This window comes from Saimiri boliviensis, chromosome 21 (assembly GCF_048565385.1).
Source record: "Saimiri boliviensis isolate mSaiBol1 chromosome 21, mSaiBol1.pri, whole genome shotgun sequence".
Taxonomy (NCBI): Eukaryota; Metazoa; Chordata; class Mammalia; order Primates; family Cebidae; genus Saimiri; species Saimiri boliviensis.
In genome coordinates, this window is record NC_133469.1 from 10,511,045 (window position 1) to 10,625,931 (window position 114,887).

The following is a 114,887-nucleotide window of genomic DNA, read 5'->3' on the forward strand; positions in this document are numbered from 1 at the left end:
TAAAGTGCTGGGATTACAGGCATAAGCCACCATGCCTAGCCTAATTTTAACAATTTTAAGTGTACAGTTCAGTGGCATTAAGTATATTCAGATTGTTGTGCAACCCTTGCCACCATCCGTCTCTAGAACTTTTATTTGCCCAAACTGAAACTCTATACCTGTTAAACAATTGCTTTCCATTCCCCAGCCCTTGGTGAACACTGTTTTACTTCTGTCTCTATGATTTGACTACTGGGCACTGCATCTAAGTGGAATCATACAATATATGTCTTTTTGTGTCTGGCTTATTTCACTTAGCATAATATCTTCAAGGTTAATCCATGTTGTTGCATGTATCAGAATTTCAATCCTTTAGAAAACTGAATAATATTCCACTGCATGTATACACATTTTGTTTATCCATTCATCCATCAATCTATATTTGGATTTTTCTTTCTTTTCTTTTTAAATTTATATTGGTATTTGGATGTTTCTACCTTTTGGCTATTGTGAATAATGCTGCTGTAAACATTGGTGTACAAATAACTGAGTCCCTGCTTTCCTTTTTTTTTTTTAGACCGAGTTTTGTTCTGTCACCCAGGCTAGAGTACAGTGGTGCAATCCTGGCTTACTGCAACCTCTGCCTCCTGGGTTCAAGCAATTCTCCTGTCTCAGCATCCTGAGCAGCTGGGATTACAGGCACCAACCACCACACCCAGCTGTAAATTCTAAAGTAACACACACACACACACACACACCATATACTTCTATATTGTTTTATAGTTTATTTTTATTTATTTTTATTTTTTGAGATGGAGTCTCACTCTGTCACCAGACTGGAGTGTAGTAGCGTGATCTTGGCTCACTGCAGCCTCTGACTCCCTGGTTCAAGTCATTCTCCTGCCTCAGCCTCTCGAGTAGCTGGGATTACAGGAATGCACCACCATGCCCAGCTAATTTTTATATTTTTAGTAGACACAGAGTTTCACCATGTTGGCCAGGATGGTTTCTATCTCCTGACCTCATGATCCACTCGCCTCAGCCTCCCAAAGTGCTGGGATTACAGGCATGAGCCACTGTACCCCGCCTAGTTTATTTTTTTTAAAATGACAGTCACAAACGCTTTACCCTTGATGGGAAATGACTTTATCTATTTTCAGTGAATAGTAATGCCTTAAAAAGTAAAAGCGTTTTGTCTAAATTGAACTTATGTAATTGCACAAGAGTCACAGAAAGCATTAAGAAACGCTAGTAAATATGGAAGTTTTCTCAGACTCTTGCACAGCAACTCCAGGAAGCTTGATTCCAGTGCGTCCTCCCATTCAAACAGTAATGATGCTCTAACTCAGAGACACACTGGCAGAGAAGAGCAGCACAGCTAGAACCCAGGCAGTTTGTAAAAGTAAAACTCTGCTCTACTGTTAAGCTTTAATTATGCATTAATTCATCTTTTCATTACTCTAGGAGCATTAAAAACATCTCAAATTGGCAGGGTGCGGTGGCTCACGCCTGTAATCCCAGCACTTTGGGAGGCCGAGGCGGGTGGATCACGAGGTCGAGAGATCCAGACCATCCTGGTCAACATGGTGAAACCCTGTCTCTACTAAAAATACAAAAAATTAGCTGGGCATGGTGGCACGTGCCTGTAATCCCAGCTACTCGGGAGGCTGAGGCAGGAGAATTGCCTGAGCCCAGGAGGCGGAGGTTGCGGTGAGCCGAGATCGTGCCATTGCACTCCAGCCTGGGTAACAAGAGCAAAACTCCGTCTCAAAAAAAAAAAAAAAAAATCTCAAATTAAAGTATATTTTCTCACGCTTAAAACTTGTTTTGGGCGATAGACAAAAAATTTTTTAAAAATCACACCATAAAACCCTCTTTCAAGCAGGGTCCCTTACACTGATGTTATCTGTGGGGCCTTCCTAATTTTCTAATAGACACACAAACAAGTTACATTCTCAGCTATCAAACACAGTTGAAGGACTGCAGATATTCTAATTCTGTTTTATTAGCAGCAGTTACTGGAAACACTGTTACAAAGGCCTCTGAGGTCACTGCTGGACTGGTGGATCAGCTCACTGTGCTTTATTCTCCATCTCTGACATGGGAACAGGAGGGGGAGAAGCAGCAGTCGTGCTTCCCATTTGTGATCTTTGTATTATTAATAAAGCTGAACAGTGTGTGGGTATGGATATTTGGAAAAACACAACAAAGGTTCATTTTTCTGTTTTAATGAGTTGCGTTGTCTTTATATGGAGATTTAACTTGTTTTATAGATCTTAATCTCATTTAAGACAGTATTTCTACTGGGAAGGTTTTTCCCTTTCTCATGTTATAAAAACAAGGTTTTGAAAGAAGATGTACACAGAGTAAGTTACCAACGTGGATACTATGAGGAGAGTTCTTGCTCCAGTTTTTTTTTTTTGACAGGGTCTTGCTCTGTTGCTCAGGGTGGAGTGCAGTGGTACAATCAGGGCTCACTGCAGCCCTGACCTCCTAGGCTCAAGCGACCCTCCCACCTCAGCCTCCTGAGTAGCTGGGACTATAGGTGCACACCACCACACCTGGCTAACTTACAAAGTTTTTGTTGAGACAAGGTCTTTCTATGTTGCCCAGGCTGCTCTCAAACTCCTGGGCTCAAGCGACCCTCCCTCCTTGGCCTCCCAAAGTGTTGGAATTACAGGCATGAGCTGCTACATCCAGATTTACTCCAGTATTTCCACTGCTGTGTTTCAAATAAAGAACACAGTCGGCCGGGCGCGGTGGCTCAAGCCTGTAATCCCAGCACTTTGGGAGGCCGAGGCAGGTAGATCACGAGGTCAAGAGATCGAGACCATCCTGGTCAACATGGTGAAACCCTGTCTCTACTAAAAATACAAAAAATTAGCTGGGCATGGTGGCGCGTGCCTGTAATCCCAGCTACTCTGGGGGCTGAGGCAGAAGAATTGCCTGAACCCAGGAGGTGGAGGTTGCGGTGAGCCGAGATCGCGCCATTGCACTCCAGCCTGGGTAACAAGAGGGAAACTCCGTCTCAAAAAAAAAAAAAAAAAAAAAAAAAAAAAAAAAGAACACAGTCTGTTTCCTAATGATGAAGAAAAAATAGTAATTCCTGAAATAAATACATAAAAGCATGTGACACTGGCTATCCAGGTGAGTTTCCTTCATTTAAATGGTACTGTATCTTCAATTCAGGGAGGAAAATTCCAGTGGTAACATGTGAATAATTTTTTTAAAAATTAAGGCTCTTAAAAAATATATTTTCTCAAGACAAAAAGAAAAAAAAAAGGAAAAAAATTAAGGCTCTTAATAGGAGCACCTGGTATATATATTATCTGTCATACTTAGAACTAAAGGCTCCTGGGCACAGTGGCTCACGCCCATAATCCAAGTGCTTTGGGAGGCCGAGGTGGGTGGATCACGAGGTCCGGAGATTGAGAGACCCTCCTGGCCAACATGGTTAAACCCTGTCTCTACTAAAAATACAAAAATTAGCTGGGCATGGTGGTGCGTGCCTCAGCTACTAGGGAGGCTGAGGCAGGAGAATTGCTTCAACCTGGGAGTCACAAGTTGCAGTGAGACAAGATGGCGCCACTGCATTCCAGCCTGGCGACAGTTAGACTTCGTTTCAGAAACAAAAACAAACACAAAAAACTAATGGCTCAACACAAATGATAAATGTTCAATCTGATGGATATGCTAATTGTTCTGATCTGATCACTATCCACTATATGTAACAAAATATCACTATGTACACTGTAAATATGTACAATTATGTCAATTAAAAACTTAAATTTTAAAAGCTAATATAAAGGTCTTACCTTAAAACTACGAATTTATCTTATTGACCTTTGTATACTTACAAGTTTATGAACTTGCAAGGCAGTTGAAAATTACGGGAAGTCTTCATGTCCCAGCTTTATTGAATGTAAGAGATCAGCAAATTTTAACCTAAATTTTAAGCATTTTAAGAAATATTTGGATACATTTTATTCTTGAAGTATTAAATTTTAATTATTTGGAAAACTTGCTTAAGTGGAATGTGTCATTTCCTTGACATTAGAAAAATAAAATTATTTTATAGCCAATAAGTTAATAGCATTCTTTGTATTTAAAAAGAAAACTAAGGCCGGGCGCGGTGGCTCAAGCCTGTAATCCCAGCACTTCGGGAGGCCCAGGCGGGTGGATCACGAGGTCGAGAGATCGAGACCATCCTGGTCAACATGGTGAAACCCCGTCTCTACTAAAAAATCCAAAAAAATTAGCTGGGCATGGTGGCGCGTGCCTGTAATCCCAGCTACTCAGGAGGCTGAGGCAGGAGAATTGCCTGAACCCGGGAGGCGGAGGTTGCGGTGAGCCGAGATCGTGCCATTGCACTCCAGCCTGGGTAACAAGCGAAACTCCGTCTCAAAAAATAAAAATAAAAAAAAAAGAAAACTAAATACGGGGTGTCTGTGGCATGGCTAAGCATGAATAAGATCACACACAGCACAGTGCATAATTAACTGCTCAGCAAATCCTGAATATATCAGACAGCCCATATAACATTACTATGCGATGTTCATTATGCTATCTTGATGGTTCTAAAAGTATGATTCCAATGCTGAGCCGCTATAGTTAATCTGGGACCCAAAGGACAATATACCTAGGTCAGGGACTAAAAATCACCAGAAGAAAAAAGCCTGGCGTGGTGGCTCACACTTGTAATCCCAGCACTTTGGAAGGCCAAGGCAGGTGGATTACCTGAGGTCAGCAGTTCAAGACCAACCTGGCCAACATGGTGAAACCCCATCTCAAAAAAAAAAAAAAAAAAAAAAATCACCAGAAGAATTCCACAATAGTCTTTCTGACTACCAGTAACATCTATAGAACTTGACTGGAATCTCACAAGAAGTCTGTTTCATGTCCAAGTATGCTGCTATATATAGAAGCCACCTAGGCTTTTAGCTAGCAAGTTTAGAGACAGGAGGCTGGGCGTGGTGGCTCACGCCTGTAATCCCAGCACTTTGGGAGGCCAAGGTGGGCAGATCGCTTGAGGTCAGGAGTTTGAGACCAGCCTGGCCACCATGGTGAAACCCCGTCTCTACTAAAAATACAAAAATTAGCTGGGCATGGTGGTGGGCGCCTATAATCCCGGCTGCTCAGGAGGCTGAGGCAGGATAATTGCTTGAACCCCAGATGCGGAGGCTGCAGTGAGCCGAGACTGTACCACTGCACTCCAGCCTGGATGACAGTGAGGCTCAGTTTCAAAAAAACAAAAGAAAAAAAAAAGGAAAAGAAGTTCCTTATTCCTGGATCGTAAATGAAAAAGGAAACACAATCCAAGGAAAGGGTTGTTGGGAGCACAGAGCTCAGGAAGTGAGAAGCCAGAGTCCTGGAGTTATTTTCCTCCCCTTCTTTTAAAAAGTAGTGCTAGACTGAGAAATTGGAGGGAGGAAGACTCCAGCTGTGCAGCCTCCATTCTAAGAGCTGCTTAGATAAGGTGCACAAAGCCAAAGCATTCCTGGGCTAGCACTGTCAGGATACGATTTGTATCACTTTTGTTTTCACATTATCTGTCTCTTGAGGAAGTCACTGCCTGTCTGCTTTTCACTCTGTACCCTGAGTTTCCCTGATAAGACAGGTAAACTTCCAGCACTGCAGAGATTGTTAATCCCCTAGCTTGTGCTTCCCTAATACAAATATATATTTTTAAAAAACCCTCAAATTGGCCAGGTGTGGTGGCTCACGCCTGTAATCCAAGCACTTTGGAGGCCAAGGCAGGCGGATCACCTGAGGTTGGGAGTTCAAGACCAGCCTGACCAACACAGTGAAACCCTGTCTTAAAAAAAGAAAAAAAAAAAAAAAAAAGACCCTCAAATTTGTGTTGTAACAACTGGCATGTTTTATACATCTTGAGCCCATATCCAGGTTTAAAGGAGATGAACACACTGGTTCTTAAAGCTTCTCTCTATCACAGAAGCTCCTAAATAAGCTATCTGTGGTAATCTAGCCTTGTTCACCTTGCAAACTGAGTTCTGTATAATTGTATCCAATGTTGGGTTTAAAGAAATATGACTCAGGCTATGTGCAGTGGCTCACAGCCTATAATCATAGCACTTTGGGAGGCCGAGGTGGGTGGATTGCCTGAACTCAGGAGTTTGACACCAGCCTGGGTAACATGGTGAAAACCCATCTCTACTAAAATACAAAAAATTAGCTGGACATGGCAGTATTCGCCTATAGCCCTAACTACTTGTGAGGCTGAGGCAGGAAAATTGCTTGAACCGGGTAGGGGAAGGTTGCAGTGAGCTGAGATCGTGCCACTGCACTCCAGCCTGGGCAACAGAGTGAGACTCCCTCTCCCCCCTAAAAAAAGAAAGAAAGAAAAAAAAGAAATATGACTCTTAACCACTGCATGCTCAGTGCTAATATCAGAGAAAGATAGGAATCATAAGATATTTATTGGTGGATTCCGTATTTTGTTTTTATTAGCACTAGAGGAAATCACAGAATGGTAACAGGGGTGCTTCTCTGAAAATGGTGCCACGACTGTGACTTTGTGACTCTGACAGGGTAAGTACATAGAGGATCCACCTCTGCATAGCTACAAGGATAACCCATGAGGGTCAGTGGATTAAGAATCCATAGAGGCACTTTGGTAGGCCGAGGTGGGTGGATCACCTGAGGTGATCAAGACCAGCCTTGCCATCATGGTGAAACTCCATCTTAAAAAAAAAAAAAAAAAAAGAATCCATAGAGGGAGCAGGGATATCTGGGAAAGAAATCATTCTTTTTCCTTTTTATTAATTTTTGAAGGCATCATTAAGAAATCATCTTTAAATTGAAGAGAAATGATGTCTGGATGTCTGGATTTTTTTTTTTTTTTTTTTTTTTTTGAAGCAGAGAGTTTCGCTCAGTCATTCAGGCTGGAGTGCAGTCGCATGGTCTCAGCTCACTGCAACCTCCATCTCCCAGGTTCAAGCAATTGTCATGCCTCAGCCTCCCAAGTAGCTGGGACTACAGACGTGAACCACCACGCCTGACTAATTTCTGTATTTTTAGTAGAGCCAGGGTTTCACCATGTTGGTCAGGCTGGTCTCAACCTCCTGGTCTCAAGTGACCCACCTGCCTCAACCTCTCAAAATGCTGAGATTACAGGTGTGAGCCACCATGCCCAGCCTGATGTCTGGATATTTAGTAGATACATACATACTTTTCTTTCTCTTCCATTTCCTTCTTTATCAAGAATCTAAATACTTTCCAAGTCCTAGGCAACCAAACGGCAAGAAAGGCTCACCACTGTTCTGTTTGGTAGGTAGCTATTGTTGGTGGAACCTGGACTGTGGCTGACTAGTAAGAATGCAGGACCCCAGTGCCCCTAAGGGTTCATGTGGCTCCAGTAGACACGCAGGATCTAGAATAGGTAGGGAGGAGTTACATAAGGTATGTATTGGCCACCCACAATCACCAACAGGTGAATTTTAGCATAAGCAGAGACCTTGGTGATTAGCTAAAAATACAGGCATCACACAAACTTATTATGATACTGGGTGGATCTCAGCAAAAGAACAGAAAGGGAAGGACTTGAAGTGAATTTTCTGTATGTTTAAATGTGTTAACTGGAATGCATGGACATATGTAACCAAGACCTTTCTTTATGTTTAAAAATTAAACTTGTCTGGTCATAAATTCTATAGAATTAATGTTACCAAAGCTGCAGTAACATCCTATTCAAAAATTCATTTTTCCAGACTTCTAACTACTTAAAACAACAACAAAAAAAACCCCCCACACACGATTACATACATTCACACAGCTGCTGTATTCCCAAATGGAATATGTATATAAATGCATACACAGAGATATTCAGAAAGCATATGTGCAGGGATGCCAGCATACACTCATCTTGAACCTGAGGTGCATGTGGGCTGCAGTGAAGGTCAAGAGGCTGGGCTACATATCTGTTCAATGTCATTCATCTCTTTGGGACAATCTGCAGAAAGGATGAGAGGTGAGTCCTGAGTCACCACTACATCATCCTCAATTCGTACACCAAGACCCCGAAACTTCTCTGGGGCATCTCTGTCATCCTCTGGAATATAAATGCCTGTGAAGTAGAAAGAAGAACATGATGTTCAGCAATGATAGAAACTGGGTGGTTTGGGGCAAGTAAGTTAACCTCTGGGTTAAAATTCCTTCCTCTGTAATGCTGGATCTTTATGGTACCTACCTAATAAAGCTGTGAGGATTAAATGAGATAATACATGTCAAAGTGCCTGGCAAATAATGGTCAACACCTATTGGTATCATTACTAAAATTATTCCGGTTATCTGTATAATGGACTATAAGCTCCATACAACTATGGCAGTGCTGACCATGATTTTGTCAAATTCTGGTGGCTCAAGCAGGCCAGTAAAGTTACCTAACTTAAAAGTACGTCAATGGCTGGGCGCAGTGGCTCACACCTGTAATCCCAGCACTTTGGGAGGCCAAGGTGGGTGGTTCACAAGGTCAGGAGTTCGAGACCAGCCTGGCCAATATAGTGAAACCCCTGTCTCCACTAAAAATACAAAAATTAGCTGGGTGTGGTGGTGGGCGCCTGTAGCCCCAGCTACTCCAGAGGCTAAGGCAGGAGAATCGCTTGAACCCGGGAGGTGGAGGTTGCAGTGAGCCGAGACCATGCCACTGCACTCCAGCCTGGGTAACAGAATGAGACTCTATCTCAAAAAAAATAAAAGTACATCAATATATGTGGGGGACAAAGAGATTATATAAGTGCATTCTTCCCCTGCCTAAGAGTACCCTGGAAAAAGCACTTGGCAAAAATAAAGACAAAATACAATTAAAATGTATTAAACAATTACTTAGAGATTATCAGCCTTGATAACTGGAAGCTGCAGAAACAGTCATTATAAAATTTTTTGTTTTCCTCTCAAATAAGGTTTAAATATATCTGATGTGCATAATGTAAAGTAAAGGAGAAACTGAAAGACTTTAATGTACATTTGGAAAAATGTAGGAACCCCAGGTACCCTTTCTAATCATGAAGTTAAGAATTACACCAGGTCTTTTCATAAGAAAGAAGTTGTATACTTCTTTCACTATCCTCATAGATACCGCCTCTGTGATTAAAAAAAAAAAAAAAAAAAAAAAAGAGATCAGCAAAGGAAAATGTAGCACAGTCTAAGGAAGCACCCAGGTACCAATCAGATTGAACTAAATGATGTATCCATGGGCACAGATAGCAATGTATGACTGGGTTCAAAGGGTGGCATAAAAGACATTTCACAGCCATAATTTATATAGAGATTAAAATACTTGGAATCTAAAATTTAGATCTGTTTTTCAAAACAAAACCAGCATCAGTGTTTAACCATCGACTGTGACAATATCAATCTTCACATACCACTGTGATCACTGCTTCTCTTCAGAATTCTGCCCAAGACCCAGGATCACTCAAATTAGGTAACTATCTAATTGTCAGCTTTCTCCGAAGCTTATGAGGAAGGCATTGGATACTAAGGAGTGAGATGGTGCTGGGTAGATCAATACAGCTTGCAGAGGTGTTGAAACTGAGAGGATGATGTGTCTGCATGTCTGCATGCAAGCACTGGGGGTTTTGGAAGCTTGAGAAGCCCCCTCAGTACTAAATGGGAGACCAGTACAAACTGGCCCCGGCAAAGGCAGGATTAAAAAAGATTCATTTCTTAACATCTGCTTATAGGAAGTATTTCCCATCTGTTGTTTATTGTAAGAGTCAAATGGAACAAATTGTGTGATGTTAAATAAGAATATGAAAGATAAATCTAAAATAACATTATCTTCTACACTGGGGAGACTTTTTTTTCCTGTCTCTTCTAACTTAATTACTTTGGTTGAGGTAAAAATAAACAATGTGGCCACGCATGGTGGCTCACGCCTGTAATCCTACCACTTTGGGAGGCTGAAACAGGTAGATCACCTGAGGACAAGAGTTCGAGACCAGTCTGGCCAACATGGTGAAACCCTGTCTCTACTAAAAATATAGAAACTGGCCATTTGTGGTGGCGGGTGCCTGTAATACCAGCTACTCAGGAGGCTGAGGCAGAAGAATTGCTGAACCTGGGGAGCGGAGGTTGCAGTGAGCCAAGATCGTATCACTTCACTCCAGCCTGGGTGGAAGAGCAAAACTCCATCTCAAAAACAAACAAACAATGTTTACCTCATATTACTATTATAACACCTCTCCTTACCTGGCTCAATTGTGATTACCATCCCAGGCTGTAGAGGGAGGGAACGGGGCATGTCTGGAGTGTCATGGACATCCATCCCAAGGTAGTGGCCAACATGATGAGGGCAGTATTTTCGAGCAGCCTGGAAAAGATAATTATCACAGTATCATTAGAGCAATGACCTCTTATGGGGAATGATGGGCAAGTATAAATCAGTGAGATATGTGTTAGTATTTCCCCCACCGTTCTGCCACTTTAGTTGAATCCATCCTTGGACTAATACTTAAAGGCACCAGAAAAACTGCGACGTCATATGCAATTCTGCCAGTGGCATTCTCATAAATCCACATTTCCATTCTCACTATTTAATATACTACATATATGTTGACTTGGGTAATCCCAACTAATGACTGTGGCAAATGAAAGTCTCTTTTCTTCAGTAACATAGGAAAGGTAAAAGGAAAGGAAAAAAAAAAAGAAAATCTCTTTTCTTGGTGACTATTAAAACAGTTCTCATTTTAATGCTCGCTCACATATCCCTCTCAGGAATCTACTCTGGAGACCCTAAGTATCTCACAGCAACTTATGGAGAAGTCATACTTTGGGCACCTACCAGCTTGGGTATTTCTTTCTTTCTTTTTTTTTCTTTTTTGAGATGGGAGTCTTGCTCTGTTGCCCAGAGCAAGAAGTGTAGTGGTGCGATCTTGACTCACTGCAAACTCCACCTCCTGAGTTCAAGCTATTTTCCTACCTCAGCCTCCTAAGTAGCTGGGATTACGGGCACACAACACCATGCCTGGCTAATTTTTGTATTTTTAGTAGAGACGGGGTTGCACCATGTTGGCCAGGCTGGTCTCGAACTCCTGACCTGATGTGAGCCATCTGCCTCAGCCTCCCAAAGTGCTGGGATTACAGGCGTGAGCCACCAGGTCCGGTTAGCTTGGGTATTTCTATCCATTAATTAAAGATTTGTTGGGCTGAGCAACAAGCAATTTATAGCTTCCTTTTTATTGATAACAGAATTCCTAGAAGCCTTAATTTGGAGGCAGGAGATGCCTAATGGTCTGAGTTGGACATCTAGCATCTTAATTTTAAAGCTGAGGTTTTACGTTTTTACTGAACATTATCACATTTTGGATGCAGAAAAAATTCACTAACGACGTGGTCTTTGGGAATATTGCTGAAGTCACAAAAATGTCACATAACCAACAAATATCTTCTCCTTTGACCTCCAGAACTACCTATAAAAGGATTAAAAGTTAATTCTCGGCCGAGCATGGTGGCTGACACCTATGATCCCAGCATGGGGTGGGTGGGTCATGAGGTCAGGAGTTCGAGACCAGCCTGACCAACATGGTGAAACTCCCGTCTCTACTAAAAATACAAAAATTAGCGGGGTGTGGTGGTACACACCTGTAATCCCAGCCACTTAAGAGGCTGAGGCAGAAGAATTGCTTGAACCTGGAAGGCAGAGGTTGCAGTGAGCGGAGATCATGCCACTGCACTTGTCTGGGTGACAGAGCAAAACTCCGTCTCAAAAAATAAAAAAAAATAAAATAAAATAAAAAATCTCTCTCTCTTTTGTTTTCATTTTAGAAACAGGGCCTTGTTCTGTGGCCCAGGTTGGAGTGCAGTGCTATGATCATAGCTCACTGCAGTCCTGAATTCCTGGGATCAAGCGATTCTCCCACCTCAACCTCCCAAGTAGCTGGGACTAGAGGTGCACACCACCACACCTGGCTAAATTCTAAATTTTTATAGAGAGAGGGTCTTCTATGTTTCCCAGGCTTCTCCTCATTTCTCGTTTTCTTTTTCACCCTGTCTGCACCAGACTTCATTTTACATTTTCTGAATACTGAGCTAGGTATGTAGCATGTAATGAATCAGGATGTGCTGCCATCTTCTGGAAGAAATAAGTACTGACTTCCTTTGTTTTAATCCATGTTAAAGCTAAATCCCTCTTATTTCTAAATCTTTTCTTTTTCTTTTTTTCAAACATAAAAAACCGTGTGTGTGTGTGTGTGTGTGTATCTCTATGTAAACAGAAGGGGTCTCGCTATGTTGCCCAGGCTGGCCTCAAGTGATTCTTCTGCTGCAGACTCCTAAACTACTGGGATTACAGGCATGAATCATTGCATCTGTCCCATTCTAAATCTAATTAGCCTTATGTAGGGTAAAAACCTAGCAGCTTGTTAGGTGTTCTTGAGAAATAGGGTCAAGAGAAGTGAAGTACCTTGAAGGCATTATTTTCCTGAATGTTCTTCATGATCCCCAAATCTTTAAGCTTCTGTCCTGTCAGGGTCAGCATCATGCTGTAGATATTCTCCAAGCTTGTCCCAGGGAAGCAGAGGGCCAAACAATTTCTCTGGATCTCTAGAACAGCTTCATAGAGTTCTGCCTGAGGTGCGCTGAACCTGGGAACAGGAAAATCAAAGAACCTGAACTTAGATAAGCTGATATTATAAGAAGTTTGCTACTAAATTTGACTAGAAAAACCCCAAGATGCTGCTGCTGCTGGGGCACTGTTGATGTTTAATAAGTACCAATCTATCAGTAAGGCCAGGAGCTCAATCACGTCCTAGGTGCTCAGTAAGAAGGGCAACAATCTTTCAAGCTGGAGCAGCAACACAGTCTCTCCTTCAAACGGTCAGGGGACACATGAAGTAGGGCCCAAAGAAGCACCCAACTATGAGCGCAGGCAGTGGGTGAACAAGGCTCAGCCCTGATCCTGTCTAATCCCTTACAGCATAGACTACCATTTTTAAAAAAAGGCAGGAGGCCGGGCGTGGTGGCTCAAACCTGTAATCCCAGCACTTTGGGAGGCCGAGGTGGGTGGATCACGAGGTCAAGAGATTGAGACCATCCTAGTCAACATGGTGAAACCCCGTCTCTACTAAAAATACAAAAAATTAGCTGGGCATGGTAGTGCGTGCCTGTAATCCCAGCTACTCAGAAGGCTGAGTCAGGAGAATTGCCTGAACCCAGGAGGCGGAGGTTGTGGTGAGTCGAGATCGCGCCATTGCACTCCAGCCTGGGTAACAAGAGCGAAACTCCGTCTCAAAAAAAAAAAAAAAAAAAAAAAAAAAAATATATATATATATATATATATATATATATATATATATATATTTAAAAAAGAAAAAAAAAAAAAAAAAGGCAGGAAAGCCTACGGACCCACTTCTGACAGATGGAAGTAGATACCATGGGAAAAACTAGTCAACATCTTGGCTACTGGTAACATACTAACACTTAAATGTCTTTAGAATAACAGTTTCTTTAGCAATTATGATACAAAAAAGTGACCTGGGATGATATATGATACATATTCTCACATACTGTTGATAAGATTGTAAATTAATACAGCTAATTACATCAAAGGCCTTAAAGATGCTCAAATAGAGCTTATAATTTTACTGTAATATATCCTAAGAAAATAAAGCTGAAAGACTAGGTGCAGTGGCTCACCCCTGTAATCCCAGTACTTTGGGAGGCCAAGGTGGGCGGATCACTTGAGGTCAGGAGTTAGAGACCAGCCTGGCCAACATGGTGAAACCCCATCTTTATATTAAAAAAAAAAAAAAAAAAAAAAAAAAGGCTGGGTGTGGTGGTTCACACCTGTAATCTCAGCACTTTGGGAGACCTGGCCGGGCGTGGTGGATCAAGCCTGTAATCCCAGCACTTTGGGAGGCCGAGGCGGGTGGATCACAAGGTCGAGAGATCGAGACCATCCTGGTCAACATGGTGAAACCCCATCTCTACTAAAGATACAAAAAATTAGCTGGGCATGGTGGCACGTGCCTGTAAAATCGCAGCTACTCGGGAGGCTGAGGCAGGAGAATTGCCTGAACCCAGGAGGCGGAGGTTGCAGTCAGCTGAGATCGTGCCACTGCACTCCAGCCTGGGTAACAAGAGTGAAACTCCGTCTCAAAAAAAAAAAAAAAGAGATTAAGACCATCCCTGAGCAACACGGTGAAACTCCGTCTCTACTAAAGCTACAAAAATTAGCTGGGTGTGGTGGCGTGTGCCTGTAGTCCCAGCTACTCAGGAGGCTGAGGCAGGAGAATTGTTTGAACCTGGGAGGCAGAGGTTGCAGTGAGCTGCGATCGCGCCACTGCACTCCAGCCTGGCACCTGGCAACAAAGTGAGACTCTGTCTCAAACAAACAAACAAAAAAAAAATAAAGCTGAATGTACTAATATGTTCAGTGTAATTTTTTTGTAAGTGTAAATTATTAGACAAACTCTAAATGTCCCCTAATAGAAGAATGGCTAAATATAACAGCAAAAGAACACCTATGTACCCATCTTCTAGGTCAGGCATCCCCAAATTTTTACACAGGGGGCCAGTTCACTGTCCCTCAGACCGTTGGAGGGCCGCCACATACTGTGCTCCTCTCATTGACCACCAGTGAAAGAGGTGCCCCTTCCTGAAGTGCGGTGGGGGGGGGGGGGGCGGATAAATGGCCTCAGGGGGCCGCATGCAGCCCGTAGGCCGTAGTTTGGGGACACCTGTTCTAGGTTCATTATTTTACCACCTATAAATGCACCCATAACTCACTTCACCACAGTATTACTAAATAATATACCCTTTTTTTTTTTTAAAGAGATAGGGTCTCACTGTGTTGCCCAGGTTGGTCTAGAACAATCCACCTGCCTTGGCCTCCCAAAGTGTCTTTATATACACTAAAATGCATACATTTGAACTGTACAATTTTGACAAATGCATGTGCCAAACCCATTGAAGCCGGGGACAATGAACTCCTAAATTCTGCTGAGTCTTTGTTGCCAGCAGAAGCGGCCCTTCGACCCCCATCTGAGAAGGTTAACCCTGTTTTGTCTGAAAACCTATAGGTATGTCCCCTGAGGTAGCTGCCTTGGTTCTTCTAGAACTGTGACTACACTCAAGTCCCAGCAGGCTCCAAGTTAAGTAGAAACTGTGACCCATGAGGAGGTCCACTCCATTCCAAAAAGAACTGTATGATGTTTCCAATTTCCAATGGACAAAAATCTGGGAATATGGGTAGGAATGAATATTTGTGGTGGGGGATAATGGTAGAAGGAACAGAGTTGCACTGGTTAACTTTATGATATGGGTCCACTAATCAGAGATTCTGGATTCAATGTTGTAACTGAAGGGGTCAGAAAAGTTCTAACAGTTTGGCTGGCTGGCTGAAACACAAACCAAAAGGTAAACCACAATATATAAACACAATTGTCACAATTGCTTTGGTATGCTGGAGAAGGAATTCTGCCTCATGACTATAATATAAACCCTGCCTGAGTTTGGACTGAAGTCTGCCCTATAGATTGTGGACTCAAGCCTTGTGATTCAACACTTGCTTGAGTTTCCAGCTTACTGGCCTAGCCTTGTAAGATTGAGACCAGCTACCACAACTGCATGAGCCAATTCATTAAAATCTATCCGTCCGCCCAGCCGCCCACACATACATGTCCTATTGGTTCTGTTTCTCTGGAGAATCCTAACTGATATAGATCCATATTCCTACCATTATACAGAACATTTCCACCTCCCCGAAAGCTTCCTCATGTTAGTTTCTTTGCTTCTTTTTTTGAGATGGAGTTTTGCTTTTTTGCCCAGGCTGGAGTAAAGTGGTGCGATCTCAGCTCACTGCAACCTCTGCCCCTGCTGGGTTCAAGCGATTCTCCTGCCTCAGTTTCCCGAATAGTTGGGATTATAGGTACCTGCCACTATGTGTGACTAATTTTTGTATTTTTAGTAGAGATGAGTTTTTGCCATGTTGGCCAGGCTGGTCTTCAACTCCTGATCTCAGGTGATCTGCCTGACTTAGCCTCCCAAAGTGCTAGGATTATAGACATGACTATGCCCAGCCCTCATGTCCATCTCTAATCAATATCCCTACTTTCCGAGGCAAATGCTATTGTGATTATTTTGACCTTAGTTTGCCTAAACTAAAACATCATGTAAATGGAATCATACAATATATACTCCTGAGTCTGGCTGCCTTCACTGAGCATGTCTATGCAGTACATCTGTGGTGTTGCTTCAATCAGTAACAAAAAACAGTCAATCAGTAATTAAAATGTTCTTTGTTATTACTGAGTGGTATTCCATCGTATGAACAGACCACAATTTGCATATTCATTCTCCTGTTGATGGACATTTTGGTTGTTATGCTATTGTGAATAAATGCTGTTATGCATGTCCTTGTATAACTCTTTTTATTGAGGAATGTTTTCATTTCTCTTAAATACCTAGAATTTGGCTGGGCATGGTGGCTCATGCCTGTAATTCCAGTGCTTTGGCAGGCCAAGGCAAGAAGATCGTTTGAGCCCAGGAGTTACAGACCAGCATGGGCAACACAGAGAAACCCTGTCTCTACAAAATAACAAAATATTAGCTAGGCATGGTGGCACGTGCCTCTTATCCCAGCTACTTGGGAGGTTGAGATGGAAGGACTGCTGTTTCCCGCAACCTCCGAAGTAGCTGGGAGGAAACTGCCACCATACTCAGCTAATTTTTATATTTTTGTATGGATGTAGTTTCACCATGTGGGCCAGGCTGGTCTTGAACTCCTGACCTCAAGTGATCCACCCACCTCGGCCTCCCAAAGTGCTGGGATTACAGCCATGAGCCACTGCACCTGGCCTTTCCGCAAAGTATTTCTATTCTTCCAACTGGATAATTTTTTTTTTTTTTTTTTTTTTTTTTTGAGACGGAGTTTCGCTCTTGTTACCCAGGCTGGAGTGCAATGGCGCGATCTCAGCTCACCGCAACCTCCGCCTCCTGGGCTCAGGCAATTCTCCTGCCTCAGCCTCCTAAGTAGCTGGGATTACAGGCACGCACCACCATGCCCAGCTAACTTTTTGTATTTTTAGTAGAGACGGGGTTTCACCTTGTTGACCAGGATGGTCTCGATCTCTCGACCTCGTGATCCACCCGCCTCGGCCTCCCAAAGTGCTGGGATTACAGGCTTGAGCCACCGCGCCCGGCCCCAACTGGATAATTTATATTTATCTTCAAGTTTGCAAACTTCTGCTATATTCAATTTACAGTTAAATCCACCTAGTGAATTTCCCGTTTCAGTTAATGTACTTTTCAACTTTAAAATTTTCATTTAAAAACTAAAAAAAAAAAAAAAAAATTTATTGTAAAACAAAACACAGATACAGAAAGCCAAATAAATCAATCAAACATAAACCTTAAGAAATTATTTGGTGGCTCTATAAAAAATACAAAAATTTGCTAGCATGGTGGCATTGTCTGTAGTCCCAGCTATTTCGGTGAGGTGGAGGCAGCAGAATCACTTGAACTCAGCAGGCAAAGGTTACAGTGAGCCAAGATCACACCCCTGTACTCCAGCCTGGGTGACAGAGAGACCCTGTCTTAAAAAAAAAAAAAGTATTATAAGATGAATAGCAGTCAGATTGAAAAAAAAAAAAAACTTGGTAGACTATCCCAAGAAGACCCTTCTATATTTCCCAGAATAATGACAATCTTCCCAATAAGCAACCCTCATCCTACCTTTTTTATTTTGGAGACAGGGCCTTGCTCTGCTGCCTAGGCTAGAGTGCAGTGATCATAGTTCACTGTAACCTCAAACTTCAGGGGTCAAGTAATTTTCTCACCTCAGATCTAAGTAGCTGGGATTACAGGTGTGTGCCACCTTGGTTGGCCAATTTTTTTGTAGATATAGAGGTATTGCTGTGTTGCCCAGGCTGGCTTTGAACTCCTGGCCTCAAGTGATCCTCCTGCCTCAACCTCTCAAAACACTGTGATTACAGGTGTGAGCCACCATGCTAGCCATATCCTAACTTTTGTAGTCAGTTAATTGTGATTTTTTTATTCATGTGTACTGTTATTTACACATGAATTTAATTTTTTATTTTTTTTTAGACCCAGTCTCACTCTGTTGCCTAGGCTAGAGGACAACAGTACAGTCACAGCTCACTGCAGCCTCGAACTCCTGGGATCAGGTGATCTTCCCACTTCAGTCTCTCTAGTAACTGGGACTACAGGCCCATGCCACCATGCCTGGCTAATTTTTTTCTTTCATGATTATATATAAAATGCTTCACAAATTTGCATGTCATCCTTGTGCAGGGGCCATGTGAATCTTGTATTGTTCCAATTTTGGTACATGTGCTGCCGAAGGAAGCACTTTTAAAGTTTTTTTTGTAGAGATGGGGTTTTGCCATGTTGCCCAGGCTGGTCTGGATCTCCTGGGCTCAACTCATCTGCTCGCTTTGGCCTCCCAAAGTGCTGTGATTATAGGATGAGCCACCATGCCTGACTGAATTTATCATTTTTATTCAGATATAATTCATTTATCATAAAATTCCTTCAGACTGAGCTTCGCTCTATGACCCAGGCTGGAGTGCAGTGGTATGATCTCAGCTCACTGCAACCTCTGCCTCCTGAGTGCAAGTGATTCTTGTGCCTTAGCCTCCCAAGTAGCTGGGGTTACAGGCATGTACCACTATGCCTAGCTAATTTTTGTACTCTTAGTAGAAATGGGGTTTCACCACGTTGGCCAGGCTGGTCTCAAACACGCGACCTTAGGTGATCTGCCCACCTCAGTCTCCCAGTCTCCCAAAGTGTTGGGATTACAGGTGTAAGCCACCTCGCCTGGCCAATTCAGTGGTTTTAAGTGTATTCACGTTGTATAACCATTACCACTACTAATTCCAGAAAATTTTCATTACTATCCCTTCCCAAATTCTGTATCTGCTAGCAGCCACTCCCTATTCCTTTCATGTTTTTTTCAAATTAACTTTTTTTTTTTTTTTTTTTTTTTTTTACAGATGGAGTCTTGCTATGTTGCCCAGGCTGGAGTGTACTGGCTATTCAAAAGCTTGCTCCCACCGCTGATTGGTTTCGACCTGCTGTTTCTGACCTGAGCCAGTTCAACCCTCCTTAGGTAACCTGGTGGTTCCCTGCTCCTGAGCAGATATCATATTGATGATAGATTTGTTGCAGATACCTAATCAACACAGTAGACACAGCTTAGAACTCCTGGACTCAAGAGATCTTCCCGCCTCAGCTTCCTGAGTAGCTGAGACTATAGATGCATGCCACTACGCGTGGTCATTGTGGCTGTTTTTTCCTTTTTATTTTTAAAGGCAGGGTCTGGCTCTGTCACCCACGCTGGAGTGCAATGGTACAATCTCAGCTCACTGCAACCTTTGTCTCTTGGGCTCAAGCAATCCTCCCACTTCAGCCTCCTGAGAAGTTGGGACTACAGGCATGTGCCACCAACGCCTGGCTAATTTTTTTGTATTTTTTTGTAGAGTCCAAGTTTCACTATGTTGCCCATGTTGGTCTTGAACTCCTGCACTCAAGCGATCCTCCTGCCTCACCTCCCAAAGTGTTGGGACTGAAGGTGTGAGCCAGCTTGCCTGGCTGTCTTTGTGTTTTTAAACATATTTTTATCGGCGGGGCATGGTGGCTCATGCCTGTAATCCCAGTACTTTGGGAGGCTGAAGCAGGCGGATCACCTGAGGTTGGGAGTTTGAGACCAGCCTGACCAACATGGAGAAACCCCATCTCTACCAAAAATACAAAAGTAGCCAGGCGTGGTGGCGCATGCCTGTAATCCCAGCTACTCGAGAGGCTGAAGCAAGATAATCATTTGAACCCGGGAGGCGGAGGTTGCAGTGAGCCAGGATAGCACCACTGCACTCCAACCTGGGCAACAAGAGTGAAACTGTCTCAAAAAAAAAAAAAAAAAAAAAAAACTCTATCTACATATATGTATCACCCAAATATTCACCCAAAGATAATTTTCTGTGCTCATTTGTAATAGATTTGATGTAACTAAACTCTTTCAGTTAATAGGCTCCTCCTCCACCTCTTTTCATTTCCTTATAATTTAAGAATCCAGGCTGCTTGATATACAGTTTATCAGTCTAGATTTTGCTAATTGTGCAGTTACAGACTGAATGTTTGTGAATTATGAGGTACCTATTTTGAGGTAACAAATATTATCTAGTGTTTGGTTTTGTCAGCTAGTTGCTGTATGTTTATTTGACAATTTGGAAAGTTAAAAAAACTATCCTGCTGCTGCCATCTTCCCATAATCCCCCGTTCTTTTTAGTTTCTATTTCTCATTGAGATTCTCCATCTGTTCGCTCATTATGTCTATATCTTTCTTTAACATATCTATAACAGCTACTTTAAAGTCCTTCTGCTAATTGGAACATTAGGATCATTTCTTTTTTTTTTTTTTTTTCTTTTTTTTTTTGAGATGGAGTCTTGCTCTGTTGCCCAAGATGGAGTGCAATGGTAAATCTTGGCTCACTGCAACCTCCCTGCCCGACTGCCGAGTTCAAGCAATCTTCCTGCCTCAGCTGCTCGAATAGCTGCGATTCAAGTCGCCTGCCACCACGCCCAGCTAATTTTTGTATTTTTAGTAGAGACAGGATTTCACTATGTTGGCCAGGCTGGTCTTAAACTCCTGACCTCAGATGATCCGCCTGCCTCCCAAAGTGTTGGAATTACAGGCTTGAGCCACTGCTTCTGGCCAGGATTATTTCATGATCAGATTTTCTTGATTACAGGTCACAATTACCTGTTTCTTCTGATGTCCAGTAATTTTGTTAACTTGGATAGATTCAAACTACAAACTCTGTTCTCACTGGGAAGCAACTATAATCTCTGCTAAGTTTATTCAGCTTTTAGCTGCTGGTATCCTGCTGAGCCTCATGAGGCCTCCTCACAACACACAGTTTAGTGATCAGCCAAGGATTTTTGAATATTCTGTAAGCAGATTTTGGGGCTCAAAGTTTCTGCGACCCCTTCTCGTCAAGGGTTTTCCTTCATCTTTCTGGCTATTCTGCCAGCACCTAAATCTATTCTCTGATGTCTTAAATCAATAAGGCTGTGGCTTGCTGCTGCTCAAGCTACGTGCGTTGGGCAGTGTCCTCAGGCAAAAAGCCCTAACAACCAAATTTAGCCATTAAAGTTTTTTTTTTTTTTTTTTTTTTGAGACTGAGTCTTGCTCTGTTGCCCAAGCTGGAGTGCAGTGGCACAATCTTGGCTCACTGCAACCTCTGCCTCCTGGGTTCAAGCGATTCTCCTGTCTCAGCATCCTGAGTAGCTGGGATTTCAGGTGTGCGCCACCACACTTGGCTAATTTTTGTATTTTTAGTAGTGACGGGGTTTCACCATTTTGGTCAGGGTTTTTTTTTTTTTTTTTTTGAGATAGCGTCTCACTCTGTCACCCAGGCTGGAGTATAGTGGTCCAATCTTGGCTCACTGCAACCTCCACCCCCTGGGTTCAAGCAATTCTCCTGCCTCAGCCTCTGGAGTACTATGGCCAGCTAATTTTTGTATTTTTAGTAGAGATGGGGTATCACCATTTTGGCCAGGCCGGTTTCAAACTCCTGACCTCAGGTGATCTGTTCACCTTGGCCTCCCAAAGTGTTGGGATTTCAGGTGTGAGCCACTGTACCCAGCCCATTATAGTTTTTTTAATAATGGACTTGTACAGTTTCTGCCTATTTTTGAAAGCTCTGTGGTGCCTTTTATTTTTTTCATTTCAGATGGGTAATGTGCTGACTTTACAAGAAGGTTTGAGGGTAGCACATTTCATACCTGTACATGAACACCCACTCATCACACACATGAACTACAAAGGGATCTCTGGTGCTTTCAAATAGTTATTTTTAATATTTTGTCCAGATTTTATAATTATCTATGGAGGATTAATCCAACCAAGCTATTCTACCATAACTTAAATAATTTATTTTTTAAAAAATGTCTGTGAGCCGGGCGCGGTGGCTCAAGCTTGTAATCCCAGCACTTTGGGAGGCCGAGGCGGGTGGATCACGAGGTCAAGAGATCGAGACCATCCTGGTCAACATGGTGAAACCCCGTCTCTACTAAAAATACAAAAAATTAGCTGGGCATGGCGGCGCGTGCCTGTAATCCCAGCTACTCAGGAGGCTGAGGCAGGAGAATTGCCTGAACCCAGGAGGTGGAGGTTGCGGTGAGCCGAGATCGCGCCATTGCACTCCAGCCTGGGTAACAAGAGCGAAACTCCGTCTCAAAAAAAAAAAAAAAAAAAAAAAAAGATTAAAAAAAAAAAAAATGTCTGTGAGTCAGGCATGGTGGCAACATGCCTATACTGTAGTATCAGCTACTTAGGAGGCTGAGAAGAGAGGACCACTTCAGAACAGGAGTTCTAGGCTCCAGTGAGCTATGATTGGGCCTCTGAATAGCTACTGCACTCCAGCCTCGATGACACAGCGAGACCCCATCTCCTACAGTAAAATCTTTGTGTGTTAGTGACCTAGGTGTTTCTAGGTGCCTCATCCTGTGATATGATGGACAAAACAGTCTTAGAAAATAATTAGGAGCTTTGCAACCTAACGTGACCAAGAATGGACCTATAGGATTTCTTTAGTCATTCATTCCAAATATAGCTGTATTCCAGCTCATAAGAAGCAGTGGGATATGTTACTCTGTAGAAGCCCTACCTGCCATTGACTGGCCAGGTACGTGTGATGTCACTCACATAGCAGGAAGACTCACAACCTCCATCCAGAAGTACCATTTCCCCATCCTGGAACAAAGTAATTAAGACTATGTTAGAGTGGGTTAGCTCATAAGTTGTTAAGCCTTTCTTTCTTTCTTTTTTTTTTTTAGATGGAGTTTCACTCTTGTTGCCCAGACTGGAGTGCAATGGCAGGATCTTGGCTCACTGCAACCTCCACCTCCTGGGTTCAGGCAATCATCCTGCCTCAGCCTCCCGAGTAGCTGGGATTACAGGCATGTGCCACCATGCCTGGCTAATTTTGTATTTTTTTTTTTTTTTTTTTTTTTAGACGGAGTTTCGCCCTTGTTACCCAGGCTGGAGTGCAATGGCGCGATCTCGGCTCACCGCAACCTCCACCTCCTGGGTTCAGGCAATTCTCCTGCCTCAGCCTCCTGAGTAGCTGGGATTACAGGCACGTGCCGCCATGCCCAGCTAATTTTTTTGCACTTTTTAGTAGAGACGGGGTTTCACCATGTTGACCAGGATGGTCTCGATCTCTCGACCTCGTGATCCACCCGCCTCAGCCTCCCAAAGTGCTGGGATTACAGGCTTGAGCCACCGCGCCTGGCTTTTTTTTTTTTTTTTTTTAAAGATGGGGTTTCGCCGGGCGCAATGGCTCAAGCCAGTAATCCCAGCACTTTGGGAGGCCGAGGCGGGTCGATCACAAGGTCGAGAGATCGAGACCATCCTGGTCAACATGGTGAAACACCGTCTTTACTAAAAATACAAAAAATTAGCTGGGCATGGTGGTGCGTGCTTGTAATCCCAGCTACTCAGGAGGCTGAGGCAGGAGAAGTGCCTGAACCCAGGAGGCGGAGGTTGCAGTGAGCCGAGATCGCGCCATTGCACTCCAGCCTGGGTAACAAGAGTGAAACTCCATCTCAAAAAAAAAAGATGGGGTTTCACCATGATGGCCAGGCTGGTCTTGAACTCCTGACCTCAGATGATCCACCCACCTCGGCCTCCCAAAGTGCTAGGATTACAGGTGTGAGCCACAGCATCCGGCCCTAATTTTGTATTTTTAAGAGAGACAGGGTTTCTTTATATTGGTCAGGCTGGTCTCGAACTCCTGACCTCAGGTGATCTGCCCACCTTGGCCTCCCAAAGTGCTGGGATTCCAGGAGTGAGCCACCATGCCTAGTCCATATATATATATATATATATATATATGTGTATATATATATATATATATATATATAGACAGGGAGTCTAACTTTGTCACCCAGGCTGGAATGCAATGACTTGATCTCAGCTCACTGCAACCTCTGATTCTCGGGTTCAAGTGATTCTCCCACCTCAGCTTCCTGCGTGGTTGGGACTCCAGGTGTGTACCACCACACATGGCTAATTTTTGTATTTTTAGTAGAGATGGCGTTTCACTCTGCTGCCCAGGCTGGTCTCGAACTCCTAACCTCATGATCCTCCCTCCTCAGCCTCCCAAAGTGCTGGAACTACAGGTGTGAGCCACTGTGCCCAGCCGTATTTTTTTTTTTTAAAGCTGTAATTTAAAGGACATTAATAGCTGGTTTCTTCTGTTTATCTACACAGCATCTAAACTTTTCGGATGTTTGAAACAGGAGGCATGTGAAAACAAAACAAAAAAATGAAACAAAACAAAACTTTTCAGATGAAGTCACACTGCCTCAATAAAGGTGGCAATGCATAGTGTTTAAGTGCATAGGCTTTGGAACCAGATTTCTTGGGATTGAATTACTAGGTGTAAACATTAGCACATTATAAATATCAGTATTATTACTTTTTTTTTTTAAAGAAAAAAACAAAAAACAAAAAACACCCATATGCCTTGGCTTTGTTGGCATATAAAAAAAGAGAGAAAAAGGCCGGGCACGGTGGCTCACGCCTCCAGCACTTTGGGAGGCTGAGGTGGGCAGATCACCTGAGGTCAGGAGTTACAGACCAGCCAGACCAACATGGAGAAGCCCCATCTCTACTAAAAATACAAAAATAGGTCAGGTGTGGTAGTGCATGCCTGTAATCCCAGATACTTGGGAGGCTGAGGCAGGAGAATCGCTTGAACACAGGAGGCGGAGGTTGTGGTGAGCCGAGATCATGCCGTTGCACTCCGGCCTGGGCAACAAGAGTGAACTCTGTCTCAAAAAAAAAAAAAAAAAAAAGAAAGAGAGAAAAAAAAATCCTATATAAGTTGGTATGCCAGTGGTATGCTGAGCCTTATTCAAACACAACCACCTACTTTTCTAGCTCTAAAATTCAATGCTTAGTTCATGGGTATTCCTTGTTTTCTTTTTAAATTGTGCTGTATAAATTAAATGTTTGATATATTTTTCTTTTTTTTTTTTGAGACGGAGTTTCACTCTTGTTACCCAGGCTGGAGTGCAATGGCGCGATCTTGGCTCACCGCAACCTCCGCCTCCTGGGTTCAGGCAATTCTCCTGCCTTAGCCTCCTGAGTAGCTGGAATTACAGGCACGTGCCACCATGCCCAGCTAATTTTTTGTATTTTTAGTAGAGACGGGGTTTCACCATGTTGACCAGGATGGTCTCGATCTCTTGACCTCGTGATCCACCCGCCTCGGCCTCCCAAAGTGCTGGGATTACAGGCTTGAGCCACCGCGCCCGGCCCTATATTTTTCTTTTGGATTTACTGAATATTAAATCAGTAAAGAAATTGACTTAATAAAGGAATACACAATTTCTTCATCTGCATAGCCACATGGAAAGAAAATCATAAAAGATATGTTTGTTCCCTCACAGCTAATAGTGATTTCTTTTTTTTTTTTTTTTTTTTTTTTTGAGGCGGAGTTTCACTCTTGTTACCCAGGCTGGAGTGCAATGGCGCGATCTCGGCTCACCGCAACCTCCGCCTCCTGGGTTCAGGCAATTCTCCTGCCTCAGCCTCCTGAGTGGCTGGGATTACAGGCACACGCCACCATGCCCAGCTAATTTTTTGTATCTTTGGTAGAGACGGGGTTTCACCATGTTGACCAGGATGGTCTCGATCTCTCGACCTCGTGATCCACCCGCCTCAGCCTCCCAAAGTGCTGGGATTACAGGCTTGAGCCACCGCGCCCGGCTAATAGTGATTTCTTAAAATCTTTCTTCCCTGAAAATCTGTTTGGCTCACTGTTTTTGCCGCAAGTTCTTAGAGAAGGAGAGTTATTATGAAATTAGCAGAGGCTTTAGAGTAGAATATTTGGCTCTGCACTAACACGTTATTTTACTTTTAAATTTTTATTTGCTTATTTTGAGAGTCTTGCTCTGTAGCCCAGGCTGGAGCATTGGAGCACAGTGGTGTGATCTCGACTCACTGAAACTTACGCCTCCCGGGGTCAAGCAACTCTCCTGTCTCAGCCTCTGGAGTAGCTGGGATGACAAGCATGTGTCATCACACCTGGCTAAATTTTGTATTTTTAGCGGAGACAAGGTTTCACCATTTTGGCCAGGCTGGTCTCGAACTCCTGACCTCAAGTGATCTGCCCATCTTGGCCTCTCAGTACTGGGATTACAGGCATGAGCCACCATGCCAGGCCTATGTTGTTTTACTTTTTAAAGTTCATTTTTCTCATCTGTTAAGCAGGCATATTAATAATTGCTCCTTTCTAACAGAGCTAATTTTAGGATAAAATGAGATCATGTCTGTAAAACAATATAATACTTTTTAAATGTCAGCTAATTTGTGAAAGCTGAAAGTTAGGGGACCATGAGGTTAGTAGGTTTTCTCCTAGGGCATCTGGACCAAGCGGGAGCAGCATATACATCAACATACCTTGATGAGTTGATTATTCTTCACATAGTGCAAAGTGTTTGACCTATTCCCACCAGCCACCACAGGTGGATAGGCTAAGATGTCAGCGCCACGAGCCCGGCATTCAAATTCAAACTGTGAAAAACAACAGCAAGGTATGACTCAAAGGGTTTCTGTAAGGCTGCCCCAGCCCAGGCTCTCTTCAACAGCTCATTCCTCCATACGAGTACTTAAGTCATTACTGGAAAACTATTCATCATATCTAACCAAACCTTTTATGCTGTAATTTCAGTCCACTGCTTTTATTCTCACCCCATGTACTATATTCCATGTACGTATACTCCTTTAGTATCACAAATCCTGTTATTCAATCCTATTAAATCTGTTCTTTTTTCCTTAGTGTTCTCTAAATTTCTTATAATTTTAAAATTAAGTCCAGAAAACAGAAAACTATGATGAAGGCTGAGCCCTGAAATACAATCATGTAAGGTTACGATTTGTTTATTCTTATTTAGCTAAACACTGAAATGTGGCTTACATTTTTAACAGCTCTAAATTTCTAATTTAAAATTTTCAAATAGCTACAAATCTAAATACTATGGAAAAGTGAAAAAGGAATCTAGGAAAACTGCAATCCTACTAATTTTACTATGTTCCAGGATACAGGATGGAGCTGGAATTTGGTGAGTATCTGCCACTATCTAAAGCACTTTCTCAGCCTCTATTTTTTTTTTTTTTTTTAGAGACAGGGTCTTGCTTTGTCACCCAGGCTGGACTGCAGTTGGGCAATCACAGTTTTGTAGCCTGAACCTTCCAGGCTCAAGCCATCCAACCACTTCAGGCTCCAGAGTAACTGGACTACAGGTATGCCACCACGCCCAACTACTGTTTTTTTCATTTCTGTAGAGAGGAGGTCTCAGTAGGTTGCCCAGGCTGGTCTTGAACTCCTGGGCTCAGGTGATCCTCTCATTTTGGCCTCCCAAAGTAATGGGATTACAGGTGTGTCCCATCATGCCTAGCCTCCGCCTCTTCTTCTTTTTGAGACAGTCTTGCTGTGTTTCCCAGGCTAGAATACAGTGGGGTGATCTTGGCTCAATGCAACCTGTGCCTCCTCAGTTTAAGTGATTCTCATATCCAAGCCACCTAAGTAGCTGTAATTATAGGCATGTATTAACGCACCCAGCTAATTTTTATATTTCTACTAGAGATGGGGGATTTTGCCATGTTGGCCAGGCTGGTCTTGAACTCCTGGTCTCAAGTGATCCACCTGCCTCAGTCTCCCACAGTGGGATTACAGGAGCTCAATGCCTGGGTATCAGCCTCTTCTTTACATTGACCTAAACAGTATAACTTTTGTCACCTCACATTGCTAAATCTTCCCTTCATTATCATCTGTTCTACTTTGCAGTTCACTTCCTTTAATTGTAACACAGTATGTTTAAGACTTATAAATGACCAGTAATATTTCAGAACTAAATCCTTGCCAATGACATGCTGGTCATGACTACCATGAAAGCAGACTGCACTGCCATTTCTGCAAATCAAATTACTTTATTATATTCACCTCCAACAAGACTGTTCTAACCATCTGAAGCTCACCTTAGCATAAAGAAAGGCTTCTTCCACAGGGGCTTTACTGGCAAACATGGTCTCTATGAAAGCCTGCAAAAAGAAAGAAAGATAAAAAGAACACAATCTCATTCTGTATTGCTTACTCGAACATTCGAAATACTGGCAACTTAAATGAAAAGCACCTTTCCCCACAATTTTGTCAACCTGAAGTTGTGACTTACTGGGCGTAATAATATAGATTTCTGAAAGGAAAAAATTTTGCTTTCAGGAATATTTGATGACATAATTAGTATAAGGGCGCTCAATTTTTCCACTTAGAATATACATGGAACGGTAAAATAAGCAACATGAAAACTACTTTGATTTGAATGTGTCTCCTCCAAAATTCACATTGAAATTTAATCCCATACATGGGATCATATGTGGGGCTATTGAGGGATCTTGTTATTTATGTAACATATTTATTTATGTAGCCCAGGGACTTCAGCCTGGGCGACAGAGTGAGACTGTCTCAAGAAAAACCCCCAAAACACAAAACTCCAACAACAAACAAACAAACAAAAATATTTCTTAGTATGAGGTAATAGCATTGCTAAAATGCCCAATAGAGTAAAAGCAAGTGGGGCAATGGTGGGAATATTTGCATGGTTTGTTCCCTCTTTTCATTCAAATCTTTCCTCAAATGTTTCCTTCTCAGAGAGGCCCCTCCTGACTATCCAATCTAAATTAGCGCCTTCCATCATACTTCATCCCCCTTCACTGCTTGGTTTTTCTTCATGGCATTTAATTCCAGATGACTCTAAGTCTTGTTTGTTTACTGTCTCTCCTCCACTAGAATGTAACTGAGGAGGGTGAGCATGGATAGTTTATTGTGCTCACTACTGTATCCTCAGAACCTACAGCAGTGCCTGGCACATAGTTGGTACTCAATATCTGCTAGATAATGAGCAACTAAAATCAATTAAAGGGCTGGGTGTGGTGGTTCACGTCTGTAATCCCAGGACTTTGGCCAGGAGTTTGAGACCAGCCTGGCTAACATGGTTATGCACAGGCACAATCATGGTGCACTACAGCCTTAAACTCTAGGGGCTCAAGTGATCCTGCTTCAGCCTCCTGAGTAGCTGGGACTATAGGTGCACACCATTGTGCCAAGATGGTCATGACTCTTTCACACTGTTATGTAGCCTAAACAGGACAGAAAAGTTACTCTTCCTAGGTTATCAAATGCCTGATCTTGCTTTACTTCTTTTTGTAATGAATATGCCTCCTATGAGTCAATTTCTTTCTTTCTTTTTTTTTTTGAGACAGAGTTTCGCTCTTGTTACCCAGGCTGGAGGGCAATGGTGCGATCTCGGCTCATCGCAACCTCCGCTTCCTGGGTTCAGGCAATTCTCCTGCCTCAGCCTCCTGAGTAGCTGGGATTACAGGCATGCGCCACCATGCCCAGCTAATGTTTTGTATTTCTAGTAGAGACGGGGTTTCACCATGTTGACCAGGATGGTCTCGATCTCTCGACCTCGTGATCCACCTGCCTCGGCCTCCCAAAGTGCTGGGATTACAGGCTTGAGCCACCACGCCCAGCGAGTTAAGACTTTATGACTGGCACTTCTTTGGACTGTCCTGTCACAATGTAGCCTGTACTCCCAATGAACAACTGACACTCTTACTTGACGACTAAGTGCCACTTAATGTTTGTATTTTGATTGTTAAAAAATGTCAAATAGGCTTTCTTTGCATTTCACCCTGAATCTCACAGTCAAATGAACACTGGAAAGCTAATGGAGAAGGGAGAGTAGAGACAAAAAGCATTTCACAAACAATTTCATGAAAGTTGTGTGTGTGTGTGTGTGTGTGTGTGTGTGTGTGTATGTGTATGTGTATGTGTGACAGAGAGAGGCAGAGGGAGAGAGGGGGAGACGGACGGCGGGGAGGGAGCCCTTAACATTGTCCCACACATCTTTTCTTAGCTTCCTTATTTTAAAAATCAATGATTTAAATGAAGACACACACGTACATCCATCACGTTTGTATAAGTATTAAGTCGTCTCTGCTGGTCTGGCTGGGGCTAGAGCAGTGAACATTGTACTTGAAAGATATTAATGAACTGGAGAGCATATAGAGGAAAGTTACCAAAATGAGGGGAAATATAACATGAGGAATGGTTAAGAAAAACAAGAAAAACAAGAACATTTAACTTAGAGAAGACTAAAGGTAGAACATAGAAAAGCAGGCCTCAAATGGTTGTGTGCTATTATGCTGTAAGGCTTAATTCCAGCAGGTATACAATTAGCCTGAGCTGTTTTGCTGAAGTTCCTACATGACACTGATTCCGGCCAAGGCCTGAAGCACACTGATAAACAGTGTTGCAGGGAGTTTCAGAGCAGTCTGTATCAGCTTGTCAGTATTGATGACAGATCGATGCTTTGTACTGGGTCTCCATGTGCTCATCAGAGGGCTTTCCTATTATGTAGCAGGGATATGCCTATGTGACCAAAATTAAAAATCCAGAGATTCCATTTTAGGCTCTTGGGTTCTGAGGTGTTCTGGGCATTCATCACTGGTTCCTGGTCTGTGAGAGAACCATCAAGCCCTTATCTAGGAGGAAAACAGGAGTGTGCACCTGGGCTTCTGCAGACTCCTTGCTGTGAGACAGCCATGGGCTGTGATAGGTATCTTCAACTTTAATGCGGTTATGATATGAAACCTTTTTCTTGTAATGACTGTGCATTTGTAAGCACTGTCTTTGAGTCTCCTTTAATAACTGAATTCTGTTTAACTGCCACTTAGAAGAATGTTTAGAATACACCCGATTCATTCTTGATTTTTTACTGATAAAATTCACATCATATAAATTAACCAATAAAGTGAACCTAGTGACATTTAGTACATTTGCAATATTTTGCAACCACCACTCCTCTCTAGTTCCAAAACATTTTCATCACCAGAAAAGAAAATCTCTTACCCATTAAGCAGTTAATTCCCGTTCTCTCACCCTATTCCCTGATATCCTCTAATCTGTTGTTTGTCTCTCTGGGTTTAGCTATTCTACGTACTTCATATAAATGGAATCATACAGCCGGGCGCACTGGCTCACGACTGTAGTCAGCACTTTGGAAGGCCAACATGGGCAGACTGCTTGAGTCCAGCAGTTTGAAACTAGCCTTGGCAACATGGTGAAACCTGGTCTTCACAAAAAATACAAAAATTAGCCAGGCCTGGTAGTGCGAGTAGTTCCACCTCTCAAGTAGCTGGGACTACAGGCAAGAGCCACTATGCCTGCCCTGTTTATTTATTGACTTTTTTTTTTTGAGGTGGAGTCTTACTCTGTTGCCCAAGCGGTCTCAGCTTACCACAGCCTCTGCCTCCTGGGTTCAGGCAATTCTCCTGTCTCAGTCTCCTGAGTATCTGGGGCTATAGGCGCCCACCACCATGCCTGGCTCATTTTTATATTTTTAGTACAGATGGGGTTTCACCATGTTGGCTAGGCTGGTCTCGAACTGTTGACCTCAGGTGATCCACCCGCCTTGGCCTCCCAAAGTTCTGGGATTACAGGCATGAACCACTGTGCCCAGCCCTGGCCTACTATTAAAGAATTCTTTAAATATTCTGGATACTAGACCCTTATCAGCAATATGATTTGCAAATATTTCTATCAGTCTGTAGTCTGTTTTTTCACTTTCTTGATAGTGCCCTTTTAAACAATTTTTTAAAGGTAATCAGTTATTTAATTAGATTATTAGGACATTTAAAACAACCAATTTGTGAGGATAAATTCCATTTGTCAGGGCTAACACAGATCGCTGGTAGCCCTGGAGCTGAGGAATAGCTTTGATTTTTGGTAAAATTTGTGAGCCCACAGCTTTCTGATCAATCTTGCGCTGCTCTGTAATCTCATATTTCTTTTTCTGTGTCGAAGATCTCACCTTCCCAGTGTCTGGGCTTCCGCAGCTTCTTCTTGAAGTAAGCATCAGTAAGACGTTTTGGGATTTTTACATTGCTGATGTCAATTTTGGTTGAGGTGGCAATGACAAATTTCTGGTGTGTTCTTCGCAAAGGAATTCGATTGAGGACCAGAGGTCCAGTCACAAGTAACAAGCCACTAGCCAGCTGCTTCAGGAAAACCACCCTCTTGCCCCTGTGGCGTCCAGTGAGGATGATCAGAATGGTCCCAGGGGTGATGCTGGCTCGCAGTTTTCTCACGTGTTGACTAAAGGGTTTTTTGCCGTGGCTCAACAGCTTTCGAGGCACATCTTCGGTAGGATAATACCGAGACATTTTGCAAAGTTTAACCACCCGGGTACCGCCGTTTTTGTCACCACCAACTGGTTTTGTAACAGTTACAAGAACCTTTTCCTTTTTCTTTTCAACCTTGGATTTAGCCGCTGAGCACTTCCTCTTGTACACGGCCTTTCTGGAATACATGGCAGACAGGGAACACCTGCCAATTCCTCTGACAAGGACAGGATTGCGGCTGCAATGGGGCTTCCCTTTCTTGGGCGTTTTAGCCTTGAGGTTACCCTTTTTCACTTTGCTACCAGCATCAGCCTTCTTGGCTTCTGGTTTCTTCTCTTTAGTATCCAGCTTCTCAACTTTTTCACCCGCCATCTTGCAAGATGGGAAAGAGCTAAACAATTTTTTAAAGGTTTTTTTAAATTTCTTTTAATTCTTTTTTTAATTTTTTTTTTAATAAAAAGAGATGAGATTTCACTATGATGATCTTCCCCCTTGGCCTCCCAAAGAGCAAGGATTACAGGTATGAGCCACCATACCTGGTCCCTTTGTTATTATTTTAAAATTATTATTGTTTTGAGACAGGGTCTCACTCTGTTATCCAGGCTGGAATACAGTGGTGCAAAATAGGCTCACTGAAACCTCTGCCTCCCAGGCTCAAGTGATCCTTCTGCCTTAGCCTCATGAGTAGCTGAAACTACAGATGTATGCCATCACACCCAGCTAACTTATTTTTGTATTTTTTCATACAATGGGGTTTTACCATGTTGCTCAGGCTGGTCTCAAACTCCTGGGTTCACGAGATCTGCCCACCTTGGCCTCCCAAAGTGTTGGAATTGCAGGCATGAGCCACTGAGGTCAGCCTTTTAATTAATTTATTTTTAAATTGAATAAAATTTTATTTATTTATTTTGAGAAGGAATTTTGCTCTGTTGCCCAGGCTGGAGTGCAGTGGCACAATCTTGGCTCACTGCAACCACGACCTCCCAGGTTCAAGCAATTCTCCTGCCTCAGCCTCCTGAGTGGCTGGGGTTACAGGCGCCTGCCACTATGCCCAGCTAATTTTTTGTATTTTTAATAGACACAGGTTACACCATGTTGGCCAGGCTGGTCTCAAACTCCTGACCTCAGGTGATCCACCCATCTTGGCCTCTCAAATTACTAGGATTACAGGCATGAGCCACCGTGCCCAGCCTTTTCTTTTCTTTTTTTTTTCTTTTAAGGCTGTTTCTCAGTGTGAAAAAGTGCCCTTTGATGTACGGAAGTTTTAAACATTGATACAGTCTATTTATCTACTTTTTCTTTTGTTGTCTGTGCTTTCAGTAGAATATTTAAGAATCCTTTGGCAAATCCAAGGTCATGAAGATTCAACCTTATGTTTTTTCTAATAGTTTTATAATTTTATCTCTTAAGTTTAGGTCACTGATCCATTGTTATTTTTATTTATTTATTTTTGAGATAGAGTCTTGCTCCAGGCTAGAGTGCATTGGTGTAATCTTGGTGCAATCCCTGCCTCCTGAGTTCTTAGGATTACAGGCATATGCCACCACACCTGGCTAATTAGGTTAATTTTTAGATATGGTGTGAAGTAGGAATACAACTTCATGCTTTTTTCTTTCTTTTTTTTTTTTTTTTGAGACGGAGTCTGACTCTGTCACCAGGCTGGAGTGCAGGGCATGATCTTGGCTCACTGCAACCTCTGCCTCCTGGGTTCAAGCAAGTCTCCTGACTCACCTTCCCTAGTAGCTGGGACTATAGGAGCATTCCACCACATCCAGCTAATTTTTGTATTTTTAGTAGAGATGGGGTTTCACCATGTTGGCCAGGATGGTCTTGATCTCTTGATCTAGTGATCCACCCACCTCAGCCTACCAAAGTGCTGGGATTAGAAGTGTGAGCCACTGTGCCTGGCCGCAACTTCATTCTCTTGCATGTGGATATCCAGCTGTCCCAGCACAACTGATTCATTTTTTAAAAAATTCATCCTTGGTTTGATATGGCACATGCTTTGAAATCATGGAATGTGAAAATGATAGACCCTGAACTTTGCGAGCCAGCAAAATGGATTGGAAGGGAATTGTGTATCGTTGGTAGGTCTGCTAAATGTTCAGTAGTTTGGTTAGTGCCTTCAGTGCTGGCTGAAAGTAAACTCAGAATCTTTTTCAGATGAGCTTCTCTTTTTGATCAAAAGATGGAGCTCCAACCTGAAGAAACTGGGCCACTATCATTTTTCTGATGAGTCAACTGAAATCAACTACAGCTAAAATAATTCTAGTGGCAAGTTGACAATGGTAAGTAAAAAACCATGGACGTAAGGGGCTATTCAGTAAAAGATAGGAGCCATTTTCTAGATTATTATATGTAACACCCTGAGGAGCTCTTGTTAAAAATGGTCCCTGAGAATTTTAGGTCAAAAAACACTATCTCTCATTTTGAATATTGCTGAGTAGGAGAATGGTTCACAGGGAAACCCCTAGTTTATTAAAATGGATGAAGGGAGGGGCCTACCATACATATCTAGACATGGGCAACTGTCCTGTCCCTCCCTTGTCATATAGTAAGTGCCTCCTGAAGCTGCAGAAATGCTGTTGATGAAGACAGTATAGTTCTGGTTGTATGAGGACCATTATGGGATACCCCCTCACTCAGGTTATTACTGATACAGTGATAAAAGGCATCCACCAGCATGAACTTCATATGTGACTTTGTTGTTAGATCTCAGGAAGATGTAAAAAGGCAATTTAAGATCTTTTATCCCAACTTTCTGGATAATAAAAAGACAGTAAGTTTAAGACTACAAAAGAAATAAAATCTAGAAATAAAGGGGGCATGAAAAAAAAGGTTACCCCTTAGTTTATACCACATATAAATATTGACTCAAAATGGGTCAAAGACCTAAACTGAAAACGGTAAAACTCTTTGAAGAAACTACAGAAGAATATTCCTTGAAGAAACTACAGAAGAATATATCTATGTCACTGGATTTAGTAATATTTTCTTGAGTATGACACCAAAAGCACAGTTAACACCAACAAAAAAGACAAACTGGACTTCATAAAAATTTAAAAATTTTGTGCATTAAAGGACACTATCAACAGTAAAAAGCCAACCTACATAATGGGAGAATATCAGATTAGGAGTTAATATCAAAAACATATAAGGGATTCCCACAACTCAACAACAAAAAAACCCAATCCAATTTAAAACATGGGCAAAGGAGTTGAACAGGTATTTCTCCAAATAAGATGCACAAATGACCAATAAACATATGAAAATATGCTCAACATCACTAACTGTTAAGGAAATGCAAATCAAAACTATGAGATGTCATTCCACACTGCAGAAAATAACACATGTTGGCAAGAATGTAGAAAAATTGGAACCTTTGTGTATTGCTGGTAGAAATGTAAAATGGTCCATGTGCTGTAGAAAACTGTATGGTGGTTTCTCAAAAAATTAAACATATAGTCAGGATGCTGAGGTGGGAAGATCACATGAGCCCAGAAATTCGAGGCTGCAGTTAGCTAAGATGGTGCTGCTGCACTCCAGCCTGGGAATAATGGAGACTCTGTCTCAAAAACAAAAAAACAAAAAAACACACAATCACCACAGATCTAACAATTCTACTTCTGGGTATATGCCTCAAAGAACGGAAAGCAGGGACCTGAACAATTATTTGTAAACCCAGGTACATAGCAGCATTAGTCACAAAAAAGTTGGAAACACCCACGTATCCAATGACAGATAAAAAGATGAAGAAAATGTTGTGTATACATACAATGGAATATTATTCAGCCATAGAAGAATGAATTCTGATAAATGCTACAACATGGATGAATCTTGAAAACATTATACTAAGTGAAGTAAACCAGTCACAAAAAGACAAATATTTTATGATTCCACTTATATGAAGTAGCTAGAATAGGCAGATTCACAGAAAAAAGTAGAAGTTATCAGGGGCTGGGAGGAGGGGAGAATGGGAAGTGATTATTTAGTGTGTACAATTTCTATTTGGGATGATAAAAAAGTCTGAAAAAAGATAATAGTAATGATCACACACAGTGTGAATATACCTAATGTCACTGAATTTCCATTTTAGCCATTTTTAAGACACACACTTAAAATGGCTAAAATGGTAATTTTTTTTTTTTTGAGAGAATCTCACTGTTGCCTAGGCTGGAGTGCAGTAGCATGATCTCAACTCACTGCAACCTCCACCTCCTAAGCAGCTGGGATTATAGCCATGTGCCACTATGCCCAGCTAATTTTTTGTATTTTTAGTAGATACGGGGTTTCGCCATGTTGCCCAGGCTGGTCTCAAACTCCTAGCCTCAAATGATTCGCCTGCCTTGGCCTCCCAGAGTGCTGGGATTACTGGCATGAGCCACCATGCTTGGCCTAAAATGGTAAAATTTTATGTGCATCTCACCACAGTTAAATAAAAAACACATAGAGGCCAGGCATAGTGGCTCATGCCTGTAATCCCAGCACTTTGGGAGGCCAAGGTAGGCAGACTGCTTGAGCTCAGGAGCTCATGGCCAACATGGTGAAACCCTGTTTCTCCAAAAATTACAAAAAATTAGCATGGCATAGTGGCACATGCCTGTAGTCCCAGCTACTCGAGAAGTTGAGACATGAGAATTGCTTGAAACTGGGAGGTGGGGGTTGCAGTGAGCTGAGATTGCACTTCAGCCTGGGTGACGGAGACCCCACCTCAAAACAAACAAACAAATAAAAATTCAGTTTTTATATTGTTAGGCAGGTATGTTCAATATTATCTCAGTTTAAAGGAATTTTAGAAAGAGAAAGGTTCCAATGAGTCTCTAACATCAGATGTCAAAATGCTGTGTTTTAATATCAGCACGGTAATAGATAAAGAACATTGATATGTAGGCCAGGGTCTCATAACCCCAGCTCCTGGCAGGGAACACAAGACCTTTTAAAAACATGTGAGTAAAATGGCCTGGAGGTAAAGAAGAAACTCTTTTAAGCCTACTGGATGGAGTAAGACAGTGTACAATACTGTCTGGGGTTCCTAAAGAAGCATTTAGGAACAACAGAATTAAATCATGGGATGTGGGGATGCTGCTGTGAAAGGGATAAAAAGTCTGGTGAGAAGTCTGCTAGCTCAGTTGGTTGAGCATAAAACTTTTAATTTGAGAGTCCAGGGTTCAAGTCCATAATTCAATTTTTTAAAAAAAGTTATAAATGTTTTTTTGAGACGGAGTTTCGCTCTTGTTACCCAGGCTGGAGTGCAATGGCGCGATCTCGGCTCACCGCAACCTCCGCCTCCTGGGTTCAGGCAATTCTCCTGCCTCAGCCTCCTGAGTAGCTGGGATTACAGGCATGCGCCACCATGTCCAGCTAATTTTTTGTATCTTTAGTAGAGACGGGGTTTCACCATGTTGACCAGGACGGTCTCGATCTCTTGACCTCGTGATCCACCCGCCTCGGCCTCCCAAAGTGCTGGGATTACAGGCTTGAGCCACCGCGCCCGGCATAAATGTTTTTTTTTAATTTAAAAAAGTCTGAGATGGGTGAGGTCATTCATGCCTGTAATCCCAGTACTTTGGAAGGCTGAGGTGGGTGGAATCACTTGAGGTCAGGAGTTCAAGACTAGCTTGGGCAACAGGGTGAAACCTGTCTCTACTAAAAATGCAAAAATTAGTCAGGCATGGTGGCAGGCGCCTATAATCCCAGATACTCGGGAGGCTGAGGCAGGAGAATCACTTGAACCCGGAAGGTGGAGGTTGCAGTGAACTGAGATTGCACCATTGCACTCCAGCCTGGGCAATAGACTGAAACTCTGTCTGAAAGAAAAAAAAAGTCTGATTAAAGGAGGATGCGATAAAAATGTGTACTGTGGTGGTATCTCCCTTATCTGAATGTGTAATCGATGTAGATAAAATGTCTGAGTGGAAATTCCTTCTTTAACAGGTATTATGAAAATATGAATAACCTGCAGATCTTTTCTTCTTCCAGTACTCATTGAACACGGAAAGCCTTCAGCATTACCTAAACCAACTCGACTAGTAAATTTGAAACAATATTGGATAATCTAAGGCAGTAAGAAATTACTGCCCTAAATAAGGAAATATCAGACATATGGGAACTGATGTCTATAAACTCACTATGTAATGGCTCAGTATGGCCAAAGAGGAAAGCTGATGGGTCAGCAGACTGACAGTAGAGTATAGAGGAGTCATGAAAATTATACCTCCAAGAACCTCAGCAGTCACTGATACAGTCCAGACTACACAACTAATAGAATAAGCTAAACATTACTGTATTCTATATTGATCTAAGACTTTTTTCTCATTATTAGTCACCAGGGAGAGCCAACAGTCTGTATTCACATAGAAAGATTTCCAGTATACACTTACAGTGTTATCTCAAGAATATTTGAACTCTCTCATGTACTGTCACAATCCAGTGGTGGCTGAAACCAGTTTGAATACAACTGGTGTATTAAGTATATTTGATTATTTTCTGCATCCTCGATGCTCTGGCATCTGGCACTTACTGATGGGCCTACATTCCTGAGAATTCCAAATTCAATGTGGATGATTATTCTGGAAAGTACATTCAAAGGAGTCTATTTAGGTGTGACTACCACTCATATGACCTAAGCCTGGGGGACTCAATATTCTGGTGTCCCAAATTTATTTCCTAGTTGTACTAAAGCAGTCGTACAAATAAAAGTTGTATAAATTAGTTGTATTAATATTTAATGGCAACATGTCGTGTTCCCACACTCAAAATAAGAGAGCCTCAGTGGAATCAGGAGCCAGGCTAGGAGCAACTGACCAGGTGGATTTGTTTTTTTTTTTTGTTTTTTTTTTTGAGACGGAGTTTCACTCTTGTTACCCAGGCTGGAGTGCAATGGCGCGATCTCAGCTCACCGCAACCTCCGCCTCCTGGGTTCAGGCAATTCTCCTGCCTCAGCCTCCTGAGTAGCTGGGATTACAGGCACGCACTACCATGCCCAGCTAATTTTTTGTATTTTTAGTAGAGACGGGGTTTCACCATGTTGACCAGGATGGTCTTGATCTCTTGACCTCGTGATCCACCCGCCTCAGCCTCCCAAAGTGCTGGGATTACAGGCTTGAGCCACCGCGCCTGGCCGGATTTGTTTTTAATGAGGAAAGATATACTGATGAAATAGATTTGCCGATGCCAATAGGGTGCCTTGAAGGCATCTTATTTCAAGAGTAAGAACAAAAGTGGCAAGCTGTTCGAAATGATAGACAGTGCTAACAAAATGGGTCTTAAGAATTTACAGCATGTGCTACCCCAACATGTCCAAATCAACCCAACAATGGGAATAAGCTTGCATGTTAACACAAGCTGCATTACAGGTATCTTAATTTAAATGGAGTCCAAGGTATCCCAAGAACAACTGCCAGTGATTCCCATGGAGGAAACCCACGCTGTGCATGCATGGGAGACTCACAGACCCTGGGGTCTATGAAAATTCTAACTAAAGGATGCAACCTGTTAAAGTGCTTTTTAACAGCTACAACATTGCAAGTGAGTGCCAACCATTCTTTTCCTATAGCGCAAGTTTGTGGGTCCTGGACAAATTTTAAACAGGATGAGAGTGTTTCCGGTGGTAGAGAAATGAGTTCTGTTGCAGGACCCTTCTCACTGATAATCAACATCTGTCAAACCATGTCAACATCTGTGAAACCATGTAACTTTTTGAGACAGGGTCTCACTCTGTCACCCAAGCCAGAGTACAGTGGCATGATCATGGCTTACTGCAGCCTTGACTTCCTGGGCTCAAGTGATCTTCCCACGTCAGCCTCCCAAGTAGCTGGGACTACAGGTGTGTGACACCACATCCAACTAATTAAAAAAATTTTTTTTTGTAGAAATGAGGTCTTACTATGTGGCCTAGGTTGGTCTCAAACTCCTAGGCTCAAGTGATCCACTTGTCCTGGCCTCCCAAAGTGCTGGGATTATAGGCATGAGCCACCACATACAGTCATATCATGTAACTTTTCGAGAAGGAATCTGGCTGTTTTCAAGATGTTTTGAATCTTGAAACAGCAGAGATATGGCCTCTGATCTAGACTCCTAAGAGAAATAACATATGGTATATAAGAAGAGGTAAATTGCATAGGGAGGGACAAAATAATTACACCATGATTTTTGTCTTATTTATTTTTTTATTGAGACAAGGTCTTACTCTGTCACCGAAGCTGGAGTGCAGTGGTGCAGTCTCAGCTCACTACAGTCTCAACCTCCCTGGGCTCAAGAGATCCTCCCATTTCAGCCTCCCAAGTAGCAGGTACTAACAGGTGCATATCATCATGCCCAGCTAATTTTTTTGTATTTTGCAGAGACAAGGTTTCTCCATGTTGCCCAGGTTGGTCTTGAACTCCTGGGCTCAAGAGATCTGCCCACCTTGGCCTCCCAAAGTGTTGGGATTATAGGCATAAGCCACTGCATCCAGCCGTCTTATTTTTTAATTTTATTTTTCAAAATGTTATTATTCTTTTTTGAGATGGGGTCTCGCTCTGTTGCCCAGGCTGGAGTGCAGTGGCATGATCACAGTTCACCGCAGGTTCAACTGCCCCGGCTGAAGGGATCCTCCTATCTCAGCCTCCCAAGTAGATGGGACCACCACTCCTGGCTATTAAAAAAAATTTTTTTGTAGTGACAGGGTCTCTCCATGTTGCCCAGGCTGGTCTTGAACTCCTGAGCTCAAGTGATTCTCCTGCCTCAGCCTCCCAAAGTGCTGGGATTATAGGCGTGAGTCACCATGCCTGGCCTTAATTTTTCTTTTCTTTTCTTTTTTTTTTTTTTTTTTTTTTTTTGAGACGGAGTTTCGCTCTTGTTACCCAGGCTGGAGTGCAATGGCGCGATGATCTCGGCTCACCGCAACCTCCGCCTCCTGGCTTCAGGCAATTCTCCTGCCTCAGCCTCCTGAGTAGCTGGGATTACAGGCACGTGCCACCATGCCCAGCTAATTTTTTGCACTTTTAGTAGAGACGGGGTTTCACCATGTTGACCAAGATGGTCTCGATCTCTCGACCTCGTGATCCACCCGCCTCAGCCTCCCAAAGTGCTGGGATTACAGGCTTGAGCCACCGCGCCCGGCTTAATTTTTATTTTAACGTAAGCCTTTAGCAGCTAAGTTTTGTCTGACTTCTAACTTCAATGGTACTGCTATATGATGTAATGTAGGAATCAGGTAAAATTCAGATTTTAGGAGCTTATAGTATAATACTTACTAATGATGATGAGAGACTGACTTAAAGCCCTCTTAGAATGTTATCCCTATGGAGGAGAATTGGCTTGATGAATATTTAGACTTCATTAATGATAGATTAATTATTGTTTTTAATAATTCAGCAGCTATACACCATAAAATGCAGAAAATGGTGGATCAGGGAGGCCAAAGGATTGTACAATTCACAGAAAAGACACAAGAAAGTGTAATTGGATAAATCAGCTGTCTGTTTAAATCAGTAATAACCCTTCAATAGTCACTGTAAATGTTTGGATTCTGTGTATGCTTTTTTTTTTTTTTTTTTTTTGAGACAGAGTTTCACTCTTGTTACCCAGGCTGGAGTGCAATGGCGCGGTCTCGGCTCACTACAACCTCCGCCTCCTGGGTCCAGGCAATTCTCCTGCCTCAGCCTCCTGAGTAGCTGGGATTATAGGCACACGCCACCATGCCCAGCTAATTTTTTTGTATTTTTAGTAAAGACGGGGTTTCACCATGTTGACCAGGATGGTCTTGATCTCTTGACCTCATGATCCACCCACCTCGGCCTCCCAAAGTGCTGGGATTACAGGCTTGAGCCACCGCGCCCGGCTATGCATTTTTTTAGAGACTGGGTTTTGCTCTGTCACTCAGACTGGGATGCAGTGGTGTGATAATACTTCGCTGTAACCTGAAACTCTTGGGCTCAAGTGATCCTTCTGCCTCAGCCTCCACAGTAGCTAGGACTACAAGCATATGCCACAATGCCTGGCTAATTAAAAAAATTTTTTTGTAGAGATGAGGTCTTGCTATGTTGCCCAGGCTGGTGTCCAACTCCTTGCTGCCTCACGTGATCCTCCCACCTTGGCCTCCTACTAAAGTGCTGAGATTATAGGGGTGAGCCACTATACCCTTCTTGTCTATGTATTTTGATTATCTATAAGATACTGTAAAGTAACTCTAGTCAACTAAGGATTATTGTTTTATTAAAAAAATAGAGTTAATACTGGTTATTGGGTAGAGTGAACTGTTCTGCTAATTCCAGGCCTAAAATTAGCCAGGACTATTTTGCTGAAGTTCCTTCCTTGGTAAAGGCATGGCAGGAAACATAGTGATTGAAAATGTTAAGAGGAAGCTGAGTAGGGTGGTTCATGCCTGTGATCTTAGTGTTTTGGGAAGTTGAGGATGAAAGATCTTATGAGGCCAGGAGTTCAACACCAGACTGGGCAAGACAGTGAGACTCTATCTCTACAAAAACCTAAAAAATTAGCCAGGCATGGCGGTATGTGCCTGTAATCCAAGCTACTTAGGAAGCTGAGGCAAGAGGATCCCCTAAATCCAGGACTTCAAGGCTGCAGTAAGCTATGATCTCACCATGCACTCCAACCTGAGCAATAATAGTGAGACCCTCTAAAAAAAAAAAAAAAAGCATTAGGAAGGCAATAAGAACATAAAAAGATGCCCAACACCACTAATGATCAGGGAAATGAAAATCCAAACCAAGATAAGATATGACTTCACACCCATTAGGATTGGCTATTACCACAAAAACAGAACAAGTGTTTGTGTAGAGTGGAGAAATTAGAACCCGTGGTGCACTGCTAGTGGGAACATGAAATGGTGTAGCCACTACGGGTAACAGTATGGTGGTCTTCAAAATATTAAACATTGAATTACAGTTTGATCTAGCAACTCCAGTTGTGTGAATATACCAAATAGAATTAAAAGAGACTTGAACAGAAGATATTTGTACATTTATGCTCACAGCAATATTATTCACAATAATAAAAAAGAGAGAGAAACCAAATGTTCATCAATGGATGAATGGATAAATAAAATATGGCGAGCCGGGCGCGGTGGCTCAAGCCTGTAATCCCAGCACTTTGGGAGGCCGAGGCGGGTGGATCACGAGGTCGAGAGATCGAGACCATCCTGGTCAACATGGTGAAACCCTGTCTCTACTAAAAATACTAAAAATTAGCTGGGCATGGTGGCACGTGCCTGTAATCCCAGCTACTCAGGAGGCTGAGGCAGGAGAATTGCCTGAACCCAGGAGGCGGAGGTTGCGGTGAGCCGAGATCGCGCCATTGCACTCCAGCCTGGGCAACAAGAGCGAAACTCCGTCTCAAAAAATAAATAAATAAATAAATAAAAATAAAATAAAATATGGCATACGCATACAATGAAATATTATTCAGTCTTTAAAAAGAATGAGGCTGGGCAATATGGCTCATCCCTGTAATCCCAGCATTTTGGGAGGTCGATGTGGGCGGATTGCTTGAGCTCAGGAGTTTGAGACTAGCCTGGACAACATTGAGAGACTCTGTCTCTACAAAAAATTTAAAAAATTAGCAGGCATGGTGGCATGTGCCTGTGGTCTCAGCTACTTGGGAGGCTAAGGTGGAAGGATCACTTGAACCCAGGAAGTCGAGACTACAGTGAGCTGTGATCATGCTACTGCACTCTAGACTGGGCAACAGAGCAAGACTCTGTCTAAAAAGATAAAAAAAAAAAATGAAATTCTAATGGATGAACCTTAAAAACATTATGCTAAGTGAAATACAGTCACAAAAAGCCAATGTTGTATGATTCCATACCGAATAGGTAGATTTATAGAGAAAGTAGAAGTTACTGGGGGCTGGAGAAGGGGAGAATGGGAGGGTGTTATTTACGTATATAGTTTCTACTTCGAATGATGGAAAAAGTGGTGATGGCTGCACAACAATGTGAATATACTTAATGTCACTGAATTTCATACTTAAAAATGGTTAAAATGGCTTCTTTTATGTTATGCATAGTTCACCATAGTTTTTAAAAAAATTTTAAATTAACTCAATGGCCAACACTTTAGAAAGAATAAATGAAATATGGAGTTTTGGGGTAGTCTCTATCAGTTTGCTGGTGAGATTTATGGTTTACACTTGGTCTCTGTGAGACCTCTTGGTGGCTTTACCACTATATAGCAGGAATATTACTATGTGATCGAAAAAACAAAAATCCCTAGCTGAGATTCCATTTTGGGGTCTCTGATCCTGAGGTATTCTGTGTATGTGCTATGGACTGAATTGTATTTCCCCCAGAATCAATGTGTTTAAGCTCTAATCTCTCTTTAGGAGGTAATTAAGCTTAAATTAGGCAATTAAGGGTGGGGCTCTAATCTAATGGGACTATGGACTTATAAGAAGGCCCTCTTTCCCGTCATGTAAGGACACAGCAAGAGAGCGACTTTCTTGTAAGCCAGGAGGAGAGCCCTCACCAGAAACGGATCATGATGGCACCCTAATCTCAGACTTTCATTCTGCAAAATTATGAGACAATAAATTTCTCTTGCTTAAGCCATGAAGATTGTTTTGTTATGGTAGCCTGAGCAGAGTATGACAACACTGGTGATTCCTAATCTGTAAGAGAAAGATACATTCTACCTGGCCCTTGCCTAAGGAAGACCATAGGAGCCAGCACCTATCTTCTCTGCACTCCTTGCTTTGAAACAGCCATTGGCTGTGCTATATATCCTTACTTTCATACTGTGGTTATTTTGTACCCTTTTCTATAATAAACTGCAGATCTGTAAGCACTGTCACTTTGGGTCTTGAGTCTTTCTTAGTAACCAAACTGTTTAAATGACACTATTAGTGTAACTATAAGCAAAGGAAACAGAATTAATTTCTGTTGTTCCAAGGACAGAGAAGATTGATGGGTAGGCTGGGCATGGTACTTTACACCTGCAATCCCAGCACTTTGGGAGGCCGAGGTGGGCGGATCACCTCAGGTCAGGAGTTCAAGATCAACCTGACCAACATGGAGAAACCCTGTCTCTACTAAAAATACAAAATTAGCCAGGCATGGTGGCACATGCCTGTAATCCCAGCTACTAGGGAGGCTGAGGCATGAGAATCACTTGAACCCAGGAGGTGGAAGTTGCAGTGAGCTGAGATCATGCCATTCTAGCCTAGGCAACAAGAGCAAAACTCTTAACTCAAAACAACAACAACAACAACAATAACAACAACAGCAACAACAGCAACAACAAAGATGGATGGGTAAAAGAAGAATCTTAACAGAACGCAGATTTACTTTGCCTTACAAGGTAATAAGCAAGTCTCTATGTATGTTCACTACACACTACAGCAGAAGCTAGATGCCCATCTGCCTGTGAGGAGACTGTATTGGGTATATGGCCTCAAGGTGCTTACGGAACCTTAAGAGTTTATAATTTTTCCAGTCTGGGAAAAATCATTTTCAATAGGAATCATACCTGTGATGTCAGCTTCCCAGCAATCTGCATTCGTTCAATTTCTGCAGGAGATTTGATCAGCCGGAGGCGCTGTACCAGTTGTTGAACACCCCGAACCTTGTTCTTGCTCCTGGCTTTGGCCTCAGTCAGGGGCTGCATGTAGTCAGAGTGAAGCTGTGGATGCGAGGGCCTCATCCAGTCATACCAAACCATGTTTGTCTCAGCTTAGAATGAGAAGCCAAAAAATAAATTTAAAACAAAACTACCAACAAGAAAAAATCTCAACTGTCATAACAACTGGAACAAGAGTCAAAAGTATAAAACCTGTAATGTGGAACTCTAAAGTGTTGAGAGTAAAACTCTCTCAGGACTGCAGCAATGAAGGTTTAATTATAAATCACTAGGAAGGTCATTTCCTGGAAGCTGCAAGATATTCTAAGACTGAATATACAGCTTTTCTGCCCCTAAACTTCAGTGTTCTTTATAAAGGATGACAGATGGGACTAAAGCTTAATTCAAGCTTTGATTTTGTTTCATTATTTATTGTTTTTGTGTGAGACAGAGTCTCCCTCTGTTGCCCAGGCTGGAGTGCAGTGGCATGATCTTGGCTCACTGCAACCTCTGCCTCCTGGGTTCAATTGATTCTTCTGCCTCAGCCTCCCAAGTAGCTGGGACTACAAGTGCATGCCACCACACCTGGCTGATTTTCGTATTTTTTTTTTTTTTTTTTTGAGACAGAGTTTCGCTCTTGTTACCCAGGCTGGAGTGCAATGGCGCGATCTCGGCTCACCACAACCTCCGCCTCCTGGGTTCAGGCAATTCTCTTGCCTCAGCCTCCTAAGTAGCTGGGATTACAGGCATGCGCCACCATGCCCAGCTAGTTTTTTGTGTTTTTAGTAGAGACGGGGTTTCACCATGTTGACCAGGATGGTCTCGATCTCTTGACCTCGTGATCCACCTGCCTTGGCCTCCCAAAGTGCTGGGATTACAGGCTTGAGCCACCGCGCCTGGCGATTTTCGTATTTTTAATAGAGACAGGGGTTTCACCATGTTGGCCAGGGTGGTCTCGAACTCCTGACCTTGTGATCCAGCCACCTTGGCCTCCCAAAGTGCTGGGATAACATGCGTTGAGCCACTGCATCCAATTTTCATTATTTATTGTTAAAGAACAATTAAAACAACTGTTCTTCACCATCACTTATTGAGCTGAGGCACTTGCTGAATAATTGTACACAAAAGCACAGAAAAACATACTCAGATCATGACTTTATGGGTAAAGTATCCCATCCTTTCACATAATGATCTCAGTCAGGTGTCCCCAAACTTTTTACACAGGGGGCCGGTTCACTGTCCCTCAGACCGTTGGAGAGCCGCCACATACTGTGCTCCTCTCACTGACCACCAATGAAAGAGGTGCCCCTTCCTGAAGTGCGGCAGGGAGCCGCATGCCAAGGGCCATAGTTTGGGGACGCTTGATCTCAGTACTGGGGAAAGGGTTCTCCTCCCATTCTGGAGCAATTATTCATTGCTGTGTAAACACTACAGTTGGCAGGCGTAGTGGCTCACGCCTGTAATCCAAACACTTTGGAGGCCAAGGCAGGCAGATCATCTGAGGTCAGGAGTTCAAGACCAGCTTGACCCATGGTGAAACCCCGTCTTGAAAAAATAAAATAAAATAAAATAAAAAATATTAAAAAAAGAAAAAAAATCCACTACAGTTGATATTTCCTCACTTCTCCCTTTACAACTGCTACACATTCTCTTTGTAAACAATCGGTTCACCTTTCAACTTTGGACACCTAAGGAAATGGTCTATATTTGCCTAAGACGTACAATATAAAGGCTCATTATGAAAATGATTTGCACTTAACACCAGATAGATACGCATTGGTACTTTTTCTTTCTAACAGTAGGCTATGAACAGTATTCCCAACAATCCAAGTGAGAAGGTCGGTATGTTTTATACGACTAAAAAGTACTTTGGGAAAACTAGAGGGGAAAAAATTACAGAAAACTTTGATTGGATTATGCACTAGTGATTCTAAGTCCTATATATTTCCATATTTAAAATAAAAATGATTTTGAGTGTATATTACATGGGAAACACCCTACTTATAATAGATGAAAATTTAATTGTCATATATATATATATATATATATATATTTTGAGACAGAGTCTTACTGTGTTGACCAGGCTGGAGTGCAGTGGCATGATCTCAGCCCACTGTAACCTCCACCTCCCTGGTTCAAGCAATTCCCCTGCCCCTGCCTCAGCCTCCCAATTAGCTGGATTACTGGTGTACGCCACCATGCCCAGCTAATTTTTTTGTATTTTTAGTAAAGATGGGGGTTTCACCATGTTAGCCAGACTGTTCTCAAACTCCTGACCTCAGGCAATCTGCCCACCTTGACCTCCCAAAGTGCTGGGATTATAGGCATGAGCCACTGTGCTCGGCCAATTGCTATAATTTAAGTAAAACAACCTCTACTACCTGTTCACAGTGTTTGAAATCATAGCTCACTTTTTCAAAGGTTTTTTAGCCTTTAAAAAATATGATTTCGGCTAACATTAAGAATGGTGACTGAAAAGTACTTTTGAGAAATTTATTTTACATGAGATTGTAACTATACTGAGTTAATGAAATTTAGACAGTAGAATATGACAACTATCAATGCAAGAAATAAAAAAGCTACAAAGAAAATGATTCTATGCCCCATATTTACGTGGATTTTGAAGACACAGAAAGTTCAATGAATTGAACAGGCTAATTATCTATAAAATGGAAAATATTTCTATAAAGTAATAAAATGAATTTAATCAAATGTATTACAACTTACACATTCAAATGAGTATTTTTTTCTTTTCTTTTTTTTTTTTTTTGAGACAGTCTCACTCTGTCACCAAGCTGGAGTGCAGTGGTGCAATCTCAGCTCACTGCAACCCCTGTCTCTGGGGTTCAAGTGATTCCGTGCCTCAGCCTTCTGAGTAGCTGGGACTACAGGTGCGTGCCACCACGCCCAGCTAATTTCTGTATTTTTAGTAGAGACAGGGTTTCACCATGTTGGCCAGGATGATCTCGACCTCCTGACCTCATGATCCACCTGCCTTGGCCTCCCACAGTGCTAGGATTACAGGCGTGAGCCACGGCTCCTGACCTCAAATGAGTATTTTCTTCCAAAAGAGTCTTTACAGGAAACAGTCTAATATATTTTATGATTGTGAGAAACATTTTTGGAATTCTCTTTTAGAAGCTAACTTCAGAAATGATGAGACATATAAGAAAAATCAAACAAAAACTTTACAGTTATACATTATCTTGCCCTAAAATCAGTATTTTAAAACTTGATCATCTATCTTATTTTCTAAGTAAGATACTTCAAAAAATAAAACACTTCCCAGAGCTAAAGTTTTATAAGAATGACTAGAGATAGTATAAGCTAAACATATAAACTAGATATATAAACCAATGTGGTGTAGTTTCTTAAAAAAATTCCCAGAAGAAAAATCTCAAAACATTCAGACTGATTAAAATTTCACCAGAGGAACTACAGAGAAAGTAACTTCTTTGAGGGACAAAAAGTCAACTGTGGCCAGGCACGGTGCAACACATCTGTAATCCTAGCACTTCAGGAGACCAAAGTGGGAGGCTCCCTTGAGGCCAGAAGTTCAAAACTAGCCTAGGCAACAATATGAAAGTCCATCTCTACAAAAAATTTTAAAAAATTAGCCAGATGTGGTGGTGTGCCCAGGTGGTCCCTGTATTCTGGAGGCTGAGGCAGGAAGACTGTGCTTTGGGGTTTGAGGTTGCAGTGAGCCATCACTGTGCCACTACACTCCAACCTAGGGGACAGAGTGAGACTCTGCCTCAAAAGAAAGAAAAAAAAAAAAAAAAGAACTCAACTATATACCAATCACATAAGGATCTTGTTAAAATGCAGATTCTGATTTGGCAGATATGAGGTAGAGACCTAAGATTTTACTTCCTATTACATATTGCACATTTTTAATTTTAATATGGATTACCAGGTGATTCTGATGCTGTGATGATCATTCTTGGAGAACAGTACCTCCTTTTGAGGATTTGGCAAGAGCACTAAGATAAGAAGTAGTAGTCAAACACCAAGAAGCTGGTCAGCAATCTTGAAGAAATGGTGGTGCTATGATAATGAAATTAAGGACTTCTCTAAATAGGCAAGAAAGGTCTTAATCCCAATCTGGTTTATAATGTGACTTCTGCTCCCATTTGTTACCTTTCATTTTTGGTAAAAGATGTCGAAATTCTTCTACAGTATAGGCTTCATCCACTCCAGTTAGAGCTATTGCTCCGTCAGTACCAGATCGTGGGCCATCCCAAAGTTCTCGACTGGGATCTCGCCGAGGCACAAAAAGTATGGCTTTGTGTGATGGTAATTGTTTGCCAGGGAGGCTTTGAAGGACAAGAATACTATCAGGCTCTTGGAATCCACACAGGTACAGGAAATTGTTGTCTTGGTGGAAAGTATAGGGAATATCATTGCTCATGTAGTATGTAGGGTTGGAGAGCACAACCACTGTCTGGTCTGTCCCACTCTGTCCTTGTGCTTCCTTCTGGATCAGAGACATTAGTTTGTGTCTGCGAAGTGCATATTCCACCTGAGATAGTCCTGGAGTTACCTCTCCTAGAAATGAAAAATAAAAGTGGTGCTTTACATTTCTGCAGTGCCAAAGTACTTAAGGTAGTCCTTTTTTTTTTTTTTTTTTTTTTTGAGATGCAGTCTCGCTCTGTAGCCCAGGCTGGAGTGCAGTGGTGCGATCTCGGCTCACTGCAACCTCCGCTTCCTGAGTCTCAGTTCAAGCAATTCTCCTACCTCAGCCTCCCAAGAGGTAGAGGTAGGAGAGACGGGGTTTTTAGTAGAGATAGGATTTCAGCATGTTGGCCAGTCTCGTCTTGAACTCCTGACCTCGTGATTCGCCCACCTTGGCCTCCCAAAGTGCTGGGATTACAGGCATGAGCCACCACGCCTGGCCCTTAAGGTAGTTTAATATTAGATGGAGATACTAAAGTCCAATTGGTCAATTTATGCCAAATCTCCTTATACATACGGGGAATTAAGGAGATAACCCAGGTTTCAAATTTCTATTCCATTGCAAAAATTTGAAAGAAATGATAGTTGAATGTGGTCCTACCTGAAAACTGGAATCATGGACCCCCTTAGGTTGCTTCCAGGTCTTTGGTGCATTCTTTTACTCACTCAGTTATATTCATTGTGTGTATGTGTGTGTGTGTGTGTGTATATATATATATACACATATATATATACACACATGTGTACATATACATATACATGTGTATGTATATATATACGTGTGTGTGCGTGTGCATGCATTTATTTATTTTTGAGACAGTTTCCCTCTTGTTGCCCAGGCTGGAGTGCAGTGGCATGATCTTGGCTAACTGCAACCTCCACCTCCTGGACTCAAGCAATTCTCCCACCTCAGCCTCCCAAGTAGCTGAGGTGGCTCACGCCTATAATCCCAGCACTTTGGGAGGCCAAGGCGGGCGATCACCTGAGGTCAGGAGTTCGAGACCAGCATGGCCAACATGGCGAAACCTCATCTCTACTAAAAAAAATATATATGGCCGGGCGCGGTGGCTCACGCTTGTAATCCCAGCACTTTGGGAGGCCGAGGTGGGTGGATTACAAGGTCAAGAGATCGAGACCATCCTGGTCAACATGGTGAAACCCCGTCTCCACTAAAAATACAAAAATTAGCTGGGCATGGTGGCGCACGCCTGTAGTCCCAGCTACTAGGCAGGCTGAGGCAGGAGAATTGCTTGAACCCAGGAGGCAGAGGTTGCGGTGAGCCGAGATCACGCCATTGCACTCCAGCCTGGGTAACAAGAGCGAAACTCCATCTCAAAAAAAAAAAAAAATATATATATATATATATATATATATAAATATATAAATTAGGTGTGGTGGTGCATGCTTGTAATCCCAACTACTCGGGAGGCTGAGGCAGAAGAATTGCTTGAACCTGGGAGGTGGAGGTTGCAGTTAGCCAAGATCCTACCACTGCAGTCCAACCTAGGCAACAAAGTTGAGACTCCATCTCAAAAAAATTAAATAAATAAAGTATGTATTTCGAGAGCTTCTGGCCGGGCGCAGTGGCTCAAGCCTGTAATCCCAGTACTTTGGGAGGTCGAGGCGGATGGATCACGAGGTCAAGAGATCGAGACCATCCCGGTCAACATGGTGAAATCCCGTCTCTACTAAAAATACAAAAAATTAGCTTGGCATGGTGGCACATGCCTGTAATCCCAGCTACTCAGGAGGCGGAGGTTGCGGTGAGCCAAGATCGCGCCATTGCACTCCAGCCTGGGTAACAAGAGCGAAACTCCGTCTCAAAAAAAAAAAAAAGAGTTTCTGATATAGTCACAGAATTGTGCAACCATCACCAAAATGAATTTCAGAACATTTCAATTAAAAAAACTCCATGTCCATGAGCAGCCACTCCCCATTTTCTCACAATCCCCCTAGTCCTTGGCAACTCCTAATCCATTATCTGTCTCTATGGATTTGCCTATGGCAGAGATTTCATATAATGAAACTATACAATACAGGGCCTTTGCTGACTTGGCCAACTTTTTTTTAATCGCTGCCCCAATTATTCTGCAATTAATTCCTTATTTCTTACATAAGTAAAAAAATCTATTGTTTCTCTATTATCTTGCTTACAATGTGTCTTCTAAAATTTCTTCTCCTGCCACAGTAACTCTACTTCAAAATCTTAGCTTAATACATGTTTATTTTCAGACTCTTCTCATTCAAAAAGTTTTCTTGATTAGCCTAAGTAATACTGATTTATCCCTTTGAATTTTTTTTTTTTTTTTTTTTTTTTTGAGACAGGGTCTCACTCTGTCACCTAGGCAGAAATGCAGTGGAACCACCTCGGCTCACTGCAACCTCTGCCTCCTGAGCTCAAGGAATTCTCTCACCTCAGCCTCCTGAGTAGCTGGGATTACAGGCATGGACTACCACACTTGGGTAATTTTTTGTATTTTTAGAAGAGACAGGATTTCACCATATTGGCCAGGCTGGTCTTGAACTCCTGACCTCAGGTGATCTACCTGCCTTGGCCTCCCAAAGTGCTGGGATTACAGGTGTAAGCCACCGTGCCCAGTGCCTTTGAATTTTAAAAAGGTAACTATTTTACTTCCTTATATACATACACCCTATAGTTGTATATAAATGAAGACTGAATTCTTTCAATGTTTTTCCCTCTTTCCTTCATCCTATGGCTCCTTACTCCTATTCCCTCCTACTCACATCAACACCTTGACCAGGTTTGTAATCTAGTATGTATCTTTTCTGAGTTTTCTCACCACTCACATGGTCATACATACACACACATGCATTTGGGGCTTTTTGGGTCACTAGTATTTTACAAAACGGGATACTACACACTCTTCTGTATCTTCCTTTTCTAACATAATAGGTCATGGAATTCTCTCCCTTCAAGTCATCAATTCATTCTGCTTGATGCCTCCATGCCATTTCTTGGGGTAAATAAACCTTAACTTATTCAGTCATTTCTATACAGTAGGAATTCAAACAGTTTTCAGCTTTTTACTGCTGTTATATCTTAGTGCTTTTATGTCCTATGTACTGGTGCTTTAATTACTATGGGGATAGTCCCAGGAGAAAAACTGGTCAAAGATCTTTGAATTTCCTTAGTATTCATGTTCAGTACATGATTACCTTAGAGCTAATTTTTTTTTTCTTTGTCACCCAGGAGGGAGTACAGTGGCACGATCCTGGCTCACTGCAACTCCACCTCCCGGGTTCAAGCGATTCTCGTGCCTCAGCTACCCAAATAGCTGGAATTACAGGTGTATGCCGCCAGGCCTGCCTAATTTTTGTACTTTTGTTTATTTATTGCTACTATTTTTATTTTTTTTTTGAGAGTAAGTCTTGTTGTGTTAACCAGGGTGGAGTACAATGGTGTGATCTCAGCTCACTGCACCCTCCAACTTCCGGCTTCAAGCGATTCTCCTGCCATAGCCTCCTGAATAGCTAGAATTACAGGCGAGCACCACAAGGCCTGGAGAATTTTTTTATTTTTATTAGAGATGAAGTTTCACCATGTCGGCCAGGCTGGTTTCAAACTCCTGACCTCAAATTATCTGCCTACCTAGGCCTCCCAAAGTGCTGGGATTACAGGCGTGAGCCACTGTGCCTGGCCTAATTTTTGTATTTTTAGTAGAGATGGGATTTTGCCATGTTGCCCAGGCTGGTCTCGAACTCCAGGCCTCAAACAATCTGCCTGCCGCAGCTTCCCAAAGTGTTGGGATTACAGACGTAAGCCATGTCCCCTGGCCTAGGATCTAACTGTTTTATCTATGTATAATTTATCTTACCAGCAAATTCTGTAATTTGTATTCGATTAATATTAATTTTTATTTAACTTTTCAGACATCTACAATAGAAACAAATTTATGTTTCTGTTGATGAGTTGGCAAGAAATAAGAGAAAGGACTAAGTGAAGGCCTTAGGAGCCAATGTGAAGCCAACTGAAGCAACAAAATGGGGCCAAGAAGAACTCATATCACATTTTTTTCTTTCAAGATTGAGCTGGCTAAGAGTCCCCTAGGATTCTCTGGCAGAATACTGAACTTTGTACTAGAGCTGACTATCTCCTTGATAATTATTCATGTTTAGTCTGCCACTGTTATTCAACACTGAAAATTTCCTAATTTACTCAAGTAGTAAATACTCTTACAAAAGCAGAGGCTGGTTATAACTGGTGAATTACGGACCTTTCCTTTATTTCACCTTTTTGTTTTCTTCCTTTCCTGAACTTTGCTTTTAGTTATTTCACAGCTATAGTCCATAAACTAAAAAGGAATTAAAAAATCAGCCGGGCTCAGTGGCTCACGCCTATAGTCATAGCACTTTGGAAGGCTGATGAGGGCAGATCACCTCTCGTCAGGGGTTTGAGACCATTCTGGCAAATATGGTGAAACCTTGTCTCTACTAAAAATACCAAAAATTAGCCAGGTATGGTGGTGCATGTCTGTAGTCCCAGGAAGTTGGGAGACTGAGGAGGGAGAATTGTTTGAACCCAGGAGGCAGAGGTTGCAGTGAACTGAGATGGTGCCACTACACTTCAGCCTGGGTGACAGAGTGAGAATCCCTCTCAAAAAAAAAAAAAAAAAAAAAAAAAAAAAAAAAAAAAATTAAAAAATCAATTAATTGCCCAAACACAGTGGCTCACGCCTAAAATCCCAGCACTTTGGGAGGCCGAGGCAGGTAGATCACTAGGTCAGGCGTTCAAGACCAGCCTGGCCAAGATGGTGAAACCATTTCTACTAAAACTACAAATACTAGTCAGACACAGTGGCAGGTGCCTGTAATCGCAGCTATTCAAGAGGCTGAGGCAGGAGAATCTCTTGGACCTGGACAGCAGAGGTTGCAGTGAGCCGAGATCGCACCACTGTACTCCAGCCTGGGTGATAGAGTGAGACTCTGTCCCCCCCAAAAAAAAAAAAAAATCAATTCATTTTGTATTTTTTTTTAATTTTAGAAGAAAATTCATAACAACTTTATGTGTTAGCTCTCATTTTCATTAATAACAATATATATTGACATGTATCAGGAAGTTACTTCTAAAAAAAGAAAATTATTTGGAAATCAAAGCAGAATAAAAGAAAAAACTATCTTTAATACCCTTCAAAGCATTCCTCTGTTCACGAAATCCAATTTCAAACAAATCACTACATGAGAAATATTTAAAACACTGGTTATATTTTCCCAAGCCTATTAATCATCAACACTATTGAGTTATCATTAACTAAATGCTTCTAAACTTCTTTTTCTTTTTTTTTTTGAGACGGAGTTTTGCTCTTGTTACTCAGGATGGAGTGCAATGGCGTGATCTTGGCTCACTGCAACCTCCGCCTCCTGGGTTCAGGCAATTCTCCTGCCTCAGCCTTCTGAGTAGCTGGGATTACAGGCAAGCGCCACCATGCCCAGCTAATTTTTCTTGTATTTTTAGTAGAGACAGGGTTTCACCATGTTGACCAGGATGGTCTCGATCTCTTGACCTCGTGATCCACCCGCCTCGGCCTCCCAAAGTGCTGGGATTACAGGCTTGAGCCACCGCGCCCGGCCTTCTTTTTCTTTTTGAGACAGAGTCTCGTTCTGTCATCCAAGCTAGAGTGCAGCAGCATGATCTTGGCTTACTGTAACCTCTGCCTTCCAAGTTCAAGCAATTCTGCCTCAGCCTCCTGAGTAACTGGGATTATAGGTGTGCACCACCATGCGCAGCTAATTTTTGTATTTTTAGTAGAAACAGGATTTCACCGTGTTGGTCAGCCTGGTCTCAGACTCCTGACCTTTAGATCCACCATCCTTGGCCTCCCAAAGTGCTGGGATTACAGGCGTGAGCCACTGTGCCTGGCCATGCTTTTAAACTTCTAAAATCTCAAAGCAACAAAGCACCCTCCATCACAAGAAAAACAAAGAAAATTTTTTTTGAGACGGAGCTTAATCTTATTGTCCTGGCTGGAGTGCAATGGCACAATCTTGTCTCACTGCAACCTCCGCCTCCTAGGTTCAAGCGATTCTCATGCCTCAGCCGCCCAAGTAGCTGGGATTACAAGCATGTGCCACCACGCCTGGCTAATTTTTTGTATTTAGTAGAGACGGGGGTTTCACCATCTTGGTCAGGCTGGTCTTGAACTCCTGACCTCAGGTAATCCACCTGCCTCAGCCTCCCAAAGTGCTGGTATTACAGGTGTTAAGTCACTGTACCAGGCAACAAAAAATGTATTCAAGGAAAAAGAAACCTTTTCATTTGAAGGAGGTTAAAAAAAAAAAAAAAAAAAAAAAAAGATGTGATAAAGCAATGAACTTTAAACCCTAGGAGTAAACTTGGAAGGTGTTATGGCCTTTGATCACAGAACTAAATTATAGTCAATCTGGCCTGAATTTCTATCTGAATAGACACTCTGGCAGCTTTGTGAAATTATAAAGAATTAAGAAACAAAGTCAGCATTTTATCATGTGGAACCATTTAAGAATGGAAAGGCTCTTCTAACAAGTTTATTTAACCAATCAAAAGTCAAGATATTGGAAGCTGGACTCTGCAAGGTCTCACTATCAGTTCTGAGATTCTGCAGCCAAGAAGGAAAGCTCTTCCAGGACACTTAGGATCGTGCCTCTCAAGGGAAAAACAATAATGTTCTTCATATTTTACCAGCTACACAAAACACCCAGAAAGGAAGGTATAACAAAGACTGAATATGGATGAAATGATATGGGTCTTTGCTACAATCAAGGTATGTATTTTAATTATTTCCTGAGACTAACTAGATTAGGATTTTAACATGGTCTGATTTTAAAAAGAAGTCTACTTAACATTAGATAGTTTTCACAGCATATAAAGAAGTAATTCATAAACTATTACTGTGCAGTTGGAGAATGGGGAGAAAGAAAAAGCTAGTGTTTCCTTTATAATGTAAAACAGACTTCTCAGAAAAAATGCAATGACCAAATAAAAAATACTGTAAATAGATTTGCACATATTAAGCAAAACTAAACAAACAGAAAGGTTACATATACATATATTACCATTCTGTATGATTCCACTTACGTGAAGTCAAGAAAAGGCGAAACGGTCTATGATGACAGAAACCAGAAGAGTGGTTGCCTATGAAAGTGGGAACTAACTGGAGGAGCATGGGGGAACTTTTCAGGACAATGGAAATGTTCTATATCTTGACTGAGCTGTAGGTTACCTTTGTTAAAGCTAGAACGGCATATGTGTATGAAATTCACTGCATATGAATTTTATCTTATTTTTAAAAAGAATACTACTCTCCAAACTTGAAATAACTTTTTTTTTTCCTTTTGAGATGGGGTTTTGCTCTTGTTACCCAGGCTGGAGTGCAATGGTGCGATCTTGGCTCACCACAACCTCCGTCTCCTGGGTTCAGGCAATTCTGCCTCAGCCTCCTGAGCAGCTGGGATTACAAGCACGCGCCATCATGCCCAGCTGATTTTTTGTATTTTTAGGAGAGACGGGGTTTCACCATGTTGACCAGGATGGTCTCGATCTCTTGACCTCGTGATCCACCTGCCTCGGCCTCCCAAAGTGCTGGCATTACAGGCTTGAGCCACCGCGCCCGGCTGAAATAACTTTTATACTAAGACTTCTCTAAGTTGGATGTCTTATAAAATGCAACAATAAGATACTTTAAAAAATATTTCCAGGTAGTATTTTTTGGCATAGGTATTATGCACTGTTCTGTGGTTGAAAGTGTGGACTCTGAGTTAGGTTTCTGTGAGTTGGAATCCTGGCTTAGTAGCTCACTGAGTGACTTGGAAAGAGCTACCAAACTTCTCTGTGCCTCAGTTTCTTCATGTAAAATGGAAATAACAATAGCACTGACTTCACAAAGTTGTGAGGGATAAGTTAATAAAACACTTAGAACAGTAAGCACTACATAAGTATTAGCTATAATTATTACCAAAATAAAAAATTTACACTTGGAACTGGTTGTCATCTTGGTAATCCAAAGCCAGAAAGGACCTGAGAAGAGTAAAATTTACATGGACAACCACTATTATGACAATAAATGAGATCAAAATAATTATTCATGTAGAAGACCTGGAAGTCTTTGGCTTTTTCACATATTAGGAGTGTCCACTGACCATGCAGAAACTTTTAATTATTATTCATTTCTTCAGATAGCTCCTGATTCCTGCCTAGAGTTGATTCTTTTTTTTTTTTTTTTTTTTTTTTGAGACGGAGTTTCGCTCTTGTCACCCAGGCTGTAGTGCAATGGCGCGATCTCGGCTCACCGCGACCTCCGCCTCCTGGGTTCAGGCAATTCTCCTGCCTCAGCCTCCTGAGTAGCTGGGATTACAGGCACTCGCCACCATGCCTAGCTCATTTTTTGTATTTTTAGTAGAGATGGGGTTTCACCATGTTGACCAGGATGGTCTCGATCTCTCGACCTCGTGATCCACCCGCCTCAGCCTCCCAAAGTGCTGGGATTAGGCGTGAGCCACCGCGCCCAGCCCTAGAGTTGATTCTTGCTAATCTTCACCTCAGGGTTTCTCAGTGTTAATGAGGACTACACACAAAGGTAAAAAAGAGAAATACAAAGTCATTCATTCATTCATTGAGACAGTCTTGCTCTGTTGCCTAGGCTGGAGCACAGCAGTGCAATTTCAGCTCACTGCAATCTCTGCCTCCTGGGTTCAAGTGATTCTCATGCCTCAATCTCCTGAGTAGCTGGGATTACAGGCATGCAACCCCATGCCTGGCTAATTTTTTAATTCTTTTTTTTTTTTTTTTTAAGTAGAGATGGAGTTTTGTCATGTTGGCCAGGCTGTTCTCAAACACTGGGCCTAAAGCAATCCGCCCACCTCGGCCTCCCAAAGTGCTGAGATAATAGCTGTGAGCCACTGTGCTCAGCTAAGTCACTTATTTTTAATTTTCTAGTATTTATACTACATAAAAACGTTACTATATTTCAAGATTTTCTATTGCTCCCTAGGGCTTAAAAACAAAGAAATCCTCTATAATTCTTCACTAGATGGCAGTTTATAGATTATTGGTATAATGGCATCTTGAAATGGTTTGTCAATATGTATTAGACATGTAAGTAAAAAACAGGTTTATTCAGCCGGGCTTGGTGGCTCAAGCCTGTAATCCCAGCACTTTGGGAGGCCGAGGCGGGTGGATCACGAGGTCAAGAGATCGAGACCATCCTGGTCAACATGGTGAAACCCCGTCTCTACTAAAAATACAAAAAATTAGCTGGGCATGGTGGCGCGTGCCTGTAATCCCAGCTACTCAGGAGGCTGAGGCAGGAGAATTGCCTGAACCCAGGAGGCGGAGGTTGCGGTGAGCCGAGATCGCGCCATTGCACTCCAGCCTGGGTAACAAGAGTGAAACTCCGTCTCAAAAAAAAAAAACAAAAAAAAAAAAACAGGTTTATTCATCTATAAACTTATTTACATAGAGACTACATTCTCTACTCTGCATTAAAATTGAATCAGGAGACAAAGACACGAGGAAAACATATAATCAGTTACATAAGCTAGCCTGGGCAACACAGTGAGAACCCATTTCTACAGAAATTTAAAAAATTAACTGGGCATGGTGGATTATGCCTGTAGTCCTAGCTACTTGGATACTGAGGTGGGAGGATCGCTTGTGAGGTTGAGACATGAGATATGATCATGTCACTGCAGTTCAGCTTGGGAGAGAGAGCAAGACCCCATCTCAAAAAAAATAAAAATAAAAAAATTCAGTTACATAGGTATGTTGAGTGAGAAAAGAAAATGTATTACTTTATAAGAACAGGTAGGCTTCATGGTGAAATACAGAAAAAGTAGACCTTGAACTTAAATTTAAAACCTATAGGATATAAAACTTTTAGTCTACTATTCTATCAGGTGCAAGCTATTTAAAAAGTATTTTGAAATGGTTAAATGTAATGTCATCACTTAATTGACGGTGGTGATGAAGATAAAGATGTGAATGAATTTAAGGACTGAGTGACTGGGGATGAGACTACAGAAGCATGGGGAAGGCACATTCTCTGCTTCAAAACACCGCTGACAGCCACAGATCTGGCTTGTCCCCTTAAGGCATCAGGAATCTCAGGCACCTAGCTAAATGAGTACCCACTAAGTTAGTGGTGTTCATGAGAAACACCTGGGGAACTCTTCAAAATACAAGTTCTGGTCAGACATGGTGTCTCATGCCTGTAATTCCAGCACTTCTGGGAACCAAGGTGGTAGAACTGCTTGAGTCCAGGAGTTCAAGACCAGCCTGGGCAACATAGTGAGACCTTATCTCTATAAAAGATTCAAAAATTAGTTGGGCACGGTGGTACATGCCTATAGTCCCAGCTATTCAGAAGGCTGCGGCAGGAAGACTGCTTAACCCTGGGAGATCAAGACTGCAGTAAGCCATGATCTCCATGAGCACTGTACTCCAACCTTGGAGACAGAATGAGAGCCTGTCTTAAAAAAACAAAAACACATGTTCTAAACCCTCCCTTTGAGATTCTCATTCAATAGCTCCATAGGGTCCCAGCATGTATTTGTATTTCAAAAATGCTTATCCAACCATCTAGGCAGATCCAAACCACTTTCAATTTCTGTTATTACTTGATACGTTTTATTTTCAAAATTCTTCTGGGATAGGGTATCACTCTGTCACCTAGTCTAGAGTGCAGTGGTGCAATCATGGCTCACTACAGCCTTGACCCCCTGGGCAAGCATCATTTATTTTTTTTATTTACACTAGAGTACAGTGGTGCAATCATGGCTCACTACGGCCTTGATCTCCTGGGTTCAAGCATCATTTTATTTATTTTTCTTACTAACTCCCCAAATTGGCTATCAAGCATTATTTTAAAAGTTTAAATGGTGGTCTGGGCGCGGTGGCTCATGCCTGTAATCCCAGCACTTTGGGAGGCCGAGGCAGGTGGATCACGAGGTCAAGAGATCGAGACCATCCTGGTCAACATGGTGAAACCCCGTCTCTACTAAAAATACAAAAAATCAGCTGGGCATGGTGGCGTGTACCTGTAATCCCAGCTATTCAGGAGGCTGAGGCAGGAGAATTGTCTGAACCCAGGAGGCGGAGGTTGCGGTGAGCCGAGATTGCGCCATTGCACTCCAGCCTGGGTAAAAATTGCGAAACTCCGTCTCAAAAAAAAAAAAAAAAAGTTTAAATGGTATAAAAATCTTACCACCAACAAAACAAAATCTTTCGCTTTTCGATATTATTGAAATCCACCATATTTAACAACTTTTAAAAATAAAATGCAGGCCGGGCGCGGTGGCTCAAGCCTGTAATCCCAGCACTTTGGGAGGCCGAGACGGGTGCATCACGAGGTCGAGAGATCGAGACCATCCTGGTCAACATGGTGAAATCCCATCTCTACTAAAAATACAAAAAAGTAGCTGGGCATGGTGGCACGTGCCTGTAATCCCAGCTACTCAGGAGGCTGAGGCAGAATTGCCTGAACCCAGGAGGCGGAGGTTGCAGTGAGCCGAGATCCCGCCATTGCACTCCAGCCTGGGTAACAAGAGCGAAGCTCCGTCTCCAAAAAATAAATAAATAAAATAAAATAAAATAAAATGCATCCCTTGCTCAAGGGACAGCACAATTAAACTATCACTGAAAGATAGGCAGCTGACTTAGAAACTCTTAAGGGAAAAAGATTTCGGAATTATTATCTATAAACCACTCTGGAACCAATCTTTTCATCATTTTAAATATTATATTGACCATAACTGTATTGTCTCTGCCATTATATTTATTTATTTTTTTCTTTTTCTGGTGATGGAGTCTCACTCTGTCGCCGAGGCTGGCATGATGATGCCAGTGGCGCAATCTCAGCTCACTGCAACCTCTACCTCTCAGGTTCAAGTGATTCTCTTGCTGTGGCAACTTCTGGAGTAGCTGGGACTACAGGTGCGTGCCACCACGCCTGTCTAATTTTTGTATTCTTACAAATACAAATATGGGGTTTCACCATGTTGGTCAGGCTGGTCTCGAACTCTGGGCCTCGTGATCTGCCCGCCTTGGCCTCCCAAAGTGCTGGGATTATAGGTGTAAGCCACTGCACTTGGCATATTTTTTATTTCTATTTTATTTTATTTTTGAGACAGGGTCTTGCTCTGTTGTCTAGGCCGGAGTGGAGTGCCACCATTTCAGCTGACTGCAGCCTTGACTTCCCAGGCTCAAGCAATCTTCCTACCTCAGCTTTTTAAAGTGCTGGGATTACAGGCATAGCTAGGACTATAGGCATGTGCTACTACACTCAGTTAATTTTACTTTTTTGTAGAGATAAGGTCTCACTATGTTGCCCAAGCCCCCCAAAGTGCTGGGATTACAGGTGAGTCACCACACCTGGCCCCTTTTAATTCTTCTCAAAAATTTACCCGTCTTCACCCTACAATCATTTTAACACCGGCACAAGTTTTGCATCTCTAGAAGGAAAAAAGACAAATGATTAATTCTTTTGATACTTCTGTCTGCAAAAAAATGTGTACCTAATGGTATACCTCATAGTTTAGGGTTTAAAACCTAATAATTCTGTTTTAAAATTCCATCTACTTCCATTCCTTCTCACTTACCCTAATATCCAAAATCCTACATTTAGGAAAGTAAAACTAGGACAGCCATCCCTTTTACCCCAGATATTCACATATGTATGTATATGAACACATATCTATGCATATTTATTTATATTCACTTATAGTTAACATGCACTTAAGATATAGAGGAAAAATGTCTAGACAGAGAGGCCATTATCCTGACAATATAATTACTAGGTTTGAGGCCTAGAAAATGCAGCTTACCATGTAAAAATATCTCACCACAAGAAATCAATGATTTTCAAAGCTTGAAAACTTACTATCAATTCTACTTAAAAAAAAAACCAAGGCTACAGGTAGGTTGACAGGGTAGAGAAATACTAAAATTAATACCAACTGGGTTGCTATTAAGCTTACCTTACAGCTTTGAAAAACTCTGATTTCTTGTGGGTTTCAGTGGTGAGCTGCATTTCCTTAGTCTCAGCAGACTTCCCAGCAGGAATTCGAGTCTGATGAAAAATCAGCAAAAGGAAGCCCTCACTGAGAGACATACTAATAATATCATTCACTGAGTGGAGACAGTGAGAAAGTAACATTTCTAAAGGCAAATTTACATTAGTAATATATATGCTTATACAGCAAATAGAGATTTAATTTCTTATGGCAGAAAGAACAATTAATTTTCCTTGAAAACCTGACCTTTTTCTACAAAGTGTGTGCTTTTACCCTGCCTAACCTCTTTGAGATATTCATTAGTCATAGTTCACCCCTTAAATGCCTTTTATCAAAACAAAAAACCTTTAGGTCCAAATTTGGGCAATAGTTATAGGACATCTCTGGCAGCAACACTGGGATCTTATAGCCGAAATAAAATTAGCAAAACAAACCTTTGTCAATTTTTTGCATCACCTTTATCAACTGGGATACTACCTCTCAAATCTGTGACAAACAGATCTGGAAATCTTGCTTAATCTACATAGACACAGGTTAACATCATAAAGTAAGTATCTGACAATTTGAAGAAGAACATGTTTTCTAAAATGTCTTTAACACAGTAATTCATAATAGTATACAGTTCTAAAAACTGACTTAGAAATAGAACTTTGCTTTTAAAACATCCTGAAATATGTACCTTTCATTAATTATTCTGAATTATAAGGTTTATCCTATTTAAACCTTGTTCTAGACTAGTACTAGCAATAAAGCACCAGTAGCCACATGTAGTTATTCAAGTTTAAATTTAAATTAAGTAAAATTAAAAGTTAAGTTCCTCAGCTGTACTAGCAACCTTATTAGTGTACAATGGTCATGTGAAGGTTAGTGGTTACCTTATGGAACAGTACAGGTCCAGAGCTTATTGAAAGAAGTTCCACTGAATAGCATTGCTCTAGACAGAACCTAAATGAAAGGCAGTATAGTTAAAAGGCCTTACCTGGTCTGAGGAGGTGTGGGTGTGTAAAGGGGCTGGGCTGGCCTAAGTATCGGTGTGGAATCCTCCTTTCTGGGACAGGCTGGAGGGAGTACCTTCGCTGTGAACACAACATACATCCTGAAAGAAGATTAAAGAGGATGAAATGAAACAACAGATCTAGAAAGTCTTCATGGTATAAATAAACTTACCTATCTCCAGCACTTTAGATGCTTTAGAAAAATGCAAATTAATATTTTCTTCCTTCTCTTATTTATTTATATATTTATTTATTTATTATTTATAAGATGAAGTCTCACTCTTTTGCCCTAGAGTACAGTGGTGCGATCTTGGCTCACTGCAACCTCTGCCTCCTGGATTTAAGCAACTCTTCCACCTCAGCCTCCTGAGTAGCTGGGATTACAGGTGCATGCCACCATGCCTGGCTAATTTTTGTATTTTTAGTAGAGATGGGCTTTTGCCATGCTGGCCAGGCTGGTCTTGAACTCGTGGCTTCAAGTGATCCACCTGCCTCGACCTCCCAAAGTGCTGGGATTACAGGCATAAATCACTGAGCCCAGCCCTCATTTATTTAATACAGAGTCTCACTCTGTCACCCAGGCTGGAGTTAGTGGTATGATCTTAGCTCACTGCAATCTCTGTCTCCTGGGTTCAAGCGATTCTCCTGCCTTAGCCTCCCGGGTAGCTGGGATTACAGATGTGTACCACCATGTTTGGTTAATTTTTGCAGAGATGGGGCTTCACCATGTTGCAGGCTGGTTGAACTCTTTATCTCAAGTGATCCACCCGCCTTGGCCTTCCAAAGTGCTGGGATTACAGGCAAGAGCCACTGTACCCGGCTCTTGCCTTCAATATTTATATGGTCTTTGTTCTGTGTCAGACTCTGTGTTGGGCCCTAAAAAAACAGAAATGAGATCATCTTTACCCTCAGAGACATTTGTCTGCTATAATATTTTATACACATACATACACATACATATATAATAAAGGGATGAATAATGAGCTATGAAAACAGAAGAAATGGGGAAGGGTGCAAAAGGATATCATAGAGATAGCACAAAGCTGTGCCCCAAAACTCAGGAAAAGATAATTAAGCATAAAACTGGGTCCTATAACTCAGGAAAAGATAATTAACATTTTTTATTGAGAATATGTTACACATGAGAAAATACGCACATGCCATCTCATTTAATCTTGGAATGTTAGAGCTAGATAAAATAATTTATGAAAAATGCTTAATCATAGTTGGAGTATAACAAATATTACTATTAGCATTAATTAAAAAATTATTTGTAGATGATTGGAACATGTGCAAAGAAAGACACATGAATGACAAGGCTATATGCTTTGGCCCCAAGTCATATAATTAGTAGCAAAGCTGGTGTGTTAAGTCCTATTTCAAAAATGTCCAATTCATTCATAAGCTTCAAACCTTTTTGCTTAGGAAACCTAATGATTTGAATCTTGCTCCCTTGTCTGACCTAATCCTCAAAAAACATTATTGCAGCCACACCAAGCTACTTGAAGAACCCTGGCTAAATCATTCTGTATCATAATAGAATTTACATTAAAAAAGACAGTTCTCTTAAAGTGGACGTTGCCTGCTTATATGACTACACAAATTCTAAAAACTCAGCTCAAACATCACTTATGCAGGAAGACTGCTCTTATACTTCTCACACTTACTGCTTCTGTTTCAGATGTTTTGCTCAATGCTCCTATAATTTCTACTTTAATACCTTCATGTAATTGCTAGTTTGCCAGCCTATTATGAACAATTGTTGAGAGTAGAGATTATTATTTTATTTTTTTTTTTTTTCCTGAGATGGAGTCTTGCTCTGTCACCCAGGCTGGAGTGCAGTGGCGCAATCCTGGCTCACTGCAACCTCCACCTCCCGGGTTCAAGCGATTCTCCTGCCTCAGCCTCCTGAGTTGCTGAGATTACAGGTGCCTGCCACCACACCCAGCTAATTTTTGTATTTTTAGTAGAGACAGGGTTTCACCATGTTGTTTAGGCTGGTCTTGAACTCCTGACCTCGCGATCTGCCCACCTCAGCCTCCCAAAGTGCTGGTATTACAGGTGTGAGCCACAGCGCAAGTGAGCCACTATGCGATCATTTGTTATTTGCCTTTATTTTCCCAGTGACTTAATTTGGAACGTACTTTGAAGTTAAAAGCCAATGAGTCTGGCTTCTGATTGGACAAAGGATAGAAAAAAGAGGAAATAAGAATAATTCTTGATATTTGGCTTGAACAAGTGAATAAATGGTTGTACCATTACATGAAACAGGAAAGCCGGAGATATTTATTGGAAATAAATTTAATGGAGAGGTCAAATGAGCAGTCTTAATTTCAGGGAGACAAGTACCAGGCTAGATATATAAATTAAGGTGTTATAAGCACACAGATGGCATCTAAATCCCTGGGAATGGGTATTACCCAGGGAGACTGAACAAAGTCTAACACTGTAATATTTTAGTGTGAGAAGGAGCAAAGGAAAAAGGAGGAAAACTAGAACCTGCTGGGCTATATTCCCAGTAAGTTCAAGTATTTAGGGCCAGGCGCAGTGGCTCACACTTGTACTGTAATTCCAGCACTTTGGGAGGCCGAGGCAGGCAGATCACTAGAGGCCAGGAGTTCAGGACCAGCTTGGCCAACCTTGTGTTTACCAAAAAAAAAAAAAAAAATGTGTGGTATTTAGGAAGCTAAATAAACAAGCGTTTTAAGAAGTGGGGAGGACTAGACTGGGTGCAGTGGCTACGCCTGTAATTCCAGCACTTTGGGAGGCCAAGGCAGGCAGATCACCTGAGGTTGGGAGTTTGAGACCAGTCTGACCAATGTAGAGAAACCCCATCTCTACTAAAAATACAAAATTAGCTGGGCATGGTGGTGCATGCCTGTAATCCCAGCTTGGGAGGCTGAGGCAGGAGAATCACTTGAACCCGGGAGGCAGAAGTTGTGGTGAGCTGAGATCATGCCATTGCACCATTCCAGTCTGGGCAAGAAGAGGGAAATTGTCTCAAAAAAGAAAAAGAAAGAAAGGGGGACAGCTCACAGTGTAGCAAGTGCTTCAAAATATAAGGAAGCCAAAAGGGCAACCACAAGATACAGTAACATCAAAGTCTCTGTAGACTCTGGCAATTTTAGCAGAGTATAAAAGATAGAAGCCAGATTGAAGTGTGCCAAGGAGAGAACAGGATGTAAGACAGCACAGACACTGAGATAATATTCTGTATAAGTTTTGCTGTATAGAGGCAAAGAAAATGGCACAGCAGATGGAAGGGAGGCAAGGGATCATCAGAGTGGGGATAACTGCAGAAACAAGTGCTTATGTTACAACTTTACACTCCACTGAAATTAGTTTTCTCAAACTATATTAATTTCTTAAGAGGAGAATGTCCTATTTTCTAGCTTCTCTCTGTATCATAGTGTCAGAGGCATTTGAACCACAGCAACTCTATCCTTGGTAGGCGTTTGGTAACATAAGGCCAAGACTGGCTGGTCTACATTCCCAGTAAGTTAAGGTAGTCTTAATCACAGAGTGAAATAGGAGACTGATACAAAATACAGGTCATAAAAACTTGCTAACAGGATGTAGTAAAGAAGTAGGCAGAAACCCACCAATACTAAGATGGCAACAAGAGTAACCTCTGGTTGTTACTGCTACACTCCCACCAGCGCCCTAACAGTTTACAGATGCCATGCCAATGTCAGGAAGTTACCCTGTACGGTCTAAAACGGGCAGCATGAATAATCCACTTATTGCTGAGGACATAATCAAGAAATAACCATAAAAATGGGCAACAGACTTGGCTGGGTATAGGGGCTCACACCTGTAATCCAAGCACCTTGGGAGGCCCAGGCAGGAGGGTTGCTTGAGGCCAGAATTCCATGATAGTTTGGTAATGTAAGACCTGGCCCCAATGAAATTTTTTTTTTTTTTTTTTTTAAATTTAGCTGGGTGTGGTGGTACATGCCTATAGTCCTAGCTACTCAGGAGGGTGAGGTGGGAGGACTGCCTGAGGCCAGGAGTTTGAGGTTACAGGGAGTTATGATCTTGCCATTGCACTCCAGCTATGAAGCATGTGACGCTGTCTTTAAAGAAAAACAATAAAAAATTAAAAATCTTAAAAAATGGGCAACATGGTAAATTTTATGTAGTATATTTCATCACTTTTTTTTTTTTTTTTTTTTTTTGAGATGGAGTTTTGCTCTTGTTGTCCAGGCTGGAATGCAATGGTGCGATCTTGGCTCACTGCAACTTCTGCCTCCCAGGTTCAAGCAATTCTCCTGCCTCAGCCTCCCGAGTAGCTGAGACTACAGGCATGCACCACCACGCCTGGCTAATTTTGTGTTTTTAGTAGAGACAGGGTTTCTCTATGTTGGTCAGGCTGGTCTCAAACTCCTGACCTCAGGTGATCACCTCCCAAAAGGCTGGGATTACAGGTGTGAGCCACAATGCCCAGCTCAAATTAAAAAAAAAAAAAAAAAAGCCATTCTTACCCTGAATTCCTCAGAGCAGTCTGTAGGTAGGCCATCATGGTCAAACACATTTTACAAATTACTGCTGAACACATCAGTGAATGACTCCACATAGGAAACTTCCTATTTTTGTTCAGAGTTTGCACGCAGAATCTACAAATACATTACTCTAAAATATCACCTATAACTATATTAACTTAGTCACATTGGGAGAAAAACAGATGGGTTACAAATATATCAGATATTCAGCAAATGGTTTGAGTTACATGTCTAGCAGCACCGAAACTCAATCACCTTTGGCCAAATACAAACACAAAATTGGAAAAAAAAAAAAAATTGTATTATCTGTTATTTTTAAATGACAGCCATATTTAAGAGCTCATATTTTGTATCGGTGTTGGATTTTCAGTTGGCAGATCAGACGGGAGGAGGAAACGTCATTTATTCTACAGAAGAGACTGCGGACAATTAGTATTTAAAGTTTATTTTCACAAAATAAAATAATAAAAGCCCAGGATATTTTAAATGCTTCTTATATAAGATGTGATAATTAATAGAGTTCATCTGTTATCATGGAAAATTTGCTATTTTCCAAAAACAAAAGCAAAAACTAGTGTCAGAAAATTTAAGAGTGTAATGACATGCCCTGTAGTCCATTTCTTCATTCTTAACAGAAAAGCCAAAATTTAAACATTTTACTCAATAGCTTAATATTCCTCAAAGGTTTCCCACCATCTAAAGGAAAAAGCTAATTGTTTCTTAATATACAAGGCCTTACACGAGACAGTCGCTAGCTTTTTCCCCCCAACTTGATTTCCTACCAGCTCCCTGTACCCATCTTATGCTCTAGCCCAACTTTTTCCAAAATGTGTTCCAGGGATACCAGTTCAAGACTCATCACAGAAAAAGGGTCCATGGTCAAACACATTTTACAAATTACTGCTGAACACATCTCAATCTCAGAAACTTAGACTATTATGGGCTGGGTGCAGTGGCTCACATTTATAATCCCAACACTTTGAGAAGCTGAATTGAGAGGATCACTTGATCCTACCAGTTCAAGTTTACCCTGGGCAACATGGCGGGACCCCACCAAAATATAAAAAAATAAAAAATAAAATAAACTATCACTTACATTATGAAATGCAGCAATGCAGCATTCTCCAAATGTATTTGATCACAGAATCATTTCGGTGTAATGCCTACTATTCTGTTTGAGAACATATTTCTTTCTTTTTTTTTTTGACACGAAGTTTTGCTCGTTACCCAGGCTGGAGTGCAATGGCGCGATCTCGGCTCACTGCAACCTCCGCCTCCTGGGTTCAGGCAATTCTCCTCCCTTAGCCTTCTGAGTAGCTGGGACTACAGGCGTGCGCCACCATGCCCAGCTAATTTTTGTTTTTCAGTAGAGACGGGATTTCACATTGTTGATCAGGATGGTCTCTATCTCTTGACCTCGTGATCCACCCACCTCGGCCTCCCAAAGTGCTGGGATTACAGACGTGAGCCACCGCGCTCGGCCTGAGAACATATTTCAAAAAAGCTTCTCCCAGGCCGGGTGCAGTGGCTCACGCCTGTAATCCCAGCACTTTGAGAGGCTGAGGCCGGCAGATCACCTGAGGTCAGGAGTTTAAGACCAGTGGCCAACATGGTGAAATCCCGTCTCTACTAAAAATATAAATATTAGCCAGGCGTACTAAAAATACAAATATTAGCTGGGCGTGGTGGCGGGCACCTGTAATCCCAGCTACTCGGGAGGCTGAGTGAGGAGAATTCCTTGAACTCGGGAGGTGGATGTTGCAGTGAGCCAAGATCGCGCTGTTGCACTCCTGCCTGGGCGACAAGAGAGAGACTCTGTTTCCAAAATAATAATAATAATAATAATAATAATAATAATAATAAAAGCTTCTCTGGCCATACTAAATGATTGCAATGCTTAGTACTGGCCATTCCGTTTCAGAGCTCTGTGCCTTTGCAAGTATTCCTTCTGGTAGTATCGCTCCTTTAGTCGGGCTGGTGAGAGCCTTTCAAATAAAAGCAAATTCCAGGTCGGCGCGGTGGTTCACCAAGCAGGGTGGATCACTTGAGGCAAGGAGTTTGTGAGGGCCTTGCACATAAAAGCAAATTCCAGGCGGTGGCTCACCAAAGAGGGTGGGTTGCTTGAGGCCAGGAAGGAATTCAAGATCAGCCTGGCCAACATGGTGAAACCAGGTCTCTACTACACTTACAAAAATTAGCCAGGTGTGGTGGCACATGCTTATAATCACAGCTATCTCGGCAAGCTGAGGCACCAGAATTGCTTGAACCCAGGAGGCAGAGGTTGCAAATGACCAGAGATTGCCACTACACTCCAGTCTGAGCGACAGAATGAGAACTTGTCTCAAAAAAAAAAAAAAAAAAAAAAAAAAATTCCCTTAATTCCATCGAGAGTTACATCTTTCTGCAGCTTTACTATTAGAACTGAAGAAGTTCCGTGAACTTGGTCGATAACTTTTTATTTTTTATAGTAAAAAGTCGATACAATTAACATTCCATTTTAAATGAATTCAAGTATATCAACATAAACATACGCCAAAACATAGCTTTGATGCCAAATATCACGTGTTCTGGTTTATACACTGTTCATATATTGTCCCAAAAAACTCAATACGATCCAATGGCAGATCCGCCTGCAAGGTAAGTGATAGTTTTCACCGATTTAAGCTTTATGTTCATCAGATTAAATGCTCGCAATAGGACGGCCTACAAAAATTACTCCCTTTATTCCTTCATCTTGTCTTTACAAAGAGGACTTTCAAGCCCAGTATTTCCAAACAGGACCTTTTCTAAGAGGAGGTGCTTAAAAAGAATTTGTTATTAAACAAGCTTCCTGTATATTCTGGAGCAAACTCTCATATCAACTATTTGAAAACACAAGAGAATTTTAAGTTGACCTAAGAGAAACAAGAGCTACTTGATGTGAGACACTATGTCACTTAAGTGTGATAGCTGTCACGACTTCGGAGTCCGAGTAACTTGTAAGACAGCCTCTCTGGGGAATGGCACACACTTTTTTTCTTTGTAGTCATTTCGGCTTCACAGACTACCTCAACGGTAGAGAACACATTGGGCCTACCCCTTTCTAGGCGCAGCCGATACAGAAGAAATCCGCAGAGGGTACAGAGGGTTTGGGGAACGGAGGCCCCACCAGGAGAAGGGCCGGCCGAACCAGGGATCGCCTGTGACCAACGTGGGTCCCTCCAAGGGACACCATGGGAGGAGACCTGGAGGAGAGTCTAACCTGAGATGCCGCGGGCGTTTGCTATAGCGGGAACCAGCTTGGGGGCTGAGAGCAGCCAAGGCATGACGGCCTAGCTCGCGCGCCGGGAAGACGAGAGGCCAACGGCCGGGAAAGGAGCCGCCTGTTGCGCCGCGTCGCCAGGAAACCGGGCCAGCCGCCCCTCCCCTTCCGGCGGGCGCCGCTCGAGGGCCTTCTTTAAGCGGCGGCGCAGAATGTGACGTCATGCCCCGGGCTGGGACCGCCCCTTCGGCCTCACGTCCCTTTTTAGGTCCGGGGGTTAAACTCTGCTCAGTGCAGGCGGCAACAGATTGTGCTCTTGGAACTCGGTGCCTGGAAGGGCTGCTATCTCTCGCCTCTTTGAAGGCGCCCATGTCGAGGGTTGCCCCCTCCAGGGAGCTGGTTCCTAGTTAAGAATTTGAGAATGTGTACGCAGAGAGGCAGGCAACAGCACGAACAGCCACGCTTCTAGAATGTTCTAGGGAGCGCGCAGGAGCAGCGCAGAGCGAGTAGGAAGGGGCAAGCGGAGGACCCGGGGTCACGAGACCGTTGGGTGGGAGGAGCCAGCGGTCGGGGAGGTTCTAGTCTGTTCTGCCTCGCGGCAGACGCCCCCTTCTGCGCGGTCACGCCGAGCCAGCGCCTCGGCCTGGAAGCGGGCCGCAGACCCATAGCTTTGCCCACCGCCTCCCGACCATGGACCCCCGCAAAGTGAACGAGCTTCGGGCCTTTGTGAAGATGTGTAAGCAGGATCCGAGCGTTCTGCACACAGAGGAAATGCGCTTCCTGAGGGAGTGGGTGGAGAGGTGAGACCCGGGCCTCAGGACCGTTGTTGGGGTGGGGACACGGCCCCGGGGAAAGCTGGGCTGGAGCTGGCGCAGGCAGGCAGGTGAGGCCGGGTGGCCGCCCCTTCGTGGCTCGCTTTTTGCCCTGGAAAGGGAGGCAGCTTCGAGGGGCCGTAGAGGATCCCCGAGCCTTGGGTGGTACGGGAGCCACGGGGAGCAGGAGGTGGAGCCGGATTCCTCGCACGCTGAGGTTGCCAGGTGTATCTTGGGCGAAATACGGAAACAGAGGACTGCGGATCCGTGGACACTGGAGATGCAAGGCTTAGCTTTTGCGTGGGGTTGTTTTTCTTTTTAGTCTCGTGTGCCCTGCTCAGGTCTCACTGGTACATAGTAGTTCTTTTACGTACTATCCCTTTAAATCGTGTTATAATAATGTAACACTGTCTAGTAAGTTATAAGATTAATAAGAATAAGAATGATAACTGTAAAAATGATTGTCTCTACCTTACAGCGCTTCTGACTGCGTAGGATTATCTTGAGAATCATTTATTATACCCCCGTTACTTGGCAGTGGTATCACACCAAACACTTTTGAGAAAGATGATTATTTTTTCAAGGCCTGGCATGTTTCCAGAATATATTCTTGTCTTTAACTCTAGAGAACTTCGCTACGTGCAAGGAGTTAATTGACTAGGCATCGTGCCGGGTGCTAGGAAACAGTATTAAGTACTTTCTATTTAGAGATACAGACGAATAAATACTAAAAGTTCGTTTTGATATTTACTATGTAATAGAAATGAGCATTTTACATGTTGAAGGAGCACTGAAGAGAGAAAAAGTGAGAGAGAAGTCTTTCCTAAGATGACTTTTAAAACTTATTACTAATGGGGAACTGAAAAGATGACATACAAATTGCACTTCACAGGAATAAATAGCAACTATGCAGACCATTGCGACTTCTAAGAGATGCTACTATAAACGTTATCGATAAAGTGATTTTTGTGTTTTAGAGACAGGCTTTGGCTGTATCGTCCAGGCTACATGCAGTGGAAGCCTCGGATTCCTGGACCCAAGCAATCCTCCTGCTTCAGCCTCCCAGGTGGCAAGCAGTACGGGATTGAGCCACCATACTGGGCTAATTTTTTTTTTCTTTTTTTTTGTAGATATGGGGGTCACCTTAAGTTACCCAGGTCTGTTTTGAACTCTTGGCCCCAGGGGACTCTCCCACCTCCCAAAGTGGTGGTATTAGAGGTGTGAGCCACACCTCACTTGGCCTGTTATTTTTATAGGGGAAGATGAACTCATGATTACCAAACAGTTCAAAGAATATTTCTTAACAACAAGCTGATTCTAAGGAAAAAACTTGTTAAAAATCTGTCAACATTATATATTATATTTATTCCTCTAAGAAGTTTTTCAGTCTTTATCTACCTACCAGTTGTCTAACTACTGTAAGATTTTTACTTAAATGTGAAATTATGAGACCATTTAATAGTATTAATAATAAACTTTATGATTATTGCTAAGAAGCCTGTTTTGCAGACTCCTCAACCGGGAAACGTCAGGGTTAGGAATTGAGGGCTAGATTTTAGTCGTTTTCTCTATTGAGCAACGTGATCCAAAAGCCTTTCTTAAGATATTTGTAACTGTCGGGCATGGTGGCTCACGCCTGTAATCCCAGCACTTTGGGAGGCGGAGTTGGGCGGATCATGAGGTCAGGAGATCAAGACCATCTGGCTAACATGGTGAAACCCTATCTCTAAAAAAAAAAGAAAAAACAACAACAAAAGATATTTGTATGCTTTTATCCCTATTATAGGATAGAACCTGCAGTTAATAAATTGTTCCTAAAATTCCAGGTAAAGTAGATAAATATCACAGGAAGAAATAGCTGGCTTCACTTTAGATTAAGTGGATACAATGTTTTTGTTTCGTTCTTACTAGTGAGGAAGAGGAGGCACAGAAGAAACAATTAAAATATGCCTGGCCAGGTGCAGTGGCTCACGCCTGTAATCCCAGCACTTGAGAGGCCGAGGCTGGCAGATCATGGGGTCAGGAGATAAGAAACCATCCTGGCCAACATGATGAAACCCCTTCTCTACTAAAATAAAACAAATTAGCCTGGTGTCATGGTGCACGCCTGTAGTGCCAGCTACTTGGGAGGCTGAGGCAGGGGAATCACTTGAACCCAGGAGGTGGAGGTTGCAGTGAGCCGAGATAATGGCACTGCAATCCAGCCTGGCCACAGTCCGTCTTAAAAAAAAAAAGGTGCAAGAACAGTGTCCTGACTTCTGCTGGCGTGATTATGCCTTTGTAGAGAATTCTGATTTAAGGTCTGCAAAATATTTTGTTTGTCAGGCAATATTGTCTCCAAAAAAAAAAAACCAAAAACCCAAAACAAATTGTTATATACTTATTTTAACATAGATAGTAACAGTTTTTTTCTGATTTCACTTAACATTCTTGTGGCATCCTGAGGTGGCTTAAGTATGGGGTGAAGCGGGCCAGGCACAGTGGCTCAGGTCTGTAATCCGAGCACTTTGGGAGGCCGAGGTGGGTGGATCACCTGAGGTCTGGAGTTTGAGACCAGCCTGAATAACATGGAGCAACCCCTTCTCTACTAAAAATGCAAAATTAGCTGGGCGTGGTGGTGCATGCCTGTAATCCCAGCTATTTGGGAGGCTGAGGCAGGAAAATTGCTTGAACTCGGGAGGCAGAGGTTGTGGTGAGCCAGTATCTCGGATCATTGCACTTTACCCTGAGGAACAAGAACAAAACTCTAAATCAAAAAAACAAAACAAAAAGTGTGTGGGGGGGGGAAGTATCATAGCATATGTAGGGACTTTATTCTGAACTTAAGTTGAGATATTTAATGTAGAAGCTCATTTTCTCTTTTTTTTTTTTTTTTTTTTTTTTTTTTTTGAGAGGGAATCTCACTCTATCTCCAGGCTGGAATGCAGTGGCAAGATCTTGGGTCACTGCAACCTCTGCCTCCTATGTTCAAGCAGTTCTCCTGCCTCAGCCTCCCAAGTTGCTGGGATTACAGGCATGTGCCACCATGCCCAGCTAATTTTTATATTTTTACTAGAGACACGGTTTCACCATTTTGGTCAGGCTGGTCTTCAACTCCTGTCCTTGTGATCTGCCCACTTTGGGAGGCTGAGGCGAGTGGATCACAAGGTCAAGAGATCGAGACCATCCTGGTCAACATGGTGAAACCCTGTCTCTACTAAACATACAAAAAATTAGCTGAGCACGGTGGCACGCTCCTGTAGTCCCAGCTACTCAGGAGGCTGAGGCAGGAGAATTGCTTGAACCCAGGAGGCGGAGGTTGCAGTGAGCCAAGATCGTGCCATTGCACTCCAGCCTGGGTAACAAGAGCGAAACTCCGTCTCAAAAAAAAAAAAAAAAAAAAAACATTTTTATAAACTCTGAGGGCTTTGAGTTTGTGTTTCTCTTTTCCTTCATCAGTCTACAGTTTGAGATTATGGCAGATTGGGCTAAATGTGGAGACTTCCAGGTCCAGACGTATTCCTAGGCCTAATCCTACTATTAGGGTTACTCAAGTTGAGAACATTTCAGTTTCTCACAGGCTTAGCTGTTGAAGAACTGTAGGTTTGCCTACTTGCTGTGTTGCTAGCATTGTTTATAGCTTAGTTTTATCTAATGTAAGAATTTATTAGTTTAACAACCTTTTAAATTGCACAAATGCTAAGAACAGTCTTTCTTTTTTTTTTTTTTTGAGATGGAGTTTCGCTCTTGTTACCCAGGCTGGAGTATTTGTATTCTCCCTAGCACAGTGCATGGCATGAGGCTTTTCCTAAATATTGTAAATAAACAGAATGGATTTCTACCCTTATAGAATTTAGAGTGTAGAAATCAATTTTTTGTACATGTGCATAAATAATCGTAGCACAAAGCAGATTAGGAGGTTATCAAATTAAAAGAATTATGAAGTTTTGTGTGATCCTATGTGACAAGGTCTCTACGCTTATCCTACTTGACTGTGTAACACAAAAGCCTGTAGTACCAAAGTCCAGTTGGCAGTTTTTGGCCAGAAAGCAGCTTGTTCTAAGTCTTGGAAGCATTAATTGAAATTTCTGTACCTTTGAGTTGGTATTTTCTTACATTAGTTAACTAGAATTTGGGATGTGAGAAACTGAATCTAGTTTGAGTAAATCTTTGTTTTGTTTTGTTTTTGTTTTTAGTTTTTAGCAACTATTTCTAGCTCAGAGAAAAATTGTAGATATGGTGCAAAGAAACTTTCTTCTGAACTAGTTGAGAGTAGGCTGCCAACATGATGCCCTGACACCACTGAGTGTGTATTTCCTACAAACAAAAAGTCTTTACAAGTATTAAACTCAGGAAACTAATATTGATGCATTCACGCTATCCTCAGATTTATGTGTTGCATTTAGCCGTCATGTCTCTTAGTCTCCATTCTGAAACAGTTCTTCAGTCTATGCTTGACTTTGATAATCTTGACAGTTTGAATATTATAGGCAAGTTATTTTATAGACTTCCTCTCAATTTGGCTTTGTCTCATTTCTTGGCAGGAATATCACTTCCCAAAGTTAGTGTACTGTAAGCTATACTATGTTTGGATATCACCCTAAATACATTCCTGATGCTGCGTTTTGAAACTTAGGGAAGAACACAGTATAAGAAACCCTGTGTCTTCATTAAACTTTAACTACAAAGGACTGGTGATTACCTTGCTCTTTTGCAGAGTAGTTTTTCTATAGAAAATAATTTTGTGGTATTTGTATGCCTGCTTCTTGACATTGAATCATTTTGCTTTGCTGAATTGCAAATTAGGATGTTTTGAATCATATAATCTTATTTATTTTTGACATGGGAGCTATTCCTTATTAAGGATACTGAGTAACAGATTTTTTCCTATCATATTAAACATAATGGAAAAAGTATGTACATTCTTCTTGTTTGAATGGTATTTATAAGAAATTCCAAATCCTGTTTCTTTTCCATTCCAATTTCTATTTTGCATTTATACTTTTGCTTCATATTGGGATCCTCAGATGATACTTTAGGAGAGAGAAGAGGCAAGCCACAGGGTGTAGTAGAAAATATTAGCAACACATAAAGCTGACAAGGGGTTCATATGCCAGATATACAAACAGCACCTTCAAATAAATAAAGACAATTTCTTAGAAAGCTGCATGAGAGTTGAACTTCACGAAAAAGTCTTTTCAGATGACCAGTAATTATATGAAAAGGGACTCAACTGCAATGAGATGCCAATAGACACCTTTCAGGATGGCTAAAAAAAAGTCTTTAAGATGGATGATAGCTAAATGTTGGCCAAGGTGTGGAATAATTGGAATTCTCATACCTTGCTGATAAAAATGTAAATTGTTAAAAGAACTTTGGAAAACTGGTACCCATTTAAATTCAACCTACACATACCCTTATGATCACGAATTCTACCCAATTGAAATGAATGTAAATGTGGATATGACAACTCTAATTATAAAGAATCAACTCTTTCTGTTTTCTTTTTCTTTCTTTCCTTTTTTTTTTTTTTTTTTTTTTTGAGACAGAGTCTTGTTCTGTTGCCAGGCTAGAGTGCAGTGGCATGATCTTGGCTCACTGTAACCTCCACCTCTTGGGTTCAAGCCGGTCTCCTTTCTCAGCCTCCCAAGTAGCTGGGACTACAGGTGCGCTCCACCACGCCCAGCTAATTTTTGTATTTTTAGTAGAGGCTGGGTTTCACCATGTTGGCTAGGATGGACTTGATGTCTTGACCTCATGATCCGCCCATCTCCCAAAGTGCTGGGATTACAGGCATGAGCCACCGTGCCTGGCCAACCCTTTTTATTTTTTACTTTTAATTTTTTTGAGACAAAGTCTCGCTCTGTTGCCAGGCGCCAGGCTGGAGTGCAGTGGTGCAATCTTGGGTCACTGCAATCTTTGCCTCCTGGGTTCAAGCAATTTTGCCTCAACCTCCCGAGTAGTTGGGACTACAGGTGTGCACCACCATGTGAGCTAATCTTTTAATTTTTGTATTTTGGTAGAGACGGGATTTCACCATGTTGATGAGGATGGTCTCAATTCTTGACCTTGTGATCTGCCCACCTCGGCCTCCCAAAGTGCTGTTATTACAGGCATGAGCCACTTTGCCTGGACCTTGCCAACCCTTTTCTGCTTTCAAAGTTAACGTATCCCCTTGTTTTACGTAAAAGTTAATGGCTTCCCCGCCATGTTGGGATTTCATTTTGTTTGTTTTTAAGGTAAATTTTAATAACGTCTGTGTTGCTTCCAACTATTGTGGAGTGCTCTTAAATCTATCAAAGATTTTAGTCACTGGATTGTTGCAGGTAGCCCATATGGTGTAGGGTCTACACCTAATGCAACATATAACACTGATTCTTAGTATCTTTTTTCCTCCTCTTCTAGTTATTTGCTTGTAATGAATTGTGTTGCCCTGGACAATTTGGGAAAGAAGGGTTTGTAAGGCCAAGAGGAAGTATTAATGGATGAGGTTGAGAGGGGTATAAAGAGAAAATCTGTAATATGAGAGGCACGCAAATATAAGTAAGAAAAATCCTCATAGATCTCTGTCACAGGAAACAAACATTTTGAATTATTTCATCATGATTGCATTATTATTTCATAAACTGCATATTTGAATTTAATTGAACTGTTACTAAATTTCAGTTTTCAAATTTTGGATTCAGATATACCTACTGAGTTGAATTCTAAGTTAACAGGTTGTACAAATGATTTTGTTGTTGGATGTTATATATCTGCCTCTTTTCCTCTGGGAAGGGGCACAATTTAATTGTTTATTAGACTCATTGAAGCAAAGAAAGGGGTTCATTACCCAGTCCTAAACATACCTTTTTTTTTTTTTTTTTTTTTTGACACGGAGTCTTGCTCTGTTGCCCAGGCTAGAGTGCGGTGGTGTGATCTTGGCTCACTGCAACCTCTGCCTCTGGGTTCAAGTGATTCTTTTGCCTCAGCTTCCCAAGTAGCTGGGACTACAGGTGTGTGCCATCACACCCAGCTAATTTTTGTGTTTTTGGTAGAAACAGGGTTTGACCATGCTGGTCAGGCTGGTCTTGAACTCTTAACCTGGTGATCCACCCGCCTCGGCCTCCCAAAGTACTGGGATTACAGGTGTGAGCCACTGCGCCCAGCCAAAATAAATACAATTTTAAGCTGGAAAATACATAATCATTATAATACCACAGCATCCAGATTAATTGAGAGTTTACTTGTAAATTTTGAAAAGGTGTAGTCATGTTAAATGTGTAACATATTTTAGGTATAAATATGTTGCTTAATAGTGAATTTTAATTTTCTAAACAAATATCTTTTTTCTCATTTTCTTCAAGTATGGGAGGTAAAATACCACCTGCTACTCAGAAAGCTAAATCAGAAGAAAATACCAAGGTAAGTTTTAATTTCATTCGTATGTTTTGTGATAAAGCACTACAAGGTTTCTTAGGGGTTTTTAAACTTTTGCTCTCCAGTTATCACTCCTGATTCCCCAAGATCTCTTGGAAATAAGATCTTGTAAGATCCCTTTGTCTTTATAAACTTGGTAGACTGAATTCTCTGGAATCTGATTTAGAACTGAAAATTTAGAGTTGAATGGTCACTGTGTTTTAGAATACGTGACAATAAAAATTATGTGTATGGCCTATAAGTGGTAAGCTCAGTGATAGTATGCATCTGTAGTTTTCATTGTTGTCTTACAGTGTGTCATGTGCATTGTATGTACTTTATTTATTATTTACAGAGCAAATGAAAAAGTATCCCAGGTCAATAATGTAGTTTTTTTGCTCTACTACCTGAGTGATGTTTCTGAGTGTGAATCATGTTGTGTTAGCGTATTTGCTGAAAGGATGTGTAAGATTAGGAGAAGGTTACCAGTAGCTGAAGTTGAGAGAGAGATGAAGGGGAAAATACACTTCTAAGAATGTTTTGGTTTTTGTTTGTTTGTTTGAGACAAGTTCTCTGCCACTGTCACCCAGGTTATAGTGGAGTGGTACAATCTCGGCTCACTGCAACCTCCGCCTACTGGGTTCAAGTGATTCTCCTGTCTCAGCCTCCCAAGTAGCTGGGATTACAGGTGCATGCCATCATGCTTGGCTGATTTTTCTATTTTAAGTAGAGATGGGGTCTCACCATGTGGGTCAGGCTGGTCTCAAACTCCTGATCTCAAGTGATCCACCTGCATCAGCCTCCCAAAATGCTGGGATTACAGGCATGCGTCACTGCGCCCATCCAAGAATGCTTTTTATTTCTCTCTTCTGCCTTCATATCTGTTTTTTCTTTTTTTTTTCTTTTTTTTTTTTTTTTGTAAATTCTCTGATTAGCTGTTTTAAATTGATAAGAAAATGAGCTGTTTTATTATTTAGAACCTTAAACATTGTTTATCTATTTGGATCTTAAAGTAGAGGTTATGCCTATTAAGGAGGAGAATGAGAAAATTAAGCAAAAGCCCAAAAGTAGTTACCTTTTTTCAGAAGGGTCATTTATCAGAGTGGTGTTTTCTGAGCCCTAGATAAAATATTTTGCCATTTGTTAAACGTGTATGAAGACAAAGTTATATTTAACCTATAGAAACATTCTAGGTTAGAATTATTACTGGTCTTTCAGTATATTCTAGAATACCTAGACTTTGCACATTTTATAGGGACTCAAATATTTTGTGATAAGGTAGGTCTTTAGTTCTGATTTTTTAAGTAACACGGAAGCAACCTAAAATGGTTAATGATATACAATTGAGTGAATAGATGAAGGTATGCTGATAATGGTATATAATTTGCAAGATACACAACATTGTTAAATGCGAAAGACAAAATACAGAGTTGTCTCATGTAGAGAGAGACTATTCTAGAATGGGATATACAAGAAACCACGCTGGTTACTTCTAGGATGGGAAGGAAATTTTGCTTTCTGTCATATGTGCACTTTTACATTCTTAGAATTTTCATTGTTTTATTATAGTTCACAGGTTCTTATTTGCAGTTCCAAAACTCAAAAACCCCTGTAAAGATTTTCACTAAATTAGACAGTAAAACATAATGTGAGTTGACATGAGGCTATTTATAATCTGTAAACTGTTTATTGTTAATGTTCAAACTTTATTTAAACAGGTTTTTTTGTGTTTTTTTGAGACAAAGTCTTGCTCTGTCACCTGGGCTGGAGTACAGTGGCATGCTCTCAGCTTACGGCAACCTCCACCTCCCACATTCAAGTGATTCTCCTGCTTCAGCCTCCCGAGTAGCTGGGATTACAGGTGTGAACCACCATGCCCGGCTAATTTGTATTTTTGGTGGAGATGGTTTCACCATGTTGGTCAGGCTGGGCTTGAACTCCTGACCTCAAATGATCCACCTACCCTGGCCTCCCAGAGTGCTGGAATTACAGGTGTGAGCCACTGTGCCTGGCCATATTTGAACAGCTTATACATAGACTTGTAGAAATTAGTATAAATATCGGGTATATTATTAAATTCTGTTAATACTGTTTGCCTTCCCTTTGCTAGGAAGAAAAACCTGATAGTAAGAAGGTAGAGGAAGACTTAAAGGCAGACGAACCGTCAAGTGAGGAAAGTGATCTAGGTGAGGAGATGGTAGTTGGTTTGTATTTGAAAACCTGTGATATGATCCTTTGTTGATTTTTATTGAAGTGACTTAAGCCAGCACTGTGTAATAGAAATATAATGGCACATATGAAACTTAGAATGTTCTAGTATTCACTTTTTAGAAAGTAAAAGAAATACGAAATAAATTCAGATATTAATGTTATATTGGTTGAAAATTGACATCTGTAATTAATATATTAACAGATTATTTTCCTTCTTTTTTTAATAGTAAGCATTCAAACTCCAGAGGATATTTTACACATGTAGCACCCCTCAATTCAGATGTTAACATTTTCATTGAAAATAATTCAGATTTTATAACATTTGTATTTGAAAAAGTTAGGTTAAATGTTCAAGTTCTAAACATACATGAAAAGTTTTCTTTTTTTTTTTTTTTCTTTTTCCTTTTCTTGAGACAGTCTCACTCTGTCGCCCAGGCTGGAGTACAGTGGCATAATCTCAGCTCACTGCAGCGTACACCTCCCAGGTTCTATCATTTCTCATGCCTCAGCTTCCTAGTAGCTGGGACTACAGGTGTGTGCCATCAGGCTAATTTTTGTAGTAGAGATAGGGTTTTTTCATGTTCATCCGGCTGGTCTGAACTCCTGACCTCAGGTGATCTACCTGCCTTGGCCTCCCAAAGTGCTGGGATTACAGATGTGAGCCAACATGCTTGGCCAAAAATTTTCCAGTAACTGAATTGAGTGCTAAAGAATATTTGTTGGCCGGGCGCGGTGGCTCAAGCCTGTAATCCCAGCACTTTGGGAGGCCGAGGCGGGTGGATCACGAGGTCAAGAGATCGAGACCATCCTGGTCAACATGGTGAAACCCCGTCTCTACTAAAAATACAAAACATTAGCTGGGCATGGTGGCACGTGCCTGTAATCCTAGCTACTCAGGAGGCTGAGGCAGGAGAATTGCCTGAACCCGGGAGGCGGAGGTTGCAGTGAGCCGAGATCGCGCCATTGCACTCCAGCCTGGGTAACAAGAGCGAAACTCCATCTCAAAACAAAAACAACAACAAAAAAAACAAGAATATTTGTTTAGCACTTACAACCATGTTGATAAAACTAGTTGATATTTAGAAGAATTGATATCTGTGCTGAGTTTGGTTGGTTGGTTTTTGGCCACAAATTGACAGCATTTCTTCATGAATTTGGAACTCTTTGGGGGTATAAGTATACCCCAGTTTATTAATTGGGTAATCTCTTATGTCACAGAACCTAAAGAAAAGTACTTGAAATTTTTCAAATTTGGAATCGATTTTTTTTTTTTTTTAATACCGAGTCTCACTCTGTCACCCAGGCTGGAGAGTGGTGGCACAATCTCAGCTCACTGCAACCTTTTCTTCCTGGGTTCAGGTGATTCTTCTGCCTCAGCCTCCCGAGTAGCTGAGACTACGGGCATGTGCCACCATGCCTGGCTCATTTTCTTGTATTATCAGGAGAGAGTTTCACCATGTTGGCCAGGCTAGTCTCAAACTCCTGACTAGTCTCAAACTCCCTCCCCAAGTTCTGGGATTATAGGTGTGAGCCACCACCCCTGGCCTGAATCAAATGATCTTTGTTATTGTTAGATAGGTCTTACATTCTATTGGCAGTTGTTCAAGTGCTTCATTGAAGATCTTTTACTTGTTATAAAATGCCTTTTTAAGTCTTTCTACCAATTTCTAAGACTGCAATAATAATTTTTTTAACCAACTCTTCACCCAAAGTGTTTTCTTTTTTGTGTACAAATCAAACTTTGATAGTTAGACAAGCTTAGTTCCTGTTAAAAATGGATTAAATTTTTTTTTTGTACTCTGTTAAAGGGCATAAATAATTGAGTTTTATTCTTTTTTTTCCTTTTTTTTAATTTGAGTTTTATTTATTTTATTTTATTTTTTTTTTTTTTGAGACAGAGTTTTGCTCTTGTTACCCAGGCTGGAGTGCAATGGCACGATCTCGGCTCACCACAACCTCCGCCTCCTGGGTTCAGGCAATTCTCCTGTCTCAGCCTCCTGAGTAGCTGGGATTACAGGCACGCGCCACCATGCCCAGCTAATTTTTTGTATTTTTAGTAGAGACGGGGTTTCACCATGTTGACCAGGATGGTGTCGATCTCTTGACCTCGTGATCCACCCGCCTTGGCCTCCCAAAGTGCTGGGATTACAGGCTTGAGCCACCGCGCCCGGCTGAGTTTTATTCTTAATAAATTCCAGAGATCTAATATACAACCTGATGACTGTATACTGGAAATTTGCTAAGAGACTAGCTCTTCAGTGTTTTCACCAAAAATAAATAAATATATGAGGTGGATAGGTTATTAATACAATGGGTGAGAATCATTTCATAATGTGAGGTGCAGTAAAGTGAAACACAATAAAATGAAGTATACCTGTAGGTTACAACAGCACGTCGTACACCGTAAATATATGTATTATTTGTCAGTCGTGCATCACAAGTTTTTTGTTGTTGCTGTATCCTAATTCTGCTTTTAGGTGACTGATTTTAATTTCTTTTTTTTTTTTGACTAAGGAAACATCAAATTATCTATTTGCAAATATATTATTTTTAAATGGCTTTTTATGTGTATGTAACTCTTGTTTTGCTCTGTTGCAACAAATTACACTTGTCATTTAACATGAAACTTGCAAGATACTGCTCTTCGGTCTTTACTGTTTTGGTTGTAAATAGTAGCCTTGGTCACTGCTGTATATATGGAAACTAAATCTATTTTAAAAACTAGCCTTGGTACTTGATTCTGCATCAGTAGTAAATCTTTATTTTAAAATTAAAATATGTTCATGCTACTTTTAAAAATGAAAATAATTAGAGACCAGGTGCAGTGGCTCATGCCTGAAATTCTAGTGCTTTGGGATGCTAAGGTAGGAGGATTTCTTGGACAACATAGTAAGATCCTGTGTCCCCAAAATTATTTTTAAAAAGGAGATTAATGAATATAACTATATTAAAATATTTTATGACTTACATTAAAGTATCACTGTAGCTTGTGTTACCTGCATAAAGTATTTTTGAAAAACACATAGTACATCTGTGTGTAGAAAAAAATTATTTGAATGTTTGTTGACAGAGACTAAATTAGCGGTGTATTTATGTGTATGTTTTGTAATATCAGAAGCTGCACATGGCAACAATCCCAGTACAACCTGATAAATAACTTACATGATGTGACAGTTAACATAAAGTATAGTCTTACCAAAGCAATGAAATGTTTAATGGGAACATGTTTTAAAATGCATCAACATCAAAATTTAAATTAATTAAAATATTCAATTTATTAATTGCACTAGACATAGTAAGTACATCAGTTTTTAATCTTGTGGGGAGTGGCTACAATATTGTACAGTGCAGGTCTTATTGTCATTTTCTCAACTTTGGCAGAAATTGATAATGAAGGTGTGATTGAACCAGACACTGACACCCCTCAAGAAATGGGAGATGAAAATACAGAGGTAAGTTAGGTGACTTGGTATCCTGCTTGTTCGAAGAAATGTGAAGTGTTCTGCTGTTGCAATGATTTTATGACATGAAAATCATTTCTTCTGGGACATTTCTTCCAGGAAAAGTGCATAGTAAATCTGTCTTTGGCTTGAGGCATTTAGGCAAGCATTGTATTTTACTACTTAAAATACTTGTGGGGAAAATTAAAATAAATAAATAAAAGAAATGCTGTTATTTTGTGTTTTATCTGTTGTTTAAATTTGCATCTGGTTTGACTGCTTACACTGTAACATAGAATTCACTTAAAATACATATCTGCTGTGCCGGGCGCAGTGGCTCAAGCCTGTAATCCCAGCACTTTGGGAGGCCGAGGTGGGTGGATCACGAGGTCAAGAGATCGAGACCATCCTAGACAACATGGTGAAACCCCGTCTCTACTAAAGATACAAAAAATTAGCTGGGCATGGTGGCACGTGCCTGTAATCCCAGCTACTCAGGAGGCTGAGGCAGGAGAATTGCCTGAACCCAGGAGGCAGAGGTTGCAGTGAGCCGAGATCGCACCATTGCACTCCAGCCTGGGTAACAAGAGCGAAACTCCGTCTCAAAAACATATATGCTAGTGTGATTGCCTCTAAATGGAATATCTAATGCCAAATTGTATTCCAGAATGGTTTTGTCATAACGGGCCTCAAGGGTGTGAAAATTGGCTCTTGGGAGGATGGCTTGAAAAACACTCTACGTATTACAGTGGTTAGTGGTCCTCCAAAGACTCAGAATGTTAACATAATACGTAGTGTATATCTGATATTAAAATTGGGGGTGTGGATATGAGGAAAGTATGTCTATTAAAAAGACTCCTTGGTGTCTGATAAAAAAGAGGTTGAGAAACACTCTAAGATAGTAATAGCAGTTTTAAAAGATTTGTTTGTATCCTTAAAACTTGAGATCGTCAGATTTCATCTTTGCCAGTCTTGTGAGAGATGATATCTTTTTGTGGCTTTTAATTTACATTTTCCTGGCTGGGCACGGTGGTTCACACGTATAATCCCAGCACTTTGGGAAGTGGAGGCGGGTGGATTACCTGACGTCAGGAGTTTGAGACCAGCGTGGCCAACATGGAGAACCCTTTCTCTACTAATAATACAAAAATTAGCTGAGCGTGGTAGTGGGCATCTGTAATCCCAGCTACTTGGGAGGCTGAGGCAGGACAATCGACTGAACCTGGTAGGCAGAGGTTACATTGAGCTGAAATCACGACATTGCACTCCAGCCTGGGTGACAGCATCTCCAAAAAAAATAAATAAATTGCATTTTCCTGATTCCTAATGAGGCTGAGCATATTTAAATGTTTATTGACTGTTCACTAGCATTTATGAAGTCCTGTTCAAACCCTTTTTCCACTTTTTGCTGGATCTTTTTGTTATTGCTTTGTATTTCTATCTGTGTATTTATTTATTTATTTTTTGAGACTGAGTCTTGGTCTGTTGCTCAGCCTGGAGTTCAGTGGCGCAATCTTGGCTCACTGCAGCCTCCGACTCCCAGGTTCAAGCAATTCTCCTGCCTCAGTCTCCCAAGCAGCTGGGACTAGAGGTGCGATCCAACACGCCCAGCTAATTTTTTTATTTTTAGTAGAGATTGGGTTTCACCATATTGGCCAGGCTGGTCTCAAACTCCTGACCTCAGGTGATCCATCCACCTTGGCTTCCCAAGGTGCTGACATTACAGGCATGGCCCACTGCGCCCTGCCGCTTTGTATTTCATTTCAGTATTCCGGATGCTAGTAATTTGTTGCTAGTGCTACACATATTTTCTGCTGCTTTGTGAGTCATCTTCACTCATCTTTGTATTGTTTCAAAAATAGTATATTTTAATGCAGGTAGATTGAGGAGTATTTTATATTTTCTACTTTATTACTTTAAGGTTATAATTGCTGTAATGCATTGTGTTTTTTCCTCTGAAAATTTTATACACATACTTTTCACCTTCAGTCTACCTGTTCCACCAGTACTAAAATACACTGTTTCCATATATTGTGGGTCTGTCTGAGGCCTCTCTTGTTCTGCTTGTCTAATTTTTTCCTGCTCACTAATGCCACATCATTTGATACTAAGTTTTGTCATTTTGTAGAACAAGGACTCCCAAAGCTTTAGAAGTCTTGGCTATTCTTGGCTTTTTGTTTTTTCAAGTAAATTTTGGGAATAGATGATCAAGTCTCCCCCCTCCCATTAGCTTTTTCCCTTTTGTTAGAATTGTGTTAAATCTAAATCAAGTTAGGGAGAAGATACATCTCCTCACCATTGAGATTAACTATCCATAAATATGAGACACGCCTAATTTTTAGGTATTTTTAAAATGTTTTAATAACTTACTAACATGTTCCCCGTAAGTCCTGTGCTTTTTTTTGAGACAGGTCTCACTCTGTCCTCCAGGCTGGAGTGTAGTGTTAGAATCATAGCTCTTTGCACCCTTGACCCTCTGGGCTCAGTGATCCTCCTGCCTCCGCCCACCTAGCAACTGAGACTATAGTCATGCACCCTCATACCCAGCTAGTTTATTTTTATTTTTTTTAATTTTTAGTAGAGACAAAGACTCAAACTCCTGGCCTTCCAAAGTGCTGGGATTACAGTTATGAGCTACTGCACTTGACCTGTCTTGTGCATTTTTGTTAAGAACAGACATAGGTACTTTCTGTCACCATTTGCCAAAGGAAACATTAAAGGTTAAGTGTTCTGTTTATTGATGGTATTGTTTATTTGACGATGTGTCCAGTTTATAATTTTTTATTTATCCTGCTTAGGATTCATTGAGCATCAAGTTCTAGGGTTAACTTTCTTTAGTTCTAGAAAATTTTCAGCTGTTATTTCATTCAAATATTGCCTCCTCTCTGTTTATGCTCTAATTCTGAATCCCTGGACAGATACATGTTAGACTTTTTCTTTGTTAATTTTCATTTATTACTGTCTGCTGAAAAGCGTTGTATGCTTTTTCTGTTCCATTGGTGTTTGAATTGGAATGCTTGTGTTTTTCATTTTGGTACTTCAGATCTTTTTGAAGTCTGCTTGGTTATATTGAAGTCTTTTGCTCTTTACTCATTTTTAGAATTTACTTTTAATAAACACATTAAATTCCTTGTTGAACTCTTTGCTGGTCTTTTGTTTTTCATGGCTCTTGCTCATTAAGGTACCTTGTTTACTTACGGTGTGTGTGTTTTGTGTGATATTTTGAAAATGGGTTATTTGAATCTTCACCTGTAGAAAATTTTTGAGGCCTAGGTAAGAAGGTGATTGCTTCTGTCAGGTTCTGAATCGGTGCTACCAACTCAAAGTCCCCTTAAAAGTCTCAGCATGATGTTTTATTTGTTCTAATTACTTTGGTAGTAAAGAATTGCAAATGAGGCTGGGTGCAAATGAGGCCGGGTGCTGTGGTTCATGCCTGTAATCCCAGCACTTTGGGAGGCCGAGGTGGGCATATCACAAGGTTAGGAGATCAAGACCGTCCTGGCCAACATGGTGAAACCCCTTCTCTACTAAAAATGCAAAAATTAGCTGGGTGTGGTGGCGGACACCTGTAGTCCCAGCTATTCAGAAGGTTAAGGCAGGAGAATTGTTTGAACCCAGGAGGCAGAGGTGCAGTGAGCTAAGATTGTGCTACTGCACTCTAACCTGGCGACAGAGCAAGACTCCGTCTCAACAACAGCAACAAAAAAGAATTCCAAATGAAAGGCTGACTTGCGGTTCTGAATTTTCAGGGGAAGTTCCTTTAATCTCACTACTCAATTGTCCATTTCTGTAGGATAGGTTTATACCATTATGCTTGCCGGTATTGGCATTTGGAGTTCCAGATTTATTTTGGAAGGTGTCTGGTTAGACCACACACATCCTCTTCCTCTGAATATAGATTTTATGTCCTGTGTCCTGCATTACCTTCAAAATGAAATTGCAGCCAGTACTGGTGGCTCACGCTTGTTAATACCAGCACTTTGAGAGGTTTAGGCAGACAAATTGCTTGAGTCCAGGAGTTCCAGACCAGCCTGAGCAACATGATGAAAACCTATCTCTATAAAAAAAAAACGCAAAAGATTTAGCTGGGTGTGAGCCTCTTGTCCAAACATGGGAGGGGAGGCTGAGCCCTGGAGATGGAGGTTACAGTGAGCCATGATTGCACCACTGCACTGGAGCTTGGGTGACAGAGGGTGATCCTGTCTTTAAATAAAGAAAAAGTCATTTTTATATTTAATATTTACTTTTTATGTTTATTTTTTGTAGAGACGTGGTTTCACCATGTTACCCAGGTTGGTCTTGAACTCCTGGACTCGAGCAGTCCACCCACCTCAGCCTCCCAAAGTGTTGGAATTACAGGCGTGAGCCATTGCACCTGGCCTCAAATTACTTTCTTAATGAGTTAGCCAGCACCTTCAGTTTAGACACTGGTGGTGGAGTGTATATATCTTTTTCCTGTGATTAAAGAACTGATGAGATTTCCATTTTATTTGCTGTTAAGTTTTTGTTCTTTTTTTGCAGAGGTGGGGTGAAACAAGGTCTCACTCTGTGTCACCCAGGCTGGAGTGCATGGTGCAATCATGACTCACTGCAGCCTTGACCTCCGAGCTCAAGCAATCCTCCTAACTCAGCCTCTGGAGTAGCTGGGACCAGATGCATGTGCCACCATGCCCAGTTTTGTTTTTGTTTTTGTTTTTGTTTTTTGGAGAGATGGGATCTCCCTCAGTCGCCCAGATGATATGTTTTTGTTCTTAATCAATTTTTGTACTGTCAGCATCTTGTACAGTGTTTGGTCTGTCTATATAGTATGGGGGCTCAGTAGTTGTTTGTGGGAACAAAGGAATGAGACCTTTCTCGCCTAAGGATTCAAACTTAAAAGGGGCTAGTTGTCTCTTTGTGAGGAGATTAGGTTTAATATTTATGGATAGCTGGGAAGGAGGTGGTATGCTTTGGTTGGGATGGAAGGTTAAGCAAAGGTCTTGTCTAGGGCAGAGTGTAGGAGTGAAATTTGTTTAGTATATAAGGTTAAAACCCATTGTGTATAGTTTCTCACTAATCAGGTATCATAATTGTCTCTTTGTTCTCTGGAGACTAAAGAAGAATGAATGAAAATGGGAATTGTGACTGCGCCTCATGCCTATAAAGTCCAGATTGCTTCCTTCTCTCTCTCTAATTCTAAGATGATTTTCATTTTCTTCCTAGATAACAGAGGAGATGATAGATCAGGCAAATGATAAGAAAGTGTCTGCTATTGAAGCCCTAAATGATGGTAAGTAATCTTTTTGCTACATTTCTGTGGTAGTCAGAATATTGTCTTCTTTATTGCAGTAACTTAAATAGTGATAAAGTGGAAGAAAACTTACATGTACCTATGCTGTACTGGGGAAGATAGTGTCCTATTATCCAGCCACCCCTTCCTCATTGATAAAGAGACTGAAATCACTCAGTTTTAATTACCTTGCCTCTGCAAGGACAGATCCTGATTTGATTGATTGCCTCTGATTTCCTGACTGTATCATGGCGTTTTTCTACTGAGAAGAGGCTTTAAAGAGGTGAAAGCCTTAAAAAAAAAAAAAAAAAAAAAAGGTAATATTAGAGCAGTGACCCTTAACTTTTTAAGTAGTAATACCCTTGACAGATGATGTTCCTAGGCATACCAGTCTTATTTCTAGTCCCTGCATGTTAGATCCTCTTGAGAAAATCCCATCAGAGTGAGAAAGTGCTGGTAGTATTTTTTTTTGTGTGTGTGTGTGTATATATATATATATGTATTTTTTTTAACTCTTCAAGGTAACAATAGGTTCTTTTTTTAATGGTAGTCTTTTTTTTTTTTTTTAATTTAAATTATGTTTTTTTTTTTTTTTTTTTTTTTTTTTTTTTTTTTTTTTTTTTTGAGACGGAGTTTCGCTCTTGTTAACCCAGGCTGGAGTGCAATGGCACGATCTCGGCTCACCGCAACCTCCGTCTCCTGGGTTCAGGCAATTCTCCTGCCTCAGCCTCCTGAGTAGCTGGGATTACAGGCACACGCCACCATGCCCAGCTAATTTTTTGTATTTTTAGTAGAGACGGGGTTTCACCATGTTGACCAGGCTGGTCTCGATCTCTTGACCTCGTGATCCACCCGCCTCGGCCTCCCAAAGTGCTGGGATTACAGGCTTGAGCCACCGCGCCCGGCTAAATTATGTTTTTTTATTTTTGAGACAGAGTCTTGCTCTGTCACTCAGGCTGGAGTGCAGTGGTGCAATCTCAGCTCACTGCAACTTCCACTCACTGGGTTCAAGCAATTCTGCCCCAGCCTCCCTGGTAGTTGGAATTACTGGCATGTGGTACTGTGCCCAGCTAATTTTTGTATTTTTAGTAGAGACGGGGTTTTGCCATGTTGGCTGGGCTGGTCTCGAATTCCTTATTTCTCGAATTCTCAAGTGATCCGCCCACCTTGGCCTCCCAAAGTGCTGGGATTATAGGCATGAGCCACTGTACCTGGCCCATGGTAGTATTAAATATAATGTTTAATCAGTTATAATTTATAAGAATCATGTATAAACTTGGGTACTGTGGCTGCATGAGTAATATTTCATGCAAACATCTTGATAACTATGATAGTGTGTCACAATGCCATAGTTAACTAGATGCTATTGTATAGTGCTCATGTGCATTTGGACTTCACTATTAGATTAGAAGGTGACTTGGAGTTATTTTTAGAATGAGGTCAGTATTGATGTTCCAAGTTGATACATATTTTAAACATTTTGTGATTCTACCACCGGATTAATTTAGCTCCTTAGTACATGTTTATACTATTTTATACTGCGGTTGTCTTAATAGTTTACTTTGCTGAAAAATTTATTTTCTTTATTACTTTCTGTTTACTGTCCCTAGGTTATTTTTTCTTAAAGCTGTTTTTTATTATACTATTCTGTTGCTTATAACCTGTGATGAACTTTTGTATACATAAAAGATCTTCATCAGAGGATTATAGACCTGCCAGAGTAAAACACCGTATTTCTCCAGCTTTGTTTTCTCCAGTCAGACTTTACTGTCTGAGAATGTTTTTTTACTTGTGCTTTACTGCTTTTCCAGAAAGCTTTTCTTTACGTAGTTCAACTTACGTACTTATTTATTTATTTAGATAGATTAGATAGTTAGATAAAGTTTTGCACTTGTTGCCAGGCTGGAGTGCAAAGGCATGATCACAGCTCCCTGCAACCTCTGCTTCCTGGGTTCAAGCAATTCTCCTGCTTCAACCCTCCTGGTAGCTGGAATTACAGGCATGTGCCACCACGCCTGGTTAATTTTTGTATTTTTTGTAGAGATGGGAGTTTCAGCACGTTGGTCAGGCTGGTCTCAAACTCCTGACCTCAGGTCATCTCTCTACATCGGCCTCCCAAAGTGCTGGGATTACAGGTGTGAGCCACCAGGCCCGGCCTGTTTTCAGCTTTTAATTCATGCCCATCAATTTGTTCCCAGCCACTGCTCTTCTATTCCATTCCTTTTCTTTTTCACATGAAACTTTTGCTAATTTTCCTACCGCTTAAGTTTTAAGAGACAGGGTCTCACTCTGTCATTCAGGTTGGAGTGCAGTGGCATGGTCATGGCTCACTGCAGTTTGATTTTACTGGCTCAAGCAATCCTCCAGAGTAGCTGGGAATATAAGAGCATGCCTGGCTAATTATCTTTTTTTTTTTTTTTTTTTTTTTTGGTAGAAATAGCTTGTTATCCTGTTGCCTGGGCTGGTCTTGAATTGGCCTTAAGCAGGCCTCCCAGCTCAGCCTCCCAGAGTGCTAGTATTGCGGGTGGGAGGCACTGTGCACTGTCCATTTTTAAATTTCCTGTCTCCGCAGTATGTAACAAAATGAAAATGAGCAGGCTATTACCTAATAAATCACGTTTTAGTTTTCTTATTTTTTTTCTTTTTTTTGAGACGGAGTTTCGCTCTTGTTACCCAGGCTGGAGTGCAATGGCGCGATCTCGGCTCACCGCAACCTCCGCCTCCTGGGTTCAGGCAATTCTCCTGCCTCAGCCTCCTGAGTAGCTGGGATTACAGGCACGTGCCACCATGCCCAGCTAATGTTTTGTATTTTTAGTAGAGACGGGGTTTCACCATGTTGACCAGGATGGTCTCGATCTCTCGACCTCGTGATCCACCCGCCTCGGCCTCCCAAAGTGCTGGGATTACAGGCTTGAGCCACCGCGCCCGGCCTTCTTTTTTTTTTTTTTTTTTTTTTTTTTTCTAAACTCTGTTCATGTGACTGTAAATTTAACCTAGTTCTGATTTTAGAATTTATGCAATTTTATAGTATATCCTAAAGGACAAAAGGTTAGATTTCTAAATCAGGGATTGTGAATCCAAGCCCCACCAAGAGCTGGTGAAGGTACTTCTGTTTGGAGAATGTAGTTAAAGTGTGGAGTATGGAGTCAGAGTGCTGTGGTTTGAATCTCAGGTCTGGCACTTAAACTATGGCTGCTTTCCCACTGTAACAGCATCATTAAATAGTTATGGCAGATTGTATTATCTGCAGAGATCAAAATAATTCTCATTTGGCCCTTTCCAGAAAATGTTTACCAACTCCTGAACTAAATGTATGGGGGAGCCATTTATTTAGTTGGGAAGATACAGATTGGGAATAGGTTTGGAAATAGGAATTTAGTTTTTTCAGTTTTGTCTAGGTGTGGTGGTTTACACCTATAATCCCAGCACGTCGAGGGACTGAAGTCCAAGATCAGCCTGGCCAACACAGTGAGATTCCATCTCTTAAAAAAACACAAAAAATTAGCTGAGTGTGATGGCACATTCCTGTAGTCCCAGGTACTTGAGAGGCTGAAATGGGAGGTTCCCTTGAGGCTGGGAGGACCCTTTGAGCCCAGGAAGTTGAGCCTACAGTAAGCTGTGATTCTGCCACTGCACTCCAACCTGGGTGACAGAGCAACACCCTGTATTTAAAAAAAAATGGCTGAGCGTGGTGACTCACGCCTGTAATCCTAACACTTTGGGAGGCCGAGGCAGGTGGATCAAGAGGTCAAGAAATCGAGATTATCCTGGCCAACATGGTGAAACTCCATCTCTACAAAAAATATAAAAATTAGCTGGGCATGGTGGCGCATATGTGTAGTCCCAGCTACTCAGGAGGCTGAGGCAGGAGAATCACTTGAACCCAGGAGGCAGATTGCAGCAAACCGAGATCGAACCATTGCACTCCAGCCTGGTGATAGAGCAAGACTTCATCTCAAAACAAAAAAAAAAAAAGTTAAGTCTTGAACATGGTAGGTCTGAGTTGCTTATTAGACATCCAAGTGTAATTACCTGTAATAGGTTTCTGTAGTAGTAAATACTAATACTGAGCATTCTTTTCTGTGTTGCTTTTGTGAGTTCTTTTCAAGTCCTTTACTCTTTCACTAACTGGCTAAGTAGCTTTCACAGTGAATTGTGACATTTGTCTTAAAATTTCTGTGTTTGGCCTGGCACAATGGTAATCCCAGCTACTCAGAAGGCTGAGGTGGGAGCATCACTGGAGCCCAGGAGTTTGAGAGTAGCCTAGGTGACACACCGAGGCCCAGTCTATAAGAAATTTTTAATTAGCCAGGTTTAGTGGTGTGGGCCTGTATTCCCAGCTGCTCAGGAAGCTGAGGTGGTATGATCCCTTCAGCTATGAGCTATGATCATGCCACTATACTATAGCCTATGTGAGAGTTAGAACCTGTCTCATTAAAAAAAATACTCTGTATTTGTCTTGCCTCTCCAAGAACTAGACTTTATGCAAAGAACTGTTCTGACTCTATAGTGTGTTTTCTTCATTGAATGACTAAGGGATTAATAAAGAAGCTAACTGGCCGGGCATGGTAGCTCATGCCTATAATCCCAGCACTTTGGGAGGCCAAGGCAGGTGGATCAGGAGTTCCAGACCAGCCTGGCCAACATGGTGAAACCCTGTTTCTACGAAAATACAAAAATCAGTTGGGCATAATGGTGGGCACCTGTAATCCCAGCTACTCAGGAAGCAGAGGCAGAAGAAGCGCTTGAACCTGGGAGGTGGAGGCTGTAGTGATCCGAGATCGTGCCACTGCATTCCAGCCTGGGCGCACAGAGTCAGATTCTGTCTCAAAAAAAAAAAAAAAAAAAAGCTAACTATGAGAATAGGACACAGTGAATTAAAGTATAGATGATTACGGTCTTTTATGAATTCTAGTTGTCTTAAGTTTTTGTCCCATTTTTAAAAATTCAAACGAGTATATTGTTTTCTTTTAAAATCAGCCCTGTGAAGTTAGCATGGGTTCTTTTTCCCTTGTAAGCTTAATTTTATCTTTTTAATTTAATGGATAAAAGAAAATCAATGGAATTAATTTACCTTATCCTTTAAATTGATTTTATCCTTTTTTTTCTTTAAACAAAATCAATATGGGTCATTCTAAGAGTGTGCTATTCTATTGTTAGGGGCTTATGTACCCAGAAATTGTCGTGTCTCAAGTGAGTTACAGTATAGGTGTCGTAAGATTTGCTTTCAAAAGACAATTTTTGTATAACTTAGACTGTTGTCTTTTTTTTTTTTTTTACTTGATTAAAATAAAAATGTAAGAGACTAACTGGATAAGAGATCAAAACTTTATTAATATTTTTATCCTCTGAATATTTTTTGATAACTTTTGTTTCTCTTTAGGTGAATTGCAGAAAGCCATTGACTTATTCACAGATGCCATCAAGCTGAATCCTCGCTTGGCCATTTTGTATGCCAAGAGGGCCAGGTGAGAACTGTCAACAGAAAGTATCTTCTGGCCGGGCGCAGTGGCTCACGCCTATAATCCCGGCACTTTGGGAGGCCAAGACGGGTGGATCACGAGGTCAAGAGATCGAGACCATCCTGGTCAACATGGTGAAACACTGTCTCTACTAAAAATACAAAAAATTAGCTGGTCATGGTGGCACACGCCTGTAGTCCCAGCTTCTCGGGAGGCTGAGGCAGGAGAATTGCTTGAACCCAGGAGACGGAGGTTGCAGTGAGCCGAGATCGCGCCATTGCACTCCAGCCTGGGTAACAAGAGCGAAACTCCATCTCAAAAGAAAAAAAGAAAATACCTTCTGGTGAATAATTTCTGCACATTTGTTTAAATAGAGTTTCCTTCTGTGTTGATCTCAAAAGTTTTATTGAAATGAGTACTTTTTTTTGAGGGAGGTGCCATGGCTCAGATACGAACTGAAATGAATATTTTTAAATATCACACTTATTTTTCAGTGTCTTCGTCAAATTACAGAAGCCAAATGCTGCCATCCGAGACTGTGACAGAGCCATTGAAATAAATCCTGATTCAGCTCAGCCTTACAAGTGGCGAGGGAAAGCACACAGGTAAATTACTGAATTTAATTATTTTCAGAACTCTTTACATTTAAATCTGATGTGTTAAGACACTTTGTTTAAACAAAAACACAAAAGTTCCTAATGGCTTAATTTTCAAATTAGTATATACTTAGTATTAAGAAGTGAGATAGCTTGTAGCCAGCTGCTTAAAAGGAAAAAGAAAAAAGAAATTTTTAAAAAAGGAAGTGAGAATATAGGAAGGAAGAAAGAAGAAAATAAAAATTTTTTTCACTCCTTTTATTCAAACAAAGCTACTGTTACCAGTTTTTGACTACATATGGCCAAATATAAGGTAAGAATTTTTATTTAAAATTAATTCCAGGAAAAGAAAATAATGATCTTTTGTTAGTGTCCTTACAAATTGTATCTTGTTTTCAGACTCTCTAATTTAGCATTGAATCATCAGTATATTATAGGAAAAGGAGTATGCCAGCCTGAAACTACTTCAGTCACTGCTTAGGCCACCTGAAAAATTAGGAAAAGGCCAGGGGGCATAAAGAGGTGAATTTAACCTGATTAGTAATTATTCCTGGCAGCAAAACTTAAAGCATTAGTGACTTTACATGTTACATGGGTTGAAAGGTCTTATGCCTCAAATGTTGTTGGAGATAAAGGTGGATATGTTTGGGACAACTGTGTTAGCTGACTTAGAGTAGCTCTAGTGGATTTTATGGTGTCACATGATAAAGATAAACATTATAAGTTGAAACAAAATTTATTAATGGTATGTGGGCACAGGAAAAGCTCATGCATTGCTGTTGATCCTTTTGAAATCCCGTTAGTCCAAGTATTTCTTGCCCTTCTAATACAAGACAGCATCGGCTCATCTTGTGCTTTGCTTGTGTCAGACTTAAGCCATTTCTGTGGGAAATCATGATTCATTTTAGTGGAAGCTAAGATTTGAGCACTGTGTATGTTCATTGTTTCTGGTATGTACTGTTGTTTCAATGAGCAGCTAGAAAAAAATTTTGAATCATGAATTTAAGGAAAAATCTTGCAATTATGACACTAATACTTTATTAAATTAATAAATTAAAATTTAAGTCATGAATTTAAGGAAAATTGAAATTATGACACTAAAAATTTAATAATATTTAATAATTTAAACTAAATTTTAAAATTCTGATGTTGTCTATTAAAATTTAACATTAAATGTTTTGTTTTACTTTTTAGTTTGTATTTTTGACACATATGTAGTTAAAATTTTTGTTCTAGTTTTACACTTCAATGCTGTGATATACATAAAATTGTTTCAGAATTATAATAGCTTAAAAATTGTGTGTCTCTTAAGTAAAGTTTGAAGTTTTTTTGGAATGCTTCTGTTTTGTTTTGCTTTTTGTTTTTAGACAGTGTCGCTGTATCACCCAGGCTGGAGTGCAGTGGTACAATCTTGGCCCACTGCAACGTTGCCTCCTGGGTTCAAGTGATTCTGCTGCCTCAGCCTCCTGAGTAGCTGGGATTACTTACAAGTCATGCCCCACCATGCCTGGCTGATTTTTTGTATTTTTTTGGTTGGGTGGGGGGATGGGGGTGGTATCACCATGTTGGCCAGGCTGTTCTCAAACTCCTGGCCTCAAGTAATCTGCCCTCCTTAGCCTCCCAAAGTATGGAGAATATAGGAGTGAGCCACCACGCCCAGTCAGGAATGTTCTTAGAATATATATCCCGCTTGAAATATATATAAAAAATAACTATATTAAAAGTTACTTGAATTCATTTATTCTGTGTCACTTACGTTGTTAATGTAATATACCCTCCCCTCCCCACTTTTTTTCTTGAGTTTTTGCTCTTTAACCCAGGCTGGAGTGAAGTGGTGCAATCTCAGCTCACTGCAACCTTGGCTCCAGGTTCAAGTGATTCTCCTGCCTCAGCCTCTTGAGTAGCTGGGATTACTTAACAGTTGTACCCCACCATGCCTGGCTAATTTTTTGTATTTTTTGTAGAGGGGGTTTTCACCACGTTGGCCAGGCTGTTCTCAAACTCCTGGCCTCAAGTAATCTGCCCTCCTTGGCCTGCCAAAGTGTTGAGAATATAGGCTTGAGCCACCATACCCGGTGAGGGATGTTCTTAGCATATATATCACACTTGAAATATATAGTCAAAAATAACTATATTAAAAATTACTTGAATTTATTTCTTCTGTGTAACTTATGTTAGTGCAATGCACAGCCCGCCCCCCCTTTTTTTAGAGGAGGAATTTTGCTCTTTTACCCAGGCTGGAGTGAAGTGGCGCAATCTTGGCACACTGCAACCTTTGCCACGTGGGTACAAGCAGTTCTTCTACCTAGCCTCCCGAGTAGCTGGGATTATGGGCACGCGCCACCATGCCTGGCTAATTTTGTATTTTTAGTAGAGACAGGGTTTTGCCACATTTGCCAGGCTGGTCTTGAACTCCTGACCTCAGATGATACACTGCGCCTGGCCGCAGCTTCTTATTTCTGTTTGTATTCAGGTTTAGGGTTTGCTTTATTTACATTTTTCTGATTCATACTTATTTTTCAAGTATGTGAAGCATTTAAAGGTTTGAAGAGTCAAACCTTTGTTAAAAGGTAAACCCAGAGAATTCTCATTTCCGTTGCTGTGTCCTCTACCCCATTCTCAACTGCCCCCACCAACCTTTTGTTTCTGGTTTACCTGTTCTATGTTTTTTATAAAGCCTGTACACATGTATTATTTTCTTTCTATGTGTTATATAGAAGGTAGCTAAACGCTAACACATTATGTTAATCCTGGTTTGGGTGAATTGAAAGTTATGGCTTTACCTGCTTTTTAGAAATTTTGTGATAATCTGATTTAAGAAAGGGTTTCATTTGTATTTTAGCTTTTAGTAGAAGAGCAGCTTTACAGTTACCATAGAGGAAATTTAAATGTTTTGGAGTTTTTATAGAGTTAACTAGTAGTGGTATATAGTAATTGAATTAGTTTATAAAAGTTTATAGTTAATATTTAACTTAAACCTGTTCTAAAACAATCCTTTTTTGTAAGGAAGAAAGATAATCATGCCACATAGGTTAATATGTATAAAAGGCTCCTAAAATGACTGTAAATCTGTTTCAGACTTCTAGGCCACTGGGAAGAAGCAGCCCATGATCTTGCCCTTGCCTGTAAACTGGATTATGATGAAGATGCGAGTGCAATGCTGAAAGAAGTTCAACCTAGGGTATGTTAAAGTAGAGAAAGGGAAAGTCATTAGTTTAATACTCCATCGCTCCAGTGCTTACCCCTGGCAGCCATAATTCATCTGAAAAACAAGCAAAGAAACAAACCATTGGAAGATAAAAATCTAATTGCTGAAGTTTGTGCTCAACTCTAGAGATCTTACTAGGTTTTCATGCTTTCATTTATCATGCTTTATTAGTGCAAGGTCTGTTACTTTGTTTGGAAGCCTGAGGTAGAATTATAACCAGAAAATTAGAAATAGAAAAGAAGGTATCAGGTTTACAACAAGGAAACAAATAGAAAATCTATAATTAGCATTATCCAAGATTGAGTGTGGTGTGTCCTTATATATCATAGCCACTTTATGAAGCAAGAAGGCCTTGTGGAAGTTAAGAAATTTCATTCTCAGCCGGGCGCGGTGGCTCAAGCCTGTAATCCCAGCGCTTTGGGAGGCCGAGGCGGGTGGATCACGAGGGCAAGAGATCAAGACCATCCTGGTCAGCAAGGTGAAACCCCGTCTCTACTAAAAATACAAAAAGTTAGCTGGGCATGGTGGCACGTGCCTGTAATCCCAGCTACTCAGGAGGCTGAGGCAGGAGAATTGCCTGAACCCAGGAGGCGGAGGTTGCGGTGAGCCGAGATCGCGCCATTGCACTCCAGCCTGGGTAACAAGAGCGAAACTCCGTCTCAAAAAAAAAAAAAAAAAAAAAAAAATTTCATTCTTTCTGGCCAGGCGCCGTGGCTGACGCCTGTAATCCCAGCACTTTGGGAAGCAGAGGTGAGTGGATCATCTGAGGTCAAGGAGTTCAAGACCAGCCTGGCCAACATAGTAAAGATGGTGAAACGCTGTCCCTACTAAAAATATAAAATATAAAATACTAAAAATATAAAAAATTAGCCAGGCATGGTGGCATGTGTGCCTGTAGTCCCAGCTACTTGGGAGGCTGAGGCAGGAGAATCACTTGAACCTGGGAGATAGATGTTGCAGTGAGCCAGGATTGTGCCACTGCACTCCAGCCTGGGTGACAGAGCGAGACTGTCTTTAAAACAACAAAAACAAAAAGAAGTAGTTTCAGTCTTTTAAAAATAATACTAAATCCCAAAGGTAGAACATTCCAGCATTTTTTTTTTTTTTTTTTTGAGACGGAGTTTTCGCTCTTGTTACCCAGGCTGGAGTGCAATGGCGCGATCTCGGCTCACCGCAACCTCCGCCTCCTGGGTTCAGGCAATTCTCCTGCCTCAGCCTCCTCAGTAGCTGGGGTTACAGGCACGCGCCACCATGCCCAGCTAATTTTTGTATTTTTAGTAGAAACAAGGTTTCACCATGTTGACCAGGATGGTCTCGATCTCTTGACCGTGTGATCCACCCGCCTCGGCCTCCCAAAGTGCTGGGATTACAGGCTTGAGCCACCGCGCCTGACGTCATTCCAGCTTTTAAGGATGATTTTTCTTTAAAATTGTTGGTTAAAATAATTTTAATGGCCGGGTGTGGTGGCTCACGCCTGTAATCCCAGCACTTTGGGAGGCCAAGGTAGGTGGATCACAAGGTCAAGAGATCGAGACCATCCTCATCAACATGGTGAAACCCCGTCTCTACTAAAAATACAAAAAATTTGCTGGGCATGGTGGCACATGCCTGTAATCCCAGCTACTCAGGAGGCTGAGGCAGAAGAATTGCCTGAACCCAGGAGGCGGAGGTTGCAGTGAGCTGAGATGGTGCCATTGCACTCCAGCCTGGGTAACAAGAGCAAAACTCCGTCTCAAAAAAAAAAAAAAAAAAATTTAATGCATTTACACGGTAAATCCTTCATTCTGTGGGAAATTCAGCTGTCAGGAATTTACTCTCAGAGGTTTTAAGGCAGTGAAAATTGTATTGAATTTAATTTATTTACTGCCAGAGAGTTCATTTGGTTTTCTGTTTTCTTATAACAGTGCTAACTTGTCAGCAAAGTTGTAAACAAGCTAAAGTGACAGTGGAATATGAATCTCTTTGATTTATTCTCTGAGGAAATAACAGATGCAGAGAATTTATTTGATACTATTTACTAGTGTCTGGTATACATATTTACATGTTTTCCCTCTATAATATAGACTGTAGCAATTCGATAAGACTAAATATTTTTTCCCTTCCTGTTTTATGGATATGGAAACTTAAATATACTGTTGCATATACTTGGAGTATGTGTTCCCAGTCTCTGCCTTCCACGGCAGACATCCTTAATAATAGTGTTCTATTGAACCGTGCTGTCCTTTTGAAACCTAAACACTGTGTATCTGGTAGAAACTAGGTGGCAGGAATTGTCGTGCAGTTTGAAACCTGTTTGTTAATCTGAGATTATAACATTTCTCTGTAACTTCAAATCCCAGGCCCTTTCCTCTGTTTTACAGTGCCTCATGCAGTTGAGGTTGGTTTTGTTAAATCCTGAACTTGTGCTACATCTTTTTCTACAAGGCAAATCTGTCATTTTTCAGAACTGTATGTTGAATTAAACGTTTCTCCACAGAGAATACTTGTGTTAACCTTATTCAGCTTTTGGAGCAGGCTAAGTTATGGCTCTTTTTTCTAGGCACAGAAAATTGCAGAACATCGGAGAAAGTATGAGCGAAAACGTGAAGAGCGAGAGATCAAAGAAAGAATAGAAAGAGTTAAGAAGGCTCGAGAGGAGCATGAGAGAGCCCAGAGGGTAAATTTCCTATAGCTAAGCCATGAAAGGAAAATACAGAGTTTTTAGGACACTAAAATTCTTATTTATGGCTTTTATTTAATGCTGGCTACAGTTCTATAGGGTAATGATATTACTTATAAGGAGTCCACTTCCAATGTGTCTAATTTTGGGAACATTTTTAGTCTTAAATTTTTCAGTGAGCTTTTATTTCACTATTTGTATTCTTGTTTGTGTTTTTATAAAATCAAAAGAGTTTTTCCAGGTCAAGTAATTAAAATGTGGTGGATTGTTTGATCTTTTGAGGATGCTTGGCCAGATTAATTAAATTATGATTCTTCCCCTCTTCCGACAATGGATGTGTTGCTATTTAAAATTGATTCTGGCCGGGCGCGGTGGCTCAAGCCTGTAATCCCAGCACTTTGGGAGGCCGAGGCGGGTGGATCACAAGGTCAAGAGATCGAGACCATCCTGGTCAACATGGTGAAACCCCGTCTCTACTAAAAATACAAAAAAAAATAGCTGGGCATGGTGGTGCGTGCCTGTAATCCCAGCTACTCAGGAGGCTGAGGCAGGAGAATTGCCTGAACCCAGGAGGCGGAGGTTGCGGTGAGCCGAGATCGCGCCATTGCACTCCAGCCTGGGTAACAAGAGCGAAACTCCGTCTCAAAAAAAAAAAAAAAAAAAAAAAATTGATTCTGGCAGGGCAAGGTGTCAAGTGCCTGTAGTCCCAGCTGTTTGGGAGACTGAAGGGGGAGGTTCACTTGAGCCCAGGAGTTCAATACTAGTCTGGGCAATGTAGTGTGATGCTACCTCTTTAAAAAATAACGATAATTTACCTACTTATTTCTCACATTGTTGGATGAAAGAACATAAGGCTCTATTATATAAAGTTGCATTCTAATTTTTTGTCATGTAATATTAAGCATCATACTTGATTTTTAAGGTTATAGTTCATAATCTTTAAATTTTACATTTATATATCTCCTTGATAATTTTATAACTCATATGAGGGAAATTTATTTTTTATTCATTCATTTTGTCTTTTAAAAAGCAGCAAAACATCAATAAATCTACATTTTTGTTGTGTAGGGAGAGTATGGAAAAGATGTACATAGGAAATAAAAGTCATGGCTGTCGGCCGGGCGCGGTGGCTCAAGCCTGTAATCCCAGCACTTTGGGAGGCCGAGGCGGGTGGATCACGAGGTCAAGAGATCGAGACCATCCTGGTCAACACGGTGAAACCAACACGGTGAAACCCCGTCTCTACTAAAAATACAAAAAAAAATTAGCTGGGCATGGTGGCGCGTGCCTGTAATCCCAGCTACTCAGGAGGCTGAGGCAGGAGAATTGCCTGAACTCAGGAGGCGGAGGTTGCGGTGAGCCGAGATCGCGCCATTGCACTCCAGCCTGGGTAACAAGAGCGAAACTCCGTCTCAAAAAAAAAAAAAAAAAAAAGTCATGGCTGTCTTCGTAATCTAGTCTTGTCCTTCCATGTAGGCATTTTAAAACAAGGATGAAAGGCTGGGCTTGGTGGCTTATGCTTGTAATCCCAGCACTTTGGGAGGCTGAGGTGGGCAGATCACCTGAGGTCGGGAGTTCAAGACCAGCCTGACCACCATGAGAAACCCCATCTCTACTAAAAATACAAAATTAGCCAGGCATGGTGTTGCATGCCTATAATCTCAGCTACTCAGGTGGCTGAGGCAGGAGAATCACTTGAACCCAGAAGGCAGAGATTGTGGTGGGCTGAGATCACACTGTTTCACTCCAGCCTGGGCAACAAGAATGAAACTGTCTCAAAAAAAAAAGGATGAATTTATAGTTTTCATATTAGCACTGTAAATTGTTTTCCAGGTTTGTTTGTTTCCAGAGTAGAAGTAAAACACTTTACTTGAAATTATTACCAAGAATAATGTTCACTGAGAATCCATTTGAAAAAATTTTTGAAGGCGACATAGAGTATATACTTTAGTTCAGTATTGCCATCTACTACATTATTTTACAGTTTTTTTATGGTTTTGCATGGACAGCACTTATTTCTTCTATTATCTATTTCTTTTTGTATTAAAGGAGGAAGAAGCCAGACGACAGTCAGGAGCTCAGTATGGCTCTTTTCCAGGTATATTTTTTGAAAAGTTAAAACTGTTTTGTTCTGTTATACAGTAATATTTTAATGTAATACTTAAATAATGTTTATTATAAAGTGATATTCTAATTTTGTTCTCTTATACAGTGATACTCATGAAGATACTATAGGTTAAAGAAATGATGGAGTTACTGAGCATAAAAATGTTTTGAGTCCAGTATAAAAGTAGCAGATTACTCTTTCAGATATGGCCAGATATTGCTAGTGAGGACAGGACAAATACGCAGATAGAAGAGACGAAAGAGACATGCAGATTTATTGAGTACTTTCTGATTACAGCAATGTGGAATTTATATCAAGACCAGGATGAGACTTAAGTTTTTATTTTTTAAACAGCTATCTCCATTTGTTTAATGGTAACTAACTTTATTTTAAGGAAAGTTTTTAGAGGCCATGTTTGTTTATATGTCACTGGTTAGAACTTAGTTACATGATATGAGCCTAGAAAATCTGTTCTTTATTCTGAAAGAGTATGTGCACAGCAACTGAAAACATACCTAGAACAAATATTGAGGATGACCTCCTGTTTCAAGAAAAAGAAATTAAACTTAGCTCATAGTTTACTTCCTGTTTAAAATATAAATAATCTTATTGTTAGATAATCTCTGTTTTAGAAAATGACTGCTAATGTTGTACTAGTACTAGAGATACTTTTCCATTACGTACATTTTATTTAGATTTGACAAGCCTTGGGTCAGTAATTTGTTATGAGTAGGCACTAATTTTTCAAAGCATTAAGTAGGAGCAGCAAAAGAAGCCAGAAGTTGTTTTATGGTCCTCTTAGATTTCTTCCTCTGTGATTGTTAGTTATTAATGGTTGTGTTTTAATTACTGTTAAAGCAGGTAGAAATAACTTTATTATGTGTTTCCTCCTTTATTATGGCTTTACTTTAATAGTGACCCTTTGTAGAATATATTAATGCTATCTCTTTCCCTATGTTATTACTAGTATTATTATTATTTTGAAACAGTTTCGCTCTTGTTCCCCAGGCTGGAGTGCAATGTCGTGATCTCTGCTCACCGCAACCTCTGCCTCCAGGGTTCAAGCAATTCTCCTGCCTCAGCCTCCCGGGTAGCTGGGACTATACAGGCACACGCCACCACGCCCAGCTAATTTTTCTATTTTTAGTAGAGATGGGGTTTCACCATGTTGACCAAGAGGGTCTCAATGTCTTGACCTTGTGATCGCCTGTCTCAGCCTCTCAAAGTTCTGGGATTACAGGCGTGAGCCACCGCGCCTGGCCTCTTTCCCTATATTATTAATAGTGATTTTAGAATATCTCTAGTAGACATACAGGTTTATGATACTGAAGAACAGAATAGATTATTTGGGTTTATAATCTAACAGATAATACTGGGAGAATCAAATCCTTTTTGCTAGAGCATTATTCTCTGTAAAGAAGCACCAGGACTTCTTGTTAACAATGCAGGTTTCTTGGCCGGGCGGGGTGGCTCACGCCTGTAATCCTAGCACTTTGGGAGGCCGAGGCGGGTGGATCACAAGGTCAAGAGATCGAGACCATCCTGGTCAACATGGTGAAACCCCGTCTCTACTATAAAAACAAAAATTAGCTGGGCATGGTGGCACGCGCATGTAATCCCAGCTACTCATGAGGCTGAGGCAGGAGAATTGCTTGAACCCAGGAGGCGGAGGTTGCGGTGAGCCGAGATTGTGCCATTGCACTCCAGCCTGGGTAACAAGAGCGAAACTCCGTCTCAAAAAAAAAGAAAGAAAAGAAAAAAATGCAGGTTTCTGGTTTTACCTTGAGATAATTTTTATTTATGTAACTTTATTTTTATTTTATTTTATTTGAGGTGGAAATGAAAAAGCAACATATAAGCAAGCAGTTTAAGTAGTTGTTAACCAAAGGAAGAACTATACAAGATGAGTATATTTGAAACAAAAACCTAAATTCCTATGAATTAATTTTAAATTGAAACAGACAAGTATTCAAGAATGGAGAGTTGCTGGGCGCGGTGGCTCAAGCCTGTAATCCCAGCACTTTGGGAGGCCGAGGCGGGTGGATCACGAGGTCAAGAGATCGAGACCATCCTGGCCAACATGGTGAAACCCCGTCTCTACTAAAAATACAAAAAATTAGCTGGGCATGGTGGTGCGTGCCTGTAATCCCAGCTACTCAGGAGGCTGAGGCAGGAGAATTGCCTGAACCCAGGAGGCGGAGGTTGCGGTGAGCCGAGATCGCGCCATTGCACTCCAGCCTGGATAACAAGAGCGAAAACTCCATCTCAAAAAAAAAAAAAAAGAATGGAGAGTTGAAAGATAATCAAAATGACTAACTTTGTAATCTTAGGGAATGTTAGATGACTCTGTTTTTAAAGTGAGATTAGTCTTTTTTAACAGCATTATTACTAGAAAAAAGTTGTCAGGTACAGTGGCTTACACCTGTAATCCCAGCACTTTGGGAGGTTGAGGCGGGCAGATCACCTGGGGTCAGGGGTTCGAGACCAGCCTGGCCAACATGGTGAAACCCTATCTCTACCAAAAATACAAAAATTAGGTGTGGTGGTGCATGCCTGTAGTCCCTGCTACTTGAGAGGCTAAGGCAGGAGAATTGCTTAAACCTGGGAATCAGAGGTTGTAGTTTTCCGAGATGCACCACTGCAATCTAGCCTGGGCGACAGAGCAAGACTCTGTTGCAAAACAAACAAAAACAGTATTATTAGTAGAAAAAAGTTAATCCAGGAGGTAGCAAAGTCTGATTTATAGCCTTGTTTTTTAAGAGATAATTAGAAGCTATAACTTGTTTCTTGTTGCAGTCTGATTAGAATTTTCAGACTACTTTGTGCTTAGTGGAACCCTTATTTGAACTCGCACTTTTTGTGGATGAAATACTGTGTCAGAATATTTGTGAGTATGATTAGTGCTACACAGTTCTTTCGTTTTTTATTTCTTTTATTTTATTTTTATTTTTTATTGCAGGTGGCTTTCCTGGGGGAATGCCTGGTGGTTTTCCCGGAGGAATGCCTGGAATGGGAGGGGGCATGCCTGGAATGGCCGGAATGCCAGGACTCAATGAAATTCTTAGTGATCCGGAGGTTCTTGCAGCCATGCAGGTAAGACTTGGAAGAAAATCTTTGGACTTTGTATCATTAAGGCAGTTCTTTGATAATTCTGTGTGGAGACAAAGGTTATTCTTGTAGCTATTTTTTATTTATCACAGTTAGCAAATAGCTAATTATGCATATGTGACATTTGCTTTCTTTATGCAGAGTGAGTAACTTAAATTTTGAAAACTGGGAAATACTTAGTAATAGTTGGCAATTAAATCCAGTTCTTTTCTTTGTATCAAAATTGTATGTACTTTTTTTCATCATGTAGTTCAAATGACATAATTCAGCTTGCTTTTGTGACTTCAGGGACTTTTCTAAACCCCATTTAACCCATGACCCAATTATAGGTCTAAATAATAGATGGAATTTAGGATAATAAACTTAACTGACCCAGTAGGACGCTTTTTAAAATACTAACCGTTTTTAGGTTTAAATAATAGACGGACTTTAGGATAATAAACTTTCTGACCTAGTAGGACACTTTTTAAATACTAACAAACCCTTTCTTTTCAGGATCCAGAAGTTATGGTGGCCTTCCAGGATGTGGCTCAGAACCCAGCAAATATGTCAAAATACCAGAGCAACCCAAAGGTTATGAATCTTATCAGCAAATTGTCAGCCAAATTTGGAGGTCAAGCATAATGCCCTTCTGATAAATAAAGCCTTTGCTGAAGGAAAAGCAACCTAGATCACCTTATGGATGTCGCAATAATACAAACCAGTGTACCTCTGACCTTCTCATCAAGAGAGCTGGGGTGCTTTGAAGATAATCCCTACTCCTCTCCCCCAAATGCAGCTGAAGCATTTTACAGTGGTTTGCCATTAGGGTATTCATTCAGATAATGTTTTCCTACTAGGAATTACAAACTTTAAACACTTTTTAACTTTAAAAATATTTAAAACAAATTTAAAGAGTCTGTTAATTCTTATATTTTTCTTTATTAATCACTTTGGATGTTTTTTTCTTTGAATTATTGGGCAGGGAAGATACTGAATGTATAGAAGATTTTTGCTCTAATTTGAGTGAAATAAAAGTTTATTAGTGTGAGGCAGACATAACTCATTTGAGGATAAAGTTTGTTGCATATGTGGTTCCTGAAGCATTTTGATTTGTCTTTTTAAATGCTTTATCTTTTTCTTTAAAGATTTATTTCAATAAAACTAATTGGGACCACCAGTATTTCAGTAGGACCTGGGTAGAGACTGGAAGTACTTGACAGGTCAGCAGCAATCTTGCTGTGTTTTATATCATGTGCATCCTTGGGCAGGTTGTCCTTAAATCTTACACTGTGGTGAAGGGATGATTTTTTGTAATGCTGCAGTAGAGTTGGAGTACTTAGTTCTGTTCTTGTCCTAGTGTATCTAATAAATGTATCATATTATTTCCACATAGGGGAAATAAGGGAGTACTTTTCTTTTTATATTTCTATGCTTAAAATTCTCTTTCCTAGTCAAAAAATGCCCAACTCTGTGTCTGCTTTCTGCTTGTTAAGGTTTTTCTCCCTGACTTTTCTTGGGCTAAAGACAGGCTTTTTCCACCAGTATCATCACTGCTATCATCATTAACAGCATAATTATGCAAGCATATTTAATGCTGAGTTTAATTTAATATGTAATACATATGGTAATTGTAGGGTAATACCCACAACAACTGTAGTTTCTTACTTGGCCATGAGAATGCTTATTTAAGTTCCACTCTGGCAAAATCTTGTCATATCAAAAGACATTGGAAAGAGGGATTCCCTTTGGTGTTTGGTCTTCTACTTAGAAAATACCTATCGCAGTTAGAGTTTATCTTGTAGTATTCATCTTTGTATTTTGAAGATGAGATTTGAATTAAATTGATATACACAGAGGGGAACCCATTTTTTTGATCCAATGTAAATTATACATGACATAATCCACAGTTACTCATTGTGGAATTGTTGAGACTATAAAAGACTCATTGTCTTTGTATTCAGCTCTTCCTTAAATAGTGTAATAATACCCCAACCTCTGCTTGCTTGCTTTCCCTTCCCTCCAATGATAAAGAAAATGAGAAATTTTCTGTTGTGCATTCAATTCTTATTTTAAATAAGACTAAGTATAGGCATTGTACCTGACATTGCTACGTTTCTACCAATGTTTCAACTTAAAGTGCTAGTGTTTAAAAACATTTTCAAGGGATAAGAACTTCCGAACTTTGCTTATTTGAAGAATCAGTGGTAGGAGCAGTGAAGTAAATTCTATGGAGTACATTTCTAAAATAGCACATTTCTGAAATCATAAATAAGTTTATTCAGGTTCTAACCCTTTGCTGTACACAAGCAGACAGAAATGCATTTGTTACGTAAATGAGAAAAGGCTAATTATGCTGATGGAGCATGCTTTTAAAATCCTTTAAAAACACTCACCATATAAACTTGCATTTGAGCTAGCGTGTTCTTTTTGTTAATGTGTGTTCTTTCTCAGAATTGCCAGTGTGTACTTGGCTTAACTCAAGAACAGTTTTTTCTGGATTCCTTATTTGATTTATTTAACCTAATTATGTCCTGATATTGCAAATATTACCATAAGTGGGTAAAAGTAAAATTCCTCTTCTGAAAACGTGTCCTGTGCTTTTAGATTTTTAAGTTCCACAATATAAAATACATTATTAAGTTTCAACTCCATATTTTAAACTAGAAATGTTTTCTTGTACTAATGATGCTATCAGAAGGAAGTTGTTTTTTCTGCTTAAGAATGTAGTTATATTTCTAGCTATGTTAAAAATACTGTTTTAAAATAGATATTGGGCAGATATGGTGTCTCATGCCTGTAATCCCAGCACTTTGGGAGGCTTGAGGTGGGCAGATCATACAAGGTCAGGAGTTCAAGACCAGCCTGGCCAACATGGCAAAACTCCACCTCTACTAAAAATACAAAAATTAGCCAGGCATGGTGGTGCACACATATAATCTCAGCTACTCAGGTGGCTGAGGCAGGAGAATCACTTGAACCCAGAAGGCAGAGGTTGCAGTGAGCTGAGATTGTGAAACTGGCTCAAAAACAAATATAGCAGGACACCTCAGACAAAACCTCTCGGACATCAGGTTTGTAAAGGAAGTGGCTTTTTATTCATCCGGGAGTCTTGGCATACTCACGTCTGAAGAGCCAAGCTCCCTGACTAGAAAATCCTGGCCTCTTTTAGAGGCTCACAGTCTTAGAGGGTACATGTGAGAGGGTTGTGATTGATGAGGTAAGGGAGAGGTACGTGACTTAGGTGGAGGTCTCATCGTGATTAAGCAAGAACATTGCCTTCCGGGGAAGATTCCTCCACACCATTCCTGTGATCTATAGCTAGGATGGGAACTAGGGTCCGGGGTTTGATCTGTAACCTCCAGGTCCAGCTAGTGGCACCGGTTTTGTCTCCTCCAGTGACCTTGTGCCTTCTATTTTCAACTTTTATACTTCTTTCGAAATGCAATGTAGAAGGTTCGGGGAAGTGGTCTTAGAAGCTTAAGAGGAAGGAGTCTCCTTCCTTACCCCCTCTTTGAGAACCTCACCTATAACATTATTGAGAGTTCCCCCTCTCATTCTCATTTTCATGTTCAGGATCCAACTGGGCCCCTTACACAGTCATACACCTCCACCTAAATTGAAACCAAAAGCAAGACTTCCATGGTTAGTTACAGAGCGAGCTGTGTTCAGGAGTGCCAAATTCAGCACACATGGGTGATGAGGCCAGGCTTCCACCTAAAGGAGGTGGGCAAGTTTCCCAGGACCAGTCGTACCTTGTTTCTGTCGTCTAGACTGCCCGTGCTGGTTCCTTCCCGGTGTTCAGCCTCTGCATGGATCCACTGCTTGGGGCCTACCTTGCCCCACTCTGGCAAAGCGGTCCACTGGGGCAAATGTCTATCTGGGAGCACTTAGGACCTGCATTGCCCAAGCGGTCTGGAGTCCTCCGCTGGGATTCTCTGCACAGCAAGGCAAACTGCCTAAGAGGTTGTCCCCAGCTTGGTCAGGGAACCAAGTAATGTAGCAGGACATTGCACAGACAAAATCTCTCGGACACCAGGTTTGTGAAGGAAGTGACTTTTTATTCGGGGTGGGTGGGGGCATTCTTGGCATACTCACATCTCAAGAACCAAGCTCCTTGACTAGAAAATCCTGGCCTCTTTTAAAGGCTCACAGTCTTAGAGGGTACCTGTGAGTCGTGATTGATGAGGTAAGCGAGAGATATTTGACTTAGGTGGAGGTCTAATCGTGATTAAGCAAGAACATTGCCTTCCAGGGACGATTCCTCCATACCATGCCTGTGATCTATAGGATAGGAACTAGGTTTTGGGGGTTGATCTGTAACCTTCAGGTCCAGCTGGTGGCCCTGGTTTTGTCTCCTCCACTGACCTTGTGCCTTCTATTTTCAACTTTTACTTCTCATTTTGAAATGCAATTTAGAAGTCTCAGGGGAAGTGGTTTTAGAAGCTCAAGAGGAAGGGGTCTCCTTCCTCACCAAAACTAGATATTGATGCCCCCCCGGCAGGCCTTATTGTAGCATATGTTTTATGTCTCTGGTACTCATTTACTAGGCACATAAGGCTGCAGATTATTAAGTGCTGCAAACAAGGACCCCTAAAAGATAGGTACTTTTCTTTTGGGTAGCTGTCCAGAAGCAGGCATTCTGCCATACTCAAAAGGTAGCTTCCATTTCTACATCCAAAGTTGCTTGCTCTGGTGCTCATCCCCCAGTTGAGGAAATAGAAAGGGTGTCTGGGAAACATGCTGAGATACTGAAGCTAATTTATGAAGTAAACGTTTTATTAACTACTAATATCCCATTGGTCAGTTGTGTGTTGAGGCTATGTTTAGCTGCGGCGAAAGATAGCCAGTTTGTCATCCATAGCTGTGTGGTCACGGGCTCAAGAAAAAACTTAACGGTAGAAACAGAAAAGACTTAGGGTGAGAACTAGCAGTCTACCATACTAGGAAATACTAGTTTGATAAGATAAAGGAGAAACAGTTTTATTTTAGAGATTTGCTAATAACTAAAATTAATGCACTTGAGAAGGCATAGGTTAAGTAGTGCTGGCGCCAAGCCCTGTTACAGTCAGTTTGCAAGTATTGGATCAATTCTGGTAATGACCACAAGGGTAGATACTGTTAGCACCACTTTACAATTTTATAGATGAGAAAACTGAAGCACTTAAGTAAATTGCCCAGGATAACACAGCTGATTATTTGTAAAGCTGAGATTCTTGAATATGGAGGTTTGTGGCTTAAAAGTCTTCCTCCTAAACTCTGTAACTGTACTGGCTCTGTGTACAAGGTTGATTCTTGCAGAATTTTAAGGAACTGAAAACAACTAAAATGTACATTTGGATAAGATTGGTTAGGTAAGGAATGTCACACAATGTGCTGATGTGTCATCCAATGGGTTTCTTCCCAACAGTAAGGGATATACCATAATTGAAGTGCATGACAGGCCCCCAAATAAGGGCAAGAATAAACTAAAAAAAAAAAAAAATCGTACCAAATCGTACCATAATTCTGAAAATTTCAATATGTACTAGTATTTACAACCAGTATATAATGTATTTAATAGAGCTCAGTTTGGGGAGGAAAATGCCCTAAAGTAAATAGGCAACAAAAGTGAATAACTGTTAAGCTTTAAAAAGCAAATTTAAATAGAATGCCTGTCAAGTTGGCAAAAGCTTTTAAAATTCAGCCATTATTCAGTGAGACCTTTTGTATAGTGCTGGTGGAAGTGTAAGTTTATGGTTTTCTATAAAGTTGTTTAGCAATAAACTAAAATTTTGATACTTGATGAAATCCTAATTTTAAAATTATGGCTTTAAGAAACCAGGAGATACACAGAAGTAATATAAATGTATTTGGTGTTCTGAAAGTCTAGGCATCTAATACATAATTGAGTAGTTCACTCACCCAGATCACTGGGACATATTTAGATTGCAGGGTAAGTAACCTGACCATACTTAAGCCAGTATACAAGCAAGACACACGAAATGGCAAGTACTAGCTAGGTTCCTTTAATTCTTATACCATGGGTGTATAGAGAATGACCCTAATTTTTTAATATACTTTATGTAGTGTCAGGGAGTATGATGCTTTTACTACTCAGAGGATCTTCTGTTTTGTCTTTTTTGTTGTTGTTGTTTTGAAACAGTCTCGCTTCACCCAGGCTGGAGTGGAATGGCAAAATCTTGGCTCATTGCAAACTCCACCTCCCAGGTTCAAGCCATTTTCCTGCCTCAGCCTCCCAAGTAGCTGGGATTAAAGGTATGTGCCACCGCCCCTGGCTAGTTTTTGTATTTTTAGTTGAGACGGGGTTTCACCCTGTTTGCTAGGCTGGTCTTGAACTCCTGACCTCAAGTGAATCCACCTGCCTCTGCCTCCCAAAGTGCTGGGATTACAGATGTGAGCCACTGCACCCAGCCTCAGAGGACCCTCTTTAAGGAAAAGAATATCTAATTATGAACACTAAATTGGACACGAAAGTGGATATTTGTTTAGAATGAGAAAAGCCAAAAATTAAAAGTCTTATTTTTTTCCGAGACGATCTTTCTCTGTTGCCCACACTGGAGTGCAGTGGCATGATCATAGCTCACTACAGCCTCAACCTGGGCTCAAGCAATCCTCCTACCTCAGCCTCGAAAGTAGATGGGACTGCAGGCATGCACCATCATGCCCATCTGTTTTCGTTGTTTGTTTTTTTTT

The 114,887-nt window shown here is 41.2% G+C and overlaps 2 protein-coding genes and 2 non-coding genes across 7 annotated transcripts; 1 reads left to right on the forward strand and 3 right to left on the reverse strand.

Annotated features, from left to right (window-relative positions):
• Positions 1–7,758: 7,758 nt before the first annotated feature.
• On the reverse strand, positions 7,759–72,133 carry XPNPEP3 (X-prolyl aminopeptidase 3). 4 transcript variants are annotated; one of them, XM_039463259.2, is made up of 10 exons: positions 71,964–72,133; positions 64,205–64,321; positions 49,909–50,316; positions 45,679–45,881; positions 28,007–28,069; positions 26,429–26,542; positions 22,626–22,711; positions 12,401–12,581; positions 10,189–10,309; positions 7,759–8,062 (listed from the first exon to the last, which is right to left on the reverse strand). In XM_039463259.2, exons 1-10 carry the CDS (start codon positions 72,025–72,027, stop codon positions 7,896–7,898), a joined length of 1,524 nt encoding a protein of 507 aa, XP_039319193.1. In that variant the 5' UTR covers positions 72,028–72,133; the 3' UTR covers positions 7,759–7,895. The 4 variants fall into 4 exon arrangements, with proteins under 4 accessions (XP_039319193.1, XP_074246985.1, XP_039319194.1 ...); XM_074390884.1 differs by lacking the exon at positions 71,964–72,133 and adding an exon at positions 71,799–71,954; XM_039463260.2 differs by lacking the exon at positions 71,964–72,133 and adding an exon at positions 69,819–70,193.
• LOC120361516 (U6 spliceosomal RNA) lies at positions 18,205–18,307 on the reverse strand. Its single transcript, XR_005577699.1, has one exon. It is a non-coding gene; the product is annotated as a U6 spliceosomal RNA (small nuclear RNA).
• On the reverse strand, positions 21,684–21,787 carry LOC120361528 (small nucleolar RNA U13). The gene has a single exon (XR_005577709.1). It is a non-coding gene; the product is annotated as a small nucleolar RNA U13 (small nucleolar RNA).
• A 91-nt stretch (positions 72,134–72,224) lies between the features above and the next one.
• Positions 72,225–108,873, forward strand: ST13 (ST13 Hsp70 interacting protein). The gene is made up of 12 exons (XM_039463036.2): positions 72,225–72,763; positions 80,101–80,158; positions 82,263–82,338; positions 85,745–85,815; positions 91,006–91,072; positions 96,456–96,540; positions 97,029–97,139; positions 100,209–100,311; positions 102,878–102,994; positions 105,047–105,095; positions 108,064–108,197; positions 108,708–108,873. The coding sequence occupies exons 1-12, from the start codon at positions 72,654–72,656 to the stop codon at positions 108,834–108,836; spliced, it is 1,110 nt and encodes a 369-aa protein (XP_039318970.1). The 5' UTR covers positions 72,225–72,653; the 3' UTR covers positions 108,837–108,873.
• Positions 108,874–114,887: the final 6,014 nt, after the last annotated feature.

Bases quoted from the DNA above. Each gene is read 5' to 3' on its own strand.
- XPNPEP3 (XM_039463259.2), bottom strand. From the start codon at position 72,027: ATGCCTTGGCTGCTCTCAGCCCCCAAGCTGGTTCCCGCTATAGCAAAC. The intron at 45,882-49,908 runs GTAACAAATGGG...TCTCATTCTAAG, and splicing joins TCTTTTACCAAAAATGAAAG to CTGAGACAAACATGGTTTGG. The intron at 10,310-12,400 runs GTACTTCACTTC...TATCTTTTCCAG, and splicing joins AGGAAAATAATGCCTTCAAG to GCTGCTCGAAAATACTGCCC.
- ST13 (XM_039463036.2), top strand. From the start codon at position 72,654: ATGGACCCCCGCAAAGTGAACGAGCTTCGGGCCTTTGTGAAGATGTGT. The intron at 80,159-82,262 runs GTAAGTTTTAAT...TCCCTTTGCTAG, and splicing joins AATCAGAAGAAAATACCAAG to GAAGAAAAACCTGATAGTAA. The intron at 91,073-96,455 runs GTAAGTAATCTT...GTTTCTCTTTAG, and splicing joins TATTGAAGCCCTAAATGATG to GTGAATTGCAGAAAGCCATT.